The following is a 144,179-nucleotide window of genomic DNA, read 5'->3' as shown; positions in this document are numbered from 1 at the left end:
GGAACTCAGGCTCTAGAAACAAAACCAAGAAAATAATCACCAAACAAACAGATGCATCTGAATCAGTTCATGAAGGGTTAAAGTCTTTGCAGGCTGTACTCCCGAAATGTTTACTTCAAACGTGCTGCCCTACTCTCTCTATCTATCTCTCTCACAGACACGGTCTGCTAGTGCTCAGCAGCATTCGCATTCTCTCTCTCCTTGGGATATGACACACAATTTCTTAATTCCACAGACCCACTCAGATTATTATATCAGTTATATCAATATCAGTTACCAACTAATCTTTCCCATCTCCACTCAATCTCAATAAAATCTCCAACCTGAAAAAAATCATGTTAAGCATTCATAAAAAAATCACATTCAAAAAAAAAGTTCAGGGACTCAAGCTCTAGGTGATAGCACTCAGACATTCATTCACTAACAAGCAGATGAATTTAAGCCGGAACACAAAGTGTTAAACTGTCTGCTGGCCGAGCAGTCCTTTGTTAGTGTCTCGCACTGTCTCTCTCTCTCTCTCTCTCTGTTCTCTCCCACAGACCTTTACAAACACAGAAATACTTACACACACACACAGATTTTTACACACTCAGAGACTCTATCTTTCTCATAAACAGACTCCCTCTCACACACACACAGTCGCTCTGTCCGGAACTCTGTGTCTGTCTCTGTCCCCTGTCCTCTGTCTTTGTCTCTCTCTCCACCAAGGCACTCCTGGGTGTTGGGCGCATAGCCACCAGTTTAGGGGGGCCCGTAATTAAACCTCTCAACCGACATCTGTGTCAGTCTCAAAGGTCTCCGACCGTTATAAAAATCCCGTCAACCACCTGATCTAACCATCCCGTTAGGTAATACGCTGTCCCCTCGTGCCGTTACGTCCGTTATTTTGTCAGCGCAGTGGAAGCTTCCCACTCCCCAAGTCCGTCAGCGCGTGGGTCTATACTCCCGTAACCCCAGTACCCGCGTCTTATACTAGCCTACGACCAAACTCCCGTTCCGGGAGCCGTGCGGTCCGTAAGACACAATCACCCCGCCTCCTACCTCCAGGACTTTGAAATTGCAAAGTTGTTTCCACGCACACCTGGAGAAATCATCGACTCACCACCAGGAGAGAAAGTGAATGAAAAAATATTACTCACCGATTCCAGGACTTTCGATCTGCAGTGATGTTCCAACGCACACCTAGACGGTTCACTTGTCTAACGATAGGAGACTATAAACATATGCCTCAGCATCTCCAGGAATTTAAAATTGCAGGGGTGTTCCAATGCACACCTGGAGAATTCATCCACTCTAGGACTTTCCAATTGCAGGGCTGTTTCAACGCACACCTAGAGGATTCACTTTTATAACCATAAGAGACCAAAAATAAATAACTCACCGTCTCCAGGACTTTTGGAATTGCAGGGGTGTTTCAACGCACACCTGGAGAATTCATCCACTCTAGGACTTTCAAATTGCAGGGCTGTTCCAACGCACACCTAGAGGATTCACTCCTCTAACGATAAGAGACCAAAAAATATAACATTCACCGTCTCCAGGACTTTTGAAATTGCAGGGGTGTTTCAACGCACACCTGGAGGTCTCACCGACTCTAGGACTTTTAAATTGCAAGGCTGTTCCAACGCACACCTAGAGGACTCACTCTTCTCACTATAGAAAGCAACAAATAAAAAAGAAACTCACAGTGTCCAATACCTCCGGCTTTTCCGGGACGACCAACACACCTAAAGGACTCGCACTTAGAACAAAGCGATTCTCTGTCGTCTACTCACGTCTGCAATTTAGGTTGGCAAAGGTATTCGAGACGTCGGAACAACTACTAATTTAGAGTGGTCAATGTCTACTGGAGACCTTCATGCAAAGGGCGTCCCCGGACCCAGTTCAGAATGGCCAGCCGCCCGGCGGCTCTCAACCCCTGCCAACAAGCGTGTCTCCGTTCCCTCCGCACGTCAGGGGTCACCATCTGTTAAGATGGTTCTACCGTCCCCGTGTTCATTTCGGAGGAATGAGACACCGGATCAGATTCTAAGAAACAGACTGCTTTATTCGAGAGAGAATCGAGTTACAGCAAGGTATCAGGCTTGCTGGAGAAGGCGCCTTCTAACCCTTTGTTCTAAGTTGTTTATTCTTATACCCCCCTTATTCCTGCACCGTTCCCTTATTTGGTAATGGTTGGTTCTATAGCTTGTCATTGGCCCCAGTCTCTTATCAGTGTTCTAACATGCCTTATTCGGCTATCAGTTAGCTCAACTTGCTATGTACCAGATGGACCCTTTGTTCTGTTTTTTCAAGTTTTACTGCTCTTTCAGTACTTTTCCACTGGTTCAGTTATCTTCCTCAGACCTCGTGTCTGTTTCCCCCTCTGGGGCCCACTGGCTACATCAGCCTGAGAGCTACTTCTACCTAACATTTTAATGTTACTTCTATCTCACACTCGCCTGAGTGCTACTTCTACCTAACACAGAGAAACACCCATTTATCCCAACTCTCTGCTTCCTATTGGTTAACCAGTCCTCTATCCATGTAAGTACATTCTCCATAACTCCATGCATTCTTATCTTATGGATGAGTCTTTTATGCGACATCTTATCAAATGCCTTCTGGAAATCCAAGTATACAACATCCATCTGTTCCCCTCCATCCATCGTGCTTGTCGCATCCTCAAAGAACTTCTCTAAGATTGTCAAACACTACCTTCCCTTCCTACATCCAAGTTGCATCTGCCTGATGGAACCCTTTCCATCCAGATGTCTCACTATTTCTTCTTTAATGATAGCCTCCAGCATTTTCCCAGCTACAAATGTTAAGCTAATTGGCTTATAGTTACCTGCCTTTTGCTTACACCCTTTTTTAAACAGCTGTGTGATATTCACTGTCTTCCAGTCTACTTGGACTTGCCCGGATTCCAGTGAACTTTGGTAAATTACCACAAATGCATCCACTATAACTTCCACCATTTCTCTCAGCACCCTAGGATGCATTCCATCAGGGCCAGGGGACTTATTTACCTTTCGACCCTCAAGTTTACTCAACACTACCCCTTTAGTGATAACAATTGAATTGGGTCCTCACCTCCCATCGTATCCTTAACATCATTCTTTGGCACGTTAGACACCTTCCACTGTGAAGACCGACACAAAATAATTATTCAAGGCTTCAGCCATTTCAGCATTACCTAATATCAATTCCCCTTTCTTATCCTGCAAGGGACCTATGTCCACTTTAGCCACCGTTTTCATTTTTATATATTTATAAAACACCTTTCCTACCTGTCTTTATATTCTGTATTAGTTTGCATTCATAATCTATCTTTCCTATTTTTATTGCTTGCTTTGTGGGTCTTGTTTGTTGCTTTTTAAAGTTTTCCCAATCTTTCTGTTTCCTACTACTCTTGGCTACTTTGTAAGCCTGAGCTTTTAATTGGATGCATTCCTTTATTTCCTTGGTTATTCAAGGCTGGCTCTTCCTACTCTTGCTATCCTAGTTTTTGAGCAGGATATACTTTCATTGAGCTCTGGGAAAAATCTCTTTGAATGTCCTCCACTGTTCCACCATGTAACCTGTGTTTGCAATCTAAATTAGCCAACTCCTTCCTCATCCCATTGTACTCTCCTTGTTTAACAACAACACCCTGGTTTTAGATATTACTATTTCACCCTCCATTTGTACCTGAAATTCGACATACTGTGATCACTCTTTCCCAGACGATCCTTAATTACGAGATCATTAATTTTACCTGTCTCATTACACAGGACCAGATCTGACACAAAATGGTTATTCAAGGCCTCGGCCACTTCAACGTAACCCAATATTAATTCCCCTTTCTCATCCACTTTAGTCACCCTTTTCCATTTCATATGTTTATGAAAACTTTTCCTCATCACAGTTGGAAAATTTAAATCTTGAATTTGTAAACATCCAAGGAATGTAGATTGTGTAATTTAGCACAGTCTGGGTGTCTTTTTGGTAAATCCATACAACACCCCATCCAAGACCCATGTGTCCATTCAAAGGTATGGTGCTGAGATTGGCTCAACATACCCAAATATGATCTCGCTCTGGTTATTTCTGTCCATGAGATTGATATAACCTGGCCACGAGCCATACATTCACTTGTAGTGGTTGTGTAAAAATGGTCATCTTCAGACTGAGGCTGCAGGGTTTTTTTTAATTCACTTGTGGCACATGGACATTGCTGGCTGGGTAGGCATTGAGTGCCCATCCCTCGATACCCTTCAGAAGGTGGTGGTGAGCTGCTTTTTTGAACCGCCGCAGACCATTCACTATGAGTTGACCCACAATGCCCTTTAGGGAGGGAATTCTAGGATTTTGACCCAGTGGCGGTGAAGGAATGGCAATATATTTCCAAATCAGGATGGTGAGTTGCTTGGAGGGGAACTTGCAGCTGGTGATGTTCCCATGTATCTGCCACCCTTGCCCTCCTGGATAGAAGTGGCTGTGGGTTTGGAAGGTGCAGTCTGAGGATCATTAGTGAATTTGTTGTGAGAGTGCACTTTCAATCTGAACTCTGGCTTCCTCACCTTCTTTCTCTGCCTTTGCTTCACTAGCATGCTATAATCTGAAAGAGGAGCTGGCAGAAAAGTGCAGAGTGACCTTCAGATCTGCTTAATGCAGCCCTGAGGAGTCCGACATTCCAAGCGTGGATTAACGAGTCTGAACAAAGAGTCACCGATAATTCGGTCTCTCTGTCTCTCTTGGGCCTTGCCAGGGTCATTAGTGGTGAACTGGTGTGGAAATTTACAGCTGCACAGTCTATTGAGAGGGTGAGTAATTTACTGCAGCTCAGACCTAGAGATTGGCAATGCGGGTGAAATTGAGCAGCAAGTTCGCTTCCACCACAGAACTCCGTGCATTGGTCATCAAACTCATCACCTGTTTTCACTCTAAAGTAATATCAACCCTCCGGGAGAAAGTGAGGATGGCAGATGCTGGATATCAGAGCCGAGAGTGTGGTGCTGGAAAAGCACAGCCCATCAGGCAGCATCCTTGGACTAACTTTCCCCCACCATAACAAATATAGCAAAGGAAAGATTCTAAAGTGGCAGTGTAGCAATGCCTGGTTGATTCCTAAGGTTGGAGGGCCATTTTCCAGGGAGAGGCCGAGAAGATGGGCCGACACTCTTTAGGGTTTGGAGAAATGAGACCCCAATAATCTTATTGTATTGGAGGCCCAGCACTATTATTGCTGAGACTATTAATTCATAGATTTAGATAATGTTGTGGGAACCTTGATTCAAATCCTGCCCTGGCTGATATTGAAATTTGAATTCAAAAACAAAAAAATTCTGGAATTAAGATTCAAATAATCACCATTAGACAATTGCTGGGAAAAGATCATCTGGTTCACTAATTCCTTTTCAGGAAGGAAATAACCATTCTTACTTGGTCTAGGTAATGCAGTTGACTCTTAACTGGCCTCTGAGAAATATGAAATGGGAAATAAATGTTGGCTTAGCCATTGATGTCCATATCCCATGAATGAATAAACCAAAAATTCATTGACCACCATGCTGGAGTCTGAGAAGCATCTCAAACTGGAACTGCTAAAACTCTGAGGCCATAAAATATTTCAGCTGTCACCAGTGACTGCTTACCCAGACTGGGAATTGCACCAAGTCAGGTTACTAATGCACAGCTACCCACAAGGAGAGGTTTGGTCAGAATGAGAGGTCTCCCCATTTCAGATCAAGAGGAGGAGGATCGATCGTCCAAATTCTCCATTTTGGCTGGGCCATTGAATATTTTCAGTACTAGATTAGTCTGATCTTTTATATGAAAGGGAACCAAAGCTTAAGATGGGCACATGGGAAAGTGGAATTGAAATCAGAATCAGGTCAATCATGATTCTATTGAACGTCCGAGAAGGCACAGGAAACCTCCAGCGGGTGCTGACCTAAGCTTGACCTTGTACATTTCCACAGATCACCTGCATGAATCATTTCTTCTACTTGCTCATGGGACATGGATGTTACTGGCTGAGCCAGCATTAATTACATTCTGCCCTTGAGAAGGTGGTGGTGAGCTACCTTCTTGAACTGCTGCAGTCCACCTGCTGTGACTTGACCCACAATGCCATTAGGTTGGGGATTCCAGCATTTTGACCCAACAACAGTGAAGAAATGGTGATATATATCCAAGTCAGGATGGTGAGTGGCTTGGAAGGGAACTTGCAGGTTGTGGTGTTCCCATTTAGCTACTTCCCTTGTTCTTCAAGATGGAAGTGGGTTTGGAAAGTGCTGTCTAATGATCTTTCTGCAGTGTATCTTATAAATTGTATGCACTGCTGCTACTGAGCTTCAGTAGTGGGGGGGAGGGGATGCTTGTGGATGTGGTACCAATCAAGTACCCTGCTTTATCCTGGATGGTGGGAAGCTGTTGGAGTGTTGTTGGAGCTGCATCCATCCAGGCAATAGTCACACTTCTGGCTTGTGCTGTGTTGTTGGCTGACAGATTTTGGGAAAACAGGATTTGGTCACTGCACAATTCCTAGCTCCTGATCTTGTCTAGTAGCCGTAGTATGTATATGGCCAGTCCAATTCAGTTTCTAGTCAATGGTAACACCTAGGATGGTGACTGAATTCTTCATTGTAATGGCTGCCCCCTCATATTGATGCTCTAACGGAGAACGTGATTGACCCCACACCTACAGCAGTGCACTTGAGCACTGAACATGTTCAAGTTTGGGGGTTTGTGACCATAGTTATCTAATGTAGGCAGTCGATCATTCATGAGGAATTTTCAAGTAGCATATTAACTTAGTTAAGAAGCAACAGTTTAGTTATGATATTAGTTAATAACACAATATGAAGATTGGAACCTATGACAATTGAGGATGTTCACTCATACCAGAGGTGGTACAGAGTGTGTCAATTTTGTTAAAATTGTGAAAGCAGCATCTTGCTGTCTCGGTGAATCATGAGGGATCTTCCTTTACTTCTTCTGTTTCATCTTGCTTCTGAAGAAGACACCTCTCTGGAGAGACTATCCCTCAATAAAGACTGCCCACTGTCTCTAAGCCCTTGTTAAAAATAACTTATTTTGGGGGCTGGCGATATACACTGAGTCAATCATTTGTCTGAATCTCTATGGCTAACAAACACAGGGCAAGGGCTCAAAATGTCAGAAAACCATTGTCCCCTCACCCACCTTCATGTGATGGTTGGTTTTCATTCTTTTTGAGAACAAAATGCATATTTTACCTCCCTGGTGCACTGTGGTTATACATGGACTGCAATGATTGAAGAAGTATCACATTATTGCCTTGCAGGGACAATCAGGTACACCATGCTGGCTGAGCCAGGGATACCCACAACTCATGAATGAATGAAAAATATCTTTTCAGGTTTTATTCCCAATACTGTCAATGTTGTGTTTTATTCTCCATTTTTCTGCCTGCTCAATTTACTCTGTGTCCTGAGCTACTCTCAAAGGTTAGTATTATCAAGATACTTTCAAATGATCAAACCTAATGCTGATTACTAATAACTAAAACCAATACATCCCTTGCTCCCTGCTTATATACCGTTGTTGTTGTTTTGGCAAAGCGTCAGGAATGAATTCAATAAATCTATTTCCCTTCCTAACTCTTGTCTCATCTCTTTCTTGTCACAATTATTTGCATTTCACTTCCCATTTCTTTTTCCTTTCTCTGCTGAGCTACATATCCATGTTCAATTGTTAGAAAAACTCTCAGCAAAGTTTTGCATTCTTTCCTCTTCCTTGGCTTTTCATGCAAACAATTTCACACCGACACAACGAGCATTGGCGTCTTCTGTTAATACGGTCAAACTCTCCTCCTTTTCATATGCACGTTCCTAACTCATTCCTTCCTTCCTATTGGATACTTCTTCATCCCCCATGCTCCTTATTTTCTTCCTCCCTTGAACAGAAACCTCAGGTGAATGTCAGTCTGATGAGATGTCGGCCCTTCCTTCAGAAAATGGCTGTCATATTCATCAGCAGAACTTGTGACACCCTGTTGTGCACTTGTGAACAAATTATAGATGGCATCTCCTTAAAATAAATCTTGTGAACATTCTTCTGAGCTATTTTCAAACTCACTTACAAACCAGATGTCTTAGTCACAAGTTCAAGGCTCTAGAGACCAAGATCACTTCCCACTGCAGCACACTCAATGATATCCATTACATCCACAACTGGATGTAAAATGGCATTTAACCCATGGGATTCCACATGTTTAAATGGGAACTGATGGGTGTAACTGATCCACTTTGATGTGGAGGGCACTGGGTTGTTTAAAAATAAAAAGAAGACAATCAGCAGCAGGCCAGTTTACAATTATAGCATCATACAGTAAAGAAAGATTCTATTCAGGTAAAAAGTGAGGTCTGCAGATGCTGGAGATCACAGTTGAAAAGGTGTTGCTGGTTAAAGCACAGCAGGTTAGGCAGCATCCAAAGAATAGGAAATTCGACGTTTCGGGCATAAGCCCTTCATCAGGAATCAATTTGATGAAGGGCTTATGCCCGAAACGTCGAATTTCCTATTCCTTGGATGCTGCCTAACCTGCTGTGCTTTAACCAGCAACATATTTTCAACAAAGATTCTATTCAGCCTATCAGCCTGTACTAGCTCTTTGCAAGAGTTGTTATTATTCCTGCATATTCCTGCTCTCTCACTCTGTAATTTTTTTTATTTTAGGTACTGATTGCAATTTAACATACCAATGATACTGCTTCCAATGCCCTGTGAAGCTGTGTGTTCATACTGGGTCAAGATTCCTCCTCAATAGTAGAGTATTTACTTATACCGCCTGGGCTGTAGCGGTTCGAGAAAATAGTTCATAAGCACATTCTCAATTGCAATAGTGGATGAACGATAAATGCTGGACTAGCGAATGATGCCCACACCCTATTAACAATTTTCTTTTCTAAAAGTGTTGCAGGTATTAACAATTTGCGTGTTAAAAGTAATTTGCCAATTATTTTACATTTGTATTAACACACGCTCTTACTGATGGGGACAGTTTCGCCCTCTCTATTTTATGAAAAACTCCTGATTTCAAATACTTGAAATAAATCTCTCCTCCATATCTCCATTCTGACGAGATCAATCCCAGCTTCCTGGTCCCTCTGTCACTGTAGTCCCTCATTCCGGCTGCCATTCTGGTATATCTCCGCTGCGCCCTGTCCAAACCTGGGACAACTGTCCTAAAGTGCAATGTGGAGAACTGGACACAATAGTCTAGTTAAGGTTCTATTCCAGTGAATCTCCACTGCACTCTGTTGAAAAGCTCTGGAAGAATCCCAGTCTGATTCTTGAGGTTTGCATTCTGAGTTCAACTTTTAAATAAATATTCCCAGCACAAGCTTTAATTTGGAATTTTACAAACCCACATTGTGCAGCCTCAGATCCAATTTTTCAAGCCACAGAGTCATACAGCATGGAAACCAGACCACGTCGAACATAATCCTAAACTAAACTAGTCCCACTTGCCTGTGCTTAGCCAATAACCCTCCAAACCTTTCCGATTCATGTACTTGTTCAAATGTTTTTTACACGTTATAATTGTGCTCGCAGCCACCACTTCCTCAAGAAGCTCATTTCACATACAGAACACAGGTTCTTGCTGAGAACTTTATTCCAGGGAGTGCACCTACACCAGCAATGGATCATCAAGTCCTAAGCACCTTCAAGCACTGACTGGTACTTTGTTGACTGTGAAATGCTTTGGGCTGTCTGAAAGGTGCTATACAAATTCAAGTTCTTTCTTTCTTAATATAGTATCAAAGAGGACATCTGTCCTGCCAAAGCTTCCCCATTTGTTTAACTTCCTGAAGGAAACATTTGCCAAAACAATGCCCCAAATAAAGTTGAGGGAAAGACTGCATGATTGTGAATTGACTCCTTGTCGCTGCCCCTGTTAATGCACAGCTAGCTGATATCCACAGGCAGTGGTCTCATGTGTAGAATTGTGCCTCTATTATGTACAGAGACCTCAGGGACTGATGAAGGCTTTGGAATAGCTTTAAGCATCAATGTTCGTGAAACGCAGGGTGCAGTATAACTGCAATCTTTTTAAGTACCTTGTTACACTTGAACTCAGAGCAGAATGCACTTGAATCCCAGATGCACAAAAAGAAATTAATGTTCAGAGCATTTGGAAAACAGAAGCATGAATAACAACCGGAATAATCAAGCCCTCAAAGCATTAAATTGTACGACACAATTTACAATGGGTGTCCTGTAAAAAAAAAGCTATGAAAAGCGAGTTTGTCTCCGACAATATTCGAAACATTAATTTTAAATAAAGATGTATTTCACTTTCTGTTGACAAGCTCCTTGGCAAGATCCCTGCTACGTCAGTCTGTCTGTCAGTGTCAATAAAACAAGTGTTTCATGAGCAAATTGCTTTCAATGTTATATTGCCTGTTCCTTCGCAATCATACTGGTTCCTCTGTCCTTTCTTTCCATTTCTTCCCAGCCAACTATGCCCACGCTCTCCGCCACCCCTGCTCCAGTCCCCTTCTTCCTTCCCGGAATGAGAAATTGCTGAAGACTATTTATTTTTGCTTCTTGCCTGGAAAGTGTTCTCTAATCAAGGGTGGGACAAGGCTTAATTGCCAGCGCAGTCGGTATACAAGGCAACTGGAGGGAGGTAATATCAGATGCCCTTGCGACAAGGACTCCCAGAGGTCCATTAGAATTCACCACATACTCGAATTACTGATAACACTGGGCGGTCCTTCATGTCTGCTCATGCTGGACTTAGTGAAGACGGTTCTCAGCTGCCACTTGGCTTGACAGCGGCTGAGGGGCAAACTGGGTTTGAAAGCTCATTCAATAGAAAATCAATAGGGCCGATGCTTTCGAAATACTTTACATGCCTTGCACAGCAATGGGAAAATAGACAGAAGTGTCCAGTGTGCAGTTTTAAAAAAAAGCAGTCTCTTTGTAGAAAAGGAAATGGAAGCTCAGTACCAGCTGTGGCTCAGTTGGTGACTGTCCCGTCTCTGAGTCTGAACCTGAGAAAGAAAGATTTATAGTGCCTTTCAGGACATCAGAGTGTCCTAAAGAGCTTCACAGCCCGTAACATACGTTTGACACAAAAGCAGAAATTGCCGGAGAAGCTGGAGAGAAATCAGAGTTAACGTTTCGGGTCCAATGACATCCATTCTTTCAGTTTTAAAATACTTTTGGCATCTATTCACTGATATAATGGGTGTCGTCATGTGAGAGGCTTGGCTTTAAGAGCATTCAGGAGAAAGTGAGGACTGCAGATGCTGGAGATCAGAGTCAAAAAGTGTGGCGCTGGAAAAGCACAGCAGGTCAGGCAGCATCCGAGGAGCAGGAAAGTCAATGTTTTGAGTATGATGAAGCGCCCATGCTCGAAACATCGACTCTCCTGCTCCTTGGATGCTGCCTGACCGGCTGTGCTTTTCCAGCACTACACTTTTCGACTTTAAGAAGTCCACCTTTATGAACTTAACATGATGCTGTGCCTGACAAGTCAGTCTGTAGTGGGTTCACAGAAGTAGAAATCATTTGGTTTACTAGAAGGCTTGCTTTATACCTCATAATGTGCTTTAATGTTTTGAATAAACTGAGCCATGGTATTAGTCTCTCTGATGAGAGTTTAGACCATTATCATGAACATGAAATGAAAAGTCCTGGAAAACATTGTTCTTCTGACATCCATTGTGCTCATACAGTCAGCAAGCAAGTTATTCTACAAATGAAATTTATGGCCCATAGTCTTAAATCATACTAAAGTGCATGCAACAACATTTGCTGTCTTTGTTCAGTATAGCACCAAGAGTATTGCGGCTTGCTAGTAAGCGAACTAATCCCTATTGAGAGGCCTGCTCAATTGGTTTGAGAAAGGTAAGTGGATATTAATACATCTGCCAGATTGATAGCAGAAAAGGGAAGGTTAAAGACATATCATCAGAATGTCCACGAAATTCTCTAATTTAAATTGGGACACAGTAGACCTCCTAACAAAATTTGAAATATTTGAACAAAACTCAGAGCTATGATTTTTAGATTTGGGTGTGTCTGATACAGAAAAGTAAACCATCAAGCTTTGTTTAACAAATGTGAACAATGGTATGCACAGGGTTGACATATTAGAACTAACAACCAAAGAACTAAAGGATCCACAAAAGACACAGGCATATTAGAAGAGTAATTCAGAGTCAGATTAATCTTCATTGACTAGAAGTCATATTGCTTAAATTGAAACCTTCAATTAAGTGCCAATTTACCAATTTGTACTCTTTCTGAAACTCAAGAACCACATGTAAAACCATAAAGGAAAGCCACCAATGGGTACAATAAAAATGGTACAGTAAAAATGCAAGTACAAATTGCTAAAATTACAACCAGGGAAAGATGTTCACTTCAGGAGCCCACACAAGATACAAGGCATCCAGCTGAGGTTACAAATTATTGACAGCCATGGGTGAGGTGCAAGAGACTGGAGACTGGCTAACGTTGTACCATTGTTTAAGAATGGCTGAAAGGAAAAGCCAGGGAGCTATAGACCAGTGCATCTGATGTCAGTGCTGGTCAGATTGTTGGCAGGGATTCTGAGGGACAGGATTTACAAGCATTTGTAAAAGTAAGGACTGATTAGGGATAGTCAGTATGGCTTTGTGCGTGGGAAATCATGTCTCATCAACTTGATTGAGTTTCCGAAGAGGTGGCCGAAAAGATAGATGAAAGCAGAGAGGTATGTGTTGTCTACGTGGATTTAAGCAAGACCTTCAACAAGGTTCTGTACCGTGGACTGGTTAGCAAGGTTAGATCACATGGGATCCAGGGAGAGATAACCAACTGGATACAAAATTGGCTTGATGGTAGGAGGCAGTCTGGAAGCCTGTGACCAGAGGTGTGCCATAAAGATCGGTGCTGGGTCCTTTGCTGTTTGTTATTTATATGAATTGAATTGAATTGAATTGAATTTATTGTCACGTGTACCGAGGCACAGTGAAAAGCTTTGTCTGATGAGCAATACAGGCAGATCACAGAGTTAAGTAGCATAGATAGTGCATAACAGGTAAACAGTGGCAAAAACAAAAACACAGGTTTAGGCGAATGATAAGAGTTTGTGAGTCATAGAGTCTTTGAGTCAAAGAGATGTACAACACAGAAACAGACCCTTCAATCCAACCCATCCATGCCGACCAGATATCCCAACCCAATCTAGTCCCACTTGCCAGCACCTAGTCCTATCCCTCCAAACCCTTCCGATTCATATACCCCATCCAAATGCCTTTTAAATGTTGCAGTTGTACAGCCTCCACCACTTCCTCTGGCAGCTCATTCCATGCACGTACCACCCTCTGAGTGAAAAAGTTGCCCCTTAGGTCTCTTTTATATCTTTCCCCTCTCACCCTAAACCTATGCCCTCTAGTTCTGGATTCCCCGACCACAGGGAAAAGACTTTGTCTATTTATCCTATCCATGCCCCTCATGATTTTATAAACCTCTTTAAAGTCACCCCTCAGCCACTGATGCTCCAGGAAAAACAGCCCAAGCCTATTCAACCTCTCCCTAGTTCATTCAGTTTTCTAACAACAATAGGGTAAAAACTGTTACAAATCCTGCTAGTGTGTGTGGACAGGTTTCTGTACCTTCTTTCCAAAGGTAGTGGTCATAGAAAAGCATTGTCAGGGTGGGATGGATCTATGAGAATGCTGGTGGCCTTTCCTTGACAGCGAGCCTAGTAAATGGATTCTTTAGATGGGAGGTTGGCCTTTGTGATTGCCTGGGCCGAGTTCACCACTCTCTGTAACCGCCTCCGATCTTGAATAGTGCAGCTTTAGGGAACATCTCCGAGACACCCGCACCAATCAACCACACCGCCCCGTGGCCCAACATTTCAACTCCCACTCTGCCGAGGACATGGAGGTCCTGGGCCTCCTTCACCGCCGCTCCCTCACCACCAGGCGCTTGGAGGAAGAACGCCTCATCTTCCGCCTCGGAACACTTCAATCCCAGGGCATCAACGTGGACTTCAACAGTTTCCTCATTTCCCCTTCCCCCACCTCATCTGAGTTCCAAACTTCCAGCTCAGCACTGTCCCCATGACTTGTCCGGACTTGTCCGGACTTGTCCGACCTGTCTATGTCCTTTTCCACCTATCCACTCCACCCTCTCCTCCCCTGACCTATCACCTTCATCCCCTCCCCCGCTCACCCATTGTACTCTATGCAACTTTCTCCCCACCCCCACCCTCCCCTAGCTTATCTCTCCACGCTTCAGGCTCTCTGCCTTTAGTCCTGATGAAGGGCGTTTGCCCGAAACGTCGATTTCGCTGCACTTTGAATGCTGCCTGAACTGCTGTGCTCTTCCAGCATCACTGATCCAGAATCTGGTTTCCAGCATCTGCAGTCATTGTTTTTACCTAGTATCTGAGTGGAGAAGACCTTCGTCAGGATTAGCATGGATTGACGTTTCAGGCATGAGCCCTTCATCCTTCCTGATGAAGGGCTTATGCCCAAAACGTCAATTTTCCTGCTCCTCAGATGTTGCCTGACCTGCTGTGCTTTTCCAGCGCCACACCCTCGACCAGCATCTGCAGTCCTCACTTTCTCCACATTTCTAATATTCCCAAGTCTTCGGAAACCTGAGGTTTCAACTTTACTTCTCTCTCTCCACACATTCTGCCTGACCTACCGAATAATTCCTACATCGCCTGTTCTTAATTCTTCAAAAAGTACCAGGTTATTTTGCATCCTTTAAAATTTACAGACGGAAGGACGCAAAATTCCTCATACAGTAATGGCAATTTGTCAGTCAGCATGTGGGATTCTGGTACATTGATTGAAAAGGTAAAAGATAAAGACGGATCTTGATAAAATGTTGGTCAGTCTTCATTTTAAAGTGTGCAATTTTGGATACTGCATTACAGAGAGGATATTAAGGCCATGGAGGTCACTGGATAATAAGGCTATGGTATATTTACCAGGCAGAAAGGGATTGCAATTATAATGAGATTGATATAAGAAAGGTTTGTGTTCACTGGAGCAGTTAAGGTTAAAGAAGAATCTAATAGAGGTGCTCACAATTATTAAAAGGGTTTGTGCGAATAAATATTGGAAGATTATTTCAACTGTCCAGAGAATCAACAGTAAAAAAGAACAAACCTGTGAATGTCACTGAAGATGTAAAGGAGTTCAGACATTAAATGATTTACTGTTTGTGGATTAAATTGCATTTGAGAAAAAAAACACAAGCAATTAATTCATAGGATCTGCTGGCAAGGGCAACATTCCCAGTACAAGCAGTTTAGCATTTAGAAGAATGAGAGGAGATCTAATTGAGGTATATGCAATGCTAAGGAGGATTAACAAAATAGATATAAAGAGGATGTGTCCCCTTGTGGGGCAATCTAGAATGAGAGGTGGCAGATCTAGGACAATGGGGAGCAGATTTAAAACAGAGATGAAGGGAAATTACTTCTGTCAAACGGTTGTGAATCTGTGGAATTCGCTACCCTAGCATGCAGTGAAGGCCACAAATTTGAGCAAATTTAAATTTAAAATTGAAGCCAAGACAATTTGATTTAGTTTGATTTATTGGTGTTACATGTACCTGGGTACAGTTGAAAGCTTTGTTTTGCGAGCAGTACAGGCAGATCATCGTAAAACAGGGACATACAGATGATAGGATGCTGAGGCAGAGCGAGACATACCGGTGAAGCAAGGTCAACATTAGACTTGAAATTCGAGAAGTCTAATAACAGCAGGGAAGAAACCGTTCTTGAGCATGTTAGTGCTTGTGTTCAAGCTTCTATACCTTCTGCCTGACAGAAGCGATTGGAAGGGAGCATAAGCGGGTTGGGAGGGATCTTTGATGATGTTGGCAGCTTTTCAATGGCAATGCCAAGTGTAGATGGACTCCATGGTTGGAAAGTAGGCTTGCGTGATGGACTGGGTTGATTTCACAATTTTCTGTCGTTTCATCTAGTCCTGAGCAGAGCTGTTGCCATACCAAAACATTATGCACCCCGTTAGAATGCTTTCTATGGTGAATCTGTAAAGATTGGTAAGGGTCCTTATAGATATGTTAAATTACCTAAGCCTCCTGAGGGAGAAGAGGCATTGCTGTACCTTCTTGAATGTCACATCTAGGTGAGATCATCCATGATCACATGGAATGGCACAGCAAGCTCAAGGGGCTGAATGGCCTACTCCTGCTCCTAGTTTAAGATTACATACAGTGTGGAAACAGGCCCTTCGGCCCAACAAGTCCACACCAACCCGTTGAAGCACAATCCACCCAGATCCATTCCCCTACATTTATCTCTTCACCTAACACTACGGGCAATTTAGCATGGCCAATTCACCTGACCTGCACAGTTTTGGAGTGTGGGAGGAAACCGGAGCACCCGGAGGAAGCCCATGCAGACACGGGGAGAATGTGCAAACTCCACACAGACAGTTGCCTGAGGCAGGAATTGAACCGGGTCTCTGGCACGGTGAGGTAGCAGTGCTAACCACTGTGCCACCCACATAGTTCTTATGCTCCTGCCAATATATTGCCCATCATTAATGACACTTGAGAAGGAGAGTCCCAAGCTCAAGGGGAATTGCATTGATCATGTTCCCAAACATCCACTTCCCTTGTCCAGGATTTCGACCCGACCTGAACCTGAGAAAGATACTATATAAATGCGAGTAGAGCACAAGGATCTATGGTAATTCACAGTAATATTAGTAATATAAGGAAAATAAATAATTCTGTAATGAATTACAATGCTTTTCTAGTCTTCCAGCCTTCAGTGCAAAGATGTGCAGGTTAGGTGGATGCTAAATTGCCCATAACCATGGGAAATGCAGGGTTACAGGGATAGGGTTGGGGGGGGGATCTGGGTGGGATGCTCTTCAGAGGATCAGTTGGTCCTAATGAGCTGAATGGCCTACTTCAACACTTTAGGGATTCAATGATCCTGTGATTATGCTTATCTGGATGTGCTATGTCTACTGATAAACTTTCATCCCCTTGATTATGAAGGTTCTATCCATCTCTGCCTTAAAACTATTCACAGACTCTTCAGGAAAAGACCTTCTGAGAGGAAATAAAACCTTCTCCCCTCCATCTTAAATGGTCAGTCCTTTACTCAGTGACCCCCTGTTTTAGATTCTCCCACACGAGGAAACATCTCTATATCTTCCATGTGATGATTATTCGGGATTTGATATGCTTCATTCAACTTTAACTTGCTAAACTCCAGCAGATACAAGTGCAACCTTTCTTCATAAGACAACCTGGGGGTGAGGCTGAAATTCCTCCAACCCATTTAAATATTTCCTTTGAACGAGGAAACCCAATACTGCAAGCTGCCCTCCAGATGCAATCGCCCCAATGCTGCTGCGAAACCTTTAGTACTTTTGAATTCAAATCCCCTTTGCTATAAATGATAAGATTTTATTACTTCTCCTAATTCCATCATTCTGTTAAGTCTTTCCTTCTTTCTTTCTGAAATGCCCACACTCCCTTTCCAAATGCAAAAGTTTCAGTAACATCCCCACAGCGGTTAATCGTGCACATTCTCCTCTGAGTAAATTCTGTCGTGTGTGAGGAAATGTCACCTCTTGACAGTTATTGTTACTTGCTCACAGCAACACGGTGGGTGTCTGACTCAACTGGGATGTAGGTGAATATTAATTGTAGGATTCAGTTCTTGCTTTTTTCTATCTAAGTTGCTTTTTTCAATGCATAGTCTAATCAAACTAAAGCAAAGCTCAAAGGCTTATAGTCGCCGTACATTAAATGTGAAATGAGAAAGCAAGAATAACATTGTGTTAGCAGCTTATTAAATGTCAAGGGTACGTTATCTATCTATATACACAAAGGGAAACGTCTCCAACCACAAACAAGGAATTAATCCTCCAGCTAATATTAGATAATTTGCCCAAGGCGTTTAATAAAGTATGCAAATCCATTCAGAATTGCCATATACTGTGTTCTGAATTAGCAAAAGATATGGATTGCAACAAAAAAATTAATTTAACACATGGCTTCATATTTGATTTTCATGCAAGCAGATTAGAAATTAGGTGTCTTCTTGTTTTTATTTCTCGCCTTCCTATTTGATGTGAGAAAAGTAAATGACTTAGGACCGAGACACACATACACGTACACACAGGCACACACAGAGACATAGAAACACAAGCAAATACAGACACATATGCACACACATTCTCCTGCTTTCTCCCCGTAACCCCTGATCCCCTTGACAATCAAGAACCTATCTATCTCTGTCTTAAATGTACTCAATAACCTGGCCTCCACAGCCTCCTATGCCAGTGGATTTCATACGCACACATACACACATGCACTCTCAGACACACGCACATGGACATGGGCATGGATACCAATATACAGGATCAGAAGTAGACCTAAACACACATACACTCACAGATACGCACACACATGTAGACACACAGGTGTACACATGCACACTGGAACTTTATCATAATTTCTTCAATAGACACGTATTACTTCTTGATTAAAGCAGTTGCTCACACAAGCTAGTCTCATCACAAGGTGTGGTGGAGAACTCTGCTCACTCTGATCTGGAACAGTATCAGAGGGATATTGATGGATTGAAGAGTCAAGTACCTCAGGGTTTTCTTTCTGAAATGATGAAATTGGTCTTAGTACATGATAGAGGTGACAGCCTAGTGGTGTTATTGCTGGCCAAGGCAGATGTTGGAATTTGAATTCAATAAAAGGAATGAATGTCTAATGATGATGATGAAACCATTGTGGGGAAAATCAATCTGGTTCACTAATGCCCTTCAGGGAAGGAAACTGCCATCCTTACCTAGTCCAGTCTACATGCTGTGTCTCCAGACCTTTAGCAATGTGGTTGACTCTTAAATGCCCCTGGGCAGTTAGGGATAGGTGGTAAATGCTGGCCTGACCAGTGACGCCCTCTTCCTGTGAATGAATTTGTAAAAATTAGGCTGTTTTCAGGCTCATTCCCTGGGCAACTCTCCTGGTTAGGAACATCTGAGCAAAAGACAGTGGTGTCGTTATCATACCACTGGGCTAATAATCGAGGACCCTACAGTAATATCTGGGGCATTGGTTCAACTCCCACCATTGCAGATGGTGAAATTAGAATTCAATTAAAAAAAACCTAGAATTAAAATCTAGCCGAATAGTTACCACACATTTATTAACCATTCTCATAAACATCCCTAAGACCATAAGACATAGGAGCAGAAATTAGGCCATTCAGCCAATCGAGTCTGTTCTGCCACTCAATCAAGGCCAATAAGTTTCTCACCACCCATTTTCCTGCTTTCTCCCCGTAACACTTGACCCCCTTGACAATCAAGAACCTATCTAGCTCAGTCTTAAATATACTCAATGACCTGGCCTCCACAGCCTCCTGTGGCAGTGAATTTCATAGATTCACCCTCTCTGGTTCACTGATACCCTCGCAGAAAAAAAATCTATCATTTGTACCTGGTTTGGACTGTTGTGTGACCACATGCTCACAGTAACGTGATTGACTCTTTACAATCTCCTGGATATGGCCCGACCAAGCCACTCAGATCAAGGGATGACAATTGCTGGTTCCAATCAGCAATCCTCACAACTCAAGAATGACTGAGAAATAGGCACACACAGAATATGCATTAGCTCTTCTTTTTCAGGTTTGCTAATTTTATGCAGGGATAAAGTTTAATGAGCCTCTGAGTTAAATGTGATGAACCTTTCACATCACTTTTCTAGGAGGTAGGAGCTTATACCGTTCAAAGTATAGCCACTCTGAAGAAATTGTTAATAGACGCTGTTTGAAAGTAATCCAGAAATCTGGCCTGAGTTTGTATGAAGAATTGAAGAATCAATCCCAGCAGATTGTGGGAGGAATGGAGACAGCAGGCTGAAATAGATGGGAAAGAGGAATCTGAAGAATGATGGGCTTAGATTGAACAAATGAGAAGCCAGGTTTGGGAGCCTCAAAGCCACGATGATATAGAGATGTACAGCACAGAAACAGAACCTCTGGTCCAACTCGTCTATGCCAAACAGATATTCCAAATTAATCTAGCCCCATTTGACAGTAATTGGCCCATCTCCCTCTAAACCCTTCCTATTTATATTCCCATCCAGATGCCTTTTAAATGTTGCAACTGTACCAGCCTCCACCACTTCCTCTGGCAGCTCATTCCATACACATATCACCCTCTACATGAAGAAGCTGCCTATTTAAATCTTTCTTCTCTCGCCTTAAACTTATGCGATCTAGTTTTGGTCCCTCCTATCCTGGAGGAAAAACATTGACTATTCACTTTATCTGTGCCCTCCATGATTTCATAAACTTCTATAAAGTCACCCCTCATCCTCTGACACTCCAGCTAAAGAAGCCCCAGCCTATTCATGCTCTCCCTATAGCTCAAACCCTCCAATTCGGCAACAGCCTTGTAAATCTTTCTTTGAACCCTTTCAAGTTTCACAACGTCTTTCTTATAGCAGGTAGACTAAAATTGAATGCAGTATTCCAAAAGTGGCCTAACCAATATCCTGTACAGCTGCAACATGGCCTCCCGATGCCTGTACTCAGTGCTGTGACCAATGAAGGCAAGTGTGCCAAATGCCTTCTTCACTAAGCTATCTACCTGCAATGCCACTTTCAAGGAACTATCTACCTGCACTCCAAGGTCTCTTTGCTTGGCAGAAGGCTTTCCAAATTGAGTAAATTGAAGACTCAAAGTATATTTCAAAGTAGTAACATATTCACTCCAGCTGAGCACTCCCTGTCTTTTCTGAAAACGATCTATTGAAGGATCAATGTAGGTACTTACATGGGAATTGTGGAAGACTTACTTCTACAGATAGACAAAAACTTCAAGACTCCAGGTGAAGCAACAACAACTCCAGGTCAGTGCTTTGTTACACACAGTACACCCCATTGTTGAAGAGACTCTGATCAGGCTAGGTACAGATGAAACATCAGCAGATATTTCAGTCAGCAATAGCCACATTTAAAGCTTACTTCAGTCCTGAAAACCTTCTTATTATATGCACACAGTCCAACCAGTGATCTCAACATCCAGCAGCTTTGGGACATGCTATTGAGAATTTACATGAGATAACCAACTCGAGCAATGAATAAGGGACAAGCTCATTTAAATTCTTGACAACATGGTCCCTGGTTGCAGTGTGAACAAGACGTGATGGGAGAACAGGCAATCCAGCATGAGATGCAGGCCGGGCAAAAATTATATACCTCAAATACTGCACAGTTTGTTGCATTAGTCTGTCCAATTATTATACTTTTTAATATATGTACCTCAATGTGAAGATACTTATTATTTAATCAAATGGCCACATGTAATGTCAACAGTTGATTCAGTTGCGAGTCAATTTCTTCTCAAATACCACATGGCTGAGTGGACAGTTGAGGGTGTGATTGAGAAGTTGAAAAGTGTGGGGCTGGAACAGCACAGCAGGTCAGGCAGCATCCAAGAAGCAGGGAGATCAACATTTCAGGCAAAAGCCATTCCTGATGAAGCTTATGCCTGAAATGTCGATTTTCCTGCTCCTCGGATGCTGCCTGACCTGCTGTGCTGTTCCAGCACCACTCTGATCTAAACTATCAGAGTAGGGAAGTCATACTGCAGCCGTACAAGGTGCTGGGGAGACCACATGTGGAGTACTGTGAGCAGGTCCCCTTATTTAAGCAATGATATCACTTCATTGGAGGCAGTTCAGAGAGGGCTCACAAGGATAATCCCTGGTATAGAGAGATTGTCTTATGAGCAAAGGCTAAACAGGTTGGGACTCTAGAAGAATGAGAGATGATCTCATTAAAACATATTGGATTCTTAAGGAGCTTGACAGAGTAAATGCTGAGAGGACGTTTCCCTTTATAGGGAAGTCTAGAACCAGAAGTCTCAGAATAAAGGGGCACGAATTTAAGACTGAAGTGAGGAAGAATTCTTTTCTCTCACAGGGTTGTGGGTGTTTGGAATGCCTTGCCACATTTTGGGGGCAGAGTCCTTGAGTATAGTTACGGCTGAGATAGATTTTTGATCAGTTGAGGAATCAAAGGTTTTGGGGAAAGGGCAGGACAATGGGCTTGAGGACTATCAGATCAGCCATGATCCTATTGAATGGGGGACAGCATTGAGAGACTGAATGGCCTACTCATTCATATTTTTTTCTGGTCTATGGAAGAAAAAGGAGGCCATTTTGCCCTTCAAGCCTGCTCCACCATTCAATAAGAGACTATGATTTGAGGATCTGATCTCCCATGAGGAGAAACATCCTCTCAATATTTACCCAGTCAAACAGCTAATCTGTTTGTGTTCTCAGTTCTGTTTCCTGTCTGCTTCCCTGACCCTTGACTCCTTTGTTTGTTAAAAATCAGACTTGAATAATTTTTTAAAAAACAGTCTCCACTAACTTCTGAGGAAGAGAATTTACCTAAAAAGTTCTCCTCATCACTGTCTTAAAAGAGAGATCTCTCGTATATGATCCCTAAATTTATTCTTCCCATCAAGAAAAAACATCCATTGGATATCCAGACTATCCAGTTTTCTTAAGGTCTTATATGTTTCAATAAGATCACCTCTCATTCTTCTACACTCTAATTCCCCTTCATCTCAGGCTTAAATTGGCTCCCCTTTATTCTGAGACTATGATCTGAGGATCTGATCTCCCATGAGGAGAAACATCCTCTCAATATTTATCCTGCTAAGCCCCTGAAGAATCCTGTGCCTTCAATGATGCCATCTCTCATTCTTTTACGTTCAAATGAGTAGAGTCCCAACCTATTTAACCTAACAGCCTCTCTGAGGACCACCCTAACGAATCTTCTCTGAAATCCTTCCAATGAAATTATATCTTTCTCTAAATATGGGACCAAACCTGCTCACAGTACCCTACTTGAGGTCTCACCAGCACCTAGAACAGTTGGGTAAGACTTCCCTACTCTCAACCTCCCGAAATTGGGGTCAACATTCCATTAACCTTCCTAATTACCTGTGTATTGGCTTTCTGTGTTTCATGTACATTGTGTAAGCATTCCCAAATCCCTTTGTGTTGCAGCTTTCTGAAGTTTCTCTCTTTTAAATAAAACTGTTCTTCTGTTCCCTCTTCCAAAATGAGCAACCTCATATTTTACCCCATTTGGCAATGTTCTGCCCACTTTCTTAAGCTATCAATATCTGTCTGTAATCTTTTTGTTGAGGGCAATTATGAGTTAATCACATTGCTATGAGTCTGGAGTCACATGTAGGCCAGACCAGGTAAAGATAGCAGTTTCCTTCCCTAAAGGACAACAGTGAACCAGATGGGATTTTCCAACAATTGACAATTGATTCATGGTCATCATTAGGGGCGGCACGGTGGCACAGTGGTTAGTACTGCTGCCTCACAGCGTTAGAGACCCGGGTTCAATTCCCGCCTCAGGCGACTGACTGTGTGGAGTCTGCGTGGGTTTCCTCTGGGTGCTCTGGTTTCCTCCCACAGTCCAAAGATGTGCAGGTCAGGTGAATTGGCCATGCTAAATTGCCCGTAGTGTTAGGTAAGGGGGTAAATGTAGGGGTAGGGGTATGGGTAGGTTGTGCTTCGGCGGGTCGGTGTGGACTTGTTGGGCCAAAAGGACCTGTTTCCACTACTGTAAGTAATCTAATCTAATTAGATTCTTAACTCCAGATTTTTAAATTGAATTCAAATTCTGCCATCGTGAGATTTGAACCCAGATCCCGGAAACTCACCTACATCCATAGCCCAGTGATAACACCATTAGACCAATACTTCTCTTTTAACAGGGCTGATCTGAGGAAGAACCACTCAGTTTACCCACTCAGTTTCCTGCTGATTAGCCAATTCTCTACTCCCTGACATTAGCAGAAGGATTCTGACAAGTGATAGGTTCCCACCTCATTCTTAATTGCACCATTGAATCTTCTAATTGCGTGTGGGGGCTGGGGGTTGGGGGTGGGGCTGTATGTGTATTAAACTCAGCATTTCAGTGTGTGTGCACGCGCATTCAAGGAATCTTCTCCTTGGAGGTGTCAGAGGGGAAGAGGACTGTCCCTGGACCAGCTGCCCCACATCCAGAGAGCTCTGAGAAAAGGAAAAAAATATTAAACTCAGCATTCTCACCTCTGAACCCAGTTCAGCAAGCACCCAATGTGTTGGCAGTTGAGAACAGGGGAGGCAATGGCCTTGTCATATTACCACTGGACCAAACAGGATTCGAGAGTGTGGGGCTGGAAAAGTACAGCATGGCAGGCAGCATCCGGGGAGCAGGAGAATCAATGTTTGTCATTAGCCCTTCATCAGGAATGAGACTTGTAGGTGGGTGGGCTGAGAGATAAATGGGAGGGAGGTGGGGCTGGGGGGAGGAAGGCAGCTGGAAATGCAGCAGGTAGACGAAGGTAGGGGAGAAGATGCTAGTTCAGAGAGGAGGGTGGAGCGGATAGATGAGAGCCCATGGTGTTCGAGGTGAGCTGCTAGGATGGATTGAGGATTGGCTGTCTAACAGAAGGCAGAGAGTTGGGATAAAAGGTTCTTTTTCAGAATGGCAGCCGGTGACGAGCGGTGTCCCGCAGGGTTCAGTGTTGGGGCCACAGCTATTCGCATTATATATTAACGATTTGGATGAAGGGACTGGGGGCATTCTAGTGAAGTTTGCCAATGATACGAAGTTAGGTGGACAGGCAGGTAGTACTGAGGAAGTGGGGAGGCTACAGAAGGATCTAGACAGGTTGGGAGAGTGGTCCAGGAAATGGCTGATGGAATTTAACGTGAGCAAGTGCGAGGTCTTGCACTTTGGCAAAAAGAATAAAAGCATAGACTACTTTCTAAATGGTGAGAAAATTAGTAAAGCCAAAGTACAAAGGGATCTGGGAGTGCTAGTCGAGGATTCTCTAAAAGTAAACATGCAGGTTGAGTCCGTGATTAAGAAAGCGAATGCAATGTTGTCTCTTATCTCAAGAGGGTTGGAATATAAAAGCAGAGATGTGCTACTAAAAGCTCTGGTTAGGCCTCATTTGGAGTACGGTGTCCAGTTTTGGTCCCCACACCTCAGGAAGGACATACTGGCACTGGAACGTGTCCAGCGGAGATTCACACGGATGATCCCTGGAATGGTTGGTCTAACATATGTGGAACGGCTGAGGATCCTGGGATTGTATTCGTTGGAGTTTAGAAGATTGAGGGGAGACTTAATAGAGACGTACAAGATAATACATGGCTTGGAAAGGGTGGACGCTAGGAAATTGTTTCCGTTAGGCGAGGAGACGAGGACCCGTGGACACAGCCTTAGAATTAGAGGGGGTCAATTCAGAACAGAAATGCGGAGACATTTCTTCAGCCAGAGAGTGGTGGGCCTGTGGAATTCATTGGCGCAGAGTGCAGTGGAGGCCGGGATGCTAAATGTCTTCAAGGCCGAGATTGATAGATTCTTGTTGTCTCGAGGAATTAAGGGCTACGGGGAGAACGCTGGTAAGTGGAGTTGAAATGCCCATCAGCCATGATTGAATGGCGGAGTGGATTCAATGGGCCGAATGGCCTTACTTCCACTCCTATGTCTTATGGTCTTATGGTCTTATAAAAGTGACAGACAGGTCAAGAGGGCTGTGTCGAGTTGGAGGTTTGGGGATGGGATAAGGTGGGGGGAGGGGCAACATGGAAACTGGTGAGATCTACATTAATTCCGTGTGGTTACAGGGTCCCAAGGTGGAATATGAGGTGTTCTTCCTCCAGGTGTCGGGTGGTAACAGTTTGGTGATGGAGGAGGCACAGGACCTGCATGTCCTTGGTGGAGTTGGAGCGGGATTTGAAGTGTTCAGCCATGGGGCAATGGGGTTGGTTTGATGTGGGTGTCCCAGGGATGTTCTCTACCACAATCCGCAAGTTGGCGTCCCATCTCCCTGATGTAGAGGTGACCACATCGGGTACGACAGATAGAGTAGATGACATTGGTGGAGGTACAGGTAAATTTCTGCTGGACGTGGAAGGACCCTTTGGGGCCTTGGATGGAAGTGTGGGGGGATTGGTGTGGGCACAGGTTTTGCACTTCCTGTGGTGGCAGGGGAAGGTGCTGGGAGTGGTGTGAGGGCTGGTAGGGGGTGTGGGCCTGAAAAGGGAATTGTGGAGGGAATGATCTCTCTAGAACACTGGTAGAGATAGGGAGGAAAATACATCTCTAATGGTAGGTGGCAGGAGTGGTGGAGGATGATGCAATGCATCTGGAGGTTGGTGGGTCGTAGATGAGGACTGAGGTGGGGAAGGTTCTGTCCCTCTTGCATTGAGAGGGGTGGAGTTCAAGGGCAGAGGTGTGGGAAGTGGAGGAGATACGCTGGAGGGCATTTACGGTATTTGAAGGAGGAGGCCATCTGGGATTTTCTATGGTGGAATCGGTCATCCTGGGAACAGATGTGAGGGAGGAATTGGGAATAAGGGATAACGTTTTTACAGGAGGAGGTGTCGTCCAGGTAGCTGTGGGAGTCCATGGGTTTGTAGTGGATGTCCATGATTAGTTGGTCTCCGGAAATGGAAATGGAGAGGTCCAGGAAAGGGAGGGATGCGTCCAAGATTGTCCAAGTGAATTTGAGGTCATGGTAGAAGGTGTAACATTGTGGGGATTGAGTTTGAATCCACCATGGCAGATGGTGGAATTTGAATTCAATAAAAATCTGGAATTAAGAGTCTAATGCTGACTGTGAATCCATTGCGAATTGTTGGAAACTCCCATCTAGTTTACTAATGTCCTTTAGAGCAAGTAACTACCACCTTTACCTGGTCTGGACAACATGTGACTCCATAGCAATATAAAATCTTATCTGCCCTCTGGTCAATTGCAGGTGGGTGATACATGCTGACCAGATGGGTTTTTCCAACCAGCAATTCATAGTCCTCACTTGATTCTTAATTCCACTGACCTCTGGGGTTAACTCTGAGAGCCTGAGGCAAAAGCTGCCTGAAAGTAAAGCATGGAATAATTATTAAATAGGAAACTATGTAAAAATGTGCTGAGCTTGCCTTGAACCTTCCTCCATCATGTAAGTTAACATTTTCTCTGATCCCTGAAGATGCAGTTGTTACTGACAAATTGCCATCATCCAAGTATTTAATGCACCTCTCTTCCTCAGAATAGTGCAATGGGATCTTTTGAATCCATCTGAGAAGGCAGCCTGGCTTCTCAGGGTTAATACTTCATGCAAAAGACTGTACTCCTGACAGTACAACAACCCCCTCCACATTTAACTGGAATATCTATTAAGAGCGTGTGGTCAAGACTGGGAAATGTGGCCTGAACGTACATCTGATTGAGACTCAGTGCAATCACCAAGCCACGGCCGAGTATTTTCTTTCATATTCTCTTTCTCTTTTCTTTTCACCTTTTTCTCTTACCCTTCCAGTCCCTCTGTCTCTCTTTGTATCTATCTATCTTTCCTTATCTTTCACTCTCTTTTGTTTTCTCTCTTTCTTTCTTTGAGATTTTGCATCAAGTATTTCTTCAGCTTTCGAGACCCTTTAAGATGAAGTGCTGGAGTGTTCCCTTCAGTAGAGGCTCCACAGATTAAATTCAGCCTAGTCTGATGCGAGTGACATTCTCCTCCTTTTCCTGGCTATAACTACTCTGACAGAAATCACATTTGGCAACTTCAGACCAGTTCATAGTCCAGAGCATAATGCAGCCTATAAGTCAGCTCTTATTGTCACTTCCAATCAGAAAGGCCACAGGAATGGGTGATTCCAGTGAAGGAGTCATATTGAAGTGCAGTCTTTTGGTGAGGCACAGTGAAATTATTGAGCCAGAGCAAAATAGAGAGAGAAAGATCTATCCCTTGCAGCTAGATGTGATGTGTTTGGGAATTCTAAATGTTGACACTTGGTTGAAATCTAACTTTATGATATATGAAAAGTCTTGTAACTCATGCACTGTTGCTACCAGTGTAAGACTTTCATTTTCTTATTTCTATCATTAACAGCAAAGAGTTTGGTTTGCTTTGATTCTTATCTCCAGAATGTCCCAAAGTGTTTCACAGAAAATGAATTGTGGTCTGGTGTTGGGATGGAAACAGACGGTGTTTTTAGCTGTTGCGTGTGTGAGACAGTCTTTGACTTATAGACTCATCGAGTCACAAAGAGCTACCGCATGGAAATAGACCCTTCAGTCCAACTCATTCCTGCTGACCAGATATCCTAACCTAATCTAGACTTATTTGCCAGCACTTGGCCCATATTACTCTGAACCCTTCCTATTCATATACTCATCCAAATGCTTTTTAAATGCTGTAATTGTACCAGCCTCCACCACTTCCTCTGACAGTTCATTCCATACACGCACCACCCTTTGCATGAATAGTTTCCCCTAAAGTTCCTTCTAAGTGTTTCCCCTCTCACTGTAAACCTATGCCCTCTAGTTATGGGCACCCCCTACCCCAGGGAAAAGACCTTGTTTATTTACCCTATCTATGCCCCTCATGATTATCTAAACCTCCATAAGGTCACCCCTTAGCCCCCAGGGAAAACAGCCCCAGCCTATTCAGCCTCTCCCTATAGCTCAGACCCTCCAACCCAGGCAACATCCTTTGTAAATCTTTTCTGAATCCTTTTAAGTTTCATAACATCCGTCCTATAGGAGAGACTAGATTTGCACACTTATGAGAGAATGAGAGAGGTTGAGGAGAGGGTGGTTGGGAGAAGAGGAGAGATGATGGTTACAAACAGCAAAGGGAGAAGGGTATCACAATTTGGGGCTAGTTAGGGAGTGGCTTTGGAGAGCTGCATTTGGAAAGACTTTGCACCATTGAAATATGCAGTAGTCGTGTGACTTCCATTATGAGTTTCTCTCACTCTAGATTGAGTGGCCTAACCTCATCACATGAAACATGGAGCTGAATATTTCCATTTTTTTGCCAGTGTTTCTCCGTGAGATTCAAGTATTATGGTGACTTTTAGAAGCATAGGGTCGGCCATTCAGCAATCTGAGCCTCCTGCAATGTTCAATATGATCCTGTCTGATTATTTAACTTGGTCTCCCGTTTCTGCTTTCCCTCCACAATCTTTGATCCTTTTTGTCCCAAGAACCATACCTCAAACTGCGGCTGTACAGAACATTGGTTAGGCCATTGCTGGAATATTGCATGCAATTCTGGTCTCCTTCCAATTGGAAAGGTGTTGTGAAACTTGAAAGGGTTCAGAAAAGATTTACAAGGATGTTGCCAGGGTTGGAGGATTTGAGCTACAGGGAGAGGCTGAACAGGCTAGGGCTGTTTTTCCGGAAGAGTCAGAGGCTGAGGGGTGACCTTATGGAGGTTTATAAAATTATGAGGGGCATGGATAGGATAAATAGACAAAGTATTTTCTCTGGGGTGGGAGAGTTCAGGACTACAGGGCATAGGTTTAGGGTAAAGGGGAAAGATATAAAAGAGATGTAAGGGGCAACTTTTTCACACAGAGGGTGGTATGTGTATGGAATGAACTGCCAGTGGAGGCTGCTATAATTGCAATTCTTATAAGGCACTTGAATGGGTATATGAATACAAAGGGTTTGAAGGGATATGGGCTGGGTGCTGGTAGGTGGGACTGGATGGGGTAGGGATATCTGGTCGGAATGGACAGGTTGGACCGAAGGGTCTGTTTCCATGCTGTACATCTCTATGACTCTAAGAACTATACCTAACACCTTCTTGAAAACATTCAATGATTTGGCCTCAAGTGCTTTTTGTGGCAGAGAACTCCATAGGTTCACCACTCTCATCATCTCCATCCTAACCCATATCCCTAGACTGATTCTGGACTGCCCTTTCTGCATTTACCCTGTCTGATCTTGTTAGAACTTTATAGGTTTCCAGTAGATCCTGCTCATTCTTTTAAACTCCAGTGAATATAGTCCTAACCAATCCAGACTCTCTTCAGGCTGGAAAGGTCAAATGAGCTACTCTTTCTTTCTCAGAATATTGCTGTTGTTCCTCCATTTCACATCACAAACATCTCCAGCACCAGCTCCCATTGTGAAGAGCACAGCATGCTACAGTAATGCAGCACACCCTTACTGTATTACTCTGCAAGGTTTCACCAGAGTCTTATCTTAATCTTAACCTCACCTTAAGAAGACCTTTAGTCTGTCCTAATAGTGGGAGCATGAGCAGTCATTGGGTTAGGGTAAGGGTTGTGTCAGTCTAAGGATTTCAGAAAGATGTTACCCTCATGTATGGAGGGGCCTCCTTGGCTCCCAGGAGCCATTCCTGTGAGGCCTGAGAGTGAAGAGATGACCCTTTAGAACTGAGATGAGCATGAATTTCTTTAACCAGAGGGTGGGGAATCTGTGGAACTCATTCCTGCAGAAGGCTGTGGAGGCCAAGTCATTGAGTGTATTTTAAACGGATATAAATAGGATCTTGATTAGTAAAGGGATCAGGGGTTACAGGGAGAAGGCAGGAGAATGGGATTTAGAAACGCATCAGCAAGCAAATGTGTTGCTGGTCAAAGCACAGCAGGTTAGGCAGCATCTCAGGAATAGAGAATTCGACGTTTCGAGCATAAGCCCTTCATCAGGAATAAGAGAGAGAGAGCCAAGCCGGCTGAGATAAAAGGTAGGGATATGAAGGGCTTATGCTCGAAACGTCGAATTCTCTATTCCTGAGATGCTGCCTAACCTGCTGTGCTTTGACCAGCAACACATTTGCAGCTGTGATCTCCAGCATCTGCAGACCTCATTTTTTACATTTAGAAACGCATCAGCCATGATTGAATTGTGGTGCAGACTCAATGATCTTAATGGCCTAATTCTGTTCCTGTGTCCTATGGTCTCCAGTCTTATGGACAGCAACTGTCAAATGAAGCTGAATGAACACAATAGTTTTCTAACCATATTTTGGACATCATTCAGGGATACAGATGGTGGTGCGTGTCATTTGGCACTTTCATTGCTCTAGAAAAGTATCAATGCAGACAAAACGCGATCATCATTGACCTTCCTGGAATCCAAGGATGAATTGGGAAAAATGATAAAAGAGGCCATCCCAGACCACAATCAGAATCAACTTTAGTTGCTGGACACAGCTCACCAAGTGAAAAGAAAAACATACCATTAAAGATGCCTCATGTCAAGAACATAGTACATGTACAGACAGTGAAATGATGTGACCCCAGTCCTGACAAGGTGAAAATTGTAGCCAAGATGCAGCAACCAGCAGATGTTAAATCAATCTAACAATTTGATTGGACTCATGCACTAACTATGAAAAACAAATGCATTAACTGTGACCTCACCAGTCTGTGGGAAATGTGTTTAGAGTGATAGTGTGCCAGTTATTTTGAAAACAACTTTCGTTGCTAAACTATTCCTGCAGCATTGTGCCAGTTCAGATGGTGTCTATAAGATTGATCCCCTTGTGTGCTGTGACTTGGAGCATAATGGGGGGTGTTGGAAATTATTGCAGATATTGATAAATTCTTCTATTGGTTCTGCTCATCTGAGTGCAAATTCCTCACATATCTACACAAATTCAGAACGTAATGTTGCTATATGACAGATCAATGAGTTAATGGGAACTACAGAGGAATCTCTGGAAACTAAAATGTCGCCTCCCGAAAATAAGAAAGGAACCCTTAAAAAAATATCAAGAGCACTCAAAAAGAAGTTTTGACGCCAATTCCAAATTCTGAAGGATGTGAGGGAGTGGGTTTAAAAGGGAAATAAAGAGTTGGAAACAGGCAAATGATTTCTCTTCCTGTCTCTATAGATTTCTGCTCTGGGCACGAATGGGCGATTGCACTAAAATGAACTGAAATTCTGCTGATCAGGTTGCACATTCAGTTTCTGCTGAAATTAATTTATGAATGTTTAACCGCCCATGTATCACAGCATTCAGGTAGTGTAGTGGAACATAATCCTTCTTGTTTATTTCACTGTAGAAGTATCCCATGATGTGTTTAAAGTGCTAAGCTGGTGTGGCTTTAATCATGCAACCTGAAAAATGAGTTTATTACCAAAGGTAAACATTTTAATAGAAGTGTCCAGATCTCCAACTGTGAGGAACCCAATTTTAAAATCGCTGAAAATAACTTTTAAGAAAATTATCAAATAATCTAACTGTTTTGCTCGTGTGCACAGAACAGTTTCTTAGTAAACTAAACAGGTTTCAATATCAAAGAATCTTTGAAACACACTGATTCTCTCTGCGTATCTCACAGGATGAAAGCACATTGGAAAATCTACCTGAACCAGAGCCATCCGCAGAAATTTGTATTGTCGGCTTGGTAGCATTTTGTTATGTTTTATGGCTAATACCTCATTCAGGCAAACTGAACCTTGATCCTTCTCAGGGACAATTATGGCGAGGGATTAAATTCCTGGATTGACAGCGATGCCGGCGTCCTGTGACAGATGCAAACCACCACAACGAATAGGAACAGCACTAGGCCATTCGGCCCCTTACTCCGCCAGTTATGGCTGATCCAACAGACCTCATGCCAAAAGAATACAGATTCGCTGTCTCAGCATAAATAAGGTTGGCCCCCTTCTTTGTTTTAAGTGCTGGTAATCTTACAAATTCTCTGCTCCAGAGTGAATGGATGATCAAGGATGGAATCAGGTGATTTTTTTTAGGTACTGAGGGAATGAAGGGATATGGGAATAGTGCACAAAGATTGAGTTGGAATTGCAAATTACACATCTGTTCTAAAGAGGAATCATAGTTAATTCGAAATGCTAACTGTGTTTCTCTCTTCACAGACACTGCCAGATTTGCTGAGATTTTCTCGCTCCAGTTTCAGATTTCAAGCACCTACAGTAGTCAGCATCGATGTTGAGTAAGGCACGATGGTTTTGGATACTTTTGATGCCTGCAGACTAGGAGAACATTAACATTCCCTGTCAATCACTTTTCATGTACACCTGGTCAGTACATAAGGCCTTGGTTTAAATATTACATTAGAGGCATTACCTCTGACAATGTAACACCTTCCTCAGCAGTGTACTGAAGAGTCAGGCTAAGTAATGTGTCCAAACTGTGCAGTGGAGCAGGAATATAAAAACTGGTTCCTCAGGAGCAAAAGAACGAGTACCAACTAAGCTGATGTTGTCATCTGCAGTTCTAAGAAATAGGTTCAAGAATAGGCTATTTGCCACTTGATTCTTCCCCATCTTTCAATAAAGTCAAGGCTGACCTGACTGTGGTTTTGCTCATCCATTACACTGAGGCCTATCTCTTTACACCTCAATTTGACATTTTTTTTAAAATTCATTTTGTGGGATGTGGGTGTCGCTGGCTAACCAGCATTTATTGCCTGTCCCTAGTTGCCCTTGAGAAGGTAGTGATGAGCTGCCTTCTTGAACCACTGCAGTCCACTGCAGTGTGGTGATCCACAATACCATTATGGATGGAATACCAGGATTTTGACCCAGCGACAGTGAAGGAACAGTGATTTATTTCCAAGACAGCATGGTGAATGAGTTGGAGGGGAATTTGAAGGTGGTGGCGTTCCCATATATCTGCTGTCCCTTGTCCTTCTAGTTGGAAGTGCTCATGGGTTTGGAAGGTGCTGTCTGAGGATCTTTGGTGAATTTCTGCACTGCATATTGTTGATAGTATACACTACTGCTACTGAGTGTCAGTGTTGGAGGAAGTGAATGTTTGTGGATGTGATGCCAATCCAGTGGGCTGCTTTGTCCTGGATAGTGTCAAGCTTCTCGTATGTTGTTGGTGCTGCATTCATCCAGGCATGTGAGGAGTATTCCATCACACTCCTGACTTGCATCTTGTAGATGGTGGGCAGGCTTTGGGGAGTCAGGAGATGACTTGCTGCAGAATTCCTAGCCTCTGACCTGCTCTTGTAGCCACTGCACTTACGTGCTGAGTCCAGTTGAGTTTCTGGTCAATGGTAACCCTCAGGGTGTTGATAGTGGGGAATTCAGTGATGGTAACAATGTCAGTAGGCAATGGTTAGATTGTCTGTCATTGGTGATGGTCATAGCCTGATATTTCTGTGGCACGAACGTTACTTGCCAATTGTCAGCCCATGCCTGAACATGGTCTAGATCTTGTTGCTTTTGAACATGGACTGCTTCAGTATCTAAGGAGTCACTAATTGCACTGAACATCATGTAATCATCTGCGAACATCCCCATTTCTGACCTTATGATGGAGGAAAGGTCATTGATAGTGCCCAGGACACTATCCTGAGGAACTCTTGCAGAGATGTCCTGGAGCTGAGATGACTGACTCCAACTACCATAACAATCTTCCTCTGTTCAGCAATAGAAGAGAAATCAAGTTAAGGACCAGTGGTGGCATTTGTTCATTTATGTGTTTCATCACACTCATCGTGAAGTTACACAGAGGAAGGGCATAAAAACAAAATATTGTATTTGATATCCTTTTGACCTGGGAATTTTGCCATTCAAAGGAAATCAAATGGCATCTGGGGTTCTGAAAGGAAGACCTGAATTGTATTTATTTATTGGTTAAGTGGGAGTTGAGTTATTTCTTGGGGAAATGTCCCTGTGAGGCCGAGTGGAGTTTCTCACTGTATTGGACCAAACGGGCCTAAATATTTGGCCAGCCCACCTCTACGGGCCTCGCTTATCTGTTTCTTGCCATGTGCATTTCTCAAAGCAGTATCTGCCAAGAGACTGGCATCCCTGGTACCTGCACTGTCTTTAAAGGTGCTGGGCAACCAGAAGATTCTAAAGTTGTCCTGCTTGGTGACAGACATAATGTGAACACACTGAGAAGGGAAAGATGGCTCTATGATTTTCTGACCTGGTGAACGAGATGGGTGTAAGAAAAGGGTAATATTTTCCCAGAGGACTGGTCATGCCACCAGGCTGGTCCTTGGTGGCCATGCAAACCAGTGTCATCTCCACGGTGCTGAGGAACACCAACTGTGCCATAAGTGAGGCCAATGACCTTCCCCATTCTGCCAGGGGAAGACTCACCACAGGATGTACCTCACTCAGTCTACCTCTGCTACAGCAATTATCCCCCACCATTGCTTATCACTACCCTACTACGCTCAAACTCTTCCCTAACCTGCTCTCAGCACACCCCAACATCCCTGAACTCCCTCCACACACCTTTCCCCTCCTTGCTCCAATACTAATAGCTGTGCCACTCACTTTCATCTCAGTCAGTCCCTCCCTTGCTCTCATTCCTGGAGAAGACAGCCCTCAGTAGTGACTGGCAAACATCAGGCTCACAGGAGGAGACCAGAACTGCTCCTACAGGAGGCTAAGTCCTCCATGCCTTACCGCTGAATAATTCCCACTCTTCGTTGCATTGTAGCTCTCACTGTAACCCTGTTGTTGTTACTATTCATTATATATTACTTGTATCACAGAATCCCTACAGTGTGGAGCAAGCCATTCAGCCCTTCGAGTCCACACCGACCTGTCCGAAAATCATTCCTCCCAGACCCATCCTCCTACCTGATCCCTGGGATCCTCTATTTCCCATGGCCAATTCCCCCCTAACCTGCACATCTTTGGACGCAGGGAGAATATGCAAACTCCATACAGATGATCGTCCAAGGCTGCAATCGAACCTGGGTCCCTGGCACTGTGAGGCAGCAGCACTAACCACTGAGCCACTGTGCCACTTCTAACCAGGCTGCAACACTTTCTCTCTCTCTCTCTTTGTCTTCAGGTACCACTAGCCTGTCCCCCTGATCTGCAGAGAAATGGTCTGATCCATCAGTAGTCACTTCCCTGACCTCTGAGGAAGGGAGTACAGTGACCTGAGAGGAAGAATCAGCAAGGCTGCTTCCTGCAAACCCTACCAGATCCGATGGGACTGGAGAAGCACAGCTGGTCAGGCAACATCTGAGGAACAGGAGAAATGACGTTTCAGGCATAAGCCCTTCATCAGGAATGAGGCTTGTGAGCAAAGGGGGCCAAGAGATAAATGTGAGGGGGCTGGGGCTGGGAGGGAGGTAGCTGAGGGTGCAACAGTGAGAGTGCTCCTAAGGCTGGAATCAAACCCAGGTCCCGGCACCATGAGGCAGCAGTGCTAACCACTGAGCCACTGCCCGGCCATTACCAATTTCCTGAATTGATCCTTGAGTCATAGATTTGTAAAGCTGGTGCAGTGCAGAAAAAGACACTTCAAGTCAATGCTGGTCAAAAATAACCACCTAAATCCTATTTTCCAAACCTTGCCCTATAGCCTGCATACTTTGACAACACAAGTGTGCATCTGAATCCTTCTTAAATGTTATCGGAACTGGCTTGACTTACAGGCCCAGGCCCCACTAACTGACAGATACCTTCCTAGATTTCAATGAAGACTACTCCTATAAGAGTTTGAGACATGGCTACCTGAAGGCAGCAGGTACAATGTAAGCTGTTGGCACATGGTGGAGATGTGGGATTGATGTACCATACTACTGTGTGCCCACTTGACTGAGGACTGTTACCAGCAAAGCAAGCTACCTGCTTGTGTGACTGTGCTAATAAGCACACCAAAACAAGGATGCTGTGAGCACGCAGGTTGGCACTGAATGAGTGAGCACCAAGTGGGCATGTGAACAGCCCTGAGAATCAACCAATCCATGAGCTGGGTACCTACTCTGCATGTAAAGTGTCCTTGCTGCAAGCTATAGTCTTATTATACTGTGATGTCTGGGAAAGGAATGCTTATGACCTTATGGCTTTTGTGTTCAGTGGAGATTTGATCATTATTGAGGACAGTCACATTTTCTTCACATTCTGCTTTGATGTGACTCCAAATATCCCATATCAGTGTGGAAACAGGTCCTTTGGCCCAGCAAGTCCACACCATCCCTCCAAAGAATAACCTACCCAAACCCATTCCCCTATCCTATTATCTTACATTACCCTTGACTAACGCACCTAACTTACACATCCCTGAACACTATGGACAATTTAACATGGCCAATTCACCTAACCTGCACATCTTTGGATTGTGGGAAGAAATAGGAGCACTTGGAGGGAACCCACACAGACAGGGGGAGAATATGCAAACTCCACACAGGCAGTTACCCAAGGCTGGAATGGAACCAAAGTCCCTGGCACTTTGAGGCAGCAGTGCTAACCACTGAGCTGCATGTAGAGGAACGATATTATTATTATTATTATTATGCAACAGCATCACAGATAAATGAGTTAGTGAGAGCAATAATGTAGATCCCGGAAATCAAAGGGTTGTTCTTGAGAAAACTTTGAGAATCCATCAAAAATTGAAAATTTGACTCATGGGATAATGGTCCAGCTATTCAGGTGTGGGGAAGACTCAATGGGTCATGTGGTCTTGGCATGTTTTATTGGAGAATGGGAGAATAAGTAGGAATGGTAGCATGATGGGCTGCAGGAACTGATCATCTGGTATCAATACAAATTGCTAACTACTCTCTGGTTCAGTTCTTAACTGCATCCTGCATCTGAATTGCTGGATCATCTCGAACCCTTTCTGTGAATTCACTTCTAAAACCTATTGGGGTCAGTTTTTTTATTCATTTGTGAGCTGAGGACATCACTGGCTACTCTACCATTTATCATCCATCTCTAATTGCCCTGTTGGTTTGGAGTCACATGTCGGCCAGACCAGGGCAGGATAGCAGATTCCTTCCCTAAGGATATTAGTGAACCAGATTTTTTTTCCTGAATATCAGCAATGGTCATCATCTCATTCTTAATTCAAGAATCTTATTGAATTGATACTCTCCCACCATGGGATTTGAAACTGGGTCCCCAGAACATTACGTGGGTCTCTGGATTAACGGTCTAGCAATAATACCACTGCCTCCCCAAAATATTCAAAAGAATGTGCGAGATCATTCAGCAACTCAGTTGTAACAGTGGCCCGGTGAAGCTGAATGGAGACTGGGAACTGTTAGAAGTCTATGAACCACTTTGATTCACTGAGAGCTTTGCAAACTGCCATTAGGCTGGTACAGCATCCAGTTAAGGACTGAATCAGAGAGTAGGAGGCATATCCAGACTCGGCTCTGCTCTCAGATTGTAAATGAAGTGAACAGACTGCAAGCAACTGGATACTACTCAAGATAGTAACAGTGAATCAGTTAGACTGTATTATAAGTGACAATGATTCAAGATCAATGACGTGCAATCAGGCAATGTTATTAGGTACTGAAAAGCCTACGCCAATTCCTGACAAATCCTAAACTGCAAAAATAAGTAAAGGCTTAACTGAGGTTTAAAATTAAATTTCTAAATATACAATTTGGCTTTAGTGCTCAGGATATTTGGCACATGTTCCAAGGCAAAAAAAAATTACAAACATTTCTAATTATTGCAGAGTTGCCCATTGAAGACAGAGATGGGAGGAATTTCTTCCTGCTGTATGGAATTCTTTACCGCAGAGGCTGAGTCGATACGTATGTTGAAGACTGAGATTTTCAATCAGGAAGGGAATCAGTGGCTATGGGGAAAAGGCAGGAAAGTGGGGTTGTGGATTATCAGATAAGCCATGATCTCATTGCATAGTGGAGCAGACTCAAAAGGCTGAATGGCCTACTTCTGTTCCTATGTCTAATGGTCAGTGCAACCATCCCAGGATACATTTGTCTTGGCTTCTGAGGGTTGTTTATAATCAGAACTGGCCTGGTGCCTGGGTACGATGAAAGCTGGCATGCAGCAGCATTAGAACTGGTACAGAACATATTGCTGCCCCCTGGTGCCGGTGCTCTGCCAATCTCACCTATCATGCCAAAGTGACCCTTAACAATTTGACTTCACCCGAAGCTGGTCAACCTGAGTTGATGGCACCTCAGGGTGGAAGTATCCACTGGTAACGTTTGCATCCTTGATAATGAGCCATAACCACAGCTGCCAAGTTGCCAGTGGGTGAAGGTGGTGGTGCTGGTGGTGCTGCCTGGTGGTGTTATCACCAGATTGTTAATCCGGAGACCTGGATTCAAATCCACCCCGGCAGATGGCGGAATTTGAATTCAATAAATGCCTAGAATTAGGAATCTAATGAAACCATTATCAGTTGTTGGGGAAAACCCATCTGGTTCACTAATATCACTTAGGGAAGGAAACTGCCATCCCTACCTGCACACCAACAGTAATGTGGTTGACATTTACTTGTAGGGATTCTATGATTCTAACTGTGCTTTGGAGTGTATGGTTAGCCCTGCTGCCTCACAGTGCCAGGGGCTTGGGTTCAATTCCCACCTTGGGTGATTGTCTGTGAGGAGTTTGCACATTCCCCCTGTGTCTGTGTGAGTTTCCTCCAAAATCCAAAGACGTGCAGGCCAGGTGAATTGGCCATGTTAAATTGTCCATAGTATTAGGTGCATTGGTCAGGACTAAATATAAGGTAGGGGAATGAGTCTAGGTGGGTTACTGTTCGGAGGGCCGGTACGGACTTGTTGGGCCAAAGGGGCTGTTTTCATTCTGTAGGTAATTAGGAATAGGCAATAAATGTTGGGGCCAGACATGCCCACATTCAGGGGGTACTTTCATCAGATGTGTCAGGCATAGCTCAGCCAATGGAGGAGTATAAAGAAGAATCCATTGACGACCCTTTCCTCTTCTCACTAACCTGTCACTTGGAGACAGCTAATGCTGGTGTCACTCCCTCCCTCAGCAATGTTAGGCACAACATGTTTCACAATACCCCTGCCTCAGGAGAGCCACCCCAACTGCCACTAAAAAGAGCCAATAGTAACAGAAGCTGAGTGACCCAGCTCTCTGATATCACTTTGTTTGTCCACTCATTTAACCCTCTGATTTTCACACAGTAACATGGAATTCTGCTGCTTTTCTCCAAACAGGTAATATCTCCTCTGGAAACACATTCGACTTTAGAATGTCACTATTTCCATGTGGACATGATGTTTTATTTCCCCATTAAAGATGTTGGAATATAAAAGCACCGTTGTGCTACTGAGACTTTATAAAGCTCTGGTTAGGCCCCATTTGGAGTACTGTGTCCAGTTTTGGCCCCCACACCTCAAGAAGGACATACTGGCACTGGAACGTGTCCAGCGGAGATTCACACGGATGATCCCTGGAATGGTTGGTCTAACATATGAGGAACGGCTGAGGATCCTGGGATTGTATTCATTGGAGTTTAGAAGATTAAGGGGAGACTTAATAGAAACTTACAAGATAATACATGGCTTGGAAAGGGTAGACACTAGGAAATTTTTTCCATTAGGCGAGGAGACTAGGACCCATGGACACAGCCTTAATATTAGAGGGGATCAATTCAGAACAGAAATGCGGAGACATTTCTTCAGCCAGAGGGTGGTGGGCCTGTGGAATTCATTGCCGCAGAGTGCAGTGGAGGCCGGGATGCTAAATGTCTTCAAGGCAGAGATTGATAGATTCTTGATGTCACGAGGAATTAAGGGCTACAGGGAGAATGTGGGTAAGTGGAGTTGAAATGCCCATCAGCCATGATTGAATGGCGGAGTGGACTCGATGGGCCGAATGACCTTACTTCCACTCCTATGTCTTATGGTCTTATGGTCTTATGTAACCTTAATGAGAAACAATGCAGCAGAATTATTCAAGTGTATTGGCAAGATGCAAAATGAAGTACACGTTTAAACATGACTCATTGCAGCAATGAGAGTGTAAGCAGTGTATTGAGATTGAGTGTGATCAATCCACCAGTTAAGGACTAAAACAAAGCCTTATTGAAGTGTACTGGCACAAACCTCATATTAAAACCTCCAGCACAATGATCTCTATATTATCAGTTAATGCTTCCATCTTTATGTCTATCTATCAAAATTCCCTATTCAGCTGTCTCTATCTGTCTTAACTGATTTACCTGTCTTTTCATCTACTGGTGTAACTATCTGTCTATCTAATATAGCTGTCTGTCACTTTATACCTATCTGTTTATCTATCTGTCTGCCTGTTTGTCCTTCTATCTAAGTAGCTGTGTACCTGTCTGATGGTTGACTATAGATACAGATTTATGATGTATATCCGCCTATTCATTGTCTAGATAAATATTCATGCAGCTGTTTAGGGGAATTGGTTTAGCTCAGTTGGCTGGGCTATTGGTTTACAGAGCAGGCTGATGCTAATAGCATGGGTTTAATTCCCAACGCCAGTTTGATGTTACTGTGAAGGACTCTCCTTCTCAACCTTTTCCCTTGCTTGAGGTCTGATGGGTCTCAGGTTAGTCACCACCAGTAGCTTCTCTCTAATGACCGAGCAGCCTCTATAGTCTGGGAAGACTGTGGCTATGCAATATTTTTTTCCCAATGGTGAATGACTTGCACAAGTTGTTTAAATATTGAGATTGAGTTACCCATTCCCAAGGATCAGAAAACCTTCAGTTAATGGTATAAAAATTATGTGCTCATTTGTCTACGAGTGAATGTGAGGTTTGGCTCCAGTTTATAAACACATTTCACATTGGGGTTTCGTCAGCTTTTCAGCGAAAGGAGGTGCATAGCCTTGGCTAACCATCTCCCCTTGATGTGTAATCAATTGCCGTCACTGAGTGCCCCGTTATTAACATTGTGGGATTACCATTGACCAGAAGCTGAACTGGAACAACCAGACCAATAGTATGGCCACAAGGGCAGGGTAGAGGCGAGGAATTACTTGATGAGTAACTCAACTTCTGTTTCCCCAATGATTGTCCAATATCCACAAGATGCAAGTCAGGAGTATGACAGAATACTCTCCACTTGTTTAGATGGATGCAGCTCCAACAATACTAAAGAAACTTGACACCATCCAGGACAAAGTGGACATCCCATCCCTGACCTTCAACGTTCACTCCCGAATCCAACAGTGCTCAGTAGCAGGAGTGTGCATCATCTTTGAAGAATTTGCAACATTTGCAGTCCTTTGCTTTTATGACTCGGAACGATAGTGCCTTTCCTCATGGTCACTGGTTCAAAATCGCTCTTTATCTGCACTGTGGGTAGACTGCAGCATTTCTGGAAGGCCGCTCTTCACCAGCTTCTCATGGCCAATTCAGAATGGGCAGTACTGACCACATTCTATAAATGAATTCTTAAAAATTGGCTTGAAGAGTGAAGGCAATTTTGGGCATCAGTGATCATAACTGCAATATGCTAAGCTTCTTTGACCATTTACTACCTCCATCAAGCCCTTCACCCACAATATTGGCCATATACCTACTTTGGAAAGAGGAGCACTCTCTGATTGCACTTGTTCTGGGTGGGATCCTTGTTATTCAACACCGGAACAAGATGGTTGTACATAACAGGATGGAACGTGATTCTTCTGATATTTAATTGCAACTTCTGACTGTTTTTTTTATTTTCCCTCCCTGAGAAATATTCTGTATTATTTGACTAGATATTGCTAGCACAAAAAATTTGAAATGTTTCCCCAACTGCAGGGTGTGCCAGATGACTGGGGGTGCCAGTAAATGAGTGGAATCTAAATTATCTGACTGACAAAGGAATATAAGAGATGGGTTGGACATTCTGGTCATGGGCAGCTTTCCCAGGAATTTTCTGTTCTTCTGATTGGTCTCTGGAGCCGGGACAGAGCAGGGACTTTCCAAAATGGGAGTCAATGATTTGATTTTCATGGTCACGGCAATTGTCATGCTCAGAATGTTGGAGTGGCTACTCAACATCGGTCATGGGATGTGATCTTTGCTGAAAGGGTCAGCATTTATTGCCCATCCCTAACTGCCCTTTGAGAAGTGGTAGTGAGTCATCTTCTTGAGCTACTGTATGCTCGAAACGTCGAATTCCCTATTCCTGAGATGCTGCCTGGCCTGCTGTGCTTTGACCAGCAACACATTTTCAGCTACTGTCATCTGGGGCTTGTTTGGGTGGGTGGGTGGGTGGGTGGGGGGGTTTGCTGACACCATGTCAATAAGGAAGGAGTTTCAGAATTTTGACCCAGTGATAGCGAATGAGCATCAATACATTGGTGGCTCAAAGTGTTTTTCTTTTACCCCCAATGGGTCATTTTGATTTTCAGCATGATTGAAGGCGACAGTGAATGCACTTTGTTCAGTGGAATACATACGATAACAAGAAATGAGCTTGGGTCAGGTGATGTAGAATCTAAATAATTGGAAGTAAGAAATATAAAAGGGAAGAAGACATTAATGGGAGTAAGTCAAGAGGCTCCCTCACACTGGCTCTATTGTAGGGCAGAGAATAAATCAGGTCATAAAGTACTCCTGGGTGAAGTGAATCTTCATACAGATTGGGAAAATCAAATTGGCAGAGTTAGCTGTGAGGGTGAATTGTTGGTGCACGGTATTTGGGATAGTTTCTAACCAGAGTCAGGCTATTTTGGATCTTGTAATGTGTAATGAGGTGGGTTTAATAAATGATTTCAAAGTAAAGGATTTCTTAGAAAATAATTGAGGTAAAAACAATGACTGCAGATGCTGGAAACCAGATTCTGGATTAGTGGTGCTGGAAGAGCACAGCAGTTCAGGCAGCATCCAAAGTGCAGCGAAATCGACATTTCGGGCAAAAGCCCTTCATCAGGAATAAAAGGCTTTTATTCCTGATGAAGGGCTTTTGCCCGAAACGTCGATTTCACTGCACTTTGGATGCTGCCTGAACTGCTGTGCCCTTCCAGCACCACTAATGGAAAATAATTGACCCAAATGCAGTCAGTTTTAGAGTTAGAAACCTGGTCCAGAAACAACTGCACTAAATGTAAATAGCAGCAATTACAAGGGAATGAGGCAGAATCAGCTGGAGTGGACTGGGAAAAAAATCAGTTAGAGATGTCACAATGTTGGTCTTTTTACAGGGTTACTATGCCTTGAGTTTTTTCCAGAGAAGGAGCAATCGGCCAGACTCCAACTAGACTGCGTTTGAATGGTTTATTGGGGCCCTTTTTGTTTACCCCAAACAGATATTGCCTCCATCGAGAGTGTGGTGCTGGAAAAGCACAACAGGTCAGAGAACATCTGAGGAGCAAGACAATTGACATTTTGAGCATAAGCCCTTCATTAGGAATGAGGCTTGTGAGCCAAGGCGACTGAGAGTGGGGTTGGGGGGTAGGTAGCTGGGAATGCAAAAGGTAGATGGAAGTGGAGGTGAAGGTGATAGGTCAGAGAGGAGGGTGGAGTGGACAGGTAGGAAGGAAAGTGGACAGGTAGGACAGGTCAAGAGGGTGGTGTCACGTTGGAAGATTGCATCTGGGATAAGGTTGGGGGAGGCCAAATGAGGAAATTGGTGAAATCCACATTGGTGCCCTGGGGTTGGAGGGTCCCAAGGAGGAAGATGAGGCACTCTTCCTCCAGGCATTGGGTAGTAAGGGTTTGGCAATAGAGGAGGCCCAGGATCTGCATGTCCTTGGGGGAGTGGGAGGGGAAGTTAAAGTGTTTGGCCACAGGGTGGTGGGATTGTTTTGTGTAAAACACCCTCCATCTTCTCCCTGACTTTCATTTCTCCAGCCCCCAGTGCATCATCTTCACCGTGGACATCTATATACCAGTCTCTATACACATCGATCCACCATGACGAAGACCTCCAAGCCTTCGGTTTCTTCTTCTCCCAGCATCCTCACAAGTATCCCTCCACTGACAATCTCATTTGTTTGGCTGAACTGGTCCTCACCCTCAATAATCTCTCCTTTGAATTCTCCCATTTCTTCCAGTCCAAAGAGGTAGCCATGGGCACCTGCATGGGACCCAGCTATGCCTGTCTCTTCATTGGGTATGTAGAACAGTTCGTCGGGTTCTGCACAGTTCTTCACCTTTTTCTCCACTACATTGATGACTGTATCGGCACCACTTCGTGCTCCCATGAGGAGATTGAACAGTTCATCAACTTCACCCTGACCTTAAGTTCAGCTGGATCAGTGGTGCTGGAAGAGCACAGCAGTAGGCAGCATCCAACGAGCAGCGAACCCAACTTTTCGGGCAAAAGCCCTTCATCAGGAATCCATACCTGCTTGTGGAATGCTTCAGAGAACATCTCTATCCCAGGCCAGGTAATGCCTCTGGCCTAAGGCTTTCATGTCTTTAAAAACCGGGTACAATCAAAGGGGAGTGGCCAGCTAGCTGTGTAGCTTGCCTTTGTTCAGACTAGAGTTTTAGATCAGTTCAGCAGCAGCGTGTATGAAGAAAGGCTGCTGGGGCAAGTCAAGCTGGCTCCTCTCTCTTTCTGACTTAAAACCTGTAAGCCCTGGTTTGTTTCATTTTGACTCTTTGTGCTGAGGGATGTGTTTATTGGGACTGTTGCAAGTATTTTCAGAACAGCATCATTAAGTCAGGATAGTCTGTCGGGTTTTTGGATAGGATAAGTATTTTCTGTTCTTTGTGTTCCATTCCATAATTTTGTAAATAAATTATGTTTGTTTACAATTTGGGAATCAGATCAGCTCATCCACCATACACTTACCTAAAACAAATAGCAAGGTTACGGTCTGGGCTACCTGGTTAAAAATGTTTTGAGATGTCGGGCCTAGTCCATAACAGAGACAAAAGATAGACGAGCAGGGGGCTGGCAGAACAGAGCAAGCCAGGCAGCATCAGGATGTGGAGGAGTCAACATCTTCAGGACTGGGGGAGGAGATAAGGTATCGTTACTGCTCCTCTCCACCCCTCTCCCAACCCAAAACCCTCCCCCACCCCCCTCCATCCCTCCCCATCCACTTTATCTGCAGCTCGCCTTACACCCACCCTAGTCCTAAAGAAGGGTTATACCCAGAATGTTGACTTCTCCATCTCCTAACACTGCCTGGCTTGCTGGGTTCTTCCAGCTTCCTGTTTGATTTTTTAAAAAGGCAGACATTTAAGAAAATAATTAATGGCTCACAACAAATGAAGAAGAAGGATTCTTGCAAGGGGATAAACTGACTATGAGTAACCAACAAAGTTAGGTTTAACATCAAACAGAAATAAAAGAAACATACAATGTGCCAAATAATTCAAATTAGATTTTATTGTCACTTGTACTCAATTTTAAGAATACGTGAGTACAACAAAAAGTGCACAAAGTCACCATTCTCTGGCACCACCTTGGTTGGAAAACCACAATTTAAAAAATCTCAAAAGAAAATTTGAAAAGACCCAAAAAGTAAGAAAACATCCAAATCTTAAAGCCTAAAGTCTTTTCATAAAGGTGCTTGGAACACTCAGCCGTCGATGCAGGCACCTGGGCGTGGCCACGGCCTAGAGTCTAGGTCAGCCTGCAAGTCTCGCACTGATCTCTGGGAGATGCTGTGTTCTTGTTGCCCATGGTGATACCACCACCTCCGATCAACGGAAGGAGCTTTGCCATCACTGACCCCAAATGTTGGAAGGAATCATGATGTCGCTACTGTTGAAGCCGCCACATCCAATCGTCAGGATCGCCAATGACAGCCACCATAACGTGAAAGGGTGGCTCTCACTGCTGGTGAAGTACTGCCATCTCCCCCTGATCACCAAGAGGAGTCTGGGAGGCAGCTGCCTCTGATTCTGCCAATACCTCTGACTGCTGGGAGGCCACCATCATTCCACACACGACCCACTCTTCTTGCCGTGCCAATACTGCCAAATCACAGCATTGAGTTTAATGATTTCAGGTCATAAACCCCTCCTCCTTTGGTGTTTGTTAGCCTTCCCCATACCTCTAGGTCCTGTCTTGTTTCCAACATAGCTAATCTATTTTCAACCACTTACACTCGTCGTTAGCACTCTACCCAGCATTTATGTCTCTCGTGGCTTATCATCGGTGATATGTTTGTTTGGCTTTCCCTTTCCTCTCTCTCTGTCTCTCTCTGTGTATCTCTCTCTCTACCTCTCTTGGTCTGTCCCTTTCTCTCTCTAGGCCCCATCTCCATTTACTTTGTTCACTCCCTCCACCCATTCATCAAGTGGTGAGGATGTTTGCAATGGAATATGAACAGGGTAAGTGAGAGGGCAAAATGTTGGCAGATGGACTATAATGTGGGAAAATGTGAGGATATCCAGTTTGATAGGAAGAATAGAGGAGATGAACATGATTTAAATGGAGAATAACTGCAAAACGTGACAGCACAGAGGGACTTAGGAGTCCTTGTGTATAAATGATGAGAAGTTTGCATCAAAGTTTAGCAAGTAATAAGGAAGGCAAATGGAATATTGGTCTTTATGATTAAGGGAATGGAGGATAAAACAAAAAAAAACTAAAACCATGCAAATTACTAGTTAGAGCACACTTAGAACACTATTAACAGTTTCTTCCCCTTAGGTAAGGCTTTACCAGCAGTCCAGAGAAGGTTCATGTGGTAGATCTTGGATGTGGAGAGATTTTATTGGGAGAGGTTGAATAGGTTGGGCTTCTATTGACTGGAGTTTAGAAGAATGAAAGAAAACCTTATTGAAACATATAAGATTCTTCAGGGGTTTGGCGGGTTAGAGGCTGTTAAGATTGTTCTCCCTTGTGGAAAAGTCTAAGACCAGAGGGCATATTCTCAGAATAAATGGCTACCCAGTTAGGACAGAGATAAGGAGGAATTTATTCCCTCAAAGGTCTCTGGAATTATCTACTGCAGTGGGCTACAATTGGTGGGTCATTAGGTATATTCAGGGCTGAGATAGACATTTTTAAATTAGTAGTGGAATCAAGGATTATAGGGAAAAGGCAGGAAAATGGAGTTGAGGATTATCAGATCAGCCAGGATCTCATTGAATGATAGGGCAGTCCTGATGGGCTGAATAGCCTACTTCTGCCCTGAAATATTGTGAATTACTTATTTAACTTACCCTGAAATGCACCTCTGGTATTTTCTTCAACTACTTAGGGTAGCAAGATCCACATGTCATGATTGTAATGCGTTCAGCCAGCTGTAGATCTGAGATTATGAGGTCCATGATTACTTTATTCTTAATTCATTCATTCATGGGATGAGGGCACAGCAGGCTAGGTCAGCATTTATTGCCCATCCCTAACCATTAGGAGAGAATGAGGACTGCAGATTCTGGAGATCAGTTCCTGATGAAGGGCTTATGCCCAAAACATTGATTCTTCTGCTCCTTGAATGCTGCCTGACCCGCTGTGCTTTTCCAGCAACACACTCTTGCCCCCATCTCTAACTACCCAGAGGACTGCTATTTTAACCACGCTGGGGCTGTTAATCTTGTCCAACCAGGGAGCCCCAGCTGATAGATAAAAACAGGCGTGTCAGAGATTCTGGCGCTCTCTGAGCTGACTCTGAACAGACCGTACTAAAGTCTAGGATTGTTCATGTGTAAATAAACGGTGACTTGGTGATGGGATACCAATCTCTGTGGAGTTATTTCACCACATCCCTACCAGCTCTGAGGAAAAAAAATTGCCTGAATGCCTCCCTGGATTCATTGGTGAAGACATCATATTTATGTCAGATTGAGTTTGATTTTCAATATGTGCCTTGATCAAGCAAGCAATATATTCTGTGTCATATGTTATATTCTGTTCAGTGATGATCAATGTAAGTCACTGGGGTCATGTGAGCCTTTGTATTTAGTTACATACCTGCTTTTGGGCCAGTTTGAATGTGTGATCCCACGTTAACATTAACCCAATTGATGAAGAAACGCCTTTTTATGATTTGATTTCATGTCCATGAAAAGTTAGGGTAGAGGGGTGATTTTTGGGTAGCTTGCTCTTTGGAGGGTCAGTGTGGCCTTGATGGGCCAAGTGGCCTGTTTCCACACTGTAAGGGTTCTATGATTCTATGAAAATGCTTTCAGTAAAACCGGCTTTGAGTTTTAAGGAATAACTGTTTATCTTTGTAACTTAAAAGGAAACAATTACTATTTTTAATAAAACTGTTTACCAGGCCTGCTCTTGCACCTTCCATTGGATTTAAGTTGTGTAATCAGTTTTATAGAGTGTTTTTATATAAGACAATCTGGAGTCTACAGATTTAGCACTGTGATAAGGTTTGTTTGTGTGATAAGGTTTGTTTCTTGGTAATGTGATCGCTATCTCTCTGGAGAACAAAATAAGGTAGTATTGTTTATCAAAGTAGTTTTTTAAGAAACATGCTCTAGGCAGGAACAGTCACTCTTGTCACACATTAACAATCTTTTTTAAACCAAACTATTGTGGTAGTCTCTGGAGCTCTTCAAAGGGTGTATCATTTACATATATGGAATGGTGTTAATCATTAGGATGTCCAAATACATACTCTCTAAGCAAAACACCTATTACTTTGCACTGCCTCATTAGCTTTATACGGAGTAATTGTAATGGGACCTGCAGCATTGGGTAGAGATAGTGATGGGAGGTACTGAGCATGGGAGATGAGCTTGCCCATGTCGGGCTTTGCATGTCCATTGAAGATTGGGAAACATAAGTGATTTCATGGTAATAGGATATTAGGTAAAATGCATCACAGGTGATTTGGGGGTGGGAAAAGTCATTCAGTTGTGTGTGAAAGCTCTTCTAGATGTAAAAATAATCATGGGACCTGAGCAGTCCTGTGGGACCTTCAATAGCTGGTGGCAGTAGTGAGGGAGAGTAGCTAGAGCAGGCAAATAGATTCTCGCTGGAAACAAAAGAGAATGGAGAGAGAGAGAAAAAGCAATCTGTGCCATAAGAATCTACTAAAGACCATGAAATCATTGTCAATTATAGGAAAAACCTATCTGATTCATTAATGTCCTTCAGGGAAGGAAGTCAGCCATCCTCACCTGGTCTGGCCTACATATGATCCAGACCCACAACAAAGTGGTTGACTCTCAATTGTCCTCTGAAATGGCCTAGAAAGCCATTTGTATGTAGTTTGTATATATTGTAGAATAGTTGTACCATTCACTACAAAGTCTCAAAGAAATGAAACTGGATCAATCACCTAGCATTGACCTAGGCATAGGAAAAGACAATGGCAGAAATAGCAAAGTCCCTCTCACTAAGAGGAGTGAGCGCCAAAACAGGGAGAGTTGCCTCACAGACTAGTCAAGCTCATGGAATCATAAATTATGGGCAATGTCCCAGACATCACCATCACCATCACCATCACCATCCCTGGGTATATCCTGTCCCACTGGCAGGACAGACTCAACAGAGATGGCGACACAATGGCTTACAATAAGAAGGAAGATGCTCTGGGAATTCTCAACATTGGCTCTGGACCTCATGAAATCTTATGCCTTCAGGTTAAATGTGGAAGAAGAAGCCTTCTGCTGATTACCACATACCATCCTCCCTCGGCTGATGAATTGGTAATCCTCCATGTTGAACAACATTGAGAGGAAGCACTGACACTGGCAAGGGCACAAAATGTACTCTCAGTGGGGAATTTCAGTCTCTACATCTAGAGTGACTCAGCAACAGGACTACTGATTGAGCTGGTGGGTCCTAAAGGACATAGCTGCTAGACTGGGTCTGCAGCAGGTGGTGAGGGAACCAATAAGAGGGAAAAGCATACTTGACCTCATCCTCACTATTCTGCCAACCGCAGATGCATCTGTCCATGACAGTAACAGTAAGAATAATCACCGCACTGTCCTTGTGGAGACAGAGAATTGAGAATACCCTCTATCATGGACCATCAACAGCAGGAGAATTATACTCCTGCACAATCCATAACTTCATGGTCTGGCATATCCCCAATTATGGAGAGTGCAGGAGGGCATGCCTGGAGCAGCACCAGGCACACCTGAAAATGAGGGCTGAGCCTGATGAAGCCACCAAACTGGAAGGGTTTGAAGGGACTACCAAACATTATTTGCAATGTATACTCAAGAAGTTTGATGCTATTCAGAGTAAAGCAGTCCTCTTAATTGACACCACATCCACAAACATTTACTCCCTTCATCACTGATGCTCAATAACAACAACATGTACCACCTATAAGATGCACTGCAGGCATTTGCTAAATATCCTTAGACCGCACCATCCAAACCCACAACTAGAGGGATGAGTGAAACGGGGTGGCAAGGTGGCTCAGTGGGTAGCACTGCTTCCTCACAGCACCATGGACCTGGGTTGATTCCAACGTCAGGTGACTGTCTGTGTGGAACTTGCACATTCCCCCTGTGTCTGCATGGGTTTCCTCCCACAATCTAAGGATGTGTGGGTTCTGTGAATTGGTCATGCTAAATTGCCCATAATAATCAGGGATGTGTAGGTGAGGCGCATTAATTAGGGGAATGGATCTGGATGGGTTGTTCTTTGGAAGGTTGGTCTGGGCTTGTTGGGCTGAAGGGCCTGTTTCTGCACTGTAGGGATTCTATATTTAAAAAAAACTTGGGAACAATATTGCCTACAAATTCCATTCCAATCCACTCGCTATTTTGAATTGGAAATAGATCGTCGTTTCTTCATTGCTGCTGGGTCAAAATCCTGGAAAGCCCTTCCTAGCAGCATTTTTGATTTGATTTATTGTTGTCATATGTATCTAAGTACAGTTTGTTTTGTATGCAGTATAGGCAGATCATAGCGTTCAAAGTGGATCAAGGTAATAAAACAGAGTGAGGAATACAATGTTACAGCTGCTGAGAAGGTGCACACAGAGCGAGATTAACAGCACATTTAAAATTTGTGAGGACCATTGTGGGTCTATCTACAGCAAATGGACTGCAGTGATTCAAGAAGGCAGTTCACCATTACCTTCTTAAGGACAACTGGGGACAGGCAATAAATGCTAGTCCAGCCAACAACTCCCACATCCAATGAGTGAATTTAAAAAAGCACCAAGGGTGGTACGGTGGCTCAGTGGTTAGCACTGCTGCCTCACAGCACCAGGGTCCCAGGTTCAATTCCAGCCTTGGGCAACTGACTGTGTGGAGTTTGCACACTTTCCCTGTGTCTGCATGGGTTTCCTCTGGGTGCTCCGGTTTCCTCCCACAGTCCAAAAATGTGCAGGCCTGGTGAATTGACCATGCTAAATTGCCTGTAGTGGTAGGTGCATTAGTCAGAAGGAAATGGGTTACTCTTCAGAGGGTCAGTGTGGTCTGGTTGGGCCAAAGGGCCTGTTTCCACACTGTAGGGAATCTAATCTAATTGAAGTGTATACTTGATATGCAAGAGGGCCAACAAAGAGAAGGAAGATCTTAATAAAATTGCAGAATGGGTGTACATTTAGCAAAAGATTTTCAGTATAGACAAATTATATACTCTGTGGGAGAAAGAATAAGTAGGTCACACATGCCTTTGAAAATTATGCTTAAATGAGCTGGAAATCAGATACACAAATCACTAAAAATAGTGACTCGGTTTAATAAGGCAGTTTGAAAAGTAAATAAAGTGCTTGGATTCTTTCTTTGAATGGGTACATTTGAAACAGAGATGTTATCATCAACTAATGTAGAACTTTGGTCAGATCACATCTGGAGTATTGTGAACATTTTTGGTTACTACATAATTAAAAAGATATCTATAGAAACGCTGGAGAGGGCAGTTAAAAATTACTTACTCACACAATGCCAGACCTGGGAATTTATTCATTTCAAGAAAGATTGAATAAGCTGGGAATAAGAGAAAAATGAGTGGTGACCTGATGGAAGTATGCATGGGTTAGATAAAGAAGGGCTTGGTGTAGGTATTTCCACTTGTGAAAGAAGCCAGAACTAAGGGCCATAAATATTTGAAATCCATTAATAAATTCAATAAGAACTCGAAGCTTCTTTACCCAGAGAGTTGTTAAAAAGTAGAACTCATTGCCAAAAGGAGGTGAATAGCAAAAACATTTATAAGGGGGAGCCAGATAAACACATGAGGGGCAAAGGAATGAAGGATATATTGATGGGGTTAGAGGAAAATTGTGAAAGGGAGCTTCAGAGAAGAATAACATCAAATGGTCTATTTAGACTCAGTAAATATTTTTAATTATGGATATACCTACACTGCAATGAATGTAGTCATTCAAGAGGTGGCTCACCTCTACTGTCTCATGTACAGTTAAGCATGGGCAACAAACATTGGCTTTGCCAACCACACCCAGATCAATGAAAGATGTAAAAAGAATATTTGTTCAAATTATTCTTGCTTTTTGAGATGTGTTACTTGGTCCAATAGATTTGCTAGACATCTAGTCCAGCTAATGGATAAAAGCATACAGTCAGTCTTCAATTTGAAAATAACTTTCTTGAATGAACTTTGCTGTCTTCATTTTATTCTGAGAGTTCATTAAGGAGTCACCCTACTTTAATGTTTCAGGACCAAGGACAGCACTCATTACGGACTGCATTATAGTCAAATATTGTCATGTATAACCAAGTTAATTCTGTTTTGTCTGCGTCTTTTTCAGTCCTGCTATGTAATTGCCGCTGGTGCTAGTTACTAAATCGGATCATATGTCTAAAGGTTTCTAGTTAATCACATTTACAAACTTGAGATGCCGAACAGATGAAGCAAATTTGGCTGATAGCAGCATTTTACGCAGTTGCGGTATTACAAAAACATATTCTGGTCTATTTGAGCTTCTTTCAATTCCATGTCCTGTGATATGCTTGGTGTTCTGTGCTTGAGTTGGATTCCCATTCTCTCAATGGTATTTGTGGTCTGAATTAGTAATAGTACACTTTAGAATAGTACACATAGCAGAATACTATGCTGCAGAAGAAGGTCTCAGAGCACTATCCTGCAATGTGCCTCATCCATTTGATCTCCTGAGACAAGGTCCTGCATATTGGATGCTGAAAGATTAATGAGCAAGATCCCCAAACCCTCAATACTCAATAGCTATTGCCATCCTATTTCAACATTCAAACTTCTGTCAATCCAGATAAATACGAGGTGACTTGAGCAGAATAAGCAAGGCAAGGGGGTACATCATGATTAGTACAATCCTAGGAAGCATCAAGGATCAGAGGCACTTTAGCGTGCATTTCCACTGGTCCCTTAAGGCATCAGGGGCAGGCAGATAACGGAGTTCAGAAGGCACATTGTTAATTTGCATTTATCAGCTAACGTATAGAGTTTAAGAATAACAAGGTTGAATTGGATAAAATGCTGATTAGGTCACAGTGAGAGTAGTGTGCAGTTTCAGAATCCATGTTCTTAGAGGGATGTGATAGCACTGGGGAAGGTGAAGAGGAGATTTACCAGCATGTTATCTGGAAAGTTTCAATTATGAAGTGGATATGGACAGACTAGTTTTCATTAGAGCAGTGGAGATTAATTTTAGATTCAGATTTTAGAACATGATTGAAATATATAAACTTATGAGGGGCATAGACAAGGTAGACAGTAGGAAATGTTTCCTCTTGCTGAAGGAATCAGTGACCAGATGCGTATTTTCAAATTAAGAGATAGGGGTTTAGAGGAGATACAACGGAAAAGGAACATTACAGCACAGAAATAAGTCCATCAGGCCATCAAGCCTGCACTGACACATAATGGCTTTTCAACTAGAAACCTTTTTGCTTCTGCACAGTCTGTACCTCTCTATTTCCTGGTTATTTATGTATCTGTCAAGATGCCTCTTAAACATTGCTATTGCATCTGCTTCTATCTCCTCCACTGGCAGCACATTCCAGGCACTTGCCACCCTCTCTGTAAAAAAAAAACTGCCTCTCACATCTATTTTAAACTTAAAACATTGCTGGAAAAGCTCAGCAGGTCTGGCAGTTTCTGTGAAGAGAAATCAAAGTTAACATTTCGGGTCTGATGACTTTTCCTCAGGACGGGAAAGGTCGCCGAATCCAAAATGTAAATTTTGATTTCTCTTCACAGAAACTGCCAGTCTGGCTTCTGTTTTAATTTCTGACTTACAGCATCCACAGTTCTTTTGTTTTTTCCTTCAAATTACCCACTTATACCTTAAAGCTATATCACCTAGCAACAGACGCCTCTATCCTGGGAAAAAAGAATCTGACTGTCAATTCTATCCACATCTTGTAAAGTTTTGTAAACTTCTATCAGGTCATCACCAGCCTTTGATATTCAAATGAAAACAAACCAAGTTTGTCCAATCTCGCTTCACAGCTAATATCCTCGAAAATAGGTGACATTCATTAAACTATGTCTGTTCCCGCACCAAAGCCTTCTCATCCCTCAGGTAGTGTGCAATCATAATTGGACAGATGTGCAGCAAAATCTTCACACTCAACGAATGATGAGAATCTGGAATTCACTGCCTGTAAGGGTGGTGGAGGGAGAAATCTTTTTAACATTTAAGAAGCATTTAATTGTGCACTTGTGATACCAAGGCCATGAGGCGAAAGTGAGGACTGCAGATGCTGAAGGTTAGAGTCGAGGGTGTGGTGCTGGAAAAGCACAGCAGGTCAGGCTGCATCCAAGGTGCAGGAGAGTTGATGTTTCAGGTAAAAATCCCTTCATCAGGAAGGAAGAAATGAACACTGAGATTCTCCACCCTGCAGCCTTCATTCTTGATCAAGGGCTTTTACCCTTCTCCTCAGATGCTGCCTGACCTACTGTGCTTTTCCAGCACCACACTCTCAACAAAAAACTATGAGCCAAATGCTAGAAAATAACATTAGATCAATTATGTGGATCTTATTGACCAGGGTGGACATGATGGATTAAAGGACATCTTTCTGTGCTGTGGATGTCTATGAACTCTTACAACTTTCCCCTTGATTTTCCCTCTTCTAGAGAAATGAAGGTCAGTGTTGATCGTTACATCCCCTCAAATTTGACAGGGTACTGAATTGAATGAATGGGAATCCAGCTCCAACGCAACTAAGATTCTCCACCCTGCAGCATTTACTCATGGTCCGAAGCCTAACTCTGAGATTGTCTACCCTGCAGCATTTACTCAGGGCCTGAAGGTTAAAGCTGCAGCAAAGGGACTTTTATCTCCTCAGTGGAATGATGAATCTAGTGGGCAGCAGCTCTGGAACATGCCAAAGCATGGACATGGGTGCTACCAGGAGTGCAAAAAAGTTCATGAAGAAGAAAGGGAGGCCAAGCATGATAAGGCAGCACTTTAAGTGGGAGGGAAACAGCAAGTGGGCTTCCTCAGCAGGAGAGCAGTTGGGGGAGGCTGCTGGTTTGGGAGTCAGACAAGTCAGGAAAAATACAGAGTAACATCATAGGGAGGATTTACACAGGGAACTCTTCCACATTCCTTTCTGTGTTTTATCAAATTTGGGTTAGGAAGTGACTGGCCGGCTGCCCACTCTCCCATATCATATCATGGACTGAGCACTGTAATGTCCTGTCTTGGGTAACACCTTGGAGAGATGGTGATGAATTAGACACCAGTCATATTCTGCAACCTGCCTTTTACCTCCCCCTGCCTCATCTTTCTGGAACTCTGCCTGATGTAGGGGTTGGGTTAAATCCAGCTCCAAGTATGCTCTAACCAAAGATCCAGGAATATTTAAATATTACCTACTATTTTCATTTTTCACTCAAGAAATTAACCCTACAATTTTGTTTCATTATTATGACCTTACCCACCCATGTTTTTACATTAGGTGATCTGTGAAGCAGTATTACAAGATCCTCTATTTAACTAAGTACCTTGTTTCCCAGATTCAATTACGTTCTTATTTATCAAGTTGGCATCATCCACAAATTTCAACATCATTATTACACCTTCTAAGTCCAGGTCATTTATCAATTCATTCTGCCTCCTGCCTCCAATCCTATGAGCTTTGAATCTCCTATGTTGCCCCCTCACTGAAGGTCTTCTGAATGTAAGCCACATATAACATTTGTCTTCCATCTCTCTTACTTATTGAAAGAACCCAATAGGGTTCGTTAAATTGGGTTGTCCCTTTGAAATCCATTCAGACAATTTAAAAATATTCTCCATTGGCAAATGTTTTCTTACTCCATCCTTCAACAAAGACTCTGGTATCTTTCCTATCTTAAGTCAAAAGAACATAGTTCCCGCTATCCATTCTATTTCCCCTCTTACAATTGCTGTCTGTACATTCTCTGACTCTATTCCTTTCGGTTTTGAATTTTCATATATATGTTTTATAAATAATGTTTTATATTTGAGGTGAACTGTTTTCATGTTGCCCACTGATTTGTTAGAAGCTATTTATTTACCCAGTCAATTCAGATACAGTTTTTTTTTAATGTAAAAAACTAAAATGATTGTCTTCCCCCCTCCACCCCATTATCCCCTTTATGTTACACTTTTTAGATGAGTGCAGATTGCCTGGGGACAAATTGCAGCATTAGGGACACTTGCCTTCAGAAATAATTTTCTTCATTCTATTGGAAAGTCACTCAGCTTCTGAATTTTCTCTTCCATTATCAACACAGAGTATGGAACGGTATCATTATTACCCAAAACATTGTGAAATGAACTGTACCAACATTATTAAATGGCTGGTAACTCTTCAAGCTCCAAAGATGAGTTTTTATTTTTATCTATTTCTGGGGTAGCAAATATGACCACCATACATTGCCTGTTCAGAATTGCCAAGGTGGTTTCCTTCATTATAGTTTCTGTAACAATGGTTGTCAAATTGAGATGACTTGCAATTACTGTCTAACAAGCAAGGCACCTCTTCTTTGTTTAAAGAAGAGCCTATTCCAGTTAGACCAGCAAATTGTTTCCCTCTAACCACACGACTAAACAGGCCTTGCAAATCCCTACTCTGAAAGAGGATAGTGGCAACATACCCATTCCATGGTAAGGTGCAGACTTTGTTCAACACCTCTTAAACATGCAAGACAGCAGCATGAGATCTTTGACCTCAGGGTAAGTTCATCTGTTCATCGAGCCAGTCAGCAACTGGAAAGAGTTGAAGACTAACAAACCCTACAAAAGAAATCTCTGCGTCAAGTTCAACAAGGAAGGATGCACAGTCAATGGTAAAAGTATGGCAGAATTGGTCAAAGTTGGAGTTAGAAACTCCCCAGAGAAGGAAGGTTGTATCCAAAATAGATACAGCCTGCGTTGCTGTGGTCGGCGGGAACAGTCCTGAATCATGGCTCAGCCAGAAAGCAAACAGATGCTGGAGGTCTCCAAAGAAAAATCAGAAGTTAAACTGAGCAAAGGGAAACTTTTCAAAAAGTGGCACCATACTGCAGACTGAAAAAGTGACAAGTAAGCAAAGTGCGTACAGATCAGATCAGGTATGGCTGCCATTGCGGAGGAGTCACAAGGCACAGCAACAGCAAGAGGGAGGTCAAGGGCCACAAGAACAATTTATACCACGGTCATTAAATTGTGAGTGTCACAAATGCAGATGTAAAGCAATAAAGAGACCAGTTAGAAACCTTAGCAGCCACAGTCCTACAGAACCAAAGGTGAGGAGAGTGTATTAAGGCCACTGACAAATGGGAGATCCTTCATTAAACCACACTAAAGGCAGGTAACACTTAGTTAGACATCAGGGAAAGGGAATTATCCAGCAAAAAAACTCTTCGTGATATAGGATTAATCTCTTTAAGATGCAAATAATGGATAGCATTTAGCGAAATGATGATCAAAGTGGTCAGCATTCATAAAAGCCAAAGGCAGCAAGATTAATTTTAAGTTTGTAAAGATACAAGAATCATTTCGTAAAGCTTTAAGCAGCAGGTTTTATCCAGTACAAATGAGGAAAAGCCCAGTTTTGTACATTTTAGCCATTTTTTTTTGCCTGTTGTTCATAGAAACCCAAAAGCACAGAAGCAGGTCATTTGATCCATTGAGTCCACACCAATCCTCTGAAAAATATCCAACCCAGATCCACCCAATCCCCATAGCCCTTCATTTCCAATGGCTAACCCTCCTAGCCCACACACTCTGACCAATTTCTCATGGCCAATCCATCCAATCTGCACATCTTTGGATTGTGGGTGGAAACCAGAGCAGACACAGGGAAAATGTGCAAGCTCCATACAGTCGCCCATAGCTGATTTTGAGCATGAGTCCCTGGCACTGTCAGGCAGCAGTGCTAACCACTGAGCCACCATGCCATTGTTGTCAGACATATGAACAGGTCTCTCATATATTAGAGTTGATCTTTCGTTACATATTCTCTGTAGCTGTAACACTTTATTCTGTATTCTGTTCTATTACCCTGATGCTCTTATGTAAGGTATGATTTGTCTGGATAGCACTCAAGACAATACTTTTCACTGTATCTCAGTACATTTGACAATGAAATTAAAAATAAAAGGTGGGGTCACCTTCATATTGACTACAAAATACATAACATCCCTCAGTACATCAACACAATAAAATTACGCTGCTTTTACAACAGAATAAATGAGTTGTAATTAAATAAAATTTATTTCCACATTGAAAAAACATTGTTTCTTTTTCAAAAACCTTTCAAAATAATCTTGCTTAAATGCTTAAATGACTTAATTTTAAAGATGGTCCAAATAATGCGCAGACTTAGACATCTTGGAGAAAACAATTCTAAAGTACAGAATAGCTTACGAAATAAATACTAAATGAAAAACTGAACTTGTTAATACACTTCTTTGTGCAATTGGATGTATAACTAATGTTACTGTAGCGTGCCAAGGGATGAAAGAAACAACAGTTACTTCTAAAGTCGTACTATCAAACACTTTGATATTTATTTTAAACTGAGAACGAATAGGCTTCTTGAAACAAAAAAGATGTAATACATAAGTTTAGCTTTTAAGGGAATTCATAGATGGTATAAGTAATTGCCTGTATGGATTTGTGGCAAGATGTGATTACAGTGATGCAAATTTAGAATACTCAAGAGATAACAGTTGACAAGTCTTTCTCAGATTTATCCAAAGGCCAAAGAAAATTGAACTCTAGGGAAAGCTATTCTAATGATAAATGACACAGAAGATTAATCCTACAAGGAGAAAGTTAACCTGGGCTCAGGACATCAGCAGGGTCTATTCAATTTTTAAAGCATAAAATGACTTTAAAAATGTGTAATTGCAGTATTGGTGGAAAGTAGGATAGGTTCCAGACACTGAAATTCCTTGTCAGGAATATGGAGCAAAGAACCTCACAGTTACAGACAGTTCCCATCTATTAAAACTAGATGTCTTATTTATCAAGCAATAGGTTACCTTCAGAAAATGTATTGAAGTAGGTCACAATATCAGAGATGCAAAAAAACAAAAAACTGCCAACACAAAGAGATTAATTAGGTAAAACTGTCTACAAAAGAAGAAAAACTGAAAGTGTTCTGAGGGCAATAGGTGATCCCTGCATTTAGGTAATAGTTAAGTCAATGGTCACCTCGTGAATTTTACATTAGACATTGCGATAAGTGTCACTATATTACTGGTAGTGAAACATGGTAGTGAAACACTTTCTACAGGTGTTCCTGATGAAGGGCTCTGGCCCAAAACGTCGAATTTCCTGTTCCTTGGATGCTGCCTGACCTGCTGTGCTTTAACCAGCAACACATTTTCAGCTCTGATCTCCAGCATCTGCAGACCTCACTTTTTACACTTTCTGCAGGTGACAACAGTGCAATGTCCAGTGATTATTGATACTGCAAGGAGGAAATTCCTTTTTGAGAAGGAAGGTGTCATGCATGAAGGAAATCCGAGATATTAAAGATCCTCCAGTTTAAAGGGAGGTCAGTGGTTTGCCAAAAAGTAAACTATCATCTTCCAAGTCCAAAGGGCAAGCATACTGGCAGAATAGTGAAAGCTTCAATTATGTTAAGTTGTAAAGTCAGAGACTTGAAAAGAGCTGGGGTAATGGTAAATGTAACTACATTCACTAATGTAGATTATTCATAATGTTGTTTTAAAAATTATTTAACGGTTGCTCATGGGTCTGAAAGTTTTCTTACTAAGGAATTTCATATTTGTCACCTACTATGATCATGACATATGGATGTACAGCAGAATAGACTGGGATTGTAGAGGTTTTAGCCCTAACCTCCTTTTCATTATCTGTGTAACTGCCTACCCTATCAAAGTAATTTGTAACTGGTTGCTTCCACGCAATAAATTATTTTATATTCAACATAAGAGCACTTTCTAGTTACATTTGCTAGTGGTCTTCCACTCCCACATGAGACCAGACAAGCTCTGCAGATCCATACACTGAAAGAGCTTGGTGGCAGCAAACCTATCACATGGTTTCTTGATGTAAAGAATTATGTGCTCATGCATCCACTGCCATTGTTCTTGCAGATAGTGGAGGTGAAGTTGGAAGGAGCTGTAGAAGGAGCTTTGGTGAGTTTCTACAATGCATCTTGCAGGCAGTATAGACTGGAATGTTGCTATCCATTTTAGAGGGAATGGAATGGAAGAGTAAGGATGTTCTGCTATAGTTGTATTGAGCATCAGTGAGACTAATCCTGGAGTATGTTTGGCAGTACAGAATCTGGCTACAGCTTAAAAAAACAAACATTTAGTCAAAACTTATACTGATCATCTCCTTCACAAGAAACATTAAGGTAAAGGGAAATTATATTTTATGTATGTTTGGTTTGCAAGTTGATTACAATTGGTCATGATGTTACCGTAGAGAATGCACTATTTACCACCATTGTCATAACCTAACTGGTCTGTTCTCGACAGTGTAGCAAGGTTGGCTCATTTGATACTTGAGATGAGAGAATTAGCCTAAGAGAAAATGTTGAACATGTTGGGCCTGTATCTATTGACCTTTAAAAGAATGAGGGGTAACCTGATTGAAACATGTACAATCTTGGGAGAAGTTGACTGGGTTGATAGTAAAAGGATGATTCTCTTTAGAAGAGTGTAGAACAAGGAAACACAGTTTGAAAATAAAGTATCTTCCATTTAAGACGGAGATGAGGACAACGTCTTTCTCTCAGAGCTTTCTGAATTTGTAGAATTCTCTTCCACAAAGAGCAATGGAAGCAAGATTTTTTTTTTAAGTTAAACATCACACAGCTCCAGGTTATAGTCCAACAGGTTTATTTGGAAACACTAGCTTACTGAGTGCTGCTCCTTCATCAGGTGGTTGTGGAGCATCAACACAATCGACATTTTTATAGCAAACAATTACAGTGTCATACAGTGATATATTGAACTGAATTCATAGATTAATAGAGATGTGCAGCATGGAAACAGATCCTTCAGTCCAACCCATCCATGCCGACCAGATATCCCAACCCAATCTAGTCCCCAATGCTGCTGAGGGGGAGATGATTGACAGTTTCAGGTTCCTCAGACTAAATATCACCCACAATCTGCCTGATCCATTCATGTCAATGCTACAGTCAAGAAAACACATCAAAGCCTCTACTTCCTCAGAAGGGTCAGGAAATTCAGCATATCCACAGTGAATCTTACCAATTTTTATCCATGTTGTTAGGACACAGGTTAAACCCTCCTGCTCAATTCAAGCCAGCAACAAAGAAATGATTTATCCCGTGCAGTAATCCATGAAAATTCAAGAGGCCAAGAACTATTTAAAGTAAAAATTAACAACTTTGCTTCTTAAAGTTAACAGAGAATGATTAACTAACAACTATCCATAACTCCTTCCTCTAACCTATCATGTACTTCTCCTTCTATAACATAGTCTGTTAAGCCCCCCCCCCAAATAAGATTTACCTAAGATTGAAGTTTCAGATCTAGCCAGCGGTCGAATCTTCACTTTTATATCTTCCTCTGTAGAGTTGCTCTCCAGGTCAGTGTTGATGTTTTTCTCTGTGCAAACTCCTTCTCTAGACAGATACCTCTCAGAGAGTTCTGACTAGCAGCCTGCTTCTGTTGGTCCTTTGGCAGTTCTCCTCTCAAATGTTCAATTTTCCCTGGTCTTATACCCCAAAACATTGGATTGTTTCATTGGTTTTTAATATTGTCAATATACTAAATGCAAACTTGATTTGTGGTATTTTGTGGTATAATTTAAACTGATTAGCCAAATTTGCATTTGTTTTTGTCTCCACGCAACCCAGCTAATCGAGCTGTTCAACGAAAAGGTTACATTGTTCAGAACACTTAGTGCTGTCAGGTAGTTCTGTTAGCTTTTAACTCTCTTAAAGTAGTACACAACATCTTCATAACAATGTACCATAGAAAGCATCATAGCTGGATGAATCACAGTGTGGTATGATAATTGCTCTGTCCAAGTAAACAAAAAACTACAGAGAATTGTGAACACTGCTCAGTCCATCATAAACACCAGCCTTCCTTCCATTGACTCCAACTACACTTCCCGCTGGCTCAAGAAAGCAGCCAACATAAAGCTTCCTCCCACCTTGAAAACACTTACCAACAGATTTAAAAACACTTCTTCCCCATTTATGAATGGACCTCTCATATGTTAGATCTTACTCTGCCCTTTCTCTGTAGCTGTAACACTATACCGATTATCTGAAGGACACGGGTGCAGAGTATTTTGTTCATGCTTATCAAATTCTGGATAATTGAGTGCCAGATAACATAGTTAGCCAAGCATTGGGACCTAGCAAACTTGTTCGGATAATCCGAAATCTGGTATACCGAATGCTGGATAACTGAGGTTCCTCTGTATTCTACATTCTGTCCTGTTACCATAATGTATTTATGTAAGGGCTGATCTGCCTGTTTAGCACACAATACCATGCTTTTCATTGTATCTCAATACTTGACAAAAATAATAAATCTAATCAAATAAGTGAATCAAATCTTTACCTACTTTGCTTTGAAAACTTAGAAGTACATTAATAGGGGCGGGAGAATATAACTTTGAAAGAATAGCTTGCTCTTTCATTGGGAAGCAGGTGATTTTAGAGACCACGAACACCTGCTCCATTTGTTTAATCTCTGGAAGGAAAGATCTACATTGCTATAATGCCAGCTGTCAAGAAACTGCTTCTAAATTACATCCTCAAATTGAAACAACAGGGACCAATTTCCACACCGTTTTCTACCAGCTAACAATACACAAGTGGCAGACAGTTTGTTCTCTGGCAGGTTCATGAGATGAAAGATGTTTTCACCATTAAAAACACTTCTGAGTTCAATTGTGCTTTCTGTGCCTGCTCGTGATCCTCAGATCGATTGACCTAATTTGTAGGTGTCAATATGACAGGCCATTTTTACAGCAACTGGGAATTTCCTCATCTTGCACTCCCAGTGCACTCTGGGTGACCTTGACCACACTTTGTGAAGCTGCCGGGGCCAGGAGATGCAGGAGAAGGTGGCATTCCTGATGCAAGGCAGTTTGAAGTCTTAGAATAGTGATTTCCACTGCTTCAAATTTATGTGAGCAGCGCTTCATCTTAGCCATTTTACTGTCTTAATCTTTGTTTAAGGAACTTTGTACTACAATAGGTAAACAGCAGGCAGAGTGAGACTATTTGGCACCTCGTTCATTATGCACAGTGGCCTGCATGGCCTCTTTCTGTATTGTATCACACTGTGATATTGTATCTTTAAACTCTAAACCCTGACCCCAACAAATCGCAGGAAAATTGGCAAAGATTGAGAGGTTGGAATGCACCTTTGAAAGAACTGTCGTACCCTGGAAGTGTCAAATGGCTCCCTTCCATGCAGCACCAGTTAATGCTGTTTTGAAAATTGGAAAGGGAGAGGTAGTAACCAGGACAATGCTCTCTCCCCGTTGGTCATCCAACACACAGCTTCATCGCTAACTGGCAGTGCAGCCAGGACAATGCACAGGGCTGAATTTTCCAGGCTGCCATGACACACTGGGAGCAGTGTGAATCACTTCTAGTGGAGGCGTGCAGCCCTTTCCCTGGAGCGAATCCCACTTGTGAGCATTGTCCACCATGCCGCTTGGTAGCCAGGTCCCACTAGGACCAACAGTGCCAGCTGGGAGCTGTGGCCACTCCTGGGACTGCTGGGGCAGCTGGACTGATAGGCAAATCCAAGAAAGGAAGCGGAAGCTAAAGCTAACAAAGTCCCCTAAGAGAACACGGCTGGGGAAACAATAATGGGGAATCTGCAAATGGAAGCAGAGTTAAATAAATACTTTGCATACGTCATGATGTAGAAGACACGAATAGCATTCCAAAATTATTAAGTATTCAAGGGGCAAAGAGGAGGAGAAGAAATAAATCACTTGTGGGTGGCATGATGGCACAGTGGTTAGGACTTCTGCCTCACAACACCAGAGACCCGGGTTCAATTCCCACCTCAGGCGATTGACAGTTTCCTCCCACAGTCCAAAAATGTGCAGGTTAGGTGAATTGGCCATGCTTAATTGCCCGTAGTGTTAGGGGCAGAGGTGAATGGGTCTGGGTGGGTTGCGCTTCAGCGGGTCGATGTTGACTTGTTGGGCTGAAGGACCTGTTTCCACACTGTAAGTAATCTAATCTCGAGTCAGTGCTGTCATTGAAGTTGATGATGGACAGCAGGCTGTGTGTGGGGAGAGGGGTTGTGGGTGCTGGTTGGTAAGCGAGAGGGGCAAGACCCCACTTCTGGCTCTTCAAGGGGCCAGGGAAGGAGAGTTAAACTGTCAGTGAATGACTATCGGGTGGAGCAGTGCCTACAATGGGCTGAATGAGATTCCCTCCCTACCTTCTCTTCACATATCCTGCCACTGACCTTCACACAGAGTATGGGCTAAATTATCACACACGCAGACACACATGTGCGTGCACAACACACACACAAGTGCGCGCATACGCCGACACATATACACACATAGACTCACACACGCGTACGCACACACACAGAGATATACAGACACACACCCACACACACACAGCCACACATAGACAGACACATGCACACATACACAGACAGACAGACAACAGACAGACACACACACACACATAGCCACAAATACATAGACACACACACACAGACATGCACACACACACCACGACTATTTGTATTGGCATGGTGGCTGAAGGGTTGGAACTACTGCCTCACAATGTTTAAGTCCCTTAAATCCCCACCTCAAATCTGCCACCACGACCACCCTTGGGAGTGTGTGCCGGACTCGTACCACTCTCAGGAAATCTGGGTTCAATTCCACCCTCAGATGACACGTGGAGGTTGCTTGATCTCGCCATGCGTTGGTTTCCTCTGGATACTCTGGTTTCCTCCCATGGTCCAATGATGTGCAAGTTAAGTGGATTGGCCATGGGAAATTCAGGGTTACAGAGATAGGGAGGGTCTAGATTCCTAGCGTTGAAATGTGGCCCTTCAGTGATCATTAATTGGTCACTCAAGAGACCTAAGGGGTGGATGGATCACTCAATGCCAATCTCACCATCCTCCCTTTAAACCTCAGATTGATCACTAAACTTTATAGCCCTCATCTTCAACCCTCTGGTGATGTAGGATGAACTCTAATCCTGAGGTATAGTAAAGATGTATCTTGGAAGAAAACAATGTTTCTGACACAAAGGAGGTATGAGACGACAAGTATGGAGCCCACAGGGGTTCCACTTTAGAACTTCCTTTCTCTGAGCAGCCTCATGCAGCGCATGAGTTTCTCTGAGAACTCCCTCCCTCATTTGTTTTAACAGCAGGATGTCAAGAGAGCTGACCTTTTTTTTTCACATCCGATCATCTTCCTCCAGAAGTAATCATTGTCTTGGGGAGAAAGCAACACAAAATCATGCTCATGTTTAAGACCACCAATTGTTGAATTTTAGATGAAAAATGGAGGTCCCATTAGGGCAGCCAAAAGAATTTAATTCCTAAGAAAAATCTGGAGAAGTAGTGTTTGTTAACAGTTAAGTGGCAAATAGAACATAGAAACATATAGCACAGTAACAGGACCTTCGTCCCACCATGTTGTGTCAAACATGATGTCAAATTAAACTAATTGCTTCTACCTGCCTTTGGTCCATATTCTTCCATTCTTTGCATATTCATGTGCTTATCTAAAAGACACTTAAATCACCTTATCACATCTGCCACCAGCACAATCCCTGGCAGTGCCTTCCAGAATCCTACCACCCACTATGTAAAAACCTGCCCCTCACATCTCCTTTAAACTTTCTCCCACTCACTTTAAATGCATGCCCCCTAGTCCTAGAGTCATATACTTGTACAGCACAGAAACAGACTCTTTGGTCCCAACTCGTCCACGCCAGCTAGATATACCAATCTAATCTAGTCCCATTTGTCAGCATTGGCCCATATTCCTCCAAACCCTTCCTATTCATAGATCCATCCAGGTGTTGTAATTGTATCAGCCCCCACTACTTCCTCTGGCAGCTCGTTCCATACACACACCACTCTCTGCATGAAACAAGTTGCCCTGTAGGTCTCTTTTATATCTTTCCCTTTCACCCTAAACCTACGCCCTCTAGTTCTGAACTCCCCAAACCCAGGGAAAAGAGTTTGTCTATTTATCCTATCCATGTCCCTCATGATTTTATAAACTTTTAAGAGGTCACCTCTCAGCCTCCGACACTCCAGGGAAAACAGCCACAGCCTATTCAGCCTCTCCCTATAGCTCAAATTCTCCACCCCGACAACATTCATGTAAGTCTTTTCTGAACCCTTTCAAGTTTCACAACATCCTTCCAAAGGAAGGAGATCAGAATTGCACGCAATATTCCAAAAGTGGCCTAACCAATTTCCTGTACAGCTGCAACATGACTTCCCAACTCCTGTACTCAGTACTCTGACCAATGAAGGAAAGCGTACCAAATGCCTTCTTCACTATCCTATCTACCTGCAACTCCATTTTCAAGGAGCTATGAACCTGCAATCTAAGGTCTCTTTGTTCAGCAATATTCCCTAGGACATTGCCATTAAGTGTATAAGTCCTGCTAAGATTTGCTTTCCCAAAATGCAACACCTTGCATTTGTTTAAATTAAACTCCATTTGCTACTCCTCAGCCCATTAGCCCATCTGATCAAGGTACCATTGTAATCTGAGGTGACCTTCTTCACTGTCCAAAGTTAAAAATCACACAACATCAGGTTATAGTCCACCAGGTTTAATCGGAAGTACACTAGCTTTCGGAGCGCCGCTCCTTCATCAGGTGGTTGTTGAGGTTGTGAAGTGCAACCTAACCAAAGTCATAAAAAGCTGCGACATCATTTCCTGTCTCTTGTACTCAATTCCCGACCAATAAAGGCAAGCCTGCCATATGCCTTCTTTACCACCCTAACTACTTGTGTGGCCACTTTCAGGGAGCTATGGACTTGAACCTCAAGATCCCTCTGTATATCAATGTTGCTCAAGGTGCTGCCATTAACTGCATACTTTTCCTTAATGTTTGATCTCCCAAAGTGCAGCATCTCACACTTAGTGGATTAAAATCCTTCTGTCATTTCTCCGGCTACATCTGCACCTGATCTGTATTCCACTGTATCCTTTGACAATCTTCAACACGATCCACAACTTCACCGATCTTTGTATTGTCTGCAAACCTGATAACCCAGACATCTTCACTTTCATCCAAGTCATTTGTATATATCACAAACAGCAGTGGTCCCAGTATGAATCCCTGCAGAACACCAGAACCTCCAGCCAGAACAACAAGCTCCACTATTACTTTCTGTCTTCTAGGGGTAAGATAATTCTGGATCCACGTAGCTAAGTCACTGTGGACCCCATGCATCTTAATCTTCTGGATGAGCCTACTATGAGAGACATTGTTGAAAGCCTTATTAAAATTCATGTAGACAACATCCACTGCTCTACTCTCATCGATTGCCTTTGTTAACTCCTTGAAAAATTCAATCAAGTTAGTAAGACATGACCTGCCCTGCCCAAAGGCATGCTGACTATGTCTAATTGGGTCATGCTTTTCCAAATGCATGTAAATCCTGTCCCTAAGAGTTGTCTCCAATGAGATGTTATTCCCACCCACTGACATGCGACTCACCGATCTATAGTTTCCCAGCTTATCCCTTTTCACCTTCTCGATCAGAGGAATAACATTAGCTACTCGTCAGTCCTCCAGGACCTCTCCAGTGGCTAGTGAGGATACAAAGATCTTGGTCAAGGCCCCAGCAATCTCCTCTCTTGCCCCTCTCAATAACCTGGGGTAGATACCATCAGGCCCTGCGGACTTATCCACCTTAATGAACTTCAAGGGACCCAACACCACTTCTTTTGTGATCTCAAAATCTACTAGCATATTATTTTGCTGCACACAAGCCTCACTATCCTCCATATCCTTCTCCTGGGTGAATACCGAAGCAAAGTACTCATTTAGAACCTCTTTTATCCTCAAGTGGCCCTACCTGTTCCCTAGATATCCATTTGTTTTTAAAGTAAGGATAGAATGTCTTGGAATTCTGTTTAACCCTACTTGCCAAGGTCATTTCACGACCCCTCCTTGCTCTCCTAATTCCCTGCGTGAGGTCTTTCCTGCTTTCACACTCTACTTTGCTCCTGCCAAATCCACATGCTTGTAAGTAACTACAGTTGGTTTTACACACAGTGTTTGCTCCTGGGTAACTATCCTCCACTCACTCCATGTTGCTGAAGAAATGCAGTTTAGGTTAAGACACTAGTTGCTGTAGTTTTCATCGTGGGTTTGGAAACTCTGTAAATATAAGGCACTGATACTACTGTGTGTTCAACTCATTTGCTGCCACTCTGGTGTAATGTTTTACTGTGTTTAAATGTAACTAGCTTTGCTACAGAGGCCATAATGTGGAGATGCCGGTGTTGGACTGGGGTGAACCAACTTAAAAATTACACACCAGGTTATTGTCCAACAGGTTTATTTGAAAGTGTAAGCTTTCAGAGTGCAGTTTCTTTGTCACGTAGCTGATGAAGGAGAAGTGCTCCAAAAGCTTGTGCTTCCAAATAAACCTATTGGATTATAACTTGGTGTTGTGTAATTCTTACTACAGAGAGGAATGTATCAGAGGTCAGGCGTCTGGTATGACCAGTGAATGCGTGTTAGAGGCCAGAATACTATACTACAGTTCAATCAATAGCTATGATGGGAAGTCTTGTACTGATTCTCACTTAATTTATAACTGATATTTGATGTGTTTCAGTATGACAAAATTATTCTCTCGCCAAGAAATATTTCTCAGCTTAAGGAGCACATCTTCCTGCAAATTGGGTAAGAGAGGGTCAGACTCAAAGTACAGCAAGTACAGCAAGTCAGAACATGCACACTAGCTCCAGAAAGAGATGATCTGGTCAAAATTTCATTGCTGTTTGTGAGATTTGCTCAGACCATTGAGTATAGGAGGCAGAAGTAGGTACTGCAGATACTGGAGACTAGAGTCAAGATTAGAGTGGTGCTCTCACCGTAATTCCTTTACTGTTCAAAAATAATCTATGCTGCAAATGTGTTGCTGGTCAAAGCACAGCAGGCCAGGCAGCATCTCAGGAATAGAGAATTCGACGTTTCGAGCATAAATCTCTATTCCTGAGATGCTGCCTGGCCTGCTGTGCTTTGACCAGCAACACATTTGCAGCTGTGATCTCCAGCATCTGCAGACCTCATTTTTTACTCAAAAATAATCTATCTCAGCTTTAAAAGCATTTACTGAAGTAGCATCAACTATTTCACTGGGGCAGGGCATTCCATAGATTAACAACCCTCTGGGTGAAGAAGTTCCTTCTCAGTTCAGTCCTAAATCTGCTCCCTCTAACCTTGAGGCTATGCCCCCTTGTCCTGGTTTCACCCGCCAGTGAAACATCCTCTCTACATCTACCTTATCTATTACCTTCATAATTTTATATGTTTCTATAAGATCCCCCCCACCGCCTCATTCTTCTGAATTCCAATGAATATAATCCCAATCTACTCAGGCACTCCTCATAAGCCAACCCCCTCAACTCTCGAATCAACGTAGTGAACCTCCTCTGCACCCTCTCCAGTGCCAGTACATCCTTTCTCGAGGAAGGAGATCAAAACTGCATGCAGTACTCCAGGTGTGACCTCACCAGCACCTTATACAGCTGCAGCATAAAACCTCTCTGCTTTTAAACTCAAACCTTTAGCAATGTCAGACAAAATTCTATTTGCCTTCCTAATTGCCTGTTGCTGTCTTTTAAATGCTGTAATTGTACCCCCTCCACCATTTCCTCTGGCAGCTCATTCCATATGCATATCACCCTCTGTGTGAAGAGGCTGCCCCTCAGCTGCTTATTCAATGTTTTTCTTCTCACCTTAAACCTATGCCCTCTAGTTTTGGATTCTCCTATTCTGGGGGAAAGACCTTGGCTGTTCACCTTATCTACGCCCTTCATGATTTTATAAACCTCTGTTAAGTCACCCCTGCTGTCTTATTCTATTCTTTGTTTTTCTCACTTTGGTACTGCTGATTGAGGGGTAAACGTTACATAGAACACCACCCTAACTCTTCAAATTAGCGCCAAGAATCTTTTACAATCCTGTGAGGGAGCGAAGGCTTCAGGGGAACATTCAACCTGAAATTAGGGACCTTTGATAGTGCAGCGCTCCTTCAACGCTGCATTGTACTGGAGAGTCAGTCTTAGTCTACATGCTTAATTCATAGAGGGAAACTTAACCCAGAATCTGCTGTGGTTCATTTGAGATTGCTCTTGCCTCTGAATAATGAGATTGCTCAATTTTTTTTGTGAATTCTAGATTTTGCATTCAATATTATTACAGATTGGACATTGTCAGCTGAGGATCTCTTGCCTCACCTTTTCTGACATTCATCCACCAACCAATGCCAGCAACAGCATACTAATTGGCCACTCACTTGATTGCTCTTTGAAGTCCTCACTCAGTGCAGTTGACTGAGTGACCGTTCGCGTAAAGTAATTTGTAATGTCCCGAGAACATGAGGAGGGGCTGAAGTAATAGTTCCTTTAGTTGATTAAAATCACAGTGGGTCTTGAAGTGGAGAGGGTGAGAGGGTGGGGTCTCCTTATAGAGGTTTACAAAATCATGAGTGGCATGCATAAAATGAATAACCAAGGTCTTTTTCCCAGGATAGGGGAATCCAAAACTACAGGGCATAGGTTTAAGGTGAGAGAGAAAAGATTTAACAGGCAGCTGAGGGGCAATCTTTTCACACAGAAGGTGATGTGCGTATGGAGCGGGATATCAGAGGAAGTGGTGGGGTGGGGTACAATTGCAACATTTAGAAGACATTTGGACAGGTAGACAGGTAGACAGATAGGAAAGCTTTGTAGGGATATGGACCAGTCATAGGGAAATGGGACTTTTAGAAAACCTGGACAGCATGGACGAGGTGGGCAGAAGGACCTGTGTCCATGCTGTATGACTCTGCAAAATCACAGTGGTTAAAGAGCAGGATTAAAATATCACTTTGGATAAAACTTTGCCTGTCTTAGCATGCTGGCTATCAACCAGCTTGTTCTCATAGAATCCTTGCAGTGTGGAAACAGGCCATTCCACCCAAGTCACCACCGACCCGCTGAAGAGCATCTCCCTCAGACACACCTCCCCACCCTATAATCCTGCATTACTCTTGGTTAATCCATCTATTGTACACGTTTGGACACTATAGCGTGGCCAATCCACCTGAACTGCACATTTTTGCATTGTGGGAGGAAACCAGGTCACCCAGAGAAATCAAACACAGGATGAATGTGCAAACTCCACACAGACAGTCACCCAAGGCTAGAATTGAACCCAGCTGAAAATGTGTTGCTGGAAAAGCGCAGCAGGTCAGGTAGCATCCAAAGAGCAGAAGAATCGATGTTTCGGGCATGAGCCCTTCTTCAGGAAACTCATGCCCGAAACGTCGATTCTCCTGCTCTTTGGATGTTGCCTGACCTGCTGCACTTTTCCAGCAACACATTTTCAGCTCTGATCTCCAGCATCTGCAGACCTCACTTTCTCCTAGAATTGAACCCAGGTCCCCGGCAACAGTGCTAACCATTGAGCCACCGTTCTGTTTAACATCAGGTCTAAGTGGAGAGTCAACCTTGAGACATCAGAGAGAAGAGTGAGATGGCATAAAGCTTCATGCTTTTGTAGCCCATTAATCATATTAGGCTGATGGCCACCCCAGTGAAATGTAGATATCCCTTGGATAGATTGCTGTAATAAAGTAAGTGGGTGATAAATCTGAGGCTGTGATACAGATTCACCCACCAGGTCAAGGATTAAGGCTGTTTCAACACATTGTGGTTGAAAAACCAATTAAACAGAGATTGGGAACCTTGATCTGTCTGCACTCCATTCAAATGTCTAAAATTCTAACATTCGCACATGTTACAGTTGGCTGGTGCATTCTGCAGTATAAGGTAATGTCCTACATGAGGCTAATTTTCTCGTCAACTGGTGATATTTCAATGTGGATACTTTTCAGATGAATTCCTCCATTTTCATATCTTTTTTTTATTCCAGGTCCTTTTATCCAGCCATCTCAGATTATCTTGCAGTCTTTCAGACATTGTTATTGTACTGTCACCATAGTAACAGTGGTTAGCTCCCAGATGGTGTAAGCATTACCGTGGTTTTATTTAAAATGCCCACCTTTAGCTGACAAGGAAACATAATCAAGTTTTTACCAATGCCATGCTACAGCACTGAACAGTCAGGTAAACGGGTCTTATCCAGCGTCAGCAGGCAGTTCTAACAAAGATTCCATGTAAGAATGTTATCCAGACACTTCTGTTTCACAAGCTGATTGACTGGTACAAGTTCCCAGTGCTTCCTGGGCTAGACGATATCAGAGCTGCTATATCCCTGTCACCTCTCTGCTTTGCTTAGACAGTTACCAGTGGCTTATCATGGCAGACAGGTCTTATTTAAATCTAACAGTTTTGGAACTGATGTTTCTTCCAGGTGGTGAGGGACCTCTACCTACTGGGAATACAGCCTAGACGCTGGCGGTTCTACAGAAAGCCAAACGTCCAATTTGACTAAAATCTGACCAGTTAGTCAGAAGGAGATCTGATTAATCCTGACCATCTCATTGACTGTGGCCTTGGTGTAAGGGGGAGGTGGGGGTGAGGGGAGGGGAGGAGATGGTGACTGGAGCAGAATGGGAGGCAACCTTAAGAAGGAGTAGCTGCTGCTGCTCACTGCAATTTTGAGGGAACAAGTGAGCTCTGCTCTCACTCCACAAGAAAGGGAAGTTAGAAACTTTACCACACTGGCAGCATCCCTTTTGAAGAACGGTGGTCAGGCTGTGAGAAACAGGAGCAAAGCTTGTTCTACACTGTCCTGACATTTTCAGAGAGTGTTCAGAATACGAAACAAGAAAGAACAACTGAGAATCCAAATCCGTGCCTGGTGACCGGTTAAGTGGGAGCAGTGATTGACGGTCTTTTTCAGGAATAGCTCATTATTACTGATCCCATTATGTTATCAATCATGGAATCCCAACAGTGAGAAAGCAGGCCATTCGGCCTATCAAGTCCACACCGACTCTCCAAAGAGCAATCCTACCCAGACCAACCCGAGCTCTGTCACCCTATCGCTGCATTTCCCATGGCTAATCCACCTAGCTAATGCACCCGAGACATGGTGGGCAATTTAGCATGGCCAATCCACCCAACCTGCACATCTCTGAACTGTGGGAATAAACCAGAGTACCCACACAGACTGTCACCCAAGGGTGGAATGGTCCTGTGAGGCAGCAGTGCTAACCACTGAGCTGTCCCCAGCACACAGAGGCTGCTGGTAATGATTCTTCCACTGACTTTTCCATTTGTACTCTCATCTCTCAGGCACTTCTCATTTCTTTATGTGTCTCATGACCAAACCTTTTGACCTGCACCATCATCCCTTTTTGTCGTTAAGAGTTGGATGTTATGAGTGACGTGGGAGGAGAGTAAGCCCTGTCTGCCTTCTGCTGCCAAGTTTAACTCAGCAGCAAAGGCAGATTGAGGGCCTTACTTGGGCAATAATTGACGACTCTCAAGTCCCTCAGTAGATCCAAAGTGATCTCACCTGCACTGCCCAGCTCCTACTGCATGGATCTGGTTATGGTTGAGTGGTGATGTGATTTTTCATATATTAAACCATGTAACATATATTATGGCTTCTTTATTGAAACATATATCAGAAAGGTTATAAGCAAGCAACCAAGTGCACTAAGAAATCTCAGTCATAGACTCACAGAGTCATAGAGATGTAGTGCACAGAAACAGATCCTTCGGTCCAACTTGTCCATGCTAGTCAACCCAATCTAGTCAAACCTGCCAGCAACTGGACCATATCCCTCCAAACCCTTCCTATTCATATACCCATCCAGATGACTTTTAAATGTTGCAATTGTACCAGCTTTCACCACTTCCTCTGGCAGTTCATTTCATACCCGCACCACCCTCTGTGTGAAAACGTTGCCACTTAGGTCCCTTTTATATCTTTCCCCTCTCACCCTAAACCTATGCTGTCTAGTTCTAGACTCCCCCACCCCAGGAAAAAGACTTTGTCTATGCATCCTATCTTTGCCCCTCATGATTTTATAAGCCTCTACAGGATCACCCTTCAACCTTTAACACTCTAGAGAAAACAGTCCAAGCCTATTCAACGTTCCCCCATAGCTCAAATTCTCCAACCCTGACAACATCCTTGTAAATCTTTTCTAAACCCCATCAAGTTTTACAACATCTTTCCGATAGGAAGGAAGCCAGAATTGCACGCAGTATTCCAAAAGTGGCCTAACCAATGTCCTGTACAACTGCCACATGACCTTCCAACTTCTGTACTCAATGCTCTGACCAATAAAGAAGAGCATACAAAACGCCTTCTTCACTATCCCATCTACCTACAATTCTATTTTCAAGGAGCTATGAACCTGCACTCCAAGGTCTCTTTGTTCAGCAACACTTCCTAGGATCTTATCACTAAATGTATAAGTTCTGCTAAGATTTGCTTTCCCAAAATGTGACACTTCACATTTATCTAAATTAAACTCCATCTGCCACTTCTCAGCCTATTGGCCCATCTGGTCAAGATCCTGTTGTAATCTGAGGTAACCTTCTTCGCTGTCTACTACACCTCCAATTTTGGTGTCATCTGCAAACGTACTAACTATACCTCTTATGCTCGCATCCAAATCATTTATATAAATGATGAAAAGTAGTGGACCCAGTACTGAACCTTGTAGTTCAGACAAATCAAGTAGATATTTAAGACGAAGCTTCTAAGAACAAGAGGGAGAAAGGAATAGAAGGATATAGTGGTACAGTTAGATGAATGTGCAGGAGAAAGAGAGAGAAAGAGAGACAGAGAGAGAGAGAGAGAGAGAGAGAGAGAGAGAGAACCTGCACAGTTACTGCCTTTGCTGTTTTTGAATTCATATGTCGCTGGACATTGGAGTGCGTTTGGGAAAATTAACAAACAGTGAATTGCACAACTGATCTTGGAGGAACCGGTTTGGGTGAAGTTCACAACACAGAGTCAGGTAAGTTAATTGTTTTAAGTCTGTCCAAGAGAAAGACTGTATTAGTGAGTACAGTGGGTTTTTCTTAATAATATGTTTTTGGAAATAAGTCTCTTGATTAAACTTAAAATATACGCCATAGCTCTTAATTTAACCTGGTGCAGTGTTTTGTAGAGGAATAAGACGGTGTTATTTTCTGGGTCAGTAGATTGTGAAGGAGCAAAAATGGCCTTTGCAGTGATATGTACTTCTTGTCAGAAGTGGGAGTTTAAAGAGAGTTTAAAGGTTACTGCGCATTATATCTGCCATAAATGCTGTTGGATGCGAATCTTATCAGATCGAATGGATTGGTTGGAGAGACAAATAGAAGCGATGAGGAATTTGCAACAGCAACAGTATGTGATGGATGGCAATTATAGGAAAGGGGGAAAGTCTCAGATACAATCACATAGGTGGATTAACTCCAGGAAGGGTAAGAGAGTTAGGCAACTAGGGCAGGAGTCTTTTGTGGATATACCCATTTCAAACAGCTATACTGTTTTGGAAAATGTAGGGGGTGATGGATTCTCAGGGGAACGTATCACGAACAGCCAAGTTTCTGGTATTGAGATTGGCTCTAATGCAACGAGGGGTACATCGGCTTCCAAGAGATCAATTGTGTTAGGGGATTCTGTAGTCCAAGGTACAGACAGACGTTTCTGTAGCCAGCAGAGAAAAAGCAGAATGGTGTGTTGTTTCCCTGGTGCCAGGATCAAGGATGTCTCAGAGAGGGTGCAGAATGTTCTCAAGGGGGAGAGGGGGCAGCAAGAGGTCATTGCCCATGTTGGAACCAACGATATAGGAAGGGAAAAGGTTGAGATTCAGAAGGGAGATTACAGAGAGTTAGGCAGAAATTTAAAAAGGAGGTCCTCAAGGGTCATAATATCTGAATTATTCCCAGTGCTACGAGCGAGTGAGGGCAGGAAGAGGAGGATAGAGCAGATGAATGCATGGCTGAGGAGCTGGGGTATGGGAGAAGGATTCACATTTTTGAATCATTGGAATCTCTTTTGAGGTAGAAGTGACTTGTACAAGAAGAACAGGTTGCACCTAAATAGGAAGGGGACTAATATACTGGCAGGGAAATTTGCTAGAACTTGGGAGGATTTGAACTAGTAAGGTGGTGGGGGGAGCGCCCAGGGAGATAGTGAGGTAAGAGATCAATCTGAGACTGGTACAGTTAGAAGTGTACAACAGTGAGTAAAGCAGCCAGGGCAGGCAGGGACAAGGTAGAACTAATAAATTAAACTGCATTTATTTCAATGCAAAAGGCCCAACAGGGAAGGCAGATGAACTCAGGGCATGGTGAGGGACATGGGACTGGGATATCATGGCAATTACAGAAACATGGATCAGGGATGGCAGGACTGGCAGCTTAATGTTCCAGGATACAAATGCAACAGGAAGGATAGAAAGGGAGGCAAGAGAGGAGGGGGAGTGGCATTTTTGTTAAGGAATAGCATTACAGCTGTACTGAGGGAGATTATTCCTGGAAATACATCCAGGGAAGATATTTGGGTGGAACTGAGAAATAAGAAAGGGATGATCACCTTATTGGGACTGTATTATAGACCCCCTAATAGTCTGAGGGAAATTGAGAAACGAGTTTGTGAGGAGATCTCAGCTATCTGGAAGAATAGTAGGGTAGTTATGGTAGGGGATTTTAACTTTCCAAACATCGACTGGGACTGCCAGAGTGTTAAAGGTTTCGATGGAGAGGAATTTCTTAAGTGCGTACAAGACAATTTTCTGATTTAGTATGTGGATGTACCAACTAGAAAAGGTGCAAAACTTGATCTACTCTTGGGAAATAAGGCAGGGCAGGTGACTGAGGTGTCAGTGGGGGAGCATTTTGGAGCCAGCAACCATAATTCTATCCATTTTAAAATACTGATAGAAAAGGATAGACCAGATCTAAAAGTTGATGTTCTAAATTGAAGAAAGGTCAATTTTGATGGTATTAGGCAAGAACTTTTGAAAGCTATTTGGAGGCAGATGTTCACAGGTAAAGGGACGGATGGAAAATCGGAAGCCTTCAGAAATGAGATAACAAGAATCCAGAGAAAGTATATTCCTGTCAGGGTGAAAGGGAAGGCTGGTAGGTATAGGTAAATGCTGGATGACTAAAGAAATTGAGGGTTTGGTTAAGAAAAAGAAGGAAGCATATGTCAGGAACAGGCAGGATAGATCGAGTGAATCCTTAGAAGAGTATAAAGGAAGTAAGAGTATACTTAAGAGGGAAATCAGAAGGGCAAAAAGGGGACATGAGATAGCTTTGGCAAATAGGTTAAGGAGAATCCAAAGGGTTTTTACAAATATATTAAGGACAAAAGGGTAACTAGGGAGAGAATAGCAAGGCGACCTTTGTGTAGAGCCACAGAAAATGGGGGAGATACTAAATGAATATTTTGCATCAGTATTTACTTTGGAAAGGGATATGGAAGATATAGACTGGAGGGAAATAGATGGTGACATCTTGCAAAATGTCCAGATTACAGAGGAGGAAGTGATGGATGTCTTGAAATGGTTAAAGGTGGATAAATCCCCAGGGCCTGATCAGGTGTAGCCGAGAACTCTGTGGGAAGTTAGAGAAGTGATTGCTGGGCCTCTTGCTGAGATATTTGTATCATCAATAGACACAGGTGAGGTGCCAGAAGACTGGAGGTTGGCAAACGTGGTGCTACCGTTTAAGAAGGGTGGTAAAGACAAGTCAGAGAACTATAGACCGGTGAGCCTGATCTCGGTGGTGGGCAAGTTGTTGGAATGAATCCTGAAGGACAGAATGTACATGTATTTGGAAAGGCAAGGACTGATTCGGGATAGTCAATATGGCTTTGCGCATGAGAAATCATGTCTGACAAACTTGACTGAGTTTTTTGAAGATGTAACAAAGAAGACTGATGAGGACAGAGCAGTAGATGTGATCTATGTGGACTTCAGTAAGGCATTTTACAAGGTTCCCCATGGGAGACTGATTAGCAAGGTTAGATCTCATGGAATACAGGGAGAACTAGCCATTTGGATACAGAACTGGCTCCAAGGTAGAAGACAGAGGGTGGTGGTGGAGGGTTGTTTTTCAGACTGGAGGCCTGTGACCAGTGGAGTGCCACAAGGATTGGTGCTGGGTCCTCTACTTTTTGTCATTTACATAAATGATTTGGATGTGAGCATAAGAGGTGCAGTTAGTAAGTTTGTAGATGACACCAAAATTGGAGATGTAGTGGACAGCGAAGAGGGTGACCTCAGATTACAACAGGATTTGGACCAGATGGGCCAATGTGCTAAGAAGTGACAGATGGAGTTTAATTCAGATAAATGTGAGGTGCTGCATTTTGGGAAAGCAAATCTTAGCAGGACTTATACTTAATGGTATGCTCCTAGGCAGTGTTGCTGAACAAAGAGACCTTGGTGTGCAGGTTCATAGCTCCTTGGAAGTGGAAGGCGTGTGGTATGCTTTCCTTTATTGGTCAGAGTATTGAGTACAGAAGTTGGGAGGTCATGTTGCGGTTGTACAGGATACTGGTTAGGCCACTGTTGGAATATTGCATGCAATTCTGATCTCCTTCCTATCGGAAAGATGTTGTGAAAGTTGCAAGAGTTCAGAAAATATTTACAAGGATGTTTCCAGGAGCATTTGAGCTATAGGGAGAGGCTGAACAGGCTGGAGCTGATTTCCCTGAAGTGTCGGAGGTTGAGTTGTGACCTTATAGAGGTTTACAAAATTATGAGGGGCATGGATAGGATAAATAGACAAAGTCTTTTCCCTGGGGTTGGGGAGTCCAGAACTAGAGGGTATAGGTTTAGGGTGAGATGGAAAGATATAAAAGCGACCTCAGGGGCAACCTTTTCACACAGAGAGTGGTACGTGTATGGAATGAGCTGCCAGAGGATGTGGTGGAGGCTGGTACAATTGCACCATTTAAGAGGCATTTGACTGGGTGTATGAATGGGAAGGGTTTGGAGGGATATGGGCCGGGTGCTGGCAGGTGGGACTAGATTCAGTTGGGATATCTAGTCGGCATGAACAGGTTGGACCGAAGGGTCTGTTTCCATGCTGTACATCTCTATTACTCTATGACTCTATGACTCGAAATAGGGTGGGAAAGTGCACAAACACTGGCATTGATCAGCTGGACCAAATGGCCTCTTTTGTTCTGTGCCTTCGACATAATTTTATAAGTTAGGATGTTATTTACTCAGTTAAATTTCTAGCTTCTGCTTTAAAAAAATGCATTACTGACCAGAGCAGATTTAGACCTATAAAACCATTCGCATTTACTTGAAAGCAGGTTCTATCATTCTGCAGGGGGAACAGAGAAGTTGGACCATGTAAAGCCTGCACCATTCCTCTTACTCTGTTGCTCATTTGAACCTTTTCCCCCCTCCAACACTTGTGTCCCTACATCACATGGACTGCAATGGTTTAAGGCAGCAGCTCACTTGTACCTTCAGGTAGTTCGGCGTGCACAAAAAATGCTGGCGTAGCTTGCAGCACTCACATCCTGTCAATAAAGTTTATAAAAACTGAAAAACTGCTCCAATTTAACTTTTTCTCAGACGTGTCCTCTTTTGGATACAGCTAGCAAGAGGATGCCTAGCTCAAGTCAGATTTGAGCCAAGGCCCACCAATAACATAGTATTTCAGATTATTACTACTCACTGATACTAATGCCTTTGTACTTAATTGTACATATTAAAAAAAAATGCTGTATACACTCACATATACTTAAAATGGAAACTACCTACAGAGACTTGCCACATTGTCATTATATCCTTCAACTGTAGAGAGGCTACAGAAGCATTGTAGAGATAGCAAGATAGAATACAAAACATCCAATTTATACAGACACAAAAACAGGAGTTGCTGAAAAAGCCGAGCAAGTCCGGCAGCATCTACGAAGAGAAACCAGAGCCAACATTTTGGTTGCAGTAACCCTTCCTCAGAACTTTTTTCTGTTCACCCTGATTTCTCTTCACAGATGTAGCCAGACCTGCTGAGCCCCTCCAGCAATCTCTATCCTTGTTTCTGATTTACAGCATCTGCAGTTCTTTCGGTTTCAATTTATACAGACAATGTCCATGAACAAGTATGGACTTCACTATAATGGCTCAATAGTCCTTTACATACACATTTGTGCACAGATCTAATAGTCTCCCATCCTTGAAGTTGGTTTTATCCAGGACTACACTTGGTTTCGACTCTGCACATATAATGTCACAGGAAGTCAAAAGTTCTGCCTTATATAGCAAATTGCAGATGCGTTATTTTGCATGTTACAGCATGGTTACATGAACAGAGTCATCAAACAAACCAAAACATTCAGCATTCTGAAGCAGACCCCTTCTCATTGAGGTGAACCATGAAGTGAAAAGAAAATCAGCTCAAATCCAGAGAACATTTTACTAGCTCGCTGTCTTTAAAGTGTTGTGTCTTCCTGAAATCTGAGCAATAACATATTCTTTCCTTAATGAATAGAAATCTGCTATGTTTCAAGAACAACATCATTAGATTGGATTACTTACAGTGTGGAAACAGGGCCTTCAGGTCAACAAGTCAACACCGGCCCGCCGAAGCGCAACCCACCCATACCCCTACACCTAACACTACGGGCAATTTATCATGGCCAATTCACCTGACCTGCACATCTTTGGACTGTGGGAGGAAACTGGAGCACCTGGAGGAAATTCACGCAGACACGAGGAGAATGTGCAAACTCCACACAGTCAGTCGCCTGAGGCAGGAATTGAACCTGGATCTCTGGAACTGTGAGGCAGCAATGCTAACCACTGTGCCACCATGCTGCCCACAATGTCATGATGTCACATAATTAGAGAAACCTGTTCTGTTAAATATATACAACGATGCATGTCAGTACACTATTTTTATGCATTGAGGTATATTTTGGCAGATGGACAATCTGAATGGATCTAACCCTTATGTTATTATTACTGATCTTCTGTGTAGCTTCACCCTGCAATATATTGTCTATCATTGTGGATGGATGTGCCTCATGTATTATGTCTGATTATTGTTTGGGATGATACTTTTGGTGTCACAGTCATCATCCTCAATATGGTGCCATTGGCTAAGAAAAGCTGTAAGGAAAAGCCAGGGAACTATAGACCTCATGTCGGTGGTGGGTAATTTATACAAGTTTAGATTCATACAGCATGGAAACAGATCCTTTGATCCATCCTGTCCATGCCAACCACATTCCCAAACTCAACTAGCCCCACCTGCCTGCGCTTGACTCATATCCTTCCAAACCTTTCCTATTCATATACTTATCCAAATGTTTTTTAAACACTAACTCTACCTGCATCCACCACTTCCTCTGGCAGTTCATTCCACACATGAACCACTCTTTGTGTAAAACAGTTGGCCCTTATATCCTTTCTAAATCCTTTTCCTCTCACCTTACAAATATGCCCCTAGTTTTGAACTTCCCTACCCAAGGGAAAAGAGGCTTGTCATTCACCTTATCCTTGCCCCTCAAGATTTTATATTCCCCAATAAGATCAGTCACCCTTCAACCTCCTATGCTCCAGTGTAAAATTTTCAGCCTTTCCAGTTAATGTTTATATGTCAAACCTTCTATTCGGGTACCAAACTGGTAAATCCTTTTTGAACTCTCTTCAGTTCAATAATATTCTTCCTATGACAGGACAGCCCATTCTAGAGCACACAGTACTCCAGAAGTGACCTCCCCAATGTCCTGTACAATCTCTAAATGACATTGTTGGAGGGGATTCTGAGGAAAAGGATTTACATGCATTTGACCATAAAACCAGGAGACATAAGAGCAGAAATTAGGCCATTTGGCCCATCAAGTCTGCTCCATTATTCAACCATGGCTGATATGTTTCTCAACCCCAATCCCTCACCTTCTCCCCGTAACCTTTGATCCCCTAAACAATCGAGAACCCATCGATCTCAGTCTTAAATATACTGAATTGCCTTCTGTGACAATGAATTCCATAGATTCACCATCTCTGGCTGAAGAAGTTTCTCCTTATCTCCGTTCTAAAGCGTCTACCCTTTACTCTAAGTCTGTGCCCTCAGGTCCTAGTCTCTCCTACCATTGGAAATATCTTCCCAACATCCACTCTGTCCAGCCCATTCAGTATTCTGTATGTTTCAATTAGATTCCACCCTCATCCTTCTAAACTCCATCAAATATAGACCCAAAGTTCTTAAATGTTCCTCACGTGTTCATTCCTGGAACCATTCTCGTGAACGTCCTCTGAACACGTTCCAGGGTCAATACATCTTTTCTGAGATATGGTGCCCAAAACTGCGCACAATACTCTAAATGTGGTCAGACCAGAGCCTTATAAAGCCTCAGAAGTACATATCTGCTTTTATCTTCTAGTCCTCTTGAACTAAATGCAAACATTGGATTTGCCTTCCTAAATACCGACTCAACCTGCAAATTTATCTTGAGATAATCTTGGACATAGACTCTCAAATCTCTTTGTACTTCAGACTTCTGAATTTACTCCCCCATTTAGAAAATAGTCTATGCCTCTATCCTTCCTACCAATGTGCATGACCTCACACTTTCCCACACTGTACTCCATTTGCCACTTCTTTACCCACTCTCCTAACCTGACCAAATCTTTCTGCAGCTTCCCCTCCTCTTCAATGCTACCTGTCCCTTGACCTATCTTTGTATTGTCTGCAAACCTAGCCAGAACGTCCTCAGTTCCTTCATCTAAATCATTAATGTATAACCTGAAAAGTTGTGGTCCCAACACTGAGCCTCGCAGAACCCCACGACTCAGGTTGCCATCCTGAGAAGAGCCCTTTTATCCCCAGTCTCTATTGTTTGCAAGCTTCTATCCATGCTAGTACCTTGCTCTGACACCATTGGCTCTTATCTTACACAGTAGCCTCCTGTGCGGCACCTTGTCAAAGACCTTCTGCGAGTCCAAATAGATAATATCCATTGGCTCTGCTTTGTCTAACCTGCTCTTTACCTCTGCAAAGAATTCAAGCAGATTTGTCAGGCATGACCTTCCCTTGATGAAACCATACTGAATTCACCCTATTTTACTATACACTTCCAAATATTCAGAAAACTCATCCTTCACATTGAACTCCAAAATATTACAAACAGCCAAGGTCAGGCTAACCAGCCTGTAATGTCCCATCTTTAGCCTCACTCCAATCTTAAACAGGGACGGTTACATTAACAATTTTCCAGTCCTCCAGGCTCCTCCCTGACTCCAGTGATTCCTGAAAGATCGCCACTAAAGCCTCCACTACCTTTTCAGCTATCTCCTTCAGACTCTGGGGTACAATTCATCTGGCCCAGGTGATTTATCCATCTTCAGACCTTTCAGTTTTTTTAGCACCTTCTCCTTGGTGATGGCCACTATAATCACCTCTGCCCCCAACTCTCTTGAATTTTTGGGATTTTACTCGCGTCTTCTAGCATGAAGGCTGATGCTAGACATTTGTTCAGTTCACCCGCAATTTCTTTGTTCCCCATTGCTACTTTTCCAATGGCCCAATGTCCACTCTTGCCTCTCTTTTACCCTTTATATATCTAAAGAAACTCTTGTAATCTTATTTTATATTACTGGCTAGCTTATCCTCATATTTAATCTTCACCCTCCTTATTTCTTTTCTCGTTATCCTCTGTTGATCTTTGTAAGCTTCTTAACCCTCTGGTTTCTCACTGTCCTTTGCCATATTATATACTTTCTTTTCTGCTTTTATGCTGTCCCTGACTTCTCTAGTCAGTCATGCTTGCCTTATCCTCCCTTCGGTATGCTTCATTTTCTTCGGGATGAATTTTTACTGCGTCTCCTGAAATATTCCCAGAAACCCCTGCCATTGCCGTTCCACCGGCTTTCCTGCTGGGCTCCTCTCCCAGTCAATCCTGCCCAGCTCCTCCCTCATGTCTCTGTAATTGCCTTTATTCAACTGTAATACCGTTACATCTGATTCCAACTTCTCTCTCTCAAATTGCAGAGTGAATTCTAACGTGTTATTGTCACTTCCTCCTCAGGGTTCCTTCACCATAATCTCCCTGATCAAGTTTGTCTTATTGCACAACACTAAATCCAGTATGACCTGGTCCCTAGTGGGCTCCACCATAAGCTGCTCCAAAAAGTGACTTTGTATGCATTCCACAAACTCCTTTTCTTGCAATCCACTACCAACCAGGATTGTCCCCGTCCACTTGCAAATTGAGATCCCCCATGATCACTGTAACTCTGCCTTTCTTACATGCCCTTTCTATCTCCTGTTGTCTCTTGTGCCCAATATCCTGACTACTGTTTAGAGGCCTGCACCTAACTTCAACTATGGTTCATTTACCTTTGCAGTTCCTCAACTCCACCCACATAGATTCTACACCATCTGACCCAATGTCATTTCTTGCTATTGATTTAATTTTGTTTCTTGTCAAGAAGGCAACCCCACCCCCAGTGCCCACCTGCCTGACTTTTTGATAGGATCCATATGCCTGGATATTTAGCTCCCAGTCCTTATCCCCTAGCAGGTACATCTCTGTGATGCCCACCATGTCACGCCTACCAATTTCAATCTGCACCACCAGCTCATTAGTCTTATTTCATATACTACATTCAGATACAACATGTTCAGCCTATATTTATTGTCCCTCTTCTCATTGTCATCCGCTTATCCAATGTGCTTAAAGTTAGATTCCTAACCCTTTCCAAACACTCTGGCCTAGTTTGTGTTCTGGAGAATTCAATAACCTCTCACGAATTCACCTTTCTTTTCTTGGAAAAACAAGAACTCATTAGAGGCAGAAAGTGCATGAGAAATTTTTAGAAAATGTAACCAAGAAGATTAATGAAAGCCAAGTGGTAAAGGTTGTCTATATGGATTTCAGCAAAGTGTTCAGCAAGATTCCACATGATAGATGGTTATTAAGGTTAGATTATGTAGGATCCGGGGGAGCTAGTCAATTGGAAACAAAATTGGCTTAATGTTAGGAGACAGAGGGTGGTGGTGGAGGGTTGATCTTTGGACTAGAGACCTGTGACCAGCAGTGTGCAACAAGGATCAGTGCTGGGCCCATGTTTTCATCAACTTTTTCATGCAGAAAGTGCTGCATGTATTGAACAAGCTGCCAGAGGAAGTGGTGGTCCAATTGCAACATTTAGAAGACATCTGGATGGGTACATGAATAAGAAGAGTTTAGAAGGATATGGGCCAAGTACTGGCAAATGGGACTCGATTAATTTATTCAGTCGACATGGATGAGTTGTACCAAAGGGTTTCTTTTTGGGTTGTATGTCTCTATGACTCTGACTCTATGACATTTGTTTCATTGTAAAATTTGATCATTATTTGTGACAATGTTGCACAATCTGAGATGGAAACAGCGTTGTAGTATAAGAATAAAAATTGCTGGAGAAACTCAACAGATCTGGTAGCATCTGAGGAGAGAAAGCAGAGTCAATGTTTTGGGTCCAGTGACCCTTCATCAGCACAGTAAAAGAAGGTACTATGTATGCTGAAGATGGGATTGGAGAGGAAAGGTGTAAGGAGTGAGAGGATAGGTGAAAAAGAAAGCAGCTGGGCAGCTTCCTGACAGAACTGAGATGGCCACATGGTGCTAATGACCCATCTGATGGAAGACCATAAAACCCTGCCCATAAACTCTGTCTTCCATCCTATTATAGGTATTGTGTTCTGTTATATACTTCTCTCCTCTTTCTCACTATCTCTGGACTTGTTCAAAATCCTGACATCATTGACTTGAAATACTAATTCTATTGTTAACCATTGAATAATTCCAATACTTTTTCTGTGTTTCAGATTTCAAGCATGTACAGTATTTTGCTTCAATGGACAAAGCCTTTGTATTTATTTTGCACACGTTCTCAAGGTATGATTTATCCCGGTGGATGTGCTGAAATGTTTTGACAGCCAGGGCACTGATTACTGCTCAGCAAACTCCTTCTCTTACCCATGGGCTTCTTCAGATGTCTGGTGTCTGGTGCCTTCTTCCTTCAGAGCTTGATGAACGTGCCTCTCTATAGTCGAATCTGTGAAACTTGTGAAAATAAATACCTCCTTAAACTTTGGCCACTCTGAATTACAAAACATCCCCAGATTTACCTGGGCTGTGGAAAATGCTGCTTCAGAAATTGAAGCTTGAGACTGCCAGTGCTGCATCTTGTGATGAGTTTGATAAATAGGTGTACAGGGGAAACTCCTCGATTATCCGAACGGCACGGGCAGGAGTATTTTGTTCGGCTAATCGAATGCTGGATAATCGATGCCGGATAGCATTGTTAACCACGCATCGGGACCTTGTGATCTTGTTCAGATTTCTGAAGTTCAGTTAATCAAATACCAGATAATCGAGGTCCCTCTGTATCTGCTCCGCGCTCTGCTCACGGCAGTGGTACAGCTAGTGTTCAGCACTGTTTGAGACTTCTCAGATACGGACGCAGTCCCTGTCTTTATGCAGTAAAACCTGGACAAAATTCAGGCATGCAAGTGACAAATAACATTCGCACCACACAAGTACCAAATAATGATCCTCACCAGCAAGTGAGAATCTCAGCATTTCCATATGACGAACATTAGCATTGCCTTCATTATCGACATCCTGGGGGGGTCTTCCATAAGTTAGAAATTGAACAGGTCCTGTTGTGCAAATGCTGTGGCCTCAAGAGTAAGTCAGAACCTGGAACTCTGCAGCAAGATGATTCACCTTACTCCACACAGCCTGTAAACCATTTACATAGGATGTGACTTTGTACGGTGGGATACTGTCCATTTGTCTGAATGAGTGCTGCTCCAACAACACTCACAGTGGTCAACAACATCCAGAAAAAAATACAACCCACTGGAATGGCATCCAATCCATCACGTTGAACAGCCTCTTCATCTCCCACTCAACGCACGGTAGCAATAGTGTGTGCCATCTCCAAATGCACTGCAGCACTTGCCACGCTTCCTTGGAGAGTGTTCCAAACCCACATCACTCAAGAAACTTGACACCATTCAGGACAACGCAGCCCGCTTATCCACAAACATCTAGCCCCTCCACCACTTACACTCAGTCGCAGCAGTGTGTATTATTTACAAGATGCACTGCAGAAATTCACCAAAGATTCTCAGACAGCACCTTCCAAACCATGGCCATTTCCATCTGGAAGGACAAGGGCAGCAGATAAATGGGAACCCCACCAACTGGAAGTTCTACTCCGATTCTCTCACCATCCTAACTTCGAAAAGTGTCCCTGTTACTTTACTGTCATTGGGTCAACATTCTGGAACTCCCTCCTTAACAACACTGTGGGTGTGCCTTTATTACAAGGACTGCAGTGGTTCCAGAAAGTAATTCAGCATCACTTTCTCTCAGGTAATGAGGGATGGACAGGAAATACTGCTGTTCCCATGGTATCTGCATTGCATGAAAAACATTTTAAAAAGGCTCTTGGAGTACATTCATCAGGTTAATACTACTCACAGATATTTGGAATTTATTAAAGAAAAAGCCTCATGGAACTAAATTTTACAGACTAGAATATTTTCAACTGCTTTGCCCATTTTCAGAACCCATTCCCTTCAGTTCTGTCTTCCAAAAGGGGGTTGTGAATAAGGCTTTAAATGAAATGGGTAGAGAGTGGGGTGGGTTGGGTCAGGTACTTGAAAAAAATAGAAAAAGTTAAAGAGGGAGAGGGATCAGCAAAGGTTATTAAAGCGTCCAGAAAAAGTAATGGGACACAGAGTATAGGAAGTCTAAGGAATCTAGCTCCAAGCGCAGCAGAAGAGGGGACAATATGAGAAGGGGGTGAGTAATCAATGTAAGATGGGGGGTGTTGAACTGAAATCCACATAGTATCTGAAACAAGATAAATGAGCTTTTAGTGCAGATTGAAATTGGCAGGTATGATATTGTGGGTATCACGGAGACGTGGTTGACAGGAGTGGATCAGGGCTGGGAACTAAATATCCAAGGATACATGCCCTATTGAAAGGACAGACAGATGGGCAGAGGAGATGGCGGTTGACTTGTTAATAGGAAATGTAATTAAATCAATAACAAGAAGTGATATAGAGTAGAATCTGTGCGGGTAGAGTTAAGGAACCACAAATGAGAAAAGATCTTTTTGGGAATTATGTACAGTAGTCAGGATGTGGGGAAGGAAATAAATCAGGAGATAATCAGTGGGTTATTCTCAGGGTGGAGGGAGTGGATTTTTAACTGCACCCTCGGGCAGGGACCATGGCGGTGCCCGGTCTAGTTTCGCATCAGGGAGGAGGTTGAGGGACTTAGTCAAGTCCTTCAGTCTGGTAGAAGTCTGGCAAACTATCCATCCTGACTCTATCACCTTCACCTTCGTGAGGCCTGGGATTGGAACGTCGAGGATCGACCATCTGTATATTTCGCGGGTGTATGCCTCTTGCGTTTGGGCAGCCTCCATGTGGCAGGTACCATGCACAGACCATCACCTGGTGTGGGCGGAGCTCCTTACATCCAGCACCCACTTCGGGTTTGCTTACTCGCACTTTAACAACCTGCTGCTGGAGGACGAGTGGTTCCGGGACATTTTCGCTGGTTCACATCACGTCTGGAGAAGGAAGGGGTATTCTTCTCCTCCCTGAGGCTATGGTGTGACATGGGCAAGGCTCACATCTGCTTTTTCTGTCAAGAGTATGCGAGGGGGTCAACAAAGAGGCAGAAATCCAGGATCGAGGAGTTGGAAAAGGAGGTGTTTGATCTGGATTCAGTCTCAGTCTCCCTGATGTGGACCTGGCCCTGATGTGAGGGGGTGTATAAAGAGAAGAAGGCTGCGCTCAGAGATCTGCAGCTCATCGGGTCCCAGGACGTGTACATGAAATTGCGGATCCAGCTCCGCCAGGACATGGACCGTGGCTCCCCCTTCTTCGACTCACTGGAAAAAGGCGTGGCTCCCATCAGCAGCTGCTTGTGCTACTGGCCGACGACAGGTCCCTCATCTCAGATCCGGGGGGTATCGGGGCCAAATTCGCTCCTATTGCAGGGCTCTGATCTCTCTGGATCCGTCCAGCGAGGATGCTCGCAGAGTTCTGTGGGAGGACCTGCCGCAGCTCAGCCCAGAGGACGCTGGAAGGCTCAATGCTTCAGTCACCTTAGAGGAGCTGACCGGAGCCCTCGACCGGCTCTCGAGGGGCAAGTCCCTGAGGCTGGATGGGCTGTTCTTCAGGGTGTTCTGGGACATCCTGGAGACTGACTATGCACAGATCCTGGGGGAGTGTCTAAATGCTGGAGAGCTGCCCCTTTCTTGGTGCAGGGCGGTCATCGTCCTGGCGTCCGGTCTCCCTCTTCGGCACAGATTGTAAAGTTTTTCCCAGGGTGTTGGTTTCTCGCTTGGCATCCGTGCTGGCCCACATGATCCACCCTGACCCGTCCTACACGATCCCAGGCATGAGGAATCACAACAACATCCATCTGGTCCAGGACCTGATCCATTTCTGTCGACGGGCTGGTCTGCCATGCACTTTCCTGTCTCCTGACCAAGAGAAGGCGTTCGACCGGGTCGATCACAAGCATCTGCTCGGGACTCTGCCGGCATTCGGGTTCGGGACGCAGTTCGTCGCCCAGATCTGACTTTTGTACGCAGCTACAGGTTAAGACTAATGGTTCCCTGACAGTACCCCTTCACTTTGGGAGAGGAGTACGTCAAGGCTGCCCACTGTCCGGCCTCCTGTATTCGATGTGCGTAGAGCATTTCCTGTGCCTCTTGCGGAGGAGGTGGTTCTGCACGCTGCGGGTGCAGGGGTGTTCCTCTCGGCTTACACCAATGATGTGCTCCTCACTTTCACCAACCTGGCTGATCTGGGGAGGATGCGCAAGTGTTTGGCAGTGCCTTCCACCAGGATCAACTAGGCCAATGTTCCGGACTGTCTGTCAGAGGAGTTACGGAGATTCAGCTGGAGTGTCACCCATCTCCTCTACCTGGAGATCTACCTCAACCTGGCTGAGGAGTCCTGGCCGGTGAACTGGCAGGAGCTGGAGGCCAAGGTCTCCTCTGAGTGCTATCTTATAGGAGTCGAGTGCTGCTCATAAACCAGCTGGTGGCTGCCATGCTGTGGTACTGGCTGGTCCCTCTGGTCCCTCCTCCTGGTTTTGTTGCTGACATCCAGAGAACGTTGGTTCACTGACTCTGGGGCAAAAAGAAGCGCTGGTTCTGAGTCTCCCTATTGTGTGTGTCCACACCTAGGTGGCGACTTTCTGGCTTCAGACCTCACAGAGATACCTTTACATTGAGCCTCCTCCTGGGCAGTGCACCCTGATGATGTTTTTTTTTCCACCAGGTGAGTCACCTCAACTCCGACACGCAACTCCTGTTTATTGACCATGACGACTTGGAGGTCACCCTCAGGATGCTGCCTGTCTTTTACCAGGACCTGATCACTGTCTAGAACATGGTTGATTCGCATCGTGCCTACTCTCCGGCAGGAATAGCGGCTATCGTCAGGGAGCTGTTGCTCAGGAATCTGTACCAGTTTGTTCTGCAATGCTGTGAACTCTGTGGACCATGTACATACAGGTTGTGGGCATCTGCACTCCCTTTTCAATTACCTGATGGACATTCGTCTTTGTTTCTGGTTGCACCTCAGCCCCACGTTTCTGATCTTTGCACACCCGGTGCGAGGACAGCTCAGAGGATCTCCTCATAGGTCTGCTTCTGGGCCTGGCCAGGCTGGCCATAAATAAGTCCAGGTAGCGGGCTGTGGAGGACGTTGTTAGGGCTGATTGCCTGCTCCTCTTCCACAGTTACGTTCAGGTCCCAAGTGTCCCTGGAGAAGGAGCACATGGTGTCCATCAATGTTCTCGATGTCTTTAGGGTGAAGTAGGCACAGCAAGGGATGGGGTGCTTTATTTCTCTCTCCAACTCAATTTTAATTTGATCCCTACCCTCTCCCATCACCCTTTTGCCCACGGTGGCATTGCCTTTCCCAGGATCTGCTTGTTACTGCTTCCTCAGCCACATGCCAGTGTAATGTTGAATAAAATTCTTTTGCGCTTACACACAATTACACACACACACACACACACACATACACACACACACACACACACACCCCCACGGACGCACGCACACACAAAGCACATTCACACACATATACACACACAAAACACATACACAAACACACAAAACACACACACAAAACATACACAAACACACAAAACACACACACACATACACACACGTGTACACACACACAAAACACGCACACACACACACACACACAAAACATACAAAACACACACACAGGTGCTATGGAGAAAATAAGCACTGTTGCTGCGTGGGAGTAGTGTGGGGGGTAGGGGTTTAAAAAATATATATATAACTAGGAGGTTAAAATCTCCTCAGTTGAATACTGACTCTGAGCTAGCTGTCCACAGCCAGTGTACAGTGCACTTGGTGACAGGAACCAGCCTCTGTGCAGTTATTTCAGACAGGTACATGAATAGGAAAGGTTTAGAGAGATATAGACCAAAAGCAAGCAATGGGACTCATTAAGTTTGTGATTCCTGGTCAGCAGTAGTTCTCTTTCAGAAGTTACTGCATCTCTGTATTACACTCTGGTCAGGCCACATTTAGAGTATTGCAAGCAGTTTTGGATCCCATATCGAAAGAAGGATGTGTTAACATTGGAGACAGTCCAGAGGAGGTTCACAGGGATGAAGGGCTTATCTTATGAGGAGCAGTTGAGGACTCTGGATCTGTACTCCCTGGGGTTTAAAAGGTTGAGGGGGAATCTGATTGAAACTTACAGAATACTTACAGAGGTTTGGAAAGAGTGGGCATGGAGAAGGTGTTTCCACTAGCTGGAGAGACCTGAGGGCACAGCCTCAGAGTTAAGGGGCAACACTTTAGAACTGAGATGAGGGAGATATTTTTCAGCCAGAGGAGACTGTGTCTGTGGAAGACATTGCTGCAGAGGGTGTGGATGTAGAGGGTATAGATGTGAATAGATAGGTGGTGATGGAGCCCAGAGGGAAGGAGATATAAAAAGGGTTGGCAGTCAAAGAGATTATTGATATTAGGCCATGACAGAAGATAAACTGAATAAGTGATAAGATAATCCCTTAAAATTTGCTGATAACACAAAGCTGGGAGGGACAGTGAGCAGTGAAGAGGTTGCAGAGATTTGGAGAGGCTGAATGAGTGGGCAAATGCATGGTAGATGCAGCCTAGTATGGATAAATATGTGGTTAGCCATTTTGATAGCAAATAATAGGAAGGCAGCTTATAATGTGAATAGCTGTAACTTTAGAGAGGGGAAAGTTCAATAAAATCTGGGTGTTGGTGTGCACCAGTTGGTGAAAGGACATGTGCAGGTGCAGCAGACAGTAAAGAACACAAATTGTATGCTCACTGTCATTGCAAGAGGATTTGTGCACAGGATCAAGGATATCTTGATGCAACGATTCCATGTGTTGGAACGATGTTCCTGATGGAGGGGGGAGTCCAGAACTAAGGATTATGGTTTAAGGATTAAGGAGTAAACCTTTTAGGAATGAGATTTGGACAATTACCCAAAGCCTATGGAATTCATTAGCAAATAAAGTGGTTAAGGCCAAAACATTACTTTTCAAGAAGATGGTCGATGTAGCTATGGTGGTTAAAGAGACCAAGGATATGGGGAGAGGGGGGGATAATGGTATTGAACTTGAGGACTAGCCATGATTGCATTGAATGGTGGAACAGGCTCAGAGGGGCCCAATGGCCCACTTCTGCTCCTACCTTCTGTGTTTCTATATTGAGGTAAGAAGAACAGATTTCCTTCCTAAAGGACATTAGTGAAGACAAGAGTTTGTAATCAATTATAATTTCATGAGACAGGCTTTCAATTCCAGATTTTATTAATTAAATTGAAATGTCACTAGATGCTTGATGGGATCTGTGTCCGAGTAGCAATTCCCTCAGGATTATTAGTCCCGTGAAATTACCACTCTGCCAGCATCTCCACCCGTGTTCCGGAGTTGCTAATTTCTAAACAACAATAGAAATAGCTTCTGCATGTCTGGTACCCGTTATCACAGTGGCACCACAATGACAATGTCTAATTTAGAACACCAAGCAAAACATCCAAATCGAGGGATCTGAATGGAAGCAGTGTTTGAATTATTTCTGCTTTTTAAGTACTTCCTGCCTTTAGGATCGACAATAACCTCCCTCACAACAAGGAAATGTGAAAGAGCGAGTCACAAGAATTCAGTGCAAAGGCTGAATCCTGGAAGGCTAAAACTTCTTTTCCATTGCTCGAGGATGGGCATTTTCTGCAATTCATTAAATGTTCAAAGTCCTTGCATTATAATAGAGAAGGAGATAGTAAAGCTCCAGCTAATGCAGCCTACACTATTTCAATCTCTAATGCACTCTGGCAATCTCAATGTACTGGGTTGAAAAGTCATTCAGATTGGCTGCTGATACATAAAAGACTGGTTAGTGATCAAATTTTTGTTAAACAAGAGGCTACAGTAACTCTATAGGTTATTGAAATGTTATCTGGAATGAGGTTGTGTGATTATAAATCTCTGATGCATCTAGCTTGCTGTCTCTCCATGGATGCTGTCTGACCCGCTGTGATCTCCAACACTTGTTACTTATAGTACAGATTCCAGCATCAGCAGTAATTTGTCCCTACCTGGTTATAAAGAGAATCTGGAGAAATTAGACCATAAGACGATAAGAGGTTAGAGAGAAAGATAAAAGTTGAGGAAAGCCTTAACAATTATGAAATGTAAAAAGATTAACTGGTCTGTGAGATGTTGTTTCAGTGAATGATAAAAGGATTTGGAGGGGACTGAGGAAAAGGCCACTTCTACCAGGTGAGTTTGAGCTGGATTGAGAGTTGAGATGGACAATCCCAGAAAGGGCTATACCTGAGGCAGGATAGATAGAAAGTGTGCTTTGGGGCTGCAGGACTGCGTTTTAAGCTTAAAAAATCATTCTTCAAAAATAAAACAACCCTCCTGTGCATTCCACCTCACCTCCACAAACTCTCCATTCCCAATCCAATCCTAGTTTATGCCCCTCTACCCCATCCCATGGCTCTTTACATCAATGAATGCTCATGGGATTATAAGCACCGGCACTCTTTTTGATGGCTTCTACAGTGGAGTCTCCTGGCCAGCATACTCAGCACTGCTTTCCGAAATCCAGCAGACACCTCAATAGAAACTAGGAAAGGTTAAGAAGGTGAGGTAAAGGATAGGGAAGGGTGTTCGACAGGTGAAGGTTTTCAGATGGCAGGTGGGTGAGAGGCTAAGGTGCCAGATGGACTAGTAGGTGGTAGGTGGGTGAAATGAGTAGGATGCTAGGTAAGTGAATGAATACTTGCTATAGGTGGCAGTGGTCAGATTGGAAGGGTTGTCAAGTCAAAGGTGGGGTCATTTCAGGTCAAAGATGAGGTCATATTAGGGCTGGAAATTGGGGCAGACTGTGTGGGGTCTGTTCCAGTGGAATTAGGTTGGGGTGGAGTCTGGGAGGAGTTCGGGATAAGGGTCAAGTGTTGCATGATGTCGAGTGGAGGGGGAGGTCAGCTTTGTGGGCCTTGAGGAGTGTAGTTGAGTGATGTGTCAAGTTCAAGGGTGAGTTGTTGATGTGATCAGCCCGGAGTTGAAGGGATATAACTGGGGATTCAGTGGTGAGTCAGTGTTTCAGTTCAATGTTTATCCAGGAATTGGAGTAGGATTTTAATATTTCCTGAATAATGATAAAGTGAGCCAGAGCTAATTCAGCTCTTCAATGTGGTACCCTGGCTATCCAAAAGACATGAGCTGAGAACAAACTTGCTCTAAGTTTCACCGTCTGGTTGGAGGCACCAGTGACTCAGTGAGGCACCTGGGTCAGTGGAGGTGACTGATCATTTAAAAGGCCAGCTGCCTCTGAGAACCACACCCGCTTGGGTTATGGACCATACTGATTCCTACTGACACTGAGAGATACCCAGTTTCCTGCACAAAGATTATTCCTCATTTTCCCCATTGCAGACACAATCTTTGTCATCAGGATGAAAATCATGGCCAATGTGTTTTTACTTTGTTGTTCTGATTTTGGGCAGTGCTGTTATTCCAACCTCCCTGAGCTGTACCATAACCACTTAATTTACCCAACCAGCATTGCAAAGGTCCATGTTTTGCACAAGCAAACAGCATCATGTCATGGCTTAGGGTCAGTGATCCAGTTGAGTGTTTCTTTTTTCTCTTGGCTTCCTTTAATCAACTATCGAAGCTGGTGAACCAATGAGCCAATAACAATTCATGCAGAAATGTCAAAGTGCAAATTAGCACAATTAATCTGTTATGGAGCTGTAGTGGACAGCGAAGAAGGTTACATTCGAGTACAATGGGACCTTGACCAGATGGGCCAGTGGGCTGAGGAGTGACAGATGGAGTTTAATTTAAGTAAATGAGAGGTGTTGCATTTTGGAAAATTAAATCAGAGCAGGATCTATACACTTAATGGTAAGGTCCTGGGGAGTGTTTCTGAACAAGGACACCTTGGAGTGCGACTTCATAGCTCCTTGAATGTAGAGTCACAGATAGATAAAATAGTGAAGAACGCATTTGGTATGCTTTCTTTTATTGGTCAGAGCATTGAGTATAGAAGTTGGGACAGCATGTTGTAGTGTGCAAGACATTGGTTAGGCCACTTTTGGAATATTGTGTGCAGTTCTGGTCTCCCTCCTATCAGAAGGATGTTGTGAAACTTGAAAGGGTTCAGAAAAGATTTACAAGGATGTTGCCAGGGTTGGAGGGTTTGAGCTATAGGGAGAGGCTGAATAGGCTGGGGCTGTTTTCCCTGCAGTGTTGGAGGCAGAAGGGTGATTTATAGAGGTTTATAAAATTATGAGGGACATAGATAGGGTAAACAGACAAGATCTTATCCCTGGGTTGGGGTGTCCAGAACTAGAGGCCATAAGTTTAAGGTGAAAGAGGAACAATTTAACAGGAACATAAGAGGCAGGTTTTTCACACAGAAGGTGGTGTGTGTATGGAATGAATTGCCAGGGGAAGTGGTAGTGGTTAGTACAATTACAACATTTAAAAGGAATCTGGATGAATATATGAATTGGAAAGGTTTAGAGGGATGTGGGCCAAAGGCTGGCAAATGGGACTAGATTAGGTTAGGATACCTGGTCAGTATGGACGAGTTGGACCAAAGGGTTGTTTCTGTGCTGTACATCTCTGTGCCTCAATGATTCTATGTATGTTGTTAGTTGCACAAACACCAGCACAGTCCAGTTATCTCTCGAGCTGAAGATCAGGGAACATTAGTACAAATTTTTTGACAAAGTACTATGGAAATACTGTGATCTTGAAAATGCCTTTGGCTGAGACAGTCATGGGAAAATTAGGACTTGCTTGAATAGACTTTAAAATCATCTTACGCTATTCCAAAGGAAAGCATTCCTCTCTCAATCTATTCCTCTCTCAGTCTAAGCCACCAAGATCTTTTAACTGGTCATTGATGTCTTTACTGTTTTGTGGACAGTTTAATGCATGCAAGTAGATTCACCATAGTCTCACTCTTGCATTAGAGAGAGATGACTGGTAGTGATTTTAACCTGAGGGTCACTACATCTCAGGCAGGGGTACACAGTCAACAAGGCAGCACTTTTGTAGTAACCTCAGACTGGAAGGGAATTGTACTTGCTGTTGGTATCACTCTGCATTGTCAGCTGAGCTGGCCAACTCCCAAGTTTGATGGATGCAACTAAAGGCCAACTTATGTTTTCAATTTCATAGTAATATTGACACTGTTACGTTAAATAACATCATTCTGTTTCTGAACAGATTGAATTGCCTCAGCCCCTGAACAATGTGGATAAGGAAGAGCGAGTTGGAAAAATATAGTGAGTTCAGAGAAAAGGAGAAGTCATAGAGTCATAGAGATGTACAGCATGGAAACAGATTCGGTCCAACCCGTCCATGCTGACCAGATATCCCAACCCAATCTGGTTTCACCTGCACCCGACCCATATCCCTCCAAACCCTTCCTATTCATATACCCATCCAAGTATTGCAATTGTGCCAGTCTCCACCACTTCCTCTGGCAGCTCATTCCATACACGTACCACCCTCTATGTGAAAAAGTTGCCCCTTAGGTCTCTTTTATATCTTTCCCCTCTCACCCTAAACCTGTGCTTTCTCATTCTGAACTCCCTCACCCCAGGGAAAAGACTTTGTCTATTTATTTTATCCATGCTCCTCATAATTTTGTAAACCTCTATAAGGTCACCCCTCAGTCTCCAATGCTCCAGGGAAAACAGCCCCAGCCTGTTCAGCCTCTCCCTATAGCTCAGGTCCTCCAACTCTGGCAACATCCTTGTAAATCTTTTCTGAACCTTTTCAAGTTAAATGATGTATAAACTACAGTTGCATAACTCAAAGAGACATAGAGTTATTCAGCAAAGAAACAGATCCTTCAGTCCAACTTGTCCACACCAACCAAGTTTCCCAAACTGACCTAGTCCCATATGCCTGTGTTGGTCCATATCCCTCTAAACCTTTTCAATTAATGTACCTGTTTCAATAGCTTTTAAATCTTGTAACTGAACCTGCATCTACCACTTCCTCTGGCAGTCCATTCCAAATACAAACAATGGTCTGTATGAAAACACTGTCCCTCAGGCCCCTTTTAAATCTTTCTCCTCTAACCTTAAATACCCTCAAGTTTTGAACTCCTCAACCCCAGGAAAAAGACCTTTGGTATTCACCTTATCTATGCCCCTCATGATTTTATAAAGCTCTATACAGTCACCCCTGAACCTCCTAACCTCCAGTGAAAAAAGTCCCAGCTTATTCAGCCTCTTCTTATAATTCAAACCCTCCAGCCCCAGGAACCTCCTGGTAAATCTTTTCTGAACCCTCTCCAACTTAATAATATCCTTCCTATTGCAGGGTGACCAGAACTGCACACAGTACTCAAGTGGTCTCAGTAACATCCTGTACAACCACAACATGATGTCCCAACTCCTAAACTCGATGGTCTGAACAATAAAAGCAAACATGACAAACACCTTCTTTACCACTGTGTCTATCTGTGACCACCTTTCAATGAACTATACACCTGAACCCATGGGTCTCTCCCAAGGCTGTGGAAGTCCTGCCCTTGCTCATCTTACCAAAATGTAACACCTTTCCCTTCCCTAAATTAAACTCCATCTGCCACTCCACAACCCATTGGCCCAAATGGTCAAGATCTCTTTGTAATCTTAGATAATCTTCTGCACTGTCGACTATGCCACCAATTTTGGTGTCATCCACAAACTTCCCTACCTTGCTTCCTATATTCTCATCCAAATTTTTAATACAAATGACAAACAACAGTGGGCTCCGCACTAATCCCTGTGGAACACCATTGGTCAAAGGCTTCCAGTCTGAAAAACAACCCTCCACCACCACCTTCGGTCTCCCACCATCAAGCCAATTTTGTATCCAAATGGCAAGCGCTCCCTGGATCTTATGTGATCTAACTTCACTAATTAACCTAAAATGTGGAACCTTGTCGAAGGCCTTACTAAAGTCCATTTAGACAATGTCTACTACTCTACACACAACTATCTTAGGCACACCTTCAGAAAACTCAATCAAGTTTGTGACACAAGATCTCTCTTCCACAAAGCCATGCTGACTATCTCCTTATCAGTCCTTACCTGTCTTTCAGAATCTCCTCCAACAACTTATCTAGCACTGACATCATTCACTGGTCTGTAGTTCCCAGTATCAAACCAGGCTCCTTTCGTAAGTTGTGTGGATTGTAGAATGCAACAAGATGGCAGTTGATGTAAATTCAAAAGTAACGTTTTGATAAAAAAAAACAAAATTTCAAAAAAACATTTTCAGGACTTTGGAAGGAAAGAGGAAATGGGACTTATTGATTGTCCTTAGAAAATGCTGTCATTGCACAATGGGCTGAATGGCCTCTGTCTGAGCCGTGTGATGCCATGAATGTAAGTTCAGTGCAAATAAACTTTTGTTCACTAACCTTGACCCTGTCTCTGAAGTTGTAAATTGTGCTCTTTTATCCTGTCCAAAATGAGCGATTTCCTCACTTTTCATTCTCCAACAAGTAGCTGCGACATTGCCTTCACTCGGACTTCTACATTGGATGTTTTTGTGATCCATCATTCCCGATCCAATTAACTTGTTTATTTCAATAAGCTGCTTTCCACAGACAGTCATTCCTTTAGATCAATGAATTGTAGCAGCATGAACAGTAAAATTTAAAACAAAAGGCATTTTGCTATTAAAATATTTTGGTATTGAAACATTTCTTTCAGCCCAATGATGCAGTGATGAAAATTCCAAGGTTGAAGAGACAATTAAAGCCATAGAGTCACAGAGATGTACAGCATGGAAACAAACCCTTCAGTCGAACACATCCATGCCTAGATATCCCAACGCAATCGAGTCCCATCTGCCAGCACCCAGCCCATATAACTCCAAACACTTCTTATGCATATACCCATTCATATGCCTTTTAAATGTTGCAAACGTAGTAGTCTCCATCACCTCCTCTGGCAGCTCATTCCATACACATGCCATCCGCTGCATGAAAATGCTGCCCCTTAGGTCTCTTTTATATCTTTCCCTTCTCACCCTAAACCTATGTCCTCAAGTTTTGGATTCCCCCACCCCAGGGATATGTCTGTATCTATTTATCCTATCCATGCCCCTCATGATTTTACAAACCTCTATAAGGTCACCCCTAAGCCTCTGACGCTCCAGGGAAAACAGCCACAGCCTATTCAACCTCTCCCCATAGCTCAAACCCTCCAACTCTGTTAACATCCTTGTAGATCTTTTCTGAACCCATTCAAGTTTCAAAACATTCTTCCGATAGGAAGGAGACCAGAATTGCATGCAATATTCCAAAAGTGGCCTAAACAATGTCCTGCACAACCTCAACATGACCTCCCAACTCCTGTGCTCAATACTCTGATCAATAAAGGAAAGCATATCTAATGCCTTCTTCACTATCCTTTCTATCTGGGACTCTCCTTTCAAGGAGCTATGAACCTGCACTCCAAGGTCTCTTTGTTCAGCAACACTCCTAGGACCTTACCATTAAGTGTGTAAGTACTGCTAAGATGAATTGTTGAAATGTATTGTCACGCAGAAAGCTAAAAAAGTTGTTCAAATATTCATTGGCCTCAGTTCCAGGACCAGTTGTTGTCTTCCAGTTTTCTGATTGCTGGTCCTTAGAGTAAATCTGATGAGTTGCTTGGGGTCTCATGGGGCTGAAAGTTATCAACCTATGGCTAAGTGTCATCGGGTCTTGTAGTACAGTGATAGTGGGAAAGTAGACATGGATTCAAGTCCCATCTACTCTAGCAATGTGTCTGAGCAAGTCGATTTAAAATATATATGCCTAATCGATACATAGGTTTCAAGGCCCTAGCGAGCGTTGTCATCTTCCCAATATTCCCAAATTCCCATTGTTGTCTCTGCACCATGGTCTCACCACCAGGTGGAAGTATTGTCCACTGCTGGAATTCCTGGCATCAGTGCCACCTTTAAATCTATGCGTTGGCAGCTCACAGCTGCCCTACACCATCCCTATCCATTGTTCCAGACATGTCAAACCAAAGGATATTAGCACCCAACCTGGCCAATAGGCATCTGGATGGGCTGCATATGGTTGCTATCCATGGAGGATGCCCTGGAATGTTGATGCATGGTGACCAACATGGAGATCTGGCAGGGCAAGCAGTGAGCTGCAGTCACTAAGTTACCTTTCCTTTTGGGAATTATCATGGTTCATTTTCTATGTAATGTGTGGGAGAATCGGAAACCGCAAGCCAATGAAGTTGAAGGACTTAGAATGAGGATATTAATACATACTAGTCCATGGAAATAGGCCTCTCACCACTGACCAGTGAGCATCGCATCTTACTGTTCAGCACTGGGTTAAAAAATGGGACCCTTGGCTGTTAATGTCAGGTATCACCTCATTGCTATTCTCACTTAATTCACCCAACTTTCTTGCCAATATCTACATGGTTTAATGGCTAGGAAGACTATTCCCAAGATCTCATAGAGTCACAGACCTATACAGCATAGAAACAGACCCTTCAATCCAACTCATCCATGCTGGCTGGATATCCTAAATTAATCTAGTCCCATTTGCCTGCATTTGGCCCTTATCCCTCTAAATCCTTCCTGTTCATATACCCATCCAGATGACTTTTAAAGTTAGAATTGTCCCCAGCCTCCAGCACCTCCTCTGGTAGCTCACTCTATACATACACCACCCTTTGCTTGAAAAGGTTGCCGCTCAAGTCCCTTTTAAATCATTTTCCTGTCACCTTAAGCCTATGCCCTCAAGTTTCGGACTTCTCTTACCTAGGGAAAAGACCTGGGCTATTGACCTTATCCAGGCTGTCTGAGGAAACTATCAGAATCTGAACAACACAGTCCCCATCCAACACACATGCACAGCTTTCCAGCCACTGGTAATTCACAGAAATGGTGCAGTACAGAATTAGACCATTTAACCCATCATGTCGCGACTGGTTCTCTGCAGGAATAACTAGTGCAACATTCTCTGCCCTTATCCCATACCATATTTTTCTTCTTCAGTAGCCATGATGTGGAAGAGCCAGTGTTAGACTGACGTGAACAAAGTTAAAAATCACATAACACCAGGCTATAGTCCAACCACTTGAAGAAGGAGCAGCGTTCTGAAAATTAGTGCTTTCATATAAACCTGTTGGATTATAACCTGGTGTTGTGTGAATATTAACTTCTTCAGATAACAGTCCAATTTCTTCATGTCTGTTGTGATTGAACCTGCTTCTGTCATATTATCAGGCAGTGCATTCCTGATCTCAGCCACTCACTGCAAGAGAAAGTTTCTCCTTATGTCCCTATTGCTCCTTTTATCAATTATTTTGGATCTGCACCATCTTGTCCTTCACTGCCAGTTGCTGACTTCTCCCTTTGCTAGCTGAAGGATGCTGTACATAACTGTGAGATTCTCCAACATGATTGGCTAACTCAGCAAAGATGAATGATTGAACTTGGCATCTTCCTGGCCTACATTGGCCCAAAGACTGACTGGATACATTGCCTGTGCCATTAAAGGATGCCTCACCTTCTCCTTTTTTTTGTTATATGTCAACATCCCCTGACCAACATGGCTCAGCAATTCTTATCTTCCATGCACAGAGCAAACATCTCTCTGGTTGGTGAATAAACTTTACTTTGCTAAAGACACACCCTTTACTTGGGACTCTATGTGGCGAGGCTCAAAGCTTGAGATTTGCCCTAAATCTTCACCTTCTGAAAAAGTATCTAATTGCACTTTGAACCCAACTTAACATCCCACTCCAAAATTGTTCGACATGACTGACCTGCAACTTGGGGAGGAGGCACTCTGCCTCAAGGCAACTCGCTTCTTCCTCTTTCTGAGTCCTGTGTAACTCTTTATCTATTTCACTCTTTCCCATTCTGACTTTTTTAAAAAAATGTTTGTGAGGTGATAAGAAAGGTGATCTTTTGTTTTCCAGTGAATGTAAACCTTGTGAAAGCAGAGAAATGCTCAGAGGCAGACGATGTGCAAACTAACTCTGATCACAGTCAAGGTTTATTGCTGGATCACAGAACAACTATTGACTACAGGATAATTATTGTCTATTTTTGTCTCATCAACCAAATTATTTTGAACACTCTGCATTCACATGAGCTGGGACTTCATAATTGTACTCTACAGCTAGCAGTGTTACATCGGCTAGAGGCAGCAAAAAGTGTCCAAGATCTCAGTTATACTTTTTAGTTTGGCATTGATGCAACATTAATCCTTGTGTCCAAAGGTCATAACACATGGGCACACTCAAGGTGAGAAATATTTGATTTGACTTATTGTTGTCACAAGTACCTAAGTACAGTGAAAAGCTTTGTTTTACATGCATTACAGGCAGATCTTAACACACGAGGACATACAGAACATTGGGTGATTGAACAGAGCAGTGCATAAAACGTTACAGCTACATAAGAAGTATGCAAAAACAAGGTCAACATCAGATTTGAAATTTGAGGGATCCATTCAGAAGTCTAATAACTTCAGGGAAAAAGCTGTTCTTGAACCGGTGTGAATGGTAGGTGTGTTTAAGCTTTTCTATCTTCTGCCAAATGGAAGAGGTTGGAAGAAATTATAACTGGGGTGGGAAGGGTCCTTGATGATGTTGGCGGCTTTTCTGCAGCAAGCAAGGGTAGGTGGAGTCAATGGATGCGAGGTAGGCTTTCATAATGGTCTGGGCTGTGTTCACAACTTTCTGTAGTTTCTTATGGTCCTGGTACAGTTTCTGTACCATGATGCACCCAGATAGAATGCTTTCTAAGTTGCATCCGCAAACATGTTTCTCAAAATATCACACGAGATGTTGTATAACTCTGGGCAGAAATTAATAGAGCAGGATTTCTCAGATGGCAGCAACACCCTGATGAGTTAACAGCATGCTTCCATGGCTAGCACTAACATTGTGCCTACACACTCTGTTATTGGGTGCTGTGCATGTGATGAGGTCTGGGATAGTTTACTGATACACTGTAGAGACTGTTCCCTCAGACTAGACTTTTCCAAATTTTCAAACTGTTGCACTGCTGGTTCTGCCTCAAGCAACACTGACTGATTCAAACCTGTGTTCAAATCTTCCTGCCATACACACAGCGCGGGTTTCTATAAGAATTGTCTGAATGTCAATACTTCATTAAATAGGCAACAAAGATGATTGATGAGGGCAGTGCACGTTGGTTACAAGGACTTTACTACAACATTTGACAGAGTCGCTCTTGGTAGGCTGGTCCTGAAGTTTAAGTTGTATGGGATCCATTATGAGTTGGCAAATTGGATACAAAATTTTCTTGACAATCGAAGAGGGTAATTGTGGAGATAGTTTTCTGACTGGAGGACTGTGACCAATGGTGTTTCATAAGGATCAGTGCTGGGACCTCTGCAGTTTGTAATACATATATAAATGACTTGGATGAAAACGTAAGTGGTCTGATTAGTAAACCTGCAGTGGACACAAAACTTGGTGGAGTTGTCAATAGTGAGGTAGGTTACTAAAGGATAAAGGAGATGTAAATTATTTGGAAATTAGATGGAGAAAGGGCAGCTGGAGTAAAATCCGGACAAGTGAGAGGTGATGCATTATAGGAGGTCAAATGAAAGATGAAAGGATATAATAATTGGTAGGACATTTAAGTGTATTGATATCCAGAGGGATCTTGGGGTGAAAGCCCATAGCTCCCTGAAAATGGCAATGCAAGTGAATAAGATGGCAAAAAAGGCACACGGTATACTTGCCTTCATTGGTGAGGCATTGAGTATAAAAGTTGGCAGTCATGTTGCAGCTGTATAAAGCTTTAGTTACGCCATATTTGGGGTATTGAGTGCAGTTCTGGTTGCAACAACACTATAGGAAGAATGTGTGGTTTTGGAGAAGATGCAAAAGAGATTTACCAGAATGTTGCCTGGACTGGTGTGTATTAGCTATAAAGAGGTTGGACAATCTTGGATTATTTTTGCGAGAGTGTCAGAGGCTGAAGGGGCAACCTGATAGAAGCACATAAATTATGAGAAACATGATAGGGTGGATTGTTTTTCAAAGGTGGAAATGTCAAATGCTAGAAGTATAGGTTTAAGGTGAGAGAGGGAAAGTTTGAGGGAGATGTGTGAGGAAAGTCTTTAACAGAGATGCTGTCAAGGGAGCTGATAGAAGCAGATACATGGGCAAAGTTTAAGAGGCATTCAGACAAACACACAAACAGGCAGAGAGTAGAGGGTTGCAGACAGATGGGATCAGTTGAGATTGGCTTATGCTCGAAACGTCGAATTCTCTATTCCTGAGATGCTGCCTAACCTGCTGTGCTTTGACCAGCAACACATTTGCAATCATGGTCAACACAGACATGGTGGGCTAAAGGACCTGTTCCTGAGCTGCACTCATCCAGTCATAGACTCCTACAGCATAGAGACGGACCTTTTGACCCAAACTGGTCCACGCAACCAAAATGTCCATCCATGCTAACCCCATTTCCTTGCACTTGGCCCATATCCTTCTAATCCTTTCCTATACATGTATTTATCCAAATGCCTTTTAAATGTTGTTAACGTACGTGCCTCAATGACTTACGCTGGCATTCCAAATGCATAGCACTCTCTGTGTAACAAAGTTGCCCCTCAGGTTCCCTTCTATTCTTTCCCCTACAACCTTAAATTGATGCCCTCTAGTCCTCGATTCTCCATGTGAAGGGAAAAGACTAATTGCATTCACCCTATCCATGCCCTTCATGATCTTATACACTGTAAAAAAAAAGTCCTAGTTTGTCCAACATCTCCCTATAACTCAGACCTTTGAGTCCTGGCACCATCCTTGTGAACCCCTTTTGCACTCTTTCCAATTTAATAACATCCTTCCTGTAGCAAGGTGACTAAAATTGAATGTAATACTCTTAGTGCAGCCTCACAAATGTCACATAACTTCCCAACTTCTATACTCCATGACCTGACTGATTAAGGCTATTGTGCCAAAAGACTTTGTCACTGCCTGTCCACCTGTGACTCCACTTTCAGAGAACTGTGCATCTGAACTCCAATATCCCTCTTAAGGCCCTACCATCCACCATTAAACTTCTACCTTGATTTGACTTTCCAAAATGCAAGATCTCATACTTTTCGATATTAAACTCCATTTTGCCTTTTCTCAGCCCATTTCCCCAGTTGGTTGAGGTCCTGTGTAATTTCAGATAACCTTCCTCACTGTCCACGATGCCTCACATTTCAGTGTCATCTGCAAACTTATTTATACATTCTCATCCTTGTACATTCTCATCCAAATCATTGATAAATAACAAACAACAATGGGCTCCATTAGTCACATGCCTCCAGACTGACAAGCATCCTTCCACTATTACCCTCTGTTTCCTACCATCAAGCCAATTGTGTATCCAATTTACCAGCCCCCTCTGGACTCTATGTGATCTAACCTTCCAGAGCAGCCTACCATGTGGAACCTTCTAAAAGACCTTACTGAAATCCATATAGACTACGTCTACCATCCTTCCCTCATCAACCTTCCTGGTCACTTCATACAGAATCATAGAATCATAAAGTCCTACAGCACTGAGTCAGGCTCTTTGGATCAAACTGGTCCACGCTGAACAAAATGTCTGTCCTTGCTAATTCCATTTCCTTGCACTTGGCTCATATCCTTCTAATCCTTTCCTATCCATGTTATTGTCCAAATGTCTTTTAAATGTTGTTAATGGACCCCTCTTAACCGCTTCCACTGGCAGCACATTCCAAATGCATACCATCCTCTGTGTAAAAATATTGCCTCCCAGATTCCCTTTCATTCCTTCCTCTCTTACTTTAAACTTCATCAAAGAACTCAAATTTGTGAGGCATGATCTCCCACGCACAAAGCCATGCTGATTATTCCTAATCAAACCCTGTCTTTCCAAATCTCTCAGAATCTTCTCAAGTAACTTACCTACCACAGTGTTAGACTTACTGGCCCATAGTTCCCAGGTTTTTCTTTGCAGCCGTCCTTGAACAACATTCGCTACCCTTCTGTCTTCTGGGACCTCACCGATGACTAATGATGATACAAAAATATCAGCCAGGGCCCCTGCAATGTTCTCTCTAGGGTCTTGCAGTGTTCTTAGATATATCTGGTTAGGTCTGTACTGTTTTATGTTCTAAGTTTGTTATGTATAGTGCTACAAAGTTCAAAAATCAGTGATTTCTGTACAAGTCTACTTCGACTTGGGGAGGAGCATGTAATCATCTTTGCTTTGGTCAGGATAAGTCCCATAACCTGAATGAAGTCGATCTGACCTACACCATCTAGCACTTGCTGCTCCTGAAGACGAGCCCTTCATGATGGGCTGCCACGTTCATGAATGTAGATTTTGGTCGCGTTTTGCCAATCTTCACAATATCAGCAACGCAGGCACGTTTCCTACGATTTGGTCCATATGCTGATGGCCGGAACTGTCTTCAATGAGTCTCATGGAGTCTCTGCACATTCAGTGGCTCTTTCAGCCAGGATCGAACCTCAGACAAATAAAATGGTTCCTGATGTTTACTTCAATGTATCCTTATTCCACAAAATAAAGTGGAATATGCTGGAATTTCCTGAAGTTTTATTCTGGTCTCATTTAGGACAGAGATTAGTTGTCTTTATGAAATATATAATAATATAATGATACAATCATAACAGGCAACATTATATTTACACTGAAATTTCTGATAGATAGAAAAAAGGAGGGGGCTTTTGGACCTTGGAATATGAAAGCAATCCTCCTCTCAAGATTTTTCACTTCCAAGCAATATAAATAAGATCATCATTACTGATGGAAAAAAGTATTATAACACATTCCTGAGCTGAAGGCACAAGCTGTCATGTATGTATTACAGGTGATTCCTTTGTGACATCTCTAACACACTTCTATAATGTGCTTGTCATGCTTAGCTGAGCAACTATTAACTACAATAACAATGGGAGATTATATGTTCTTTAAAAATCTCTGTTAAATGCTCAAGGCTTCTTCAGAGTGTCTCTTCAAAGAATAGAACTTTGATTCTAAATAAGAAATTCACCTGGTCAGGCAGCATCTGTGGAGAGAGAAACATCACGGGGAGCTTACCCATCTCTGGGGTGGTGAGGATGACATCAAATGAGGTAACATAACTGGGAAAGAGTTCAAAACTCTAATTCAGTCATCATACAATGGATGGTGGCTTAAGAATCTCAGTGTCAAGTAGCAAAGAGCTTATTTCCATGCATTTGCATCTCATGTTGATCCACCTCACCAGACTAACTACACACTTCCAATCTTCCTGATAAAACCTAGCAGCACAGAAACACACAACAGGTGAATCACAGTGGGTATGTGAAACCTTGTCTCCTCAATGTCCATGCAGCTTGCTGAGTTGCTGATCCAGCTCTCTGGCTTCGCCTTATATGGAACCATTTCTTCAGCACAAGATGTTTCCCTAAGCATTTTTGTGGACCCTTCATCCAGCCAACTCCAGATCAGTAAAACAACAGACGCACAGCATCATCATAAGCACAAAGCAACAATTCAGCCCATTAAGACTACTCTGCCATTTATTCTGACCAAGGATGATTAAACGCTTCAATCCCTTTTACTGACACTATTCCTATAACCCTAACTCTGTTGTTAATCAGAAATTTCTATTTTATATATACTGAACAACTGAGCTTCCACAGCCCTCTGTAGTAAAGACTTCCAAGGATGCACAACTCTCTGAGTAAAAAAAATTCTTCACCTCTGTCCTCTGACACATCCTCCTTATTTTTAAATTATGCCCTGTCTAGACTCCTTAGACAGGAAATATCTGAATCCACCCCTGTCTAAGTACTTTGTGAATTTAAATGAAATTGTCCCTCATTCTTCAAAACTCTCAATAATACCGAACCGGTTTGCCCAATCAGTCTTCACAGGATAGTCCCACCATCCTGGGAACACATCTGGTGAATCTTCATTACACCCCATCTATGCCAGGAATGTCTTTCCTGAGGTAAAGACACTGAGATCCGGGTGTGATCCAACTAAGCTTCTACACAATTGAACCAAGACTTCAGCAGTCCTTGACACAAATCCTTAAATCCATTAACTTTCCCTAACAGCTTGCTGTGCCTGCATGTTAGACTGCAGCAATTTATTGACAAGGTGACCTAGGCCCCTTTGCACATTTACACATCCAACTTCTCACTCACTAAGAAATGCGTTGTAATGGATATCCTCACCTTTTTTCAGTTTATACTCCACCTGTCAATTTTTTTTCCCAGTTCAATAAGCCTGTTCAAATCCTCTTGAATCATTCCACGTTAAGCTTGGCCTTGGTCCAACACAGCCACATCTTGCGAGTTTTAAAGTAAGGGGCAGCCAGGAATTGCACGCTTGTGATGAGTTGTTTTACACTGAGGGACAGCCAAGCATCGTATGATGTGGAGGAGTCCATGTTGGACCGGGGTGGACAAAGTCAGAAGTAACACAACTCCAGATTATAATCCAACAGGTTTATCTGAAATTACGCCAGCTGTCGGGAATGCAGCTGCCTTCATCCGACGCAGTGGTTGTGCTGCCAAAGCTTGTGTGATTTCAAATAAGCCCATTGGACTCTCGCCTGGTGTCATAAGTATCTAGATAGGATTGTTATTGTTGACGTGGAGCCAGGTAGCCTCAAAGTCTTCACCAGCTTCTCAGCATGGAAGGTCCTTAGTGCTGAGTTGGAGACAGTCAGTCTCCGTGGTTTAGATTACAGTTTAGTTCAGAAGGAGAAGGGAGCAGCTTATAATGGTGGAGAGCACTGAAAAGTATATGTATCAGCCAGAGAGAAAATGGGCATTTTACTGTCCAGCATGGTGCTGCAGATAGTTTACGTGTGCCAGCTGTGCCCAGAGATTGGGCTCATGGGCACTGGTGCCTGACCACAGTGACTGATAACAACATCAAACTTTTACCCAGTGGCACTCCTTTGAAAAGCTCTTACCAAGGAACAACTTTCCCTGCAGACATGTCAAATAATTACCAATCCTGTACTCTCACCTGGAAGGTACAACAGTCTTACCAAACCATAGGCTGTCCCCTCACAAGACAGAGAAAGACGAATGGTGGCAGATTAAGCTGGAGGTTAAATTCCACATCCCAGATGCCTGGCGGTCTTTGTGGTAGTCTTTGATGGCAGCTGAGCTGAGCGTAGGGGAACTTTGGTTTTCCTTCAGGAAGATGGGAGCTGATTCCCTTGCAGTTGCTCGAACCCCTCTCTGCCCACTTCTCCCCATTGCAATGCATTATTCGAGGTAATGGCCATCTCTCTTGTATCGATCACTGTCTGAACCCTCTCAACCAATGATCATGGGGCAATTATTCATGACAGCAGATGACTGTTATCCTTTAGCCACCTCCATTTGAGGGTTAGTCTCCCATTCTTTTGAAGAACCAATGTTTCTTCTTTCTGATAATATAATAGTGTGGTTCTCGATATATCTTTTATTTATGCTCGTTATGCTTGTCCACCAACCCTAGTGAGATATATTTGCAACGGCACTGCTTAGAGTGAATAATAGCACAGTGATTGTGACGTGAAAAAGAGATGGTGGAGCCAACTTATCCTTGCTGACCTCCATAAATCCCTCTGTCATTGCTTTTTTGCCCACCCCTCTTGACGGTCAAGTTTATGCTGACCATGCTGCCAAATCTGTCCAGGCTGTCCAGGGCTTGGGTAGCATCTAGTTGCTGTCAGCTGAGCAGAGGACTGACCTTCTCTCCATCACCTCATCAATCAGCATCTCAAAACCTTTCTCCACGAAGCAGATCAGAAGGTAGGTCCTCTTGTGCACCGTCAGGTCAGCATTTCGAGGCAAACATCACAGAGTCTGGCTTGCAGGGTCTGAAGTGAGTCCAACTGCACTTCAACCATGGAACCACCCAAGAATTCCCAGCTGTGGTGAGCACTTCTATCGTACTCACCACGCGATTTGCAGCCAACAGCTCATACACAATGAGACAACATGATGCTGACCATGAAGGAAATGACACTAGGAATTCACTCGCTGCCATTTTCTAATGTCAAATGAGAAAGTGTTAGCATTTCAGATTGATGGCACTTGTTTCAAATTGCCCATAAAATTGAAACCTTTGCAAGGACAGAGACAGCGGCAGTATGCAAACAACATTGACCAAGAGTGGGAAAGTCGAAGGTAGTGGAGTATGGTTGTTTTTCGGTCGAAAGGGAAATGTGCTGTCATTTCCCCAAGGGGTCCAGGTTAACCATAAAACCACAAGATGGAGGAGCAGGAGGCCATTCAGCCCATTGAGTCTGTCCTGCCACTCAATGACTGACCTGATTATCCTCAATCCACCTTCCCACCTTTTCCCGAGAACCCTTGATTCCCTTTCTTTTCCTGTTAATGTGTTGAAGATTTCAATCAGGCCCATGCCTTAAGTTTCTAAATTTGAGAGAAAACAGGCCTAATTCATATAACCTCACTTCACAACTTAACCCCTGAATTCCAAGTATCCTTCTTATAAACCTCTGTTGTTCTCCCTCCAAGACCAACATATGCTTTCTAAAATCCATCTAAAGTCTGACTCCAAGTGAGGGCCTAACCAGTGATTTGTATGGCTGGAACATAATTTCTGTGTCCTTGTGCTCTGGTCTTCTAGATATAAAGGCCAGCATTCTGATAGCTTTCTTCAATGTTTCTTGCATCTGTTCATGGCATTCTATAGATCTCTATACCTGAAGTCCAAATCTCCTTGGGCATCTACTGCATTTGACTTCATAACATCCAGAGCCTATCTTGATCTATCGTTTCTCAGTCCAAATTGGATCGTAAGGTGAAGGCTGAGTGGTTTTATTGTGAGACTATGAATCCAGAAACTCAGTTAATATTCTGGGGACCTGGGTTTGAATCCCATCACGGCAAATGGTGCAATTTGAATTCAATAAATAACAAAACTGCCGTTGAGAATCTCCTGATGATGACAAAACCATTGTCAATTGTTGGAAAACCCCTTCAGGATTGCCAGTTGGCCTTCAGGGAAGGTAATCTGCCATTCTCACCTGGTGTGGCCTACATGTGACTCCTGACCCACAGCAATGTCAAACAGAACTGTGGATGTTGCAAATCAGAAGTAAAAACAGAAATTGCTGGAAAAACTCAGCAAAACCATTCTGAAAGAAGGTTCTGAAGGAGGGTCACTGGACCCAAAACATTGACTCTGCTTCCTCTCCACCAATGCTGCCAAACCTGCTGAGTTTTTTGAGAAATTTCTGTTTTTATTTGTGGTTGACTCTCAAGTGACCAAGTTGATCGATGAAGGAAGGGCTGTTGATGTTGGTAGACTTTAGTAAGGCAATTGATAAGGTTCCCCATGGTAGACAATTGGAGAAAGTGAAGTCACATGGTGTGCAGGGTGTCCTAGCTAAGTGGATAAAGAACTGGTTGAGCAACAGGAGACAGAGAGTTGTAGTTAAAGGGAGTTTCTGGAAATGGAGAAAGGTGAACCACCGGTGCTCCACAGGGGTCAGTGCTGATGCCACTGTTGTTTGTGATTTACATAAATGATCTGGAAGAGGGCACTGCTGGCATGATCAGTAAGTTTGCAGATGACACGAAGATTGGTGGAGTAGCAGAAAGCATAAGGGACTGTCAGAGAATACAGGAAGGTATAGATAGACTTGGGAGTTAGGCAGAAAAATGACAGATGGTTTTCAATCCAGACAAATGTGAGGTGATGCATTTAGGCAAGTCTAATTCTCGAGCAAATTATAGAATGAACGAAAGAGCCTTGGGAAAAGGTGATGGGCAGAGAGATCTGGGAGTGCAGGTCCATTGTACCCTGAAGGTTGCTGCACAGGTTGGTAGAGTGGTCAAGAAGGCATATAGTATACTTGCCTTCATTAGATGGGGTATTGAGTATAAGACTGGCAAGTCATGTTAACATTGTACAAGACATTGGTTTGGCCGCATTTAGAATACTGTGGACAGTTCTGGTCGCCACATTACCAAAAGGATGGGCACACTTTGGAGAGGGTGCAGAGAAGGTTTACAAGGATATTGCCTGGTATGGAAGGTGCTAGCTATGAACAAAGGTTGAGAAGGTTAGGTTTATTTTCATTAGAAAAAAGGAGATTGAGGGGGGACCTGATTGAGGTTTATAAAATCATGAAGGGTATAGACAGGGTGGAGAGAGACAAGCTTTTTCCCAGGGTGAAGGATTCAATAACAAGTTGTCACACTTTCAAGGTGAGAGGTGGAAAGTTTAAGGCGAATACATGCAGCAAGTACTTCACACAGAGGGTAGTGGGCATTTGGAACGCATTGTCTGCAGAGGTGGTAGAGGCAAGCACGGTGGATTAATTTAAGATGGGTCTGGACAGATGCATGGGTAGGTGGGGAGCAGAGGGATACAGATGCTTAGGAATTGACCGACAGATTTAGACAGTACATTTGGATCGGCTCAGGCTTGGAGGGCTGAAGGGCCTGTTCCTGGGCAGTAAATTTTTTTTGTTCTTTGTTCTTTGTTCAACTGATGTCTGAAATAGCCTAGCAAACCATTCAGTTTTATCAATATCAACAAAGTCCCAACAAAGAAATGAAACTGGTGTCAAACTAGACACCGGAAAAGACAATAACAAAACAGCTCATTGAACTTTGCAAAATCATCCTTACTAAGATTGGGAGAGCTGTCTCACAGACTAGTCAAGCAACAGCCCAGACATAGTCATACTCATAGAATCATACCTTACAGACAAAGTCCCTGACACCATCATCATCATCCCTGAATATGGCCTGTCCCATGAGCAGGACAGACCAAGAAAAGGCAGTAGCACAATGGTACAATTGGGAGGGAGTTGTCTGGGAGTCATCAAGGTTAAACATGGACAAGAAAACCTCCTACTGCTTATCCTCCCTCAGCTGGTGAATCGGTACTCCTCCAGGTTGAATAACACTTGGAGGAAGCATTGAGGATACAAAATGCATAAATGTACTCTGGGTGGGGGATTGTAATAGCTACCACCTGGACTGGCTCAGCAGCGGACTACTGGTCAAGCTGGTCAGATCCTAAAGGACATAGTGCTAGACTGGGTCTGCGGCAGGTGGTGGGGTAACCAACAAGAAAGAAAAACATACTTGACCACATCCTCACTAATCTGCCAGCTGCAAATGTATCTGTCTTTGACAGTATCGGTAAGAGTGTTTGTGAAGATAAAGTCTTGTCTTCACGTTGAGAATAACCTCCCATAGTGCTGTGTGGGACTATCAACGGTCGAAATGTGACGGACTTCAAACAGATCTAGTAACTCAAGACCGGACATCTATAAGGCGCTGCAGGCCATCAACAGCAATAGAATTGTATTCCAACACAAATGTGTAGCATCATAGTCTGGCATATCTCCCATGCAACCATTACCATCAAGCCAGGGGATCAATCCTGGTTCAATGGAGAGTACAGGAGGGCATGCCAGGAGCAGCACCAGGCATACCTGAGAATGAAGTGTCAATCTGGTGAAATTATCAAACAGAATTACTTGCATGCCAAGCAAACCATGCAGCAATGATGGGAAGAGGTAAGCAATCCCACAGCCATCGAGTCAGATCTAGGCTCTGCAGTCCTGCCACATCCAGTCATGAATGGTGGAGGACAATTAAACTCCCTAGAGGCAGATGCTCCACAAAGATCCCCATCCTCAACGACAAGAGAGCCCAACAATCAGTGCAAAAGATAAGGCTGAAGCATTTGCAGCAATCTTCAGTCAGAAGTGCCCAGTGGATGATCCATCTCGGCCTCCTCCAGTGGTCCCTAGTCTTCAGTCAATTCGATTCACTCCATGTGATATCAAAGAGTAGATTGAGGCACTGGATTCTGCCAAGTTTATTAATATCCCTATGAAATTTTACACTATCATCTGCACTGTCCACATTGCCGCCTAATGTTGTGTCACCAGCAAATCTGGATAAATGACTTTCTGTTCCATTATCAAACTCTTTAATAAATAATGTGAATTATTGAGGCCCTAACACAGAGCTGTGCTTTTTAACTTCTTTTACTAGATGAGTGCAGACTGTGGATGACACAGTTTCAAAGTTCATTGACAACAATAACTTAGAAGCCCACTAACAGTGAAGACGACCATAACAGACTATAGGAGAGCTCAGGCAAACCCCTCAAATGAGAAGAGAAATGCGAAATGATAAATTTTGGGAGAAAATTGCAGAAAGGGCCACAGAAATGAATGACACAATTGTGTGTGACAATCTCTCAGAATGACACTGACCCAGTTAGCTCAGAGCTAGCTCCTAGAGTGAGCAGAACCCCTGACACTACTGTTAGGGAAATCAGGAGGGCAAAAAGGGGACATGAGACAGCTTTGGCAAATAGAATTAAGGCGAATCCAAAGGGTTTTACAAATACATTAAAGACAAAAGGGTAACTAGGGAGAGAATAGGGCCCCTCAAAGATCAGCAAGGTGGCCTTTGTGTGGAGCAGCAGAAAATGGGGGAGAAATTAAACGAGTATTTTGCATCAGTATTTACGTGGAAAAGGATATGGAAGATATAGACTGTAGGGAAATAGATGGTGACACCTTGCAAAATGTCCAGATTACAAAGGAGGCAGTGCTGGATGTCTTGAAATGCATAAAGGTGGATAAATCCACAGGACCTGCTCATATGTATCCGAGAACTCTGAGGGAAGCTAGCGAAGAGATTGCTAGGCCTCTCGCTAAGATATTTGTATCATCGATAGTCACAGATGAGGTGCCGGAAGACTGGAGGTTGGCTAATGTGGTGCCACTGTTTAAGAAGGGCGGTAAAGACAAGCCAGGGAACTATAGACTAATGAGCCTGACCTCAGTGGTGGGCAAGTTGTTGGAAGGCAAGGACTGATTAGGAATAGTCAACATAGCTTCATGTGTGGGAAATCATGTCTCACAAACTTGACTGAGTGTTTTGAAGAAGTAGCAAAGAGGATTGATGAGGGCAGAGCGGTAGATGTGATGGATTTCAGTAAGATTAGCAAGGTTAGATCTCACGGAATACAGGGAGAACTAGCCATTTGGATACAGAACTGGCTCAAAGGTAGAAGACAGAGGAGGTTTGTTTTTCAGACTGGAGGCCTGTGACCAGTGGATTGCCACAAGGATCAGTGCTGAGTCCTCTACTTTTTGTCATTTACATAAATGATTTGGATGTGAGCATAATATGTACAGTTAGTAAATTGGAGGTGTAGTGGACAGGGAAGAAGGTAATGTCAGATTACAAATGGATCTTGACCAGATGGGCCAATGGGCTGAGAAGTGGCAAGTGGAGTTTAATTCGGATAAATGCGAGGTGCTGCATTTTGGGAAAGCAAAGCTTAGCAGGACTTACAGCTGAAAATGTGTTGCTGGTCAAAGCACAGCAGGCCAGGCAGCATCTCAGGAATAGGGAATTCGACGTTTCGAGCATAAGCCCTTCATCAGGAATGGTAAGGTCCTAGGGAGTGTTGCTGAAAAAAGAGATCTTGGAGTGCAGATTCATACCTCCTTGAAAGTGAAATTGCAGATAGATAGGATAGTGAAGAAGGCATTTGGTATGCTTTCATTTATTGGTCAGACTATTGAGTACAAGAGTTGGGAGGTCATGTTGCAGCTGTACAGGATGTTAGTTAGGCCACTGTTGGAATATTGCATGCAATTCTGGTCTCCTTCCTATTGGAAAGATGTTGTGAAACTTGAAAGGGTTCAGAAAAGATTTACAAGGATGTTGCCAGAGTTGGAGGACCTGAGCTACAGGGGGAGGCTGAACAGGCTGGGGCTGTTTTCCCTGGAGTGTCAGAGGTTGAGGGGTGACCTTGTAGAAGTTTACAAAATTATGAGGGGCATGGATAGGATAAATAGACAAAGTCTTTTCCCTAGGGTCGGGAGTCCAGAACTAGAAGACATAGATTTAGGATGAGAGAGGAAAGATATAAAAGAGACCTACGGGGCAATTTTTTCATGCAGAGGGTGGTATGTGTATGGAATGAGCTGCCGGAGGAAGTGGTGGAGGCTGGTACAATTGCGATGTTTAAAAGGCATTTGGATGGGTATATGAATATGAAGGGTTTGGAGGGATATGGGCCAGGTGCTGGCAGTTGGGACCAGATTGGGTTGGGATATTTAGTCGGCATGGACAGGTTGGACTGAAGGGTCTGTTTCCATGCTGTACATCTCTATGACTCTATATCTGTCATCCAGGGCTCCCTGATTAGATCAGGCTAATAGCCCCAAACAGGGAACTCAGATTCTATGACATCCACCTGGCTGACCTCATTCCAATTACTGTCAAGCCTTTTCCAATTAAGGCAACTGGAAGAAAAACAGAAGGTTGCTAAGTCTGGAACGCACTGGATGAAAAGTGATGGATGACATCATGATAATAAAAAATGAATTAGATATAAACTTAAAATGGACAAATTTCCTGGGCTATGATGAAAGGACATTTTAGTTTCCATGATGCCCACCTGTTCTGCTATTCCACAACACCTACTTGCTTCTATACATGAATGATTAATGTAGCTCTTTGCTTTAATAAATACTTCTCAGATTTCATGTATTTAACCACGGTTTTTTGTCTATATTACATTTGCCCTACAGTAAGGGTTCATGGAACTGGGGGTGAGGTGCATTTCAAGTTGGCAGAGTGTGAGTAGTGGATTGCCAAAGGGCTCAGTGTTGGCATTTCAGCTATTTGCAATCTCCATTATTAACTCTGGCAAAGAGACAAATAATAAAGACAAATAACGTCTGCTGGCAATACTAAGTGGGAAAACAAAGTGATATAGACAGGTGAAGTGAATGGCCAATAAGGAGGTGTAAGGAAAATAATATCGGGAATTTCAATTTGGATGCAAGAATAGAAAAGAATAGTTTATGAAGGCAAATTTTGCTCAGAGATAATCGGACATGAAACTTAAAAATGGTATCATCAAAATAATTTAGAAAGCAAATGTTTTGCTGGTCATCACTGCAAGGACATTGGAGTATTGGAATAAAGAAATCTTGCTACAATTATACAGGTATTTGGAGAGACCGCTCCTGGAAAACTGTATGCAGTTTTGGCCTCCATGTTGAGGAAATTCTTGCATTGGGGAAGCAATACAGTGAATGTTCACTTGATTGGTGCTGAGACGGTTGTCCAATGATGAGAGACTGAGCAAATTAGATCTATTCTGTCTAGACTTCTGAAAAATGGGAGTCAATCGAATTGGAACATGTAGAGGTTCAAAAGGTGCTTGAGATATGAGACCCTGAGAGATTGTTTCTCCTACTGGGAATGTGAACCAGTAAGCACAGCATCAAGATATCTAGAACTGAGATGAAGAGAAATGTCTTCACTCAAGGGGACAGAATCTTTGGAATTCTCTACCCAGGACGGTATTAATGTGCCATCATTGACAGGTAAAGGACAAGTATGTAATCTGATGGCTGTATGTGATGTTCCCCTACTGAGCAGTGACAAGCTGGACATCTCCAATAGGCTTTGGCGACAAGGCAGTGCTGACTTGGGTGCATTCATGCATGACGTAATTACGGACAGGAAAACTGGAGATCAAACTGCAAAGAGGGTGAGAGACGGGGGGGGTGTATGGGTGCGAAAATGTCAGCCACGCCAGTTATAAACCAACAGCAACATGCCATGGTGGCTCGTGCTGTCAGTGAGGGACACTGCAGATTGCCAATGCTTGTCTGGGTCCACAGCAGCCTTTCAAAGATGGCATGGGCTCAAGTATGGGTGGATATTTGCTGAGTGGCAAGCTGTTCTGGTAGTGGGCATGCAATGATGGGGTTGAGAGATGCTATAGGGCAGGGTCAGTGGCTAATAAGGCAAGTTCAGTAAGAAATAGCAAGAATATTTGCTAGATTTTGCTAGATGCAAGTCTATCTTGGCCCAAAAGAGTGTACTATGCAGCCCTAAACTGGGATTCCATCCCCAAGATTACAGAATTCCTACAGTTTGGAAGCAGATCGTTTGGTCATAGAATCACAGAATCATAGAATCCCTACAGTGTGGAAACTGTAGCTATTCAGCCCAACAAGTCCACACTGACCATCTGAAGAGTAACCTACTCAGACCCATTCCCCCTGCCTTATTACTCTACATTTACCCCAGACTAATGCAGCTAACCTACACAACCCTGAATACTATGGGCAATTTAGCATGACCAATTCACCTAATCTGCACATCTCTGGACTGTGGGAGGAAACCAAAGCACCCAAAGGAAGTCTATGCAAACATAGGGAGAACATGCAACCTCCACACAGACAGTGAGCTGACAGTGGAATTGAACCTGGGTCCTTGATCCTATGAGACAGCAGTGCTAACTACTGAGACACCGTGCCACCCTAATACAATCCCTACCTTCCACCTTTCCTCCTGTAGAACCAGTCCTTCAACTTCCTGCCCTTTCCTCCTTTCATTCCTTGTATTGTGCTGTAAACCACCACAGAATATTTTCAATGGTATACACTTTTTTTAATTATGAAAGAACCATGTAAGCCAAGAAAATAAATGATAAGCATGGGTGATGGAACAAGAAGCCTTTAATGAGTTTCAGAGAGGAGTGAGAGATTTTCTTGTCAACGGTAATTAAAAATGCACCAAGAGATTACCGGAGATAGGATAACTAGAGACGCAGACTGTTTGCCTGAAACTGCTTATCAAAGTTAATATATTCATGTCAGAAAGCATAATAAAGATTACATTTATGTAGTGCAATACAAATAGTAAGACCATAAGAATTAGGAACAGAAATAAGCTGTTCGGCCCTCAAACCAGCTCTGTCATTCAAGAGGATCATGACTGATCCAATATTCATCACATCCACTATCCTATCCATGACCATTGATTCCACAACTGATCAAGGATTTATCTGTCTCAGCCTTGGAGATGGGATTGGTTTAGAATGGCAGCATGGTCGGCACAGACATGGTGGGCCAAAGGGCCTGTTCCTGTGTTGCACTGTTCTATGTTTTACGTTACAAGTACACAAGGACTCTGCACCCATAGCTTTCTGTGACAAGGAGTTCAAAAGACACTGAACCCTCTGAGGGGAGAAATGTCCCATCATTTCCTATAAGATCTTAAATTGACACCCCTTTATTCTAAGACTATTCACTCCCATATCTCCCATAATCCTTTCATCATTAACCCTGTCAAGCTCCTTAACAATCCTAGATGTTTTAATGAGATCACCACTTTTAAACTCCAACAAGTAGAGCCCCAGTTTGTTTAACTTTTGCTCATCAGACAAAATAAGGGGAGGGTCCTAAACATTTAAAGAGATTGAAATAATGGAAGATTGGAAGAATCATTTTCCCTGTCACCCATTGTCATTACGATAGGCCCGTGTCAGTGTCTAATCAAAGGCTTTTCAAAATATTCCATGAGGTATAGTGGGCTTGTAATTGCAATACTGTATCCTCCCTTGTTTATCAACTTGGCAATATGCCTGACGACTGAACAGGCCCAAAACATCATTTGGCCATTGTTGTGTAATTACCTGTCCAGTGACTTAATTGAGTGTGTCAATCTATCAGTGAGTTAGCTGCAGGAACTGGCTGAAGAACATTTCCAGCAATATAAAATTCACAAAGACATTCAACATGATGTTCAACAAGAAACCAAACAATAAAAGTAGACAAGCAGGTACAGCAATCATTTAGGAAGGCAAATGGACATTGACCTGTACTGCAAGAGAGGATTTGAGTTCAGAAGTAGGGATTCTTACTGCAGTCATATAGCCATGGTGAGACCACACCTGGAGTACTACAGACAGTTTTGGTCTCCCTCCCTAAGATTACAAAACCATCAGATATAGGAGCAGAATTAGACCATTCAGCCTATCAAAGCTGCTCCACCATTTGATTGTGGCTGATATGTTTCTCAACAACATTCTCCAACCTTCTACCTGTAACCCTTGATCCCCTTAACAATCAAGAATCAATCTATCTCTGTCCTAAATATGCTCAGTGACTTAGCCTCCATACCCCTCTGTAGCAATAAGTTCCACAGATTCACCACTCTGTCACTGAAGAAATTCCTCCTCATCTCAGTTCCAAAGGGTTGTCCCTCCACTCAGAGGCTCTGCGCTTTGATCCTAGCCTTGCCTACTAGCAGAAATGTCTTCTCTATTTCCACTCTATCCAGGCCTCACAATATTTCTGTAAGTTTCAGTTAGATATTCCCTCTTCCTTCCTTATAAGCTCCATGAAAGACAGATCAAAATCCTCAAATGCTCCTCATTTCACAAGTCCTTCATCCCAGGACCATTCTTGTAAACATCATCTGCACCCGCTCCAATGCCAGCACATCCTCCCTCAGATACAGGGCCCAAAAGTGTTCAACACATTCCAAACATAGTCTGACCAGAGCCTTACAAAGCAGTAACTGTACACCTCTGTTCTTGCATTCCAGATCTCTTGAAATGAATGCTTACACTGCATTTGCCTTCCTAACTGCCAACTGAATCTGCATGTCAATTTTAAGAGAATCCTGAACTCAGATTCCTAAGTTCCTTTCCGATTCAGAATTCAGAAGCCTCTTCCCATTTAGAAAACACTCTATGCCTCTATTCTCCCTGTCAAAGTGAATAACATCACACTTTCCCACATTGTAATCCATCTGCCACTCCCCTACCCAGTGCAAATCCTTCTACAGCCTCCCCACTTCGTCAACACCACCTGTCGCTCCATCTGTTTTTGTGTCATCTGCAAACTTAGCAAATGCCCCCAGTTCCTTTGCGGAACACCGATGTTTTGTCCACAAAAAAAGACCCTGAGCTTCCAGTTACCTGACACTTCAACACACCACATAGTTCCCTGCCCAACATCTCTGTCTCAGGCTTACTACAGTGCTCCAGCAAAGCTCAGCATTTACTGGAAGAACAACATCTCATTTTCCACCTTGGAACTCTACTGCCTTTTGAGTTCAGCAATTTCTGGACTTGAGGCACCTTCTTTCGTGTCCTTACCTTAAATCCCATACATCAGGCCTTGTAATCACATGGTAAAAATGAGGACTGCAGATGCTGGAAACCCAAGTCTAGATTAGAGTGGTGCTGGAAAAGCGCAGCAGGTCAGACAGCATCCAAGAAGCAGAAAAATTAACGTTTCGGGCAAAAGCCCTTTATCAGGAATGAAGGCAGGAAGCCTCCAGAGTGGACAGATAAATGAGAGAGGGGTGGGGGTGGGGAGAAAGTAGCATAGAGTATAATAAGTGAGTGGGGTTGGGGATGGAGGTGATAGGTCAGAGACAAGGGTGGGGGAAGGTAGCAAGGAGTACAATGGATAAATAGGGGTGGGGATTAAGGTGATAGGTCAGAGAGGAAGATGGAGTGGATAGGTGGAAAGGAAGATAGGCAGGTAGGACAGGCCAAGGGGACAATGCTGAGCTGGAAGTTTGGAACTGGGGTAAAGTGGGGGGAGGGGCAATGAGGAAACTGTTGAAGTCCACGTTGATGCCCTGGGGTTGAAGTGTTCTGAGGCAGAAGATGAGGTATTCTTCCTCCAGGCGTCGGGTGGTGAGGGAGTGGCGGTGAAGGAGGCCTAGGCCTCCATGTCCTCGGCAGAGTGGGAGGGGGAGTTGAAATGTTGGGCCACAGGGCAGTGTGGTTGATTGGTGCGGGTGTCCTGGAGATGTTCCCTAAAGCGCTGTACGAGGAGGCATCCAGTCTCCCCAGTGTAGAGGAGACCACATCGGGAGCAACGGATACAATAAATTATATTAGTGGATGTGCAGGTGAAACTTTGATGGATGTGGAAGGCTCCTTTTGGGCCGTGGTTGAAGGCAAGGGAGGAGGTATGGACGCAGGTTTTACAATTCCTGCGGTGGCAGGGGAAGGCCCTTCATCTTTTGCCTCGGAACACTTCAACCCCAGTGCATCAATGTAGGGCATCAATGTGGACTTCACCAGTTTCCTCATTTCCCCTCCCCCCACCTTACCCCAGTTCCAACTGTCCAGCTTAGCACTGTCCCCATGGCCTGTCCTACCTGCCTATCCTCCTTTCCACCTATCCACTCCACCCTCCTCTCTGACTTATCACCTTCATCCCCACCCCTATTCACCTATTTGTACTCTATGCTACTTTCTCCCCACCCCATCCCTTCTCATTTATTTCTTCACCCTGCAGGCTTCCTGCCTCCATTTTTGATGAAGGGCTTTTGCCCGAAACATCGATTTTCCTCCACCTCGGATGCTGCCTGACTTGCTGTGCTTTTCCAGCACCACTCTAATTCAGACTTGTTATCACATGGTCTGCTATTACACACAACCCATTGGCAGCAGCTAATAATTAGCAATTATTTATTCTTCTAGACTTACTGTTACCCACTCCTTTGTCTGTCCAACTATTCTTCTCTCTCTTTGGGCTCTACCTCTATCTATTGTTTATTCCTTACCCCCTCCACCAACCTGTCTTCTGCATATAAAATAACTTTTTCCTAGCTCCCACCTGTTCTTAAGAAATGTCACTGAACCTGAAATATTAACTCTGATTTCTCTCCACAGATGCTGCTGAGAGTTTCCAGCAATTTCTGATTTTCTTGCCTCAGTTCCTTTGTCCACATCATTAACATATAACGTGAATAGTTGTGGCCATAACTCTGACCCCTGGGGAACTCCCCCAGTCATTGGGTGGCATCATTAAGGGTGGCGTGGTGACTCAATGGTTAGCACTGCCGCCTCACAGTGTCAGGGTCCCAGGTTCAATTCCAACCTCAGGTGACTGTTTTGTGTGGAGTTTCCCCATGGCTGTGTGGGTTTCCTCTAGGTGCTCTGATTTCCTCCCACAGTCCAAAGATGTGCGGGTTAGGTGAATTGGCCATGCCAAATTGCCCATAGCTTAGGGTGCATTAGTTAGAGGGGAAAGGGGCTTGGGTGGGTTATTTTTCAGAGGGTCAGTGTGGACTTGTTGGACCAAAGGGCCTGTTTCCACACTGAAGGGAATCTAATCTAAAAAAAAATCCATTTATCCCCATTTTCTGCCAGTCAGCCAATCCTTTATCTATGTCAATACCTTGCTCCGAACACCATGGGCTCTTACCTTATCTAGCAGCTCACTGTGCAGCATGTTATCAAAGGCCCCTGGATTAAGGAGGATACATATGATATAAAGCGAATGCAGTAGAAGTTTATTCAACTGATACTGGGGGTGGCAGGACTGTATGACAAGATATTGGTTTGACTAGGCCTGTCATCTATAGAGTTTAGAAGGATGAGAGAGAATCTGAATGAAATATAAACAAATTCTAACAGGATTGGACAGATTAGATGTGTGGAGGATGTTTTCCCTTTATGGAAAGTTAAAACCAGAGTCACAGCTTCAATAAGTTATTTTCCACTGCGCAACATGGAAGAGACCATTGCATAATGTATACAGATCACCAGTTCCTGCCTCTGTAGATTCTCGCTGCAGTGGCAATGTTCAAGTACATTATGGCATCCCAAAAGCTATTTGTTATATATCAAGGGTCCAGCAGTTGCGAGGCTGTTAGTGAACACAGATATCAACATAACCACAGGTCATGACAATTCACCCCTCATATTGTGGTGAACCAGACCATGTGCCTTAATTAATTGAAACTCAAACATTCTCAAGGTTGGTCTGTGACTCTTTTGGCAAAGCCTGTGCAAGCAGCTGCAATTGGCAACTGCCAAAGAGGAGTAACAGCAAGAGTTGCCAAAGACCAATACCCAGAGGTTGAGCCTGTCAGTCTTAGAAATGTACCTGAGAAGGTTCATTCATTTTGGCTAAACACAGACAAACTTGAAGTCATTTCATGGGCAAACAAGCCTTAATGCCTCAAGCATTCTGCCAAGGTCCATACTACATCAGACATACATGGTATTGAATGAACACTATGGCAAAGGATCTGTGTACTGGTTAGGGAAGAGTTAGAATGAAGTTTGCTAAATGTATCAATGCCAACAGTGGAGGGAATCTCTATACCCTCATGATATTCCATCCACTCCTTGGATGAAGGTAGTACCCATGCATTCATAATCCAAAAGGAAGACAAAAGCTTTGTGACTGACTCCTTTACCAGTGTTTGATGACTTAGCAATAAATTGGTGCAACGACCACTGACAGAGTGGGCACTATTTTCACTTTACTGAGTATGTGAGAATGCAGTGTGCCTGACAATGCACTGTGGTGCACTGAAAAACTGTTTCAAGATATGTACTAAGAGGTAAACAACCTATATCACCTCACTCATGCTCAAGTGTTCTCTGAGAATATTGGATACATGTTATATAACCAATGATCTTTATGTGTCACATAACAAAGCAAAATTTGTACATTGCATTTTTTGTGTAGGACCAAGGGAAAAGAGATTACCATCCCTATCACAGCATATGCTTGAAATGACTTTGCCCAGTAATTAATTGTCTAACCATTTGAAGACACAGGACATTTTTACTCAAAGACAAAGGTGAGTGAAAGATGCACAATGAGCAGGTGGAGAGCTGCAAAACTGTAGACAGTACTGAGCGTGGGTTAGGAGGCCAAATACTTGGATAGCAGCAAAGGTTTATACACTATGCAACCAGGTCAGATTGTGCAAAGTCATTTGTAATGTTTTGTTACATTGTGAAGGAATAGAAGTCAGACATCATCAAACCTGCAAAAAGTCACTGAGGAAGAACACTTTGGTGACTCTGATTGTACGGTGGGGTTGAGTGACAACAACCAGCAGCAACAATCAAGAACAGCAGTAAAACAGCACATACCTTTCCAAGGTGGTATATGTTTACCAGAACCGCGTAAGTTGCCAACCCTTCACAGTGCTATGCTGAAATTTGAAGGCTTGGTCTTTTCAATTTTGTTTTGTATCATTATCAAATTGCCAACATGTTGCATATGTAAAAATATGTGCATCAGTTGGGCCAGATGTGGTCCCACCAAGGCCCTGTACCAAGAATCGGTTATTTTGAGTGCTAACCAAGCAAATTATCCCTTACATTAGTACACCAGGGTAATACTGTTACAATGACAGAGAAGGTGCAGAGAAAGATCAACTCTAATATGGAAGAGGTCTATTCATAAATCTGATAACAGAGGGGAAGAGACCTAAGGGGCAATGTTTTCACGCAGAGGGTGGTATGTGTATGGAATGAGCTGCCAAAGGATGTGGTAGAGGCTGGTACAATTGCAACATTTAAGAGGCATTTGGATGGGTATATGAATAGGAAGGGTTTGGAGGGATATGGGCCCGGTGCTGGCAGGTGGGACTAGATTGGGTTGTGATATCTGGTCGGCATGGACAGATTGGACCGAAGAGTCTGTCTCCATGCTGTGTATCTCTATGACTCTATGACTGTAATTGCTCACAAGACAAAGCTTTTCACTGTGCCTCGGTACACGCGACAATAAATTCAATTCAATTCAATTCTGTGGTGCTTGTATTAAAATTGGTAAGAGTCATCGTGGACAAGCCAAATTTCCTTAGCCTTCTGAGGGAGTAGAGACATTGGTGTGCATTCTTGACTGTAACATCAACATGAGTGGCTCAGGACAGATTGTTGGTGATTCACACTCCCAGGGACCTGAAGTTCACAACTACCTCCACCTCCGCACCATTGATACAAACAGGGGTGTGCCCTCCGCTCTGTTTCCTGAAGTCCATGATCAGCTCCTCCGCTTTGCTGACTTTGAAAGGGAGATTGTTGACTTTATGACATGTCACTAAGCTCTCCCTTTCCTGTTCTTGGTCTCATCATTGTTTGAGATCTAACCCACTACAATGGTGTCATCAGCAAATATGTAAATGGACTTAGAGCTGAATTTCTCTGCACAGTTGTGAGTTCATGAGGAGTGTAGGAAGGGGCTGAGTACACAGCCTTGCAGGGCACTGATGTTGAGCATTATCACGGAGGAGATGTTGTTGCCTATCCTTATGGTTTGTGGTCTACGGGTCAGCAAGTTGAGGATCCAGCTACGGAGGATAGTTCTAGAGTCCTAGGTCTCTGAGTTTACAGATGAGTTTGTATGGAATTAGCACATTAAAGGTGGAGCTAAATTCAATAAATAGGAGTTTGACATAGGTGCCTTTGTTGTCCAGATGTTCCAGGGGTGAATGTAGGGGCCAGGGGAATGATGTCTGCCATGGACATATGGCAACAGTAGGTGAATTGTAGTGGATCAAGGCAATCTGGGAGGCTGGAGTTGATGTGTGCTGTTACTAACCTCTCATAGCACTTCGTAATGATGGATGTCAGAGTCACTAGGTGCTAGTCCTGAAGGCACACTGTCTGAGTTTTCATCAGCACTGGAATGATCCTGGTCTAGTTAAAGCAGGTGGGAACCTCATTTCGGAGTAAGGAGATGCTAAAGGTGTCTGCAAATGCTATCACCGGCTGGTCTACACTGGATCAGAGAGCACGGCCAGGAATCCATCCTTGCCAGTCGCTTTCCGTGAGTCCTCTCATGTAGGCCAATCTGCCATCTGCAGCAGTGCCTGTGGGTATGGGTACACCTGAGGCAGTCTGGGGCAGGTGATGTCATTTCTATGACCTTCTGTTCAAAATGAGCATAGAATGCATTGAGCTCATCGGGGAGAGATGCATTACCAGCGATTCGACTTGATTTCACTTTGTAACTTGTTATACTGTGTAAGCCTTGTCACAGTCAATGTGTTTTTTTATGTGGTTAGTCTAGAACTCTAGTTTAGTCTGATATCATCTCTTGGCATCCCTGATGGCTTTGCAATGATTGCATATTGATTTCCTGTATAGATCAGGGTCACCTGGCTTGAACATCTCAGACCTGGACTTCAGTAAGGAATGGATTTGCCAGTGCATTCATGGTTTCCAGTTGGGGAACACTCGGATTAATTTCTTTGGCGTGCAGTCCTCCTCACACTTATTAATGATGCCAGTAGGGTAGTGACATGCTCCTTTTGGTTGGCCACTGAGCTCCTGAATGTGGACCAGTCCACAGACTTCAAGCAGTCACATGGGACCTCGTCCATTACCTCACTGTCCAACTTCTGTACAGGATCCTCATGCTGTAAATTCGGAGAAGGAGCACAGTCTTAAGGTCTTACCAAGCTGCTGATGAGGGATGGAGTAGTAGACGTCTCTGCTGGCTGTGCAGAAATGGCGCAGGGTGTTTGTGCCTCTGGTGGGACAGGAGACTTGCTGTTGGTATCTTGGTAACACATTCTTGAGGTTGGTCCGGTTGAAGTCACCAGCTACGACGAACAAGGTCTCAGGGTATTCCGTCTCAAGGCTGTTTGTAGTGGTGTATATTACATCATGTGCACACATCACTTTGTGGGGTGGGATGTAAACTGCTGTCAGGAAGATTCTTAAGGATAAGATCGAATCACATCTGGAAAAATAGGGACTTACTAACGATAGGCAGTACAGATATTTTGGGGATAAAATCATTTCTCACAAACTTGATTGATTTCTTTGAAGAAGTGACAAAAATGATCGATCAGCGCAGTGCAGTGGATACTGTCTACATTGACTTTAGTGAGGCCTTTGACAAGGTCCCTCATGGCAGGCTGATAAAAAAGGTGAGTTCACATGAGATCCACAGTGAGCTGCAAATGCTCCCACTGGCTGGTCTATACAGGATCTAAATGCACGGCCAGGGAATCCATCCGGACCAGTCGCTTTCCATGAGTCCTCTCAAGCAGACCAATCAGCCGTCTGCTGGAGTGCCTGTGGATACAGGTACACCCAAGACTGTCAGGGCAGTGACATCAGTTCACTGACCTTCTGTTCAAAATGAGCGTGGAATGGGTACAGAAGATGGATACCGAACTGGGTCAGTCATAGAAGGCGAGAGTAGCAGTGAAAGGGTGTTTATCTGACTGGAGATCACTGACCAGTAGTGTTCTGCAGGGATCAGTGCGGGGTCCTCTGTTTGTAACATATATAGAAATGATTTGGATGAGAATATAGGTGGCCTGATTAATAAGCTTACAGATGACATACAGACTTGGGGAGCTACGGATACTGAGAAGGGTTACCATATGATCCAGCAGGATATAGTTAGTCTGGAGACTTGGTCAGAGAAATGGCAAATGGATTTTAATCTGGATAAATGTAAAGTGATGCTTTTAAAGACGTAATGCAGAATGGAAGTATACAGTTAATGCCAGAACTCTTAGAACCATGAACATCCAGAGAGATCTTGTCCTACAGGTCCACAGTTGCCCATAAGTGGCAACACAATTGGATAAGGTGGTCATGAAGGCAAGTGGCATGCTTGCATTTATCAGTTGAAGCTTAGAGTATGAAAATTAAACATAGAACCATACAGCACAGGAATGGGCCATTCAACCACTAAGTTGTGCCGAACATGACGCCAAATTAAACTAATCGGTCCTCCCTGCCCATGGTCCATATTCCTCTTTTCCTTGTATATTCCTGTGCTTTTCTAGAAGTCCGTTAAGCTCACCTTTTCATTTCTGTTTCTTTCCTGGCAGCGTATTCCAGACTCATATCATTCCCTGTGTAAAAAACATTCCCCTTCTCACCTTCAATGCTTGCCCCCTAGTATTAATCATTTGACTTTGGGAAAAAGATTCTGACTGTGGACCCTATTTGTGCATCTCATAATTTTATAGACTTCTATCAAGTCTCCCCCCAGCCTCTGCCACTCCAGAGAAAACATCCCGAGTTTTTCTAGCCTCTCCTTATAGTTTATACCCTCTAATCCAGGCAGCATCCTGGTAAACCTCTTCTGCACCCTCTCCAAAGCCTCCATATCATTCCTGTAAAGTGACAATCAAAATTGAATGCAATATTTTAAGAGTGGCCTAATTAACACTTGCGAGTTGCAACATGACATCCGGATTCTTGTACTCAATTCCCCAACCAATAAATGCTAGCATGCCATACACCTTCTTCACCACCCTGTCTATTTGCGTGGCTACTTTCAGGAACCTATGAACTTGAACCCCAAGATCCCTCTGTACAGCTATGTTGTTCAGGGTCCTGCCATCAGGGTCCTTCCATAACATTTGATCTCCCGAAGTGCAGCACCTCTCACTTACTCGGATTAAACTCCATCAGCCATTTCTCCATCCATACCTGCGACTGATCTTTATCTGCTGTATCTTTTGGCAACTTTCTACACAATCCACAACTCCACTGATCTTTGTGTGGTTTGCAATCTGCATTTTCATCCAATCATATATATATCTCATAAACAGCAGAGGTTCCAGTACGAGTCCCTGTGAAACATCAATAGCTTCGGATCTCATTTCTGAAAAATACCCTTCCCGTTACCCTCTGCTTTCTATGGGCAAGTCAATTCTAAATCCAAGTGGCCAAGTCTCAGTGAATCCCATGAGTCTGAATCATCAGGATGTGCCCCAACTGGTAAGTCAAGTTGCAGTTGTATAGAACTTTAGGTAAGCCACACTTGGAATATTGTGTACTGGTCACTACAGTATCTGAAAGATGTGAAGACTTTGGAAAGGTTACAGAAACATTTTACTGGGATGTTGCCTAGATGGGAGAGTATCAGTTATGAGGAAAGATTGGACAAACTTGTATCATTTTCACTTGAACATCAAAGGATCAGAGGAGTGACCTGATAAAGATACACACAATTATGAGAGGAATGCATAGAATGGACAGTCAGAATCCTTTTCCCAGCATAGAAATGTCAATTGCTAGAGGACATACGTTAGAGGTAAAAGGAGGTAAGTTTACACAGGGGTTGGTAAGTTCCTGGAATGCACTGCCAGAGGAGGTGGTGGAGGCAGCTTCAATAGCAACATTTAAGAGCCATCTTGACAGACACATGAATATGCAGGGAATACAGAGATATGGACGGCATAGATTTTTTTTAGAAAGGCACAGTCATGGTGGGCTGAAGGGCTTGTTCCTATGCTATGCTATTCTTTGTTTTCAGTAATGAGGTCAGGAGCTGAGTGGCCCTGGTGGAACCCAAACTGGGCATCACTGAGCAGGTTATTGCTGAGCAGGTGCTGCTTGATAGCACTGCTGATGACCCCTTCCATCACTTCACCGATGATCAAGAGTAGACTAGGGAGGCAATAGCCAAGTGGTAGTATCACTGGACTGTTCATCCAGAGGTGCACGGTGAAATTCGACTTCAATGAAAGAAAATCTGGAACTAAGAGTCTACTGATGACCTATTAACAACATTTAAAAGGCATTTGGACAAACACATGGATCGGAAAGGATTAGAAGGATTTCTGTTTTCCAGATGAGCTATTTTCTTCTAGGCGAAAGTGACTACTGCAGATGCTGTAGATTAGTCAAAATTAGAGTGTTGCTGGAAAAGCACAACAGGTCAGACAGCATCCAAGGAGCAAGAAAATCCAGACTTTTTTCTTCTGTCTAGTATAAGGCATGCTGCTCTACGTATACCATTCTCCCCATGTCTCTGTGGATTTCCTCTGGGTGCTCCGGTTTCCTCCCACAGTCCAATGGCTTAACTGCATTGGCCGTGCTAAATTGCCCAGTGTCCAGGGATTTGCAAGCTAGGTGCATTAGCCATGGGAAATGCAGGATTACAGTGATAAGGTGGGGGTGTGGGTCTGGATGGGATGCTTTTTGGAGGGTTGGTGTGCAAATATTGGGCCGAGTGGCCTGCTTTACCCTGTAGAAAATCTACGATTCTACAATGACGCAGTCAGTAGTTGGAAGAACTTGTCATATTCAGCCAGAACACATTTACCAGTGAATTTAAACAAAGCTTCTTTTTGCAGATCTTTTCAGCTCTCGAATATTTTATAAAGGTGAAATACAGTCAAGTGCTCGAACATGGGATATAACCTCACTATATCAAGGATCAAAACTTTCATTTTTCTGTATTTTTGATTGTGGACTGAAATAGGAAAAGGACTGTTGTAAAAACCAAGGGCAGAAGTCACTCAACATCAAGTTATGGTCCAACAGGTTTATTTGAAACCATAAGTTTTCGGAGCTTCATCAGGTGCTACACAAAGGGGCAGCATTACAAAAGCTTATCATTTCAAATAAATCTATTGGCTAATAACCTGGTGTCATGTGACTTCTGTCCTTGTCCATCTCAGCCCAACATTGACACCTCCACCTCATGGCTACCTTAAAAATCCAAGGATTGTGGAATGGAATAGAGCACCTTTTAATCAAGCACTGAACACTCATTCTGCTGTTTGTTCAAGCAGTGGAGAGAGTCTCAATAACGTGAGGCTAGAGGAAGGGATGTATATGAATGGGGATTCAGATTAAATTCCCTACACTATGGAAACAGGCTTTTTGGCCCAACAAGTTCACACCAACTCTCTGGAGAGTAACCTACCCAGACCCCTAAGCTATATTTACCCCTGACTAATGCACCTAACACTACAGGCAATTTAGCATGGCCAATTCACCTGACTATGGCAGGAAACTGAAGGACTGAGAGGAAATCCAAGCAGATATGGGAAGAATGTGCAAACGCCACACAGTCACCTGAGTCTGGAATCGAACCCAGTGCTACGAGGGAGCAGTGCTAACCACTGAACTACCGTGCCACCCAGTAGCAAGTAGCTGATTGGTCAGGGGAATGGGGTGACCATTTTCAATGTCAACAGACAGTTACTTGTCAACAGCTATGTGATTGGCTCTCAGCTTTAGGGTGTGAATATTTGGGCAAAAGCCATTGGACATCTAAAAAGGAAGGAGCTCTCCACTCTTCAGTAAAAATGAAAAACTCAAGCCTAAAGAAAGCTGGGTTATTTCCCCTAGTCATTATCTGTTAACAGTGTCTCTTAACCAATAAGTCAGATAGTGAGGCCACACACAAACTGGAGAAACAGCACCTTATATTCCACCTCAGGAGCTTACAGCCCAATGGCCTCAATGTAGACTGACCAGTTTCTAATTCTCCCCATTCTCAACTTCATCCCATGTCCAGGCCTCCTCCCCACCTCTCTGACCTGAACTAATCTGTCCATCTTCCCACTCACCCATCTGCTCCACCCTTCCCACTGACTGATCACAATAACCTTCTACCTGCTTTCATCTATCACCACCTCACCTAGCTTACCCCCAGCTGCACCCTTTCCCTCTGTTTATTTCTGAGCTCCCTTCCCCCTCCCCAGTCCTGATGAAGGGTTCTGACTGGAAACAAGGACTTTCCTGTTTCTCTGAAGCTGTCTGACCTACTGTGTCTTTCCAGCTCCACATTTTATCGACTCTGACTTCCAGCATCTTCAGTCCTCATTATCTCTCAGTCAGATAGTTAAGAGTGAGCCAGTTGCTCTTTCCCCTTATGAGGAAGTGAAAGAACATGCTGAAGGAAGATTGAGACCAGCAGCAGGTCTTGATGGGTAGAAAAGATCATCTCAGTGAAACCCTGTGGTCAGGGACCATTCTTTCCAATCTTTCTCTCCACCCATTTTGTTAGTGTCTGTCTAGATATGTGTTTAGGTAAGATTTGGGAAATGGGGTACAGTTTTAACGAATATATCACCAGTTCATATTTTTTTCAATAGAATCTATTTATTTATAATTTTGTCTAGTTTCTCCTCAAACAAGTTAGACAACTCTGATCAGAATGTTATGAATGAATTTGCCCAAGTGTCCCATTATACCGAAGTGGTCAAATCAATATGACACAAGCTGCTACCAATGCAAAACAGTCCCAACTTTATTCAGAACAAAACTACAATAACTTTCAATACTTTCCATATTGTATGTAATTCTATTTGGCCCCTTAAAGCTACAATACTTCCTGAGTCTCTTGTAGATTTACGCAGTCGTTCTCTCTCTCTCTCTCTCTCTGTGGTTCTGTCTCTGAGTCTGTGAAGCTGCTTTCTTCCTTGCTCTCTCTCTCTCTCTCTCTCTCTCTCTCTCTCCTGATGGTCAGCAGATCCCTGCCTCTTGCAATGGTGGTCTCTTCGGAAAGACTCTAGAAGATGTCAAGAGAGAGATGCACAGGTGAACTCTGTTTTTATACCAGTTAGATGGTTTTCTGGAACTTTCTATAGTTCTGGTCCATCTGGCAGATGCACTTAATAGTTTGAAACAATAATTTAGATGGTCTGCTATTGTTTTTGTCTTTGTGTAGCAGGACCCAGGGCCTTTCTGTCTGGGCCCTCCTTTGTTTAGTGGATACGTCACTGGGGGGTGTCTGTCCATGATGACTGTGGCCTTTTACATTACATGAATGTCATTAACACCTGGCTGCTGTGCACTGTGTCTTGTTGTGATTTCAGTTTTACTTGGCCAATTTACCCAGCATTCCTTGCTGTTTGGCCAAGTTAGCAATCTATCTGTGTTTTATCTGCCAGGAGGCTGCAGCAATAATAACTGATTAAGTACAAACACCTGGTCTGTGCTTCTATCAATTTGGATCTCAAAGAAAGCTCAGATGGGGAATTAGTTTATAAATTCTATACCTTTTATGATGACTTTAGTAATAGCTGGGCTTAATTTCCAACCCATTATCCCCAGTGAGGCATGTTAGCAGTTTCAGAGGCTGTTTCGAGGCATAAGAACTTTATTACTATATTTACTTGCATAATAAAACCTGTGTATATGTCAACCCCAAAATTTGGCTAAACAAAAAACCCAGATTCTTTCCATATCTCAATCACTGACTGCTGAAGTCAAACTTGCCTTTCTAATTATATCAATAGTTTAGCCTCCTGTTGATCCAGGGAAGGTGTTGGCCAAGTCAAATTATCACTAAACTTACAAATTCAGCTCCAATGCACCACATGGATATTTTGTGGCTTCTTTTACACTCACACCATTCTCAGCAGGAACAGCCTCTGTGATCAGCTGATGAAACATCATAAAGAGTTAAATATCCAGTAGAGGCAAAAAAGTAGCATTGATAGTTAAATTTAATTCCCTACAGTCCAGAAACAAGCCCTTCGCCCCAATCAGTCTATACCAACTCTCTGAAGAATAACCCACTCAGACCCATTTCCTTCTGACTAATGCATCTAACACTATGGACAATTCACCTGACCTGCACATCTTTGGACTGTGGGAAGAAACCAGAGCACCCCCAAGCAGAATGTGCAAACTCCACACAGACAGTCACCCAAGGCTGAGAACTGAATCTGGGACCCTGGTGCTGTGAGGCAGCAGTGCTAACCACTGAGCCACCATGCTTTAGTGTTTATACTCAAGTACCATTTTAACTTTTAAACAGGACTATTTGGAACAGTAAGGGTGAGTTGCAAGTTTTAGTGGCAGTGACAGGATTTTAGAGGATGGCTTTCAATCATTGAAAGTATTACTGGTGTGTAGGTTGACCCTTTTGACTGTACCACTGGCCTCAGAAATCCAGCTTCTACATAAGGATATAGGTCATTCTGTCTGGTGTGCAACTTGCCGTCCTATGAGCAAGGAAATCCTGAATATTCTGAGAAGCCCTTGAATTTTAACAGTAAATTTAGGGTCATGTTTGCTGATAATTGGGCTAAGGTCATTTGAATGTTGCCTTGCTCTGTTTGTCACATTAAAAAAACTGCGAGGAATATGAAAGGGAAAAGGAATAGAGAAAGGAATTAATGAGTTGTGGTCAATCTGCAGAAAGCTTAATAAAATAAACTACTCAATGATCTGAAATATCATAAGTTAGTCCATGATAAGGTGCTAATAGATCTTTCCACTTGAGGGGAGCCCAAAATGGGTGGCCATAAAAATAAGATAGTCACTCATAAATCCAGAGAAACATTTGTATCCAGCAAATGGAGAGAATGTGGAACTAGCTGCGAGAAGAATTAATGGGAAAGCTCTATAAATACATCAAGGGGAAAGAAATGAGAAGCAGGTTTTTTTCTTTCAATGGATGTCAGAGGCATCGGCAAGGCCACAGTTGCTGGCTATTTCTAATTCCCCTCGATGGTTGTCATGTTAAAGATCATGGTGATCTTTAGATTGATTGTAGATTGATCAACTCCATGGGTTTGTTTACCTAATACAAAAACAAACACGTGGCAAGTTATGAAGCAGATCGTGCAGCAAACCAACTGATTTCTATGTGTGCAGCTTTGAAGCCCAAAATAGAATCACAGCCAGGCAGAGTCACACCATTGTATACTCTTATAAAGGACAAGGTCCACGTACAACATCCCACCTCCTTTCTAGAAGAAACCCTCACTGTTTGCAATAACAGGTGAGTTACAACATTTAAAAGACATTTGAACGGATGTGCGATTAGAAATGTTTTGGAGGGATATGGGCCAAGAGCAGGCAGGGGGGACTAGTGTAGTTTGGGATTATGTTCGGCATGGACTGGTTGGACCAAAGGGTCTATTCCTGTGATGTATGACTCTCTGACTCTATGAGTCCCTCTAACATATAGGTAGATTCCGAATATGTGGAGATCTCATGATGGAGGTATTGTCAAGATTCTACTTCATGGATTGCATGTGCTGTTCCAGAATTTGCTTCTCCTGATGCACCACGCCAATGTTTGTTCCAATAAACTATTAACTGAACTCATGTGCAGGCATCATGTCATTCTGATCTTCTCAGAATTTACTGTTTTGCTCCTCAAGGGCTTCTAGTTCATTTAGGAGCTTCTGGCGATGCACCCTGGATTCTTCTAATTCTATCAACATTTTAGCTTTTTGTTAATCTAGGGATGGTGATGACCTAGCGGTATTATCGCTGGACTATTAATCCATAAATTCAGTTAATGACCTAGGGCCCTGTGTTTAAATCCTGTCATGGCAGCCAGTGGGATTTGAATTTTTAAAAAAGTCTGGAATGAATCCATTGCCCGTTGTTGGGAAAAACCCATCACTTGTATTCTTTAGAGAAGGAACTGCCATCCTCACGTTGTTTGGCCTACGTGTAATTCCAGACCCAAAGCAATGCAATTGACCCTTAACAGCCCACTGGGATGAGCAGTAAATGGTGGCCTAGCCAGTGATGCCTTCATCCTGTGAATGATTTTTAAAACACGGTTACCTTTCCTGTCATAACCTATCTTAAGAACTTTCCATCATCTTCTTTTCTTTTTCTTAGAAGTCTCAAACTCATCCATCAAAGGCTTCACTAATGGATTGGTCACCTCTTGCTCCTTATGACAGCATTTATTACTAAATAAACTGACTCATCAGTGATCTGCAGCTCCTATTTGCTGTCCATCTTTACACATTTGTGCAATTCTAGAATTTTCTCCTGCAGCAATTTGAAGTCAGGTCAAAGTGCCTGTAGCTTGAGTGTTTTGAGTATTTGTACTTTTCTGCCTTTTTCCCATGATCCTTACTGGTTAGAAATGTGCTTACCTCAGTCTTGAATGTGCTGAATAATCCAACTTCCAAAGCTTTCTGCATTAAATATATCCAAATTCATCACCCTCTGACAAAAGAAATTCCTCCTCATCTCTGTCTGAAATGGGTGACTGATTCTGAAATATGCCCTCTGGTTCTAGACGTTCTCACCAGGAGAAAATGACCTTCCTGCATCTGCTCTGTCGAAGTCCTCTAAAACTCTTGTATACTTTAATAAGGTCACCTCTCATCTTCTAAATTCCAACACATACGAGTCCAGTTTATTCAACCTCTTGTCATAGGCTGTCCATCTATACTCTGAATCAGGCTAATGAATTTTCTCTGGACTGCTTCCAATCTCTCCTTAGATTGTCCTAAGGGACTAAAAATGTTCAGAGCATTGCAGCTGTAGTCTATATTTATTGCAGCTGTAGTGTCCCTATATTTATATTTAATTCCCTTTAGGGCCAACATTTCATTTGGCTTCCTTATTACCTTTGAAATGGATGCCATCTTGTTTATGCACAAGGACCCCACATCCCTCTGTGATGCAGCTTTCCCTATTTAAATAATATTCAGCATTTATTTCCCTTCCTTAATTTCCCAGAAGACAGCCAAAAGTCAACCATATTACTGGTTGAATCTGAAGTAATGTGTAGGCCAGATGGGGTGAGCATGGCAGATTTCCTTTCATAAAAGATATTAGTGACCCTGATAGACCTTTGAGAACAATTGACAATGGTCATCATTAGACTAGCTTTCAACTCCAGATTTTTTCAAAAATTGAATTCATATTGGGATTCAACCTCATATTCCCAGAACACTAACCTGGTCCAGAGACATTATCACTATGTCACCATCGCCCCCTGAGGCTACACTGTTCAATCCCCAATACCATGGATTCTTGTCTTATTAAATTGCCTAATGTGTGGTATCTTATTAAATGCCTTTTGCAAATCAAAATATATTACATCGACTGCTAACTCTTTATTTATTCTTTTTGTTATTTCCTCAAATGTCTGTACTAAATTTGTCAGGCACGACAAATGCCTTCATAAAACCTTAGTTAATTCTGATTTATTATATTTTGTGCTTCCAAATACTCTGGTATTACATCCTTTTTGGTTGACTCAAGCATTTCCCAATGACAATGTTAAGCTAACTGGCCTACCCTATCTTTTGTCTCCCCCACCCCACCATTTTGAATAAGGGTGTCACATTAGTAGCATTCCAATTCTCTACAATCTAAGGATTCTTGGAAGATTACTACCAGTGTATCCATTATTTCTGTAGCTTCTTCTTTAAAAGTCTTAGGATGAAACCCATCAGATCCAAAGACTTTGGGGCGTTTAGAAAAATACTTTGTTCTTTAGTGACAGTTATTGAGGTTATTTCCTTCACCTGTTTCACCTCACCCCACAGCCAGTCCCATTTCTCCCCCTTAGCCCCTTGATTATGAAGTATTTTTATTATGCTACAAGCACCCTTGACCATGAAGACTGAGGCAAAGTATTTTGGTGACTCCTCTGCTTTTCCCTCATTTGGCATTATTATTTCCTCAGTCATGTCTCTTCGAGGCATATGGTAACTGCTGCCTCTCTCTATTTAAAGAAGCTCTGACTGTCTATTTTTATGTTACATCAGTTTTTGGGCATAGGCTATTTTCTGCCTTTTTTGATTATTATATGTTGGCTTTTTAAACCTCCCCAATTATTTGATTTGCCACAAGCCTTTGTTACATCATATCTTGTTTTCTTTTAAGTCAATACTGTTCCTAACTTCCCTGGTTGGCCATAGTCAGTTTAGATTAGAGTGGTGCTGGAAAAGCACAGCAGGTCGGGCAACATCCGAGGAGCAGGAAAATCGATGTTTCGGGCAAAAGCCCTTCATCAGAAATGCTCATTCCTGATGAAGGGCTTTTGCCTGAAAAGTCCATTTTCCTGTTTGTGGGGTGCTGCCTGTGCTTTTCCAGCACCACTCTAATCTAGATTCTGATTTCCAGCATCTGCAGTCCTCATTTTTGCATAGTCAGTTTAGTCCATCCCCAGAATCTTTTTCCTCACTGGGATATATCTTTGCTGGATATATTGTTGCTGTAAGTCATGACTTTTTTTTTAAACAACTGCTGTCATTTAACAATCATCTTTTCTTGCAAACCCCTTTCCCAGATTACACCAACCAGTACAGCCCTCATTCCCTTGTAATTACCCCAATTTGAGTTTAGTTGTTTCTAATTGTTCTCTGCTCAAGCACAGTTGTTTTCCTGCTCAAGTTTCTCATTCTCCAACAGAATGTTAAATTCAACACTGTTATGATCATTGTTGCCTAGGGGATCTTTTATTCTGGGATCATTTATTCAACCTGACTCATTACCAAATCCAAAATAGCCTCATTACTGGTTGGATCCACAAATACTTTGCACATAGACTGCAGCAGTTCAAGAAGGCAATTTACCAAGTCTTTCTCTAAGGCAACCAGGGCAGTAAATATCGGCCCAGCTAGCGGCACTCAAATCCTACAAGTGAATAATAAAAAACAAAACTGTTCTAGGAATATATTCCAGATGGTCTCCATGAATTCTTCCTTATAGCTATCTCTGCCAATTTGACTTCCCCAATCTCTGTGAAGAATAAAGTCACCCTGATTGATGTATGACTTTTTATTACATGTTCTCATTGGTTTCTAATTTATATGTCCTACAGAACAGCTACAGTTAGGAAGTCCGTAGACTTCTCCCAGCACTGCTTCCTTCCTCTGTTATTTCTTGCCTCCATCCATGTTTTAAAGTGAAAAACTTAGACAGGAAAACCATTTTTCACCCAAGGGGTATTAGGGGAATACATTGCCTGGAAGAGTAGTTGAAGTACATATCTCAAAATGGACTTGGATGAGCACTTGAAGTATCATAACATTCAAGGCTATGGACCTAGTGGTGGAAAGGGGCACAAGGGTAAATCTAGTGTATTTTTGGTAGTGTAAATTCAATGGGCCAAAGGACCTCTTCGGAACTGTCTAATTTTATAGATTCTACATTAACTGATCCAAGATCATTTCTTGCTCACACCAACCCATCTCAGACAAGCAGATCCACTTCACCACCCCTTCCAATTTTCAATCTCCAGCTTTCATACCTTTGAAACCATGTCTTCATAATGCTTATAAGACCATACCAATAAACCTCTGTTTGTGACATAATTTCATGTATTTTTCCCAAATTCAAGAAAGTCATTAATTTTGCCTCATTATCTCTGTCCCTCTTTGCTTTTTGTTTAATGCCGACGTACTCTTCTTCTTCCTGTCCCACTCTGTGTACCATTGCTAAGATAACCACTCTGTAATGTAACCATGTTCATATCCTTCTGATTTGCAATTCAATATTTCCCTGCTTCCAAACAGTCCTGTCCTCTAATTTATTTAGAGTTGTTGAGGTGTATTCCCTGAAATTCAGAAGGGTAATTTAAGCTCTCCAACTCCAATGGTGTGCCAGGCCAAGACACTTTTTTTTTGTATTCACTCCAGGGATGTAGACATCGCTGGCTGGTCAGCATTCATTGTCCATCCCAACTTGTCCTTGAAATGCTGTAGTCCACATGTTATACATTGAACCACAATACTGTTAGGGAGGGAATTGGGCCTCTTTGTCTGGAGTAAGTGGGGAGTATTCCATCTCACTCCTGACTTGTGCCTTGTAGGACAGATTTCGGGAGTTAGGAGGTGCAGTATTCCTAGCCTCTGACCTGCTCTTGTAGTCACTGAATTTATGTGACAATTCCACTTCAGTTTCTGATCAATGGTAACCCCGAGGATGTTAATAGTGGCATAAGGCATAATGGTAATGCCGTTGAATGTAAAGAGATGAGGTTAAATTGTCTCTTATTGGCGATGGTCATTACCTGGCATTTGTGTGGTGTGGAGTTACTTGAAAGAAAAAAGCAGTGGAGTTAGTTGAAAAACTTTAGGTTCTGGAAATTCTGTAATGTTCTTCACTCACTGAGAACAGGACATATTAACTTCAATTGCTGGGGGCTCTCCTTCATTTTAGTGAGTTTGGTTTCCTGATGATGTCAATTAGAAATACTTCCAATCCTATTAACACCTTGGAACATTGCCTGATTTTGCATCTTCAAGTTGTACCAAGCCTCCTGAAACACCAAACATTAACCATCACAGGCAAACGAAATATAAGATTAGCAATATTACTATTATTATGAGAGACTTTCCTAATCCAAGATGGTACCAGAGTAGGGCTGTACTGCCACAGCTCATCCACTCCAACTGTTTCTTTTATTCCTCTCCTTTTTGTGTGCTTTATTTCCCTTTCTTTGTTCTTGCCTATTGGGTAATCTTGACAATGCCCTGGCCTCAGCATGAGCTTGGACTCCCGGCCTCAGCAATCTCTCAGCCCAGCGTGGTGATCTCTCAGCAGACCAATATGGCGGTCTCCTAGCCCAGCATGATGGTGTCTCAGCCCGGCATAGCCTCAGCGATGACGCCTTGTACTGACTGAACACTAGATGCCAAAGGTAAAAACAATGACTGCAGATGCTGGAAACCAGATTCTGGATCAGTGGTGCTGGAAGAGCACAGCAGTTCAGGCAGCATCCAAAGTGCAGCGAAATCAACGTTTCGGGCAAAACCCCTTCATCAGGAATAAAGGCAGTGAGCCTAAAGCGTGGAGAGATAAGCTAGAGAAGGGTGGGGGGTGGAGAGAAAGTAGCATAGAGTACCATGGGTGAGATGCCGTAGTAGACTGGATTGAAAGTACTGTTATTCTTAACTTTATATTTTTTTTATTTATTCCCATCGTCTATAATGCTAGACTTCTGATTTCCTTTATTTTTCTATTTTTTTTTCCCAAATATTTGCACTTAAGAATCTGTACCTAGCTCTCTTTGTACATAAGATGGCGACGTACGTGGTGACTTGTAAACACTTCCGTGTACTCATGTGAGTACATGTGACAATAAAGCTAATTCAAAAACATTCATTCTTTGTTCCATTTTTTTTATAAGTCAGACTTGAATTCACTACGCAGCATAGCCTCTCTTTTCTTACTTATTACTCTATTTTGCCTCTCTCCAGGGACAAAGGACCAATCTCATTTTTCAACGCTTGTAAACTGTAAAAGTGATGAACTTTTAAAAAGTAATCCTTCTTTTAGAAAATTTATGTAGGTACGATTTGACCCCCAGTGAGTGCTCTGAAAATCATGTCACCGCTGACTATTTTTGAACAGAGCTCAGTTGACAACATCTTTTGTCTTGGAGTCAGGTGTGCCAGGTGATCATGTCCCACTTCGTACACTTACGTACAAATTCAAGCTTCAGTCATGAGGAAGTGTAAGAATTGCAAAACCGGCACCCACACTCCCCCACCTCCCCCCCCACCACCCCCCAGCTCCATCCAAGCTGCCAAAGGAGCCTTCCACATCTGTCATTTACCTTCTCTTCCACACACATCATTTACTGTATCTGTAGCTCCCGATGTGGTCTCCTCTACACTGGGGAGAGAAGACGCCTACTTGCGGAATGCTTCAGATAACATCTCCGGGACACACACATGAAACAACCCCACTGTCCCAAGACCAGACACTTTAACTCCCTCACCCACTCCCTTAAAGACATGCAGGTCCTGGGCCATCTCCATTGCCAAACCCTTACCCACTGATGCCAGGAGAAGCTGCCTCATCTTCCACCTTGGAACCCTCCAATCATATGGGAGCAAAGTGGATTTCACCACTTTCCTCATTTCCCCTTCCATCACCTTATCCCAGATCCAACTTTCCAACTCGGCACTGCCCTCTTGACCTGTTCGACCTGTCCATCTTCCTTCCAGCCTATCTGCTCCAACCTATCGCCTTCATCCCTACCTTCTTCTACCTATTGCATTTTCAGCTACCTTCCCCCAGCCCCAATCCCTTCCATCTATATTGCAGCCTCCTTGGCCCACAAGCCTCATTTCTGATGAAGAGCTTATTCTCAAAATGTCGATCCTCCTGCTCCTTTAGATGGTGCCTGACCTGCTGTGCTTTTCTAAACACCACACTCTTGTCTCTGATTTCCAGCATCTGCAGTCCTCACTGTCTCCCCGTGCTACCTGGCCACCCTTTACACCTTTCACTATGCTGATGTGATGGACAGGCTTAAGTGTTCTCGCAATCCCTTGAGCAGTGCTGTTGGCAGCTCCTTTACCCTAGTAGGGTCATCAATATAGCAGGGTCAGGGAGAGCTGCCAGTCAAAGTGCAGGTGAAAACAGTTCTCAACAACAGAAAAGACTGTGCATCTCATTGGGTACAAAGGTGGGAGAAAGCTGGCAATTTCAGTTATCATGTCCGATGGATTGGTGATAGGGACACAGCTGTGGACTTGAGAGTGTCTCACCAAGAATGTGTACACATGCAACAAACTGAAGAAGATGGGTGACAGAGAGGGGTATCTCTGCGCAGCGGTACCTGTGACTGAGCAGCCCTCTTCAGAATATTCTCTACTCTAACCAAGTGTC

This window comes from Hemiscyllium ocellatum, chromosome 1 (genome assembly GCF_020745735.1).
Source record: "Hemiscyllium ocellatum isolate sHemOce1 chromosome 1, sHemOce1.pat.X.cur, whole genome shotgun sequence".
Classification (NCBI taxonomy): Eukaryota; Metazoa; Chordata; class Chondrichthyes; order Orectolobiformes; family Hemiscylliidae; genus Hemiscyllium; species Hemiscyllium ocellatum.
The sequence above is the reverse complement of the archived record's forward strand: the minus strand, read 5'-3'. Positions refer to the sequence as shown.